Source organism: Exophiala mesophila, assembly GCF_000836275.1.
Source record: "Exophiala mesophila strain CBS 40295 unplaced genomic scaffold supercont1.5, whole genome shotgun sequence".
NCBI lineage: Eukaryota > Fungi > Ascomycota > Eurotiomycetes > Chaetothyriales > Herpotrichiellaceae > Exophiala > Exophiala mesophila.
In genome coordinates this window covers 2767304-2895983 of record NW_015622508.1, presented here as the reverse complement: position 1 = coordinate 2895983, position 128680 = coordinate 2767304, and the positions used below count along the sequence as shown (strand labels likewise).

At 50.5% G+C, this 128680-nt stretch overlaps 44 protein-coding genes and 1 non-coding gene across 46 annotated transcripts in view; 19 read left to right on the top strand and 26 right to left on the bottom strand.

The window, feature by feature from the left end:
• Positions 1–1217, top strand: part of PV10_07725 (uncharacterized protein) — a 1765-nt gene extending 548 nt beyond the window's left edge. Inside the window, exon 1 of the mRNA XM_016372658.1 lies at positions 1–1217. This exon is cut by the window's left edge and continues 548 nt beyond it. Within this exon, the coding sequence (XP_016221990.1) occupies positions 1–997 (997 nt within the window). The 3' untranslated portion in view covers positions 998–1217.
• On the bottom strand, positions 1053–4737 carry PV10_07724 (uncharacterized protein). The gene is made up of 3 exons (XM_016372657.1): positions 4388–4737; positions 3676–4274; positions 1053–3623 (listed from the first exon to the last, which is right to left on the bottom strand). The coding sequence occupies exons 1-3, from the start codon at positions 4392–4394 to the stop codon at positions 1710–1712; spliced, it is 2520 nt and encodes an 839-aa protein (XP_016221989.1). The 5' UTR covers positions 4395–4737; the 3' UTR covers positions 1053–1709.
• Positions 4738–5113: 376 nt separating this feature from the next.
• PV10_07723 (uncharacterized protein) lies at positions 5114–6196 on the top strand (the record flags this gene model as incomplete). Its single annotated transcript, XM_016372656.1, has 1 exon — positions 5114–6196. The coding sequence occupies exon 1, from the start codon at positions 5213–5215 to the stop codon at positions 6194–6196; it is 984 nt and encodes a 327-aa protein (XP_016221988.1). The 5' UTR covers positions 5114–5212.
• On the bottom strand, positions 6118–8212 carry PV10_07722 (uncharacterized protein). The gene has a single exon (XM_016372655.1). The coding sequence runs from the start codon at positions 7699–7701 to the stop codon at positions 6457–6459; it is 1245 nt and encodes a 414-aa protein (XP_016221987.1). The 5' UTR covers positions 7702–8212; the 3' UTR covers positions 6118–6456.
• Positions 8213–11361: 3149 nt separating this feature from the next.
• PV10_07721 (uncharacterized protein) lies at positions 11362–13056 on the bottom strand (the record flags this gene model as incomplete). Its single annotated transcript, XM_016372654.1, has 2 exons — positions 11362–12722; positions 12771–13056. The coding sequence occupies 2 exons, from the start codon at positions 13054–13056 to the stop codon at positions 11362–11364; spliced, it is 1647 nt and encodes a 548-aa protein (XP_016221986.1).
• Positions 13057–13340: 284 nt separating this feature from the next.
• PV10_07720 (uncharacterized protein) lies at positions 13341–14841 on the bottom strand (the record flags this gene model as incomplete). The annotated part of the gene is made up of 4 exons (XM_016372653.1): positions 13341–13677; positions 13750–14350; positions 14410–14619; positions 14698–14841. The coding sequence occupies 4 exons, from the start codon at positions 14839–14841 to the stop codon at positions 13610–13612; spliced, it is 1023 nt and encodes a 340-aa protein (XP_016221985.1). The 3' UTR covers positions 13341–13609.
• Positions 14842–16018: 1177 nt separating this feature from the next.
• PV10_07719 lies at positions 16019–18823 on the bottom strand. 2 transcript variants are annotated; one of them, XM_016372651.1, is made up of 3 exons: positions 18706–18823; positions 17047–18625; positions 16019–16993 (listed from the first exon to the last, which is right to left on the bottom strand). In XM_016372651.1, exons 1-3 carry the CDS (start codon positions 18733–18735, stop codon positions 16482–16484), a joined length of 2121 nt encoding a protein of 706 aa, XP_016221983.1. In that variant the 5' UTR covers positions 18736–18823; the 3' UTR covers positions 16019–16481. The 2 variants fall into 2 exon arrangements, with proteins under 2 accessions (XP_016221983.1, XP_016221984.1); XM_016372652.1 differs by having other exon boundaries at positions 17047–18823.
• Positions 18824–19064: 241 nt separating this feature from the next.
• On the bottom strand, positions 19065–20748 carry PV10_07718 (uncharacterized protein). The gene has a single exon (XM_016372650.1). The coding sequence runs from the start codon at positions 20484–20486 to the stop codon at positions 19131–19133; it is 1356 nt and encodes a 451-aa protein (XP_016221982.1). The 5' UTR covers positions 20487–20748; the 3' UTR covers positions 19065–19130.
• A 960-nt stretch (positions 20749–21708) lies between these two features.
• Positions 21709–23737, bottom strand: PV10_07717 (uncharacterized protein). Its single transcript, XM_016372649.1, has 2 exons — positions 23449–23737; positions 21709–23393 (listed from the first exon to the last, which is right to left on the bottom strand). Exons 1-2 carry the CDS (start codon positions 23682–23684, stop codon positions 21989–21991), a joined length of 1641 nt encoding a protein of 546 aa, XP_016221981.1. The 5' UTR covers positions 23685–23737; the 3' UTR covers positions 21709–21988.
• A 144-nt stretch (positions 23738–23881) lies between these two features.
• PV10_07716 (uncharacterized protein) lies at positions 23882–25024 on the bottom strand. The gene is made up of 2 exons (XM_016372648.1): positions 24780–25024; positions 23882–24706 (listed from the first exon to the last, which is right to left on the bottom strand). Exons 1-2 carry the CDS (start codon positions 24966–24968, stop codon positions 23972–23974), a joined length of 924 nt encoding a protein of 307 aa, XP_016221980.1. The 5' UTR covers positions 24969–25024; the 3' UTR covers positions 23882–23971.
• Positions 25025–25464: 440 nt separating this feature from the next.
• On the top strand, positions 25465–28700 carry PV10_07715 (uncharacterized protein). The gene is made up of 3 exons (XM_016372647.1): positions 25465–26103; positions 26153–26470; positions 26524–28700. Exons 1-3 carry the CDS (start codon positions 25827–25829, stop codon positions 27963–27965), a joined length of 2037 nt encoding a protein of 678 aa, XP_016221979.1. The 5' UTR covers positions 25465–25826; the 3' UTR covers positions 27966–28700.
• On the top strand, positions 28688–30911 carry PV10_07714 (uncharacterized protein). Its single transcript, XM_016372646.1, has 4 exons — positions 28688–28996; positions 29112–29515; positions 29590–29876; positions 29982–30911. The coding sequence occupies exons 1-4, from the start codon at positions 28877–28879 to the stop codon at positions 30875–30877; spliced, it is 1707 nt and encodes a 568-aa protein (XP_016221978.1). The 5' UTR covers positions 28688–28876; the 3' UTR covers positions 30878–30911.
• Positions 30912–31359: 448 nt separating this feature from the next.
• On the bottom strand, positions 31360–33604 carry PV10_07713 (uncharacterized protein). Its single transcript, XM_016372645.1, has one exon. It carries the CDS (start codon positions 33399–33401, stop codon positions 31428–31430), a length of 1974 nt encoding a protein of 657 aa, XP_016221977.1. The 5' UTR covers positions 33402–33604; the 3' UTR covers positions 31360–31427.
• Positions 33605–34023: 419 nt separating this feature from the next.
• On the bottom strand, positions 34024–35245 carry PV10_07712 (uncharacterized protein; the record flags this gene model as incomplete). Its single annotated transcript, XM_016372644.1, has 1 exon — positions 34024–35245. The coding sequence occupies exon 1, from the start codon at positions 35233–35235 to the stop codon at positions 34024–34026; it is 1212 nt and encodes a 403-aa protein (XP_016221976.1). The 5' UTR covers positions 35236–35245.
• A 522-nt stretch (positions 35246–35767) lies between these two features.
• On the bottom strand, positions 35768–36712 carry PV10_07711 (uncharacterized protein; the record flags this gene model as incomplete). Its single annotated transcript, XM_016372643.1, has 1 exon — positions 35768–36712. The coding sequence occupies one exon, from the start codon at positions 36710–36712 to the stop codon at positions 35768–35770; it is 945 nt and encodes a 314-aa protein (XP_016221975.1).
• Positions 36713–40107: 3395 nt separating this feature from the next.
• Positions 40108–41139, top strand: PV10_07710 (uncharacterized protein; the record flags this gene model as incomplete). Its single annotated transcript, XM_016372642.1, has 1 exon — positions 40108–41139. One exon carries the CDS (start codon positions 40108–40110, stop codon positions 41137–41139), a length of 1032 nt encoding a protein of 343 aa, XP_016221974.1.
• PV10_07709 (uncharacterized protein) lies at positions 41119–42318 on the bottom strand. The gene is made up of 2 exons (XM_016372641.1): positions 42078–42318; positions 41119–42012 (listed from the first exon to the last, which is right to left on the bottom strand). Exons 1-2 carry the CDS (start codon positions 42149–42151, stop codon positions 41463–41465), a joined length of 624 nt encoding a protein of 207 aa, XP_016221973.1. The 5' UTR covers positions 42152–42318; the 3' UTR covers positions 41119–41462.
• Positions 42319–42779: 461 nt separating this feature from the next.
• On the bottom strand, positions 42780–44702 carry PV10_07708 (uncharacterized protein; the record flags this gene model as incomplete). The annotated part of the gene is made up of 3 exons (XM_016372640.1): positions 42780–43524; positions 43577–43898; positions 43956–44702. The coding sequence occupies 3 exons, from the start codon at positions 44700–44702 to the stop codon at positions 42785–42787; spliced, it is 1809 nt and encodes a 602-aa protein (XP_016221972.1). The 3' UTR covers positions 42780–42784.
• A 3334-nt stretch (positions 44703–48036) lies between these two features.
• On the bottom strand, positions 48037–52179 carry PV10_07706 (uncharacterized protein). Its single transcript, XM_016372638.1, has 2 exons — positions 51320–52179; positions 48037–51263 (listed from the first exon to the last, which is right to left on the bottom strand). The coding sequence occupies exons 1-2, from the start codon at positions 51888–51890 to the stop codon at positions 50572–50574; spliced, it is 1263 nt and encodes a 420-aa protein (XP_016221970.1). The 5' UTR covers positions 51891–52179; the 3' UTR covers positions 48037–50571.
• On the top strand, positions 49273–51510 carry PV10_07707 (uncharacterized protein). Its single transcript, XM_016372639.1, has one exon. The coding sequence runs from the start codon at positions 49417–49419 to the stop codon at positions 50524–50526; it is 1110 nt and encodes a 369-aa protein (XP_016221971.1). The 5' UTR covers positions 49273–49416; the 3' UTR covers positions 50527–51510.
• Positions 52180–53360: 1181 nt separating the features above from the next.
• On the bottom strand, positions 53361–54152 carry PV10_07705 (uncharacterized protein; the record flags this gene model as incomplete). Its single annotated transcript, XM_016372637.1, has 1 exon — positions 53361–54152. The coding sequence occupies one exon, from the start codon at positions 54150–54152 to the stop codon at positions 53361–53363; it is 792 nt and encodes a 263-aa protein (XP_016221969.1).
• Positions 54153–55534: 1382 nt separating this feature from the next.
• Positions 55535–56177, bottom strand: PV10_07704 (uncharacterized protein; the record flags this gene model as incomplete). The annotated part of the gene is made up of 3 exons (XM_016372636.1): positions 55535–55715; positions 55771–55922; positions 55998–56177. The coding sequence occupies 3 exons, from the start codon at positions 56175–56177 to the stop codon at positions 55535–55537; spliced, it is 513 nt and encodes a 170-aa protein (XP_016221968.1).
• A 912-nt stretch (positions 56178–57089) lies between these two features.
• PV10_07703 (uncharacterized protein) lies at positions 57090–58163 on the bottom strand (the record flags this gene model as incomplete). Its single annotated transcript, XM_016372635.1, has 1 exon — positions 57090–58163. The coding sequence occupies one exon, from the start codon at positions 58161–58163 to the stop codon at positions 57090–57092; it is 1074 nt and encodes a 357-aa protein (XP_016221967.1).
• A 1104-nt stretch (positions 58164–59267) lies between these two features.
• Positions 59268–59360, top strand: PV10_07702. The gene has a single exon. It is a non-coding gene; the product is annotated as a tRNA-Ala (tRNA).
• Positions 59361–59920: 560 nt separating this feature from the next.
• Positions 59921–62406, bottom strand: PV10_07701 (uncharacterized protein). Its single transcript, XM_016372634.1, has 7 exons — positions 62175–62406; positions 62000–62092; positions 61874–61946; positions 61727–61826; positions 61128–61673; positions 60735–61074; positions 59921–60678 (listed from the first exon to the last, which is right to left on the bottom strand). The coding sequence occupies exons 1-7, from the start codon at positions 62223–62225 to the stop codon at positions 60544–60546; spliced, it is 1338 nt and encodes a 445-aa protein (XP_016221966.1). The 5' UTR covers positions 62226–62406; the 3' UTR covers positions 59921–60543.
• Positions 62407–62474: 68 nt separating this feature from the next.
• On the bottom strand, positions 62475–63627 carry PV10_07700 (uncharacterized protein). The gene is made up of 4 exons (XM_016372633.1): positions 63297–63627; positions 62947–63240; positions 62815–62892; positions 62475–62765 (listed from the first exon to the last, which is right to left on the bottom strand). Exons 1-4 carry the CDS (start codon positions 63503–63505, stop codon positions 62627–62629), a joined length of 720 nt encoding a protein of 239 aa, XP_016221965.1. The 5' UTR covers positions 63506–63627; the 3' UTR covers positions 62475–62626.
• A 303-nt stretch (positions 63628–63930) lies between these two features.
• PV10_07699 (uncharacterized protein) lies at positions 63931–65399 on the top strand (the record flags this gene model as incomplete). The annotated part of the gene is made up of 2 exons (XM_016372632.1): positions 63931–64151; positions 64244–65399. 2 exons carry the CDS (start codon positions 63931–63933, stop codon positions 64755–64757), a joined length of 735 nt encoding a protein of 244 aa, XP_016221964.1. The 3' UTR covers positions 64758–65399.
• PV10_07698 (uncharacterized protein) lies at positions 64811–68366 on the bottom strand. Its single transcript, XM_016372631.1, has one exon. The coding sequence runs from the start codon at positions 67191–67193 to the stop codon at positions 65367–65369; it is 1827 nt and encodes a 608-aa protein (XP_016221963.1). The 5' UTR covers positions 67194–68366; the 3' UTR covers positions 64811–65366.
• Positions 68367–72301: 3935 nt separating this feature from the next.
• On the top strand, positions 72302–74078 carry PV10_07697 (uncharacterized protein). The gene has a single exon (XM_016372630.1). It carries the CDS (start codon positions 72421–72423, stop codon positions 73978–73980), a length of 1560 nt encoding a protein of 519 aa, XP_016221962.1. The 5' UTR covers positions 72302–72420; the 3' UTR covers positions 73981–74078.
• Positions 74079–77217: 3139 nt separating this feature from the next.
• Positions 77218–79669, bottom strand: PV10_07696 (uncharacterized protein). Its single transcript, XM_016372629.1, has 3 exons — positions 79359–79669; positions 78802–79293; positions 77218–78746 (listed from the first exon to the last, which is right to left on the bottom strand). The coding sequence occupies exons 1-3, from the start codon at positions 79567–79569 to the stop codon at positions 77782–77784; spliced, it is 1668 nt and encodes a 555-aa protein (XP_016221961.1). The 5' UTR covers positions 79570–79669; the 3' UTR covers positions 77218–77781.
• Positions 79670–79927: 258 nt separating this feature from the next.
• On the top strand, positions 79928–81352 carry PV10_07695 (uncharacterized protein). The gene has a single exon (XM_016372628.1). It carries the CDS (start codon positions 80024–80026, stop codon positions 81254–81256), a length of 1233 nt encoding a protein of 410 aa, XP_016221960.1. The 5' UTR covers positions 79928–80023; the 3' UTR covers positions 81257–81352.
• Positions 81353–81740: 388 nt separating this feature from the next.
• PV10_07694 (uncharacterized protein) lies at positions 81741–83927 on the top strand. Its single transcript, XM_016372627.1, has 2 exons — positions 81741–82080; positions 82160–83927. The coding sequence occupies exons 1-2, from the start codon at positions 81930–81932 to the stop codon at positions 83707–83709; spliced, it is 1701 nt and encodes a 566-aa protein (XP_016221959.1). The 5' UTR covers positions 81741–81929; the 3' UTR covers positions 83710–83927.
• Positions 83928–84298: 371 nt separating this feature from the next.
• PV10_07693 (uncharacterized protein) lies at positions 84299–84610 on the top strand (the record flags this gene model as incomplete). Its single annotated transcript, XM_016372626.1, has 1 exon — positions 84299–84610. The coding sequence occupies one exon, from the start codon at positions 84299–84301 to the stop codon at positions 84608–84610; it is 312 nt and encodes a 103-aa protein (XP_016221958.1).
• A 630-nt stretch (positions 84611–85240) lies between these two features.
• Positions 85241–86041, top strand: PV10_07692 (uncharacterized protein; the record flags this gene model as incomplete). Its single annotated transcript, XM_016372625.1, has 2 exons — positions 85241–85957; positions 86003–86041. The coding sequence occupies 2 exons, from the start codon at positions 85241–85243 to the stop codon at positions 86039–86041; spliced, it is 756 nt and encodes a 251-aa protein (XP_016221957.1).
• A 1001-nt stretch (positions 86042–87042) lies between these two features.
• On the top strand, positions 87043–90567 carry PV10_07691 (uncharacterized protein). The gene is made up of 2 exons (XM_016372624.1): positions 87043–87168; positions 87219–90567. Exon 2 carries the CDS (start codon positions 87222–87224, stop codon positions 90525–90527), a length of 3306 nt encoding a protein of 1101 aa, XP_016221956.1. The 5' UTR covers positions 87043–87168; positions 87219–87221; the 3' UTR covers positions 90528–90567.
• A 37-nt stretch (positions 90568–90604) lies between these two features.
• On the bottom strand, positions 90605–92014 carry PV10_07690 (uncharacterized protein). The gene is made up of 2 exons (XM_016372623.1): positions 91866–92014; positions 90605–91810 (listed from the first exon to the last, which is right to left on the bottom strand). Exons 1-2 carry the CDS (start codon positions 91885–91887, stop codon positions 91341–91343), a joined length of 492 nt encoding a protein of 163 aa, XP_016221955.1. The 5' UTR covers positions 91888–92014; the 3' UTR covers positions 90605–91340.
• A 742-nt stretch (positions 92015–92756) lies between these two features.
• Positions 92757–94445, bottom strand: PV10_07689 (uncharacterized protein). The gene is made up of 4 exons (XM_016372622.1): positions 94128–94445; positions 93702–94061; positions 93270–93640; positions 92757–93213 (listed from the first exon to the last, which is right to left on the bottom strand). Exons 1-4 carry the CDS (start codon positions 94305–94307, stop codon positions 93174–93176), a joined length of 951 nt encoding a protein of 316 aa, XP_016221954.1. The 5' UTR covers positions 94308–94445; the 3' UTR covers positions 92757–93173.
• PV10_07688 (uncharacterized protein) lies at positions 94355–96053 on the top strand. Its single transcript, XM_016372621.1, has 2 exons — positions 94355–94412; positions 94475–96053. Exon 2 carries the CDS (start codon positions 94668–94670, stop codon positions 96030–96032), a length of 1365 nt encoding a protein of 454 aa, XP_016221953.1. The 5' UTR covers positions 94355–94412; positions 94475–94667; the 3' UTR covers positions 96033–96053.
• A 392-nt stretch (positions 96054–96445) lies between these two features.
• Positions 96446–98378, top strand: PV10_07687 (uncharacterized protein; the record flags this gene model as incomplete). Its single annotated transcript, XM_016372620.1, has 2 exons — positions 96446–96951; positions 97010–98378. 2 exons carry the CDS (start codon positions 96446–96448, stop codon positions 98376–98378), a joined length of 1875 nt encoding a protein of 624 aa, XP_016221952.1.
• A 3504-nt stretch (positions 98379–101882) lies between these two features.
• PV10_07686 (uncharacterized protein) lies at positions 101883–103650 on the bottom strand (the record flags this gene model as incomplete). The annotated part of the gene is made up of 6 exons (XM_016372619.1): positions 101883–101981; positions 102043–102132; positions 102184–102628; positions 102688–102908; positions 102962–103324; positions 103378–103650. 6 exons carry the CDS (start codon positions 103648–103650, stop codon positions 101883–101885), a joined length of 1491 nt encoding a protein of 496 aa, XP_016221951.1.
• Positions 103651–104521: 871 nt separating this feature from the next.
• Positions 104522–106437, top strand: PV10_07685 (uncharacterized protein; the record flags this gene model as incomplete). Its single annotated transcript, XM_016372618.1, has 6 exons — positions 104522–104713; positions 104766–104859; positions 104907–105184; positions 105240–105304; positions 105364–105635; positions 105689–106437. The coding sequence occupies 6 exons, from the start codon at positions 104522–104524 to the stop codon at positions 106435–106437; spliced, it is 1650 nt and encodes a 549-aa protein (XP_016221950.1).
• A 513-nt stretch (positions 106438–106950) lies between these two features.
• On the top strand, positions 106951–110303 carry PV10_07684 (uncharacterized protein; the record flags this gene model as incomplete). Its single annotated transcript, XM_016372617.1, has 4 exons — positions 106951–107304; positions 107349–107759; positions 107818–109827; positions 109887–110303. The coding sequence occupies 4 exons, from the start codon at positions 106951–106953 to the stop codon at positions 110301–110303; spliced, it is 3192 nt and encodes a 1063-aa protein (XP_016221949.1).
• A 9469-nt stretch (positions 110304–119772) lies between these two features.
• Positions 119773–121188, bottom strand: PV10_07683 (uncharacterized protein; the record flags this gene model as incomplete). The annotated part of the gene is made up of 3 exons (XM_016372616.1): positions 119773–119974; positions 120023–120888; positions 120967–121188. 3 exons carry the CDS (start codon positions 121186–121188, stop codon positions 119773–119775), a joined length of 1290 nt encoding a protein of 429 aa, XP_016221948.1.
• Positions 121189–122175: 987 nt separating this feature from the next.
• Positions 122176–124290, top strand: PV10_07682 (uncharacterized protein; the record flags this gene model as incomplete). The annotated part of the gene is made up of 4 exons (XM_016372615.1): positions 122176–122544; positions 122624–123491; positions 123581–124174; positions 124244–124290. 4 exons carry the CDS (start codon positions 122176–122178, stop codon positions 124288–124290), a joined length of 1878 nt encoding a protein of 625 aa, XP_016221947.1.
• On the bottom strand, positions 123831–127709 carry PV10_07681 (uncharacterized protein). Its single transcript, XM_016372614.1, has 2 exons — positions 127096–127709; positions 123831–127031 (listed from the first exon to the last, which is right to left on the bottom strand). Exons 1-2 carry the CDS (start codon positions 127651–127653, stop codon positions 124872–124874), a joined length of 2718 nt encoding a protein of 905 aa, XP_016221946.1. The 5' UTR covers positions 127654–127709; the 3' UTR covers positions 123831–124871.
• Positions 127710–128680: the final 971 nt, after the last annotated feature.

The following is a 128680-nucleotide window of genomic DNA, read 5'->3' as shown; positions in this document are numbered from 1 at the left end:
TGTGATGCTGGCCGTGATTGAAATGGAACGACTCGAGTGGGAAGCTAAAAAGAAATCCGAAACCGAGCGCGAGGATCACGCAGAACCAGAGCCCAAAGACAAGGCAGAAGCGGTCAGCGTCCAACAGCCATCACAGGATGAAAATTATGACAGCGACTCGTACGAAGAAGTCGAGGTGACCGATGATGAAGAAGACGGTTTCGACGAGTCCGACAATCCTTCCAAACGACCCCGTATCTCCGAAGAGGCCAACGTCACACAACCTAATGGACCTGTCGAATTTAATGAAGACGATATAGAATGGCAACTTGCCCAGATGGAAGGCGACTACGATGACCATGACGAAGTCGACAACGAGGACCTCTCCCAGAATGACGAGAATGACGAAGGTCTTCCCCTCACTGCCGCTGACACAACTGCACTATTCCGCTCATTACTCGACGACTCAGGCATCTCACCCTATAGTGTCTTTGAAAAGGTTATTGAAGATCTCTCTATCGTCGAAGACGAGCGCTATGTCATGCTGCCAAACACCTCGTCCCGCAAGGAAGCTTTTGCTCAGTGGTCGAAAGACCGTATTGCCGAAGCGCAAGCCGCCAAAGAATTGGAACGACGGCGACTGGAAACCTCCAATTCGAGTCTTGCCGACAAAGACCCCAAGATACAATATCTCCGGCTGCTCCAGCTCCAAGCCAGCCCAAAACTGTACTGGCCAGAGTTTCGTCGCAAATACAAAAAAGAACCAGCCATGAAAGACCTAAATCTACAGGACAAAGAGCGAGAAAAGCTATATCGCGAATACATCTCAAAACTCAAGCTAAGCGAATCAGATCGTCGGAAAGATCTAGTTTCATTCCTCAAGGGGGCCGATATACCTAAGAACATTAGCACGCTAGAGGAAATGCCGCTCAACATCCTGAAAGACCTGAGATATTATTTGGTTGATCCACGGAGGCGGGACGATCTAGTCAGGACATTTTTGGAATCATCCAGGTGACAAGGGACTGCCAATGGTGACACAGCCAAGTCAAGAGCCTTGATTGGTGGTAGTGGTCGAGTAATGGAGGAAATTGGAGGAACAACGTAGCGATGACCTCGTGAACGGGAATGTCACAATGCCTCACCATAGCTAAGCCATATTCCATGAAAGATCGACGATGACTGATTATTCTCATTCATCAGCCAAATACTCCAAATACCTAATCACACAATCGAGACATGGAATCTCATTCCCTTGTACTCATGCCTCCATCTATACATACATTCTCCATTTCTTTCTCCATTTTGTTGTCCCTTCAATCATACAAGCTAGTCAAAATGAGTCGGCCGGTTCATTCATTCCACGCAATCCATTTCGTTGTTGCTTTGCAGAGACTTGGCCAGAGAGCAGTGTATTCAAACAACGTGGTCACAAACCACAATCCACGATTGTCATTGTCATTGCCATTGCTAATGCCATCCCATCCCATTCTCGTCACCATCATAATCAACATGAAGGTTGAACTCGGACATAAAAATCATCTTGTGTGTTCTGTGAGCACCTCGTCATATCCAGTTCAATTTCGAACATGCCATCCTTGGGCGACCATTACATGTTCAACAGGGTCAAGCACCATCAATTTTTCTAGATAAGGATCCCATAGAGGCCAAGGGCCTGTATTGCCTTGTTCTCTCACTCTGTTCCTTTCTCTGACTCCAAAAACAGATGCTCACTTGCCCTGCCGGATATTCTGGACGTCTTGCAACATCTTGGTGAGTACATCCAAACGCCTTCCAGCCTCAGGATTGCGTTCGATGCATTCCTTAACGATGACAAATTCGTGTTCGCCGGCGCTGGGAACTTGCTCGCAGAGTTGAACGACCGCGGGCGCTGTGGCAAGCGTGCCTAGGACTCGTTGCGCGTTGAGCACCGCCGCTGAGGGGTATTGTTGTTGTTGTGGAGGTGGGACGAATTGAGCGTGGGGTGGAGCCCCAGGATAGGGACTGGGTGTGCCGTTGACGCCGTTTCCAGTGGGAGGAAGGCTGGGAGCCTGGCCGTAAGGGTTGTTTGGATGGGAATGGTCAAACGTGCCATCCATAGGGGTGATGGGGGTCTGAGCCACTGCTCCCGCAGGACTGTTCATTGCCCCTTGTGCTTGGTTGTGTGGCAGTTCGCTGTTTTTGACGACAATAGGCACCAAAAGCATCCGCTGCGTGGTTGGGTCCGGGAAGTTGTGTTCGATCTTCTTGACAAAAGTGGGCAATTCTTGGCCTTGATCGAGAGGAACCAGATAGATATCCTTGACCGCTGGGATGGAGCTTTGCACTCCCACTCCAAAGCGCTCTTTGGTTTTGAAGTAGTTGAAGAACTTGACAAATTGTGGATGGTCAGGACTACCTTCGGCCGGTTCTGGCATATACACAATGACAAGGTCCGATGTACTGCTGTACTCAAGACCGCACAAGTATGCCTCCGCCTTGCTGGGTTGGATTCGTCCCGCAATGACAACCTGGTCGGAGAGAAGCTGATGATATGTCAGACGGAGGGTGTCGCTTTCTGGAGTGGCACCAGCTGCATATTTGGCGACAATGTTGAACTTGCCCAGACTACCACCGTTGACACTGCCTCGCCAGACAACACCATCTTCTTCAGAAGAATCCTTGGGTGAATAAGGGGGAGATTCGGCTTCCTCATCCTTGAGCAATTCGTCAATGTCAGCATCAGCCTTTGTGCCAGGGCCTGCTGGATCTGGTTGTTGGGCAGGCAATTCGCCAAAGCGAGGCCCGTCTGGGTCACCACCGGTGGTTGGGGAGCCTGCGACGTTGGCAAAGACTCTGTCGATGTCGAAATTGGTCGAGGACTGACGTCGCGTTGAGTCGACTGAGGGTCTACCCTGTGAACTGGCTTTACGATTGGGGCCAGAAAGAGAGGGGCTCTTGATCTTGGGCTCAGGACTTTTGACTTGTCCATCTTCATCCGTAGCAGTCTGCTTTGCTGCTGTAGCGTTTGACGTGGTCGACTCCTTGGCAACCTGTCTTGACTCATCCACGTACTCATCTCCCTTGTGAGTCCGTCTGATTCTTGGGCCCTCTTGTTCGATGATTGTATGCTGCTTCTCCATTTCTTTCAATACTTGAGCGTCTTTGCGCTTCTGTTCCTCGCTAGCCATATCTTTCGGATCCATGCCTGCCAATACATTAGGATCCAGCTCTCCAGTAAGCAGACGAACGCCCAGAGCATGGTTTTTCTTGACATTGAATGTGACTGCGCGCAGTTGGATTTTATAGGCTTCATTTGGATCGCCGGTGCCTCCGGCTTGGATGTGATACAAGGCATGTTCGACCTGCAGTCCAATCTGGGTTGCCACCTCCATAGCACTGGTTTTGGGTGGGATGCTGTACTCTTTCTGTTTGACAGCGTCCTTGATCAGCGAGTCGATGAGCTTGATCAGACTAGTGGCACCACTCTTTCGTGAGGAGTTGGTGAGTTCTTTCACATCCGAAACGATTGGTGCGCCACCGGCAGGCTCTGATCTTGAAGCTTGTCTTGAAGGTGGTTCTGGTAGACTGGGCTTGCCATCTCGTGAAGGTTCGGGTTTCGATCCGTTTGTCTCGGCTGATGAGGTGGCACGAGCTTTCTTGTTCTAGATGAGGATTAGAGGAGGGTTTGATTGAGAGTCTGGAGGCGCAACATACCTTGATCTCAGGGACACTTGGGGATTCTTCCAACTTGCGCTTTTGGCCCGAGGTAACAGCAGGTGTTGGAGCAGGAGTGGTAGCAGGAGTTGGCTTGAGTTCTGGTTCCTGAGGTTCTTGCGAAGCTGAGGCAATGACATCTTCTGTCTTTGCACCGGCGGATTTGCGACCTTTGCGACCTCCTTTCTTCTTTGCCTTTTCGGCCAAGGCCTGTTCTCTCTGCTTGATGGCCTCTTCCCACGGTTTCTCTCCTTTTGCGATGGCGGCGACAAGCTTCTTATGGTTTTCTGGCTTACACTGCTCGCAAAAGTACTTTTCGGCTTCATAATCCTCGGGAAGACCCATACAAGAATTGTGTTGCCAGGCGGCGCAATTGTCGCAACAGATCATGGCGCGGGGCTCATCCTCTTCTTCTGCATATGTCCCACAGACACAGCGGATAACCTCTTCCTGTTCCTCTTCCTCCTCTTCGACAACTTTGGCCTTTGCGCCTTTGCCTTTTCCCTTCTTCTTGGTGTTAGGTGCGGTAGCATCTTCGGTGACATCTCGGTCTTTATTGTGTTGGCCTTTGGTCGCACGACCTGATCGGCGAGGTTCGTCTGCGCAACAAATGAGTCAGTCAGGAGGGAGAAAGGGAGCCCTCACAAACGGTGACAGCACGCCCGCCACCGCGTGTGAACGCCGTGCGAAGTGTGATGGGGAGATTGCTTACCAGCCATGACGGGATAGGGAGCACGTTCCGCACAACGCTACAAAGCAGACCAAGATGATACACTTGTCACCAATCACGGTACATACGCGATCTACGACAAGACAAGGTAATCACAAGAGTATGGCACGGGCAGGAGTGGGTTGGGTTGCGCCTAGGGCGCGGTATGAGGTGTGAGTGATCTTCACAGGGCTGGGTTGAGGGGTGTGGCGGAAATGTGGTGGCCAGAGGAGAAAAATAGGGAAGGATAACTATCTAGGGCAGTTCGAGATAGACACCAGTTGGTGCAGGAGACGAGAGGTGAGGTTGAGGTTCGAAATTGGGAGGAAACAAGAGGCAGACTGAGAGAGAGTCAAGAGAGAGTCTCCAAGTTGCAGTTGCAAGTGGCCCAGTACTATGGCATCGAAGCCAGCCAATCCACGACGATTGCAATCTCAACCCGTCGGTAGACTTGCTCTATTGGGGTGGCCGAGGGAAGCTACCAGAATAGCGGAGGAAGGAAGAGGAGGAGGAAGGAGCAGACGGTTGGCTGCGGGATGGCATCATCATTATTCCGGATCAAGTGGGGGAAAGAGCGCCTTACCGTGCCTGCGCTAACCTCATCCCACGTGACATTTACTTCACTGACACGTGACCATCCAATCTGTTCATCCTTGCCGCAGATGTAGATGCAGATTGGTGGAGACTGGAAAGGTTTCATCAGAGCGCTACTACTGTATGTTTACAACCCCGAGGCAAACAGATTCTCATAGACACGTACTACTGATCACGTTGCAATTCACCTCTCCTACGACTTCACAACCTCACTTTCCCCCCCCTCCAGTCCCCATGACGGACGTCCGAGCCTTACTCGCGGCGGAGCGACAATCACGAAGGATCTCTCATCCTCACTTACAGTACACCAAGTCTGGAATTCTACTCTGTACCATTTGTAATTTGAACGTCAAGTCCGAAAAGCTATGGGATGGCCACCTGCGAAGTGCCAACCACCGAAAAAACGCACTTGCGTCACAAGAAGCGTCGAGCAACCCACTGAAACGAAAGATAGAGGATGTCGATTCAGAATCCCCTCAGGATGATGGCGGACACTCTCCTAGTGCAGCCACGGATGCGAGGAAGAAAGCAAAGGCCAGAGGAGGTGATGGTGTCGGGAACAATGGAGATATACAGCATGAAGAACGAGACGGCTCGGAGCCATCACCAACCTCTAATGAGTTAAACGAGGTGCTAGCAGAACAACCACTTCTGGCAGCGGCGGCGCCCATACCCAAATCTCCCGGCGAGAGCTCCGAACCACATTCATCGCCCATTACCAACCGACCGAAACCAGCGACAGCGCCTGCTGCTGCTGCTGCTGCTTCAGTTGACGAGGACGAGTGGGCAGCGTTTGAACGCGAAGTTGCACCACTGACCACGGAACAGGCTGCACCACCAGTCAGCTACGAAGCAGCCACCATATCAGCAGCACCAGTCTCAGCTGCTCAACTAGCTGAGCAAGCCGACCAGGAAAAGCGAGGACAATTGGAACTACAATATCAAGATGACAAGGAGGAAGAGGAGCGACGGTTGGAAGAAGAATTCCTTGTCATGGAGGAAATGGAAGAGCGCGTCCGCAAGTTAAAAGACAAGAGGGAGGCGTTGCGGACTGCAATGCAAAATCATAACAGTGACGGTGTCGATACGGGCCAGACAATTTCGTTGAATGCTGAGGACCCTGTAGACGGCGGGGGAAAAGTCACGGCGGGATTTGATGATCATCATGACGACGACGACGATGACGACGATGACGAAGAAGATGACTGGTATCAGTAGATACCATAATGAATTTAATTTCGTAACCTCGTCAAAGAACTGGAGTCCTGTGCGCACGCCTTGGTACCCCTTTCCCTGTGCAATGCTTTAGGCCCCGACTGATACATGACTCGCAAACCCTCCGAGAGATGATGAGGTTTCCTAAACCATGAGAAGTAATGGTGTGCGTAGAAAAACCATGCCGAGTCTTCCTCTCCTCCATCACACATGCAGACTGGGCTGCCGAGGAGAAGAAACGGGAAATGAAATAATAAATACGGTCATGCAAAGTCGTCACCCATGACATCCTCAATTTCCACCACGCCCGTGACTTCGTTGTGATCAACAATACCGAGCAAAGTCCCTGGGCGAAGGAAATCCCTCCCCCGACCATGAGCATCCGCGCCTCGCATGTGCAGGATCCATTGGCGACACTCGTCGACAGTTGTGGAGCATAGGACCGAAATCCAGTCAGTCTTCTCCACAACAATGGGCCCAAACTCGTCCTCTTGGTTGGTCACGGGAGCTCCAAACTCGGAGATTCTTTGGATGCGCCGAGGGCCAACGATGTGGGTAGGGGAGGTGCGGACGAAACCGCGAGGTGATCGGACGGCTGTCAAGACCACATCTTGACACAACAGTGGATGTCCCGGTCTCGAGGAAGCAATGGGGACTTGAGAGACGGGACTGGCCATGTCAGCCATTGTCGGTGCGGCAGAAGGTGGCTTGAGAGCTGCTCCAATGGCGCCACCAGGATGGTTGGCAGCAAAAATAGCTGGGGTCTGTAGTCCCGCAGAACTGTGCAACTCGTCGGCAACGGCCAGGGCGAGGCTGTCCCCCAGAGCAAGAGTGATGGTGGTGGATGTGGTTGGGGCCGAAACGCCAAATGACGAAATTTCGGATTCGTGAATCATGGTGGGGAGGAGGATATTGACTGAGGTGACGCGTGACTGGTGGGTGAGAAGGGGGCAAGTGGTGGTGTTCAGATGGCCTGTCATGGCAATGATGGGGATGTTTGGTTGGATATGTGGCAGCAGAGACATGAGTTCCGGAGTCCTGCCGGAGAAGGTGATGAAGATGACAGTGTCATTTGGTCTCACAACGCCCAGGTCGCCGTGCAGGGCTTCGATGGGGTGTAGGAACTGAGCGTGAATACCGAGAGAGACAAAAGTAGCAACGAGCTTTTTTGCAATGTGGCCAGACTTTCCCACGCCAATGAAGATGGTTTTGCCGTGTCGAGATTCCGAGTGGATGATCTGTTGAATGGCTTGCAATAAGGCTTCCTGGGCCACTGGAGATGTAGTGTATAGGTCCTCGAGATGGCCGAGGGCAAGGCGCTCTGTTGCAAGAACGTGGAGGGCCTTTTTTATGGTCCGACTGTCAGGTTTGAAAGTCTTGTCATCGAAACTTTCGGGAATTTCTGGGGGTGTAATAGGAAGAGACTCGATTCTTTCGGGAATGGGACCAGACACAGGCATTGACGGTGTCAACGGTGTTGGTAGAGATGAGTACTGTCGGTAAGACATGGTAGTAGCGGTGGTGGTAGTGCTTGGCGAAAATTGGCCGATCAAGTCACCGTGCTTTCTCTGTCGAGAGTTGTGTGTAGAGCAAGATGTTTAAAAAGGCCTCTGTACGGCCGTTGGTGACCAACCTCTCTGAGGAGATGATTCACAGGAGCAGCGCAGCACGAGATATGTCGAAGCTAGGTAAACCAGGCAGGATCAAGAAGCGTCAGTCAACGGTCGAATAAAGTTAAGAAATGTTGCCACACAGCACAACAAGGCCGGATTGTCAATAACATGACGCCATAGACTTTTGAGAGATGGGAGAGAGAATCACAAGGAGGGCTGGTGCCTAGGGGGCAGTCGACCAGTGCAGACTTGAAAAGGTGTGAAAGTGTGTTTGTAGAGGGGATGAGAAGAGTGGAAGGAGGGAGGATGGTGCTTGCGATTTGGACGGTTCATGATCATGGTGTTGTTATCGAAGAATAGTGGACACTCTCCAACTTATGGCAGGGGTGGGTAAGAGAACGCCCAGGACGCGAGGAGCGAGGAGACTCGGAACCATGGGGTGCCGCTTGGACACGGGTAACTGTACGGAGTATTGCAATTTACGAGTGAGTGACGGAGTATCTGTCCCTGGTAGCCTGGGAGCCTGGGAGCCTGGGAGGTACAGTACTCAACGAATCTAAGCAGACAGAGGCATACGCTCAAAGAATTGCGACAAAGCGGGCGGGTAACACGCGGAAAGGACATGATACCAAAACTGTCTAGCTCCAAAGATAGTATGCAATGAGGTGAGATAAGGTTATGGTGAGTCGATGGAGACTTATGAGAGGGAGAAAAAGAGAACCGAGGGTTAGCCAGAGAAGAAGCCAAAAGCCAAAAGCCAGGAATCCAGGAATCAATCCAAGCACCCACCATGCATCTTCGTACGCATAGTCCTAATTAAGAATAAGACTCATCGGTCGCTGCTACTTACTCCCTATACGATTACAGGTACCTACCTACTTCCTTTTAGTACCTACTTATGTACCTGGGCATTTCCGGTCAGTCTCCAGGCGGTGCGGCACGGCAAAATACCACGAGGCAGGAGATGTGTGTCATCTTTTCCAATCGCTCTCGTCCGACTCACATTCTCGAGCTGACTGGCCCATGACCTGTTCAGTTTCGAGTCTTGGGTCTTGAGCCTTGACCGCTAGATATCCTTTTCCACTTAACGCGGAACCAAGTGGGAAATCGGCGACGGAGGATGAAAGGCGTGTCAATTGACACGAGTTAGGGTTGTTGGCATCGACTTAGAGGGAAGGAGGGACCCGGTTTTTATCTGATACCTTCCCTGCGCCAACGGATTCGTCATCTAGCACCTGCCGTGATCATAATGCAGGCATTCCAAACGTCTTGACTGAGCAAAAAATCAACCTACGGTCAAGGATCCTTGACACGAGACGTTGATACATTTCCCCCGAGATGCGACCATCTTCCCAAAAAATAAAATAAAATATTAGCATGTGTTCATGCGTGGCGTCCTTGTGGTTACACAGGAATTGATGCAGGCATGCAGGGTCGATCGTCGGGAAAAGTCGTACCAAATGCCCCGCTCGCCTAACCATGGTCCACTCACAAACTCAAGTTTGACCAACCGTGCTTAACGCGCCAGGACCCTTCCAGGTACCTTCCCAAGCACGGAGAGGGTGCCTGGCGTTGTTGTACCGCGCGCCACTAATCCGTAAGTACACTCGTCCCCTCGCATCCACAATGCACGCCCCTCGGCCCTCTTCCCTCCCCTTGTCTGTCGTTCTCATTCTTCTCCCGTACCACCGGTTTGTGTTGCACAAGGCCCGAACGGCCTACAGCCAGACCACCAACAGCCCGAGATGGGTGCTATGGTGCTGCATCCACCGCACATGCAACCTCGATTACCATCTGTCAGCACCTTGCGCTCAACGCCGACAAGCGCTTCAATCACACTCGAAACTCGGCCAGGGATCAATCTCGCAAACCCTACACCGACCACTCATTACTCATGACTCACCTAGACGTTGGTAGACTCCTCTCTGCATTTCACGGCAGATGTCACACACCTCAACTCCCTTGACTCTCGATAACTTAGAGCACTTGCATCCTGCAGCCTGCCACTAAACACCCCGGCCGAAGACCGGAGCAGGGGGAACATAACTAGGTGTACCTACAACAAGTCTGAGCATGCTACCTTCATGTACCAGAAAGCACCGAACCGGACAGACACATAGACGAATCGATTCACATTGCTCCACCAGCGCCGGACCATTGCCAGCCCCCCGAGATGGGTCTAACCAGACGACCCATCATAAGGGAGCTTGCCGAACAAGGAGCTACCAATTCTGTGGCTCCAGGCGTGCCGCATTCAGGCACCTCAATTGCGCCATTGTCCTTGCCAAGTCTCTATCGCCAGCTTCGGACATTTTAACTGCCGGGTAAGCGTCATCGATCTGTCGCAGCTATCTGAACTTTTGGACATCTGGATGTCTGGACTGGTTCAGTGAGCCGTATCCTTTCCTTTCGGCCTGAGTGCATGAATGACATAGTCAAACATCCCTAACTCGACTACAGTGCAGCCTAACAGCCCCTGTCCTCGAATTTTCCAGGAAGTACAGTGCCTCTCTATCAGCCATTTCATGCTATTCCCAGTGATTTGTGCTAGACCCCTTCCACCCCTAGCCCAATCAGTCCTATCTCTGCCTTCCATGTGCTCCAGCCACTGTCTGTGCATTGCCTCGAGGCCTCACACAAATACCACCACCATGCCGACACACACCGTATTTATGCACACCAACACCTTCTCCCTACTACCTACATAATACTCTGCATTTTATCCAATTTATCTTGGACTTGACCGCATTCTGTTCGAGACGACACGTCAGATGAGGGCCCTGCTCATCCCCTCGACTCTCGAAATACCGGCACTCCATCCTTATCAGCATATCTTCCGTGCCGAATTACCAGCCCACCGCCAGTCGTATCCTGACAATTTCACACATGTCAAGTGGCCAAACTGGGCACGGATCTAAGAAGATGCACTCAACCCTCAGCGGTAGGTGATTTTCCGGGACCATGCGGCCCGCAAGTTCAAGCACAATGCCCTGTTATGACTGTGCAACACAAGAGACTCATAGCATTTGAAAGTTACGATGATAACATTACGAATCCATTCAAGACCCTGGTCTTGACAACATGAGCTTGTCGAAATTTCCCAAGGTGCGACCCCATCCCCGAATTTTATCAGACGATCAGGATCGTCCCTGCGCACTTGACCCTCGCAACAATGAATGATTTCAGCTTTGCAACACATTGTCGCCATGTCAGGTCCACCGCCTGACAGGTCAATCTGATATTCTCTTGTATGGAATAACCAATGCTCTTGAACAAGACTGGACAAGTGAAACCTGGCCATGCTGTGGAAGATGTTGCCACCTGTCCCCTGTTTCTACAGCCTTGCACGTGACCATGGATCCACCTACTGGAATTCCCAAAGCACCACGGAGATGCCGTGACGGGACGTTGCTTTGGACCCAGAGCCAGGGATTTGCAGCGCACCTAAACCCTTTTGACACACCTCCATGCAGGTATGGCACCGCTACCATTGCCGAAGCATGCACCTCTCAAATGCCGGCATGTGTTTTGGATGAGCCTCTCTAGCAAATTTCCTCAAAATGTTTTCAAATCGTCTGCCACTGCAAACCGGGCTCGGGTCTTTTCTTTGACATGCTCCACCGTCAATCCCTCAGCCACTTCGGTCAAAGTCAGCCCTCCTCCACCGAGACGATCTACCTGAAACACCGCCAGTTCGGTGATGATAGTGCTGACCACTCCCTTGCCGGTAAGTGGAAGCTCACATTCGTCCAGAATCTTGCTGTTGCCGTTCTTGTCTGTGTGGTACGTGCAGACCACAATTTTGGTCTTGCTGGGGTTGCTGACGAGGTCCATTGCACCTCCCATACCATTGAAGGCCTTGCCGGGGATGATATAGTTGGCAAGATCACCACTTGCCGACACCTGTAAGGCCCCTAAAAGGGACACATCAACATGACCTCCCCGGATCATGCCGAATGACTCGGCAGAGTCAAATGTCGAGGCACCAGGCACCAGCAGAACTGTCTCCTTGCCGGCATTGACCGTGTCAGGATCTGCATCTTCTTTGGTTGCTGGATAAGGTCCCATGCCAACAATACCATTTTCTGATTGGATCCATACCTTTGTCTGTGGCGGCAGGTATGACGGGGCTAGTGTTGGGATTCCGACTCCCAGATTGACATAAAATCCTTCGTGCAATTCTTTTGCTGCACGTTGAGCAATCCGATTGCGCTTTATGGCCTCCTCGCTGGTATCTTGGGTACCATCTTCGGATGGAGCAAGAACGAGCTTCTCAAAGTGCTTTTCGGACGTGGCGGGAACGATGCGATCAATGTAGATACCAGGAAGATCGACGTGATCCGGGTCCAGCGATCCCACGGGCACAATGTTTTCAGCCTCGACAATAGCCAGCTTGGCCGCTTTGGGCATGAGCACGCCGTAGGCTTTGGTCGTGGTACGGAAGACACAATTGCCGGCTTCGTCAGCTTTCCATGCTCGGACAATCGCCACGTCTCCTTGGAGTGCTGTTTCCATCATATATGTCCTATCACCGAAAACCCGGGTCTCTCGTGGTCGTCCAGGCTCGACCACAGCATGCTTCCCTGTCTGAGGATCTTTGGGTCCAAGTTTATGGGGGATTCCGCCGGTTTGTATCAGCGTACTCACGCCTGTCGCTGTGAAGAATGCAGGGATACCAGCTCCTGCTGCTCTCAGGCGCTCGGCGATGGTGCCTTGTGGGCAGAGCTCAATGGCCACTTTGCCGTCGTGGTATTGCTTTCCCAAGGGCTTGTTGTTGCCGATAAAGGAGACGATCATGCGAGCGATTTGCCCACTTGTGGAGAGCTTTGTGAGGCCATGGTCTCCTGCGCCGGCGTTGTTTGAGACCACGGTGAGATTCTTGGTTCCCTTTTTGCGAAATGCGTCGATCAAGGTTTCTGGAACACATCAGTGATAGTTTTACGTGGTGAAGAAGTTGTTTATACCTGGAACACCGCAAAGACCAAAGCCGGAGCTCAGCACGGTAGAACCATCGGGGATATCTGAGATGGCATCGTCTGCACTTTGGTAGATTTTAGACCCTCGGTTCCGGGAATTTATCGAGTTTATAATCTGTTCGGCGGGGCTCTCTTGTTCTTGACGAAGGGCTCGAGAGGAGGTGAAAGATCTTGGTCTCGATACATAAATCTGTAAGCAGTGACTCTGTTTCTTGCTGCATGCGATCAGAGGCGAAACTGCACGCAATGAACGCTGGTCTAAAAGGAATGACATGGTCGCTGCATCTGGCTTCACACGAGCAATGAACGATGCTTACGACGAGCGCCTCACAAAGACAAAGACAAGTGACGGTTCTTATCCAAACATTCAGATGAAATGCGGAGTCAATTCGCAAGAAGATATACAAACTTGGGGAACGAGGAGTTGGGGTACATGGTGACATCTTATGGTGGGATTGATTGGTGGGGCCCAATGGAGGGTCTCGCGGGATCGTCAGCTTCGGGAGTTCATCTGACGCCGAGTGCGGAGTTTACCAAGACTCTGAGGGCGTGGGGGGCTAATGTTAAGACAAGACAATATATTGATGAGTAAAGAAGCATCTGGTGGACACACTGGGAGTTCCAATGTGATGAACAAGAACTGTCGGTCGATATCGAAAGATACAGAGTAGGTCCCCAGTATGCAGGGAAAGCGCGAAGGAGAGGTTTGAAAAGGTAGGAGAGGAAAGAGCAAATGAGCAAAATGAGCATGTGGGTGTCGGTTTCGTAAGGAAGGCACAACCAACATCTCCCTCCTCACACTCGCACCTTCCCATGACTTGTCTCCTTTATGGCAGACCTTGCCTGACTGTCGTCCTCTCATTTAATCCCCATGCGTCTTTACTGCCGTCATGAACTAATTGATCAAGAGTTTCAGACCGTGTTTCATGATGGTCACGGTGACCCGCAGGTTTGGACTTGGACTTACCTGTTGCTCTCCTCATATCACGGGCATACTTCTCTTGGAACGTGCCTTGACCGGCCCTATGCATCACTGCTGTGTTGTCCCAAACTACCAAGTCACCTGGGTTCTGCCACTCGACACTGAGCACATACTTGTCTTGGGTAGCATGGTCTAGCAGTTTCTCGATCAGCTCAGTGCCCTGTTGTTCTGGCACCCTCTCGTAGGGTTGTTGCGATGTCGGTACAAATCTACTCGACCGCGGTGTCTTGTATTCCAGATGATGCAAATGATGGGCAATGTACATGGTTGGTCGGCCGCTGGGTTCATGAGTTTGCAAGATGGAGTGTCGGCCGAACGGGAGGTCGTTGGGTTCCACATCTTTGAGGTACGGACTGTCTCTTGGCGCCGCCTTCTTTCTCGAGTGCATAAGGCTGTGGGCTCCGATGTAGTCATTCTCTTGCAACTCTGCTCGAATGTCCTCAGGCAGTTCGTCGTATGCAGCTCTTGTGTCTGCAAAGTCGGTGTTGCCTCCATGGCCTGGAGGCGGCAGTTGGTGTGCCCGCAGCAGGCTATAACCTGCCCGTCGTGGGTTGAAGCTTGAATCAACGTGGAAGATGGAGTTTCCCTGGTGGATGATTAATTCCACTTAACCTTTTGTTTTCCTGCTCGGCAAGGGAGACGAACCAAGCCCATATGTTCCCGCCTACTCCCAATCTTGACCAAAGACCCATCGTCTTCGAGGTTACTGACATCGAACAACTCATCGAAAGGGAGTCGATTCTTCCTGCCCATTGCGATATACGGTTTGATGTCATCCAGTTCACCAAACTGCGCTGCAAAGGCCACATGGCGGGCGTCATCTAATTCGGCGTGCCGGAAGACGAGTACTCCATACTATATGATACTCGAGTCAGTCGCAGGCACCTCGTGGTCAAAATCCGATTTACTTTGGATTGTGGATGGATGACATACATGAATTATCGCCCTCAAGATCTCATCAAAGACATATTGCTCGACCGGTTTAGAAAAGTCGACACCAGTTACTTCTGCTCCAAATGTTTGGGCCAACTGAGTCACCTTGATGTGCTGGTACTCTGTGTCTGTGGCGTGTGGCATTTTGGTGATTTGGGGGCTTATCGTGATGGTTTTGGGCTTAGATTGCTACCAATTGTGAGTTTAACATGGGACACAAGTCCCTAGGTCGATCAAGTTGGTGGATGGGTGGTCGCTTGATGTAAACAGACTCGCGTAGATAACGACGGATCGTGGTTCTCCGACAACGGTGTGATACCTCAAAATCAAATCTCCATTCCACAGGGATCTGACTTGTGGGATATGAGGACCAGGTTAGCAGGCTTCCCTTCCAAAATCTTTTCAATCGTAATACTGATGACCAGAATCTGTGTTGTATTGGACGTTCGTTTGCTGGGTGGAGCATATAAGCAGGTTCGAGACTACTTAGTATTTTATATGCAAATTCACCTCTTGTGATGAAACCAAACAACCCTCTTCCTTTTGGGGGGTTTGCCACACATGGCATGCACAATAACATGACCCCCCAACCTCCCTCCCTGTCCCTCGAAACTATAATCTCTCTTCCACTACAAGCATATTGCTCTTAGAACGGATTGGAGAAACTTGCCTCGGGAAGTCGGCAAAAGATCAAGATTCTGGACATGCGGGGTAGCGTAACGTCTGTTTGTATAGCCTGGGGGGAAAGCCTAGTATGCCAGCATTGCCTGGAGGGGATGTTGATCATAGGGACTGATTACATTATAGGCGGAGAGATCCATGCTCGAGGAGAGGAGGGGGCCGAGAGGGGGAAACGGGAAGGGAAGGGAGGGAAGTGAATACGATGAACTGACTGATCACCATTGCAAGGTAAGTATGTATCTAGACAGGAAGTCCGCCACTTACATACCTGCCTTTAATATCTCATAGTCAGCGCCAGCGTCAATATTATTACCCTCACTGCAAGATATACATATGTACAGATAGTAAGCATAACACGTTCAACCACATTCATCAACCCACACTACGTCGGCGAGGACAATATATCTTGTGTATATATATATATCTGCATAAGTAGCTGAAGACCTGGGGAAAGAAAGTGTGGAGATGTGGGACGAGTGGAGGTATCAGATACAACATACTGAAGGTACAATAATCACTATCACATTGACGATTCAGGAGGAGGTCGATGATCGATCATATCGACCATTTTCGCACCACGACGGCCATCACATGGAGATATCGAAAATCAAACATCAAACATCAAACATCAATGGATAGATCTGTCGCCATGCATAGGTATTTAGTTATACTTGTACAGCACTTCACTCTTGCTTCTACCAGTCGACTCATCTACCTATCCAGTACTTGAGCAGTCGGTAGCTCTTCTCATTGTCCCGTCCATCAAAATCTTCTTGGTGAATGCTGGACGGGCCTTTCATATCTCATCATCTTATAACCCCCAGAACCAACATGCCTCCGCCTCCCACGACGAGGCCGAGGGGCCCCTTTTTCTTCCAAACCCTGAACTCCCCGGTGTCGCTTCTTGAGTGCTTCGCTCAAGAGATGTGGGTCCTTGGCCTGGCCAGCCTGAGAAGACAGACTCGCCTCTCTCAGGGATGTCCTGCCTCTAAGAATGCTGATCTTCACGCTCTGCCCTCACATGCGCCTTCTAGTCCAGAATGGTGATTGTTACAAACTTTTCCCCTTGTCGTCCTAAAACATTGGAAAGAAAATCCCTGAAATCACAAGGCACAATCGTGGATGCCAGTGGGGCCCAGTTCATTGTAGTCGCTTCTAGTGAGAAAGCCTTTGGAATTTCCTTGATCGACAATAAAGACCACCTTGGCTGCAACTTGGGCACCGAGGAAGGAAGCCTCTTCCATTCCTGATACACTGGGGTCTTTCCATTCGGGGAAATAATCTGGAGGCTTGACTGTCTTGATAGACGTGGGTACCTGGCTGAATCCGCGATGGCTGTGCTGCATGCTAGGATCCGGCATCATTTGACCGGACACTTGGAGATGTTGATTGGGTTGCATCATGTTCTTCGTTGCCGCTACCAGGAGAGGATTCACCCCATGCCCACCGGCAGGATGATTGGGATATCCTCCTTGGCCTGGGATCGGGGTATTGGTACCAGGAGTTGCAACGGGGGTGGTGAAGTTCGAAGGTAGTTCGGAGGTGAAGATGGTGGCTGTCGAAGGAGATAGTACATATCGTGCATTGAGGGTAGTAAGGAGAGCATGGGTGAATCCTGTGATTAGGTCAATGACTTGCAAATATTCGTGCGAGAAAGACACTTCTTACCTCTTATCCGACTGCCGTTGCCCAGAATGATCAAGTTGTCCCACAGAGCAGATCGGGATTGAATTTCAGGAACACTGAGAACGGTGTGGTGGATGGCTTCCGCAATAGTATCCACGATGCCATCCGCATAACCAGGTGCTGGAGTTGCAGCCATGAATCGCTCCAATCCAACTTCTATTTCGCGTTTTCGCTTGCGAGCTGTTGGTACGGCTGTTTCGTCTTCTGTTTCTTCAATGGGGAGCAGTTCCACGTAGGTGAAAGATGCACGAGTCTTTTCGGAATTTCGTAACCGAGCCGGTTTTGGAGGCTCCGCTCCACCACCCTTTTTCGCTGCGGCTCTTTCTGCCTTCTCCTTCTCTCGCTTGGCAAGTAGCTCGGCGGCATTATCACGCGCGACGATTGCTGCAACGTCAAGAACTCCATCATCGTCTTCGTTATCACCATTGCCATTTTCTTCACCCACCGCAGTTCCAAATCCTGGTCCACGAGGTACCTGGCCCGGACGAAGGCCCTCAGAATCTCTGATATTAGATCCTGAATCTAGGGCACCTGTCGATGCAGCGGCAGCGGGGTTGTTGGCTACTCCATTCTCGGTAGAAGTTGGTAACGCATAACCTAGAGGAAGAATCTCGCAGATTGGACTCCGTTTCAGTTGCTCGGCCATATCATCAGTGAAACCCCGGTCGGCCAACAGCTGTTGTAGCCTCTTCGTCATTGCTTCGCCACCAGTTTGGGAAATCGCCACACCGCGACCAGCATCGTTGATTTGAAAGTCGGTCACCGCAGTCACATCGCTTTTACCATGACCAACATCAACAACCAGTGCATTTGGAACTCCGTACGCGTATGCGGCAGTCAGAGCAGCATCCATGAGGCAGAACGCCGGAATCTTCCAGTTCTCAAATACATACTGAGTGATCATCTCCTTATCACGGCTTGACCAACAAGGCTGCGAGATAAACAAGACCGGCATGTGAAAGGGAGGAGAAATCATGTTGTAGATATGCGACAACAGAGCAAAGAAGCAAGACCAATTTTCGATACGGCCATCTCGAATAGGATAAACCGCGCCTTCAACCGACCAGTGATCGTCCTCGTAGACTTCTGTGGTTTCTTCTTCGATTTCTGCAGGGGCTTCTTCTTGAGCGGCAGTTTCGCCATCTTGAGGTACTTCAGGTGGTATTTCTTGGGTCGCTTCCTCAGGTTCTAACTTTGGCGCGTCGGGTAAGGTTCCTTCTGGTTGGTTTGCCTGGGGCTCTTCCTGGACTGAGACGGGGACGTCGGCCTCAGGAGCAGTCGGTACGTCTGCCGGGGGAGCCTCAGGAGGCGCCTCCTTCATTTCCACATCGGTAGAAGGGGCAACGTCACCATTTGGGATCTCAGGCTTTGATGCTTCGCCGTTGGTGGAAGGTTGGACTGGTTTCTGAGTCGTTACAGTCTTGGTTCGGATCTTCAAAGGCTCCCATTCTCCAGGGTTGATGCCAGGGAACATGCGCGTAGGAAACCGAAATCTGGGAGGGGTAAAGGACTCTGGAAGGCCTAATTGCGCGGCGGTGATTTGCGATCCGGGCGCGATGATCTAGAAGATTGAAGGATTAAGGTCAACAACTGCGTTGGGAAAGAGGCTGGTTTGAGGGAACGGGGTTGCATGAGACATACGAGAACATGCTCATCCTTGAAGGGAGGCATTGCCGCTTGGTCTGCGACTGCGATCACAGCCAAGCAGAGTGTCGACCTTGGATGGGACTGGAATCGGGAAGGGTAGAGTGAACTGATCAATGAAGCCGCGCCGACCAGACAAGCGAAAAGCGAATCTGCGACACGCGATGAAAACCGCCAAGATATTATTATCACGTGACTAAATTGTCGATTGGTCGTTCCGTCGTTCTGCACGTGCGCGGATGTTGTCAGGTCAGGGTCAGGGTCAGGGTCGGGACATATCATGGGCTTTGAGAAATCTACTCCGTACGTCTTCTTGTCAATCAGTATCGAAGCATCAATTAAGCCATGGGGAAGCCTTGATTAATTTTAAAATCTGCTTTTGCATTTCATCGTATAGAGGATAGCCTCATTTGTCAACTATCTTAATGTGCTACTTGAGCCGTCGCCAAAATATCCTCTCTAACCGTAGTACTAATGTTACATTCTGAGTTAACGCCCTTCCACAGCGTAGAGCTCCTGGCCACAGCCGGGTAATCAACCCCGGCCATGATTTTCAACGCGTCCAAACCATCACTATTGGTCGACACTTGATGTCGGATCTTGCGATGTTCTCTCTCCAACCTGATAATGACCCACTTGATTGTCATGAGACTCGACCATGTCCACCGACGATCGGGGTCCTCAGCGAAGCCATCCTCGCTAACTACTTGCTGCAAAGCCCGGTCTGTCGCTGCCAGTAAGAGGCGCGCCATGTGTGGGCTGCATGTGAGTAGTCGGCTCAGAAGCTTCATGCGGAAGACTGCCGGTCTGGTCGGTGTCGAAGGCATCGAAATCAAAGAATGAATTAGTGGGAAATTGGTCACAATGGAAGAAAAATCCTGATCCGTTGACGTCATGGACAATTTCTGCGCCAAAATCTGGAAGATCTTGCATAGCGGCCAGAGCGTTGTCGTCGAGAAGGTTTGAAAGATCGTCAAGGTCTGAAGCACCTGTAGAAGGTAGCTGAGCCCAAGCTGGGAGATCTGATCGGATGACACCGCTGGTAGCTTGATAGCCCATGTTTCCGGCTGACACTGCAGGTCACACAATATCACGGCAGGATATTGTGTCAGGCCGGAAACATTAGGGAAGCTGGAGAAGGGTGCCATCGGGTCAGCAGAGGCTGCTTCCGAATGTTCATGGATGAGGTTGAGTTGAGGGGCCAGAGCTGGTGACTCGAGCTTGAGGGGCGATGTTGAATCTGATTGAACAAGAGTAGGTTGGGTTTGTTCGGAGTCAGAGGGTGAGGCGTATAATGAAGGAGCGGGAGAGGCCTTGTTTTGAGGAATTGGCGTTGATTCTCCGTTGGCCAACTCCTCGTGTTCAAGTCCAGGGGTGGGGAAATCTGCCTGCTTGCCAAAGCGTGACTCGTAGCGAGCAAGCAGCTCCCTCAATGAGGCATTCTCCTGTTCGATTCGGATTTGGCGAACTTCGAGGTCGGCGACAGCTGCCTTTTGGCGTTGTCTGGACTTGTCGGCAGCCCTTCGGTTCCGCAGGATTCTCTCGTTTTTGCGTTGTTCCTTCTCCTCGGCGGTCTTGGCTCGCTTGCGAGGAGGAAGGATCTGTTTTATTTCAGGTACTGGCTGTCCCCATGCTTTCCGCTTCTTCTTGGATGAATGATCTGATGGTGCAGGGCTGGTTCCTGATTCTGATTGGGGTGGAGGGCTTGGATATGGGAGGTTGTTGTTGGTGACAGACATTGAGTCACAGGTGCTAGAGGGAGAAGCGGCGTCCATCATGTCGTAGCTGTCCACGGTGTCAAGATGACAAAGACTGATTTGTGAACGTGTGGTCCCAGAGGTGGGAAACTTGGGATGTGTGATGCTTGGGTGACTGGATTTATTGGGTTGAGAGACAAAATGGCCTACAATGACCACCTGTCCTCAAGGTGGACGCATGACTGGACTGCCAGGCAGTGAAATGAATAGTGGAGAGAGGCCTTCAGGGTTGGAATCAGATTCGAGATAGAAGATGAAGTTTGAGAGATGGGAAAGTGGCTCGAGAGCAGGCAACCAAGATAAATAAAGGCCAGGTGTTCAGATCCAGGGGGCGAGGGATGATGAGGGGCCATTGGGGCTTGGCACAGTTTCCCAGAGATTCTACCAGAATGCCACGAAATGTCCACGAGTGGCACCATCAGCCAAGTCCTTACAGTGACTGACTGCATCACTGCATGTTTGTTGGGGCCGCTTGGGCTCAGTGGCTCAATCGGCTTCCGTGGCTCGTGGGTCTCAAGGGCCGTTGGCCCCCTGGGCTTCCCTGTTTGACCTTAGGGTCGCTATTTCGGTCCACCAGTCAGCTCCTTTGATCGGCCTCCATGAGCAGCTCCATGCCTAATTCGACCGCCCCTGTTGCACATCTGGACTGCCTGAAGGGATCTCAAACCCCTGCTGAAGGCGCCATCCTTCAGGCGGTCGTCATCCGCTCCACACTTCGAGCTTCTCCCTTACTGCATTTTGGTTTCAGCCCACTTGAAATTCTCAGCTCAGCCTCTAGACCGTCGTGACTGTCTGGAACAGAGTCTCTGCATCAGCCGCAATTCAGTCATCTCCCCTTTGTCCATGAATGTTACATGTGTCAGAATGGCTTCACTGTGGTGCCACCACCAACCTTGACACGTGCCAAACACACTTTGACCACTGTCAATTATCATGCAGGGGAATTCCTATGCCAACAAATACACGCATGCCCTCGAACGCTCGGCTTCGAGACCATTCACTTACGTATCTAGCTAGTAGTATGTAGAGAGGTCGGGTAGTTGTTCTTATCTGCCGGTGATCGGACCTCAATCTGCCCACCCAAAGAGCCACTCTCATGTTCAATCAAGACACAAAGAACAATAATACGGGAGAGATGCAGGTACAGTCAGCCTTCATTCCCAATGTATTCCCACACGGGTGTCTTATCTACTCCGTACGGAGGATCTCGGAATTCTACTAGTCCGAAGCCATCTTATCGTTAACCGCATGGTGGCTGTTGTAACTTTTTGTTCCTGATATTGCTACATGAATCCACGATGATCATTTATTCTCACTCAAGGGGTATCTCGTTCAGTCCAGCATCTAAAGCAAGTTTTTCTCTGCTTCCAAGCCGTGACATGTGCCACTGTCAACCACCCCCTCACGCCACGCCTGTCAAACAATCCAACCGATTCTTTGTTGCCTCGGACCACGAGCATCGTAGGTTCATTCTTGTATGGACGAATCCTCCGAGAAGCATCGATCGATTTGTTGAACGCGTCTCAGTTGTGTTGGACGTTGATGGGCGCGTTGAGGACGCGTTTCCGCATCCAATCTGGATCATTGTACAGATTTTCCTGGTATATTTCATCCACCACATCATTGACAAAATCTTCCACGATCTGTTCTTGATATCGTTCGCCAATGGGCCGTGCATCCGGGTATTGCGGGCCGTCCTGTTCATGTCCGTACCACCACGGCCCGTCGAATTTGCATTCAATGGCACCTCCCGTGTAATGACTGATGGCTGGATAGTAGCCCAGTAAGCCGTCATCCACGTCGCCGTTGCCAGTGACAGTCCTACTGCCTTTGTCCACGTACGAAGCCGGAGGTAGAAAAGCAAAGAGATGCTCCCATACAACTCCGTGATATTTGCCATTCACCCACAGCTCGATCTTGCTCCCGGGCAGTGTGCGGAGGTGGGCAAGCTCGTGGTTCGGGTGCGGGTCTGTTAGTAGATCATATTTCTTGCCTGTCTCGGGGTTGATAGATTTGTTTTTGGAATTGAGTGTTGGTCGTGTCAGATCGTTACTTGGTGTGTATTCGGGACATTCAAAGTAGGTCATGCCGCGGTGAAGGAAGGGGTTTCGATCTCGGATAATGTCGTGCGCCGATGGAACTGGAATGCCCGGCAGAGGCTTGAGTGAAGCCCGCAATGCCGTCTGCGCGCTTGAAGGCCGATATTTATCGTCCTTGACCTTGACGGCATCGCCCTCCTTAAGTTTCGAGCCGGATTTGGCCACCTTCTTCCCTCCTCCCGTTTTCTTCTTGATATTTGCCGGCCCACATTTGAGATGAGGGTATTCGGCAGGGTTATATGTGCCTTGGATAACCTTCTTCTGCACCTCGAGTGGAGGGAGGGTAATCATTAGTCCGACAACATCACCAGGAGAAAGGTCGTCCGGATCTCTGCCGTTTTCGCCTTGCATGTGATACATTAGAGTGTTGAAACGCACACTGCCATACTCTCGAGCCCGGCCACTTCTCAGAATAACGGCATAGCTGTATGCATTGCCCCCGAGATTCTCACTCCAATGATGCTCTCGGCGGCAGAAGCCAACTCTGAGACCACCACGGTTGGTGGCCGATCTGTCCGAGTTCTGAGTATCGGCCAGTGCTCGGTCGGGCTCTTCTCTCCCAGGAGGAGCCTGGCTGATGACCTTGGCTTCGAAGAAGAATCTGCCCTCTCGTGCAAAAACATTGGCTCTCGTTGTGTAGCTTCCAAACTCTCCAGTTTTGCCCAACATGTCTTTCGTAAAGGTGTTGCGGAGATTCTCTACGCCGCATTGGGGATGGTTTTCGTCGCTGAGGCGGGCATATCGCGGCGGTGCTTCGTCGGCGTGGAAGTAGAACGATTTCGGATCTCGTTTGGCGCGAATATAATATCGCTTTTCTCGACTCTCGATGCTGTGCATGTCAGGTCCATTGCTCTCTGCAAGAATGGGTTGGAGAGTAAACATACTGTGTTCCCAGTGAATAAAACTCAACTTTCTGACCATCAACTGTAAACTTTGCGTGATCATAGATCTTTGGCACCTCCTTTTGGTCTTGGATGAACTTGGGATCGTTGGGCGCAACATAGGTTGGAAGGGCTACGGGCTTGTCGTCTTCAATGCGGTCAACTTTTGGAGACACCAACTCTTTCACCTTTTCGCTAGGTTTCTTCTCCCGGTGACCACGTCCAGATGACTCCTCCATGATGAAAGGCCCGGTTGACTGCCTGCGCGTGGACTGGGCATAGGTCGCGTGGGAAGTTTGTCGACAGTATTTCGGTGAATCGCGCGTAGGCATGTAGTGATACAATATCAGAAGTTGGATCATCCGGGTAAACTTCGGACTTCTCAGATGCCGCAGGGGACAGAAGTCCCTTTGTTGATTATTGTGAATAAATTCACCACCCGTTCTATCATGTCATGTTTATTTGGATGGCTGTTGCAGCCTTTACGATATTCGATGGAGACAACACAATGCATTTTGCCTCGTTATCAGGCCAACAATATCTTGAGACATCTCCTCATGTAGGCAAACGCAGCCAAGAACGTACCTAGAGGAGTTGTGTCCAGTCCCAATCCGACCAGGCTAAGTACCCATCCCTCGACTAACCAACGTGCAACCACACCAGCCAATGCCAGACCACTGGCTACTTTATACCCACAGTTGAGGAGAATCAAGAGGGCCTCGATGTTATTGAGAAGGACTGCCCAGCCCACGTAATTTGTTGCTTGGAACGCGAACCCGAATGGATCCCCATCTTTGGCCTCGGTTGGCCAGATTACTAGCAGAATGGGAAACAACTTGGAGCAGCTCGACACGAGGAGGGCGGTGCTGATGGCGCTGGGGCTGGCGTTACCCGGTCGAACGGTATCTAGAATCCTGGTATCTTGCTTCGTGTCTGGTGACATTGTCGGTGGTGACTGGGTCATGCTTTCAGGTTCTTCTGCCGTTTCAACAAAGACACGAACCAACGTTCGGATGATGCCATGTTGGGTGACTGTGGCCAGGACGTTCATGGTCAGGAAGAAGATATATTGAGTGAGGATCGGCCATTGGGTGAGTCGAGAATTGGGATGGTCGCTCCCATCTAGGGGCCCGGCCCTCTCAATACGTGCCCATGTAATGTAGACGTCGAAGAGGACCAGCAGTGTCCCGAGTCTGAGAATACTGGGGTCGAATTTATTGTCTGACCGACCCAGTCGATTGAAAAGGAGGTGCCGGTAGACCTTTGATCGATCAGTAGGTTCAGGCCATGCCGGAGAGACACATCCTCGTACTCTCCAAGGCGCCTGTACTCACTTGTGGCTTGATCAGAACGAGATCAATGAAAAGAACAACAAAGTCATGTTCGACATATTTATCAGCGAACTGCTTGCAATTGGGACATTGTGTGAGACGGACACCCTTGCCCAGCGCTCGATCGTCAGCTTTGCTATAAGTGGTGTACAAGTTCTTGACAGGAGTACTACAGTTGATGCATATCGGCATCCCTGCTGAGAATTGGGATGTTGACCAGCGATGCGCTCGTGAGATGAGAAGTCAACTACTTGTTGGGATCGATGGGAGGAGGAGAGAGAGGCTGCATTTGAATAATTAGTGTTGTGCAGTAGATGACCACGGCGAAGTATATGAGACATGCTGGAATTCAATTCGGCGGGGCATTTGCCTTGATCGCGTGTATAATTGTCACGTGATTAATCTGCTGGTTGTTCGTCTCTCTTCGAGTCAACTATCGACTCTGCATGTTGAAGCATCTTCTCATCTCATCTCATATTGGCATACACAATTAATTATGATCTACCAGCATTCAGCTATCGATCAATCCCTTTCGAGGAAGCCGCAAGAGCCTGCCTCACCAAAAGTCTGCCTTCGCACGTCCCTCCAAGTTTGGGACAACGGATTCGAACCATCATCCTTGCTTGCCAACTGGCCTCTAGTCCCAATAAGGCGTAATCTGCGAATCCCACACGCTTCGAACCATCATCCTTACTCGCCAACCAGAATCTAGTCCTAGTAAGGCGTAATGTGCGAATTCCACGCCAATCCCGCCCACTCCTCATCTCCTCTAGCCAACCTCTTGTCTTCGACAAGCTCGTCAACGTCCAAAGATGATCGCGCCAGTGGGTCGGGTTGAAGCATTCTCCAGTGTCCTAATGTCACATCTCGTGCCATTGTTTCGATGCGGCGTATTGAGCGAACAACTGCATCGGCCCTCTTCCGTTGCACAAAGTCTGACCTGACCCTGCGAGGTGGGCAAATAATATGTATATTGGGCGTTCCCCTTTCAGCATCAAATCTCGTATGGTCGGCAGTCAAACACTGCAGTAGCATTCTGCATCTGCCAGAATGATAGCCTCGTACCGATACTTGCGAAAGAAAAGACGACAGCGCCAGCTGTCCAAGGCTGAAAATTTACAACTGGACACGACTGGCCAAAACCCGTCCTCGACAGTCACTAATGGGTCCCAAAAGAAAAAGAAGTGCCCAGTATGTGTCAAAGAAAAGAGTGCTGCTAGAAAGTACCGGTGGAGGATTATTTTGTGCCTGCTGCCCGCGTTCCTCGATGCCAGCTTAGACTTGACCGTCATTGCAACCGCATTGCCGCGCATCGCATCACATTTCAGTGAGTCTCGTAAAGCAAGACAACGTCTGCCTGCTAATCAATCCTCCAGACAGATTCAATCAACTCAGCTGGATTGTCACTGCATTTTCATTAACCTCAACGGCTTTTATTCCTGTCTATGGCCAACTGGCCGATACTTTCGGTCGATTTCCCACCATAATGTTCTCCGCCATGGTGGTGGCCACAGGCAGTGTTCTCTGCGCCTCGGCTCCTGTATGGGGAGTCTTGCTCCTTGGACGATCACTGCAGGGAATTGGGGCTGCTGGGGTCCAAAATGTCACAATCATCATACTTGCCGACAAGGTGACGCTGAAGGAGCAGTCCATCAACACAAGCATCTTCCAGATGATGGGCGGGGTCGGCTATAGTAAGTCGAGGGCCCTTTGTGGGTTACAAAGCCATACTGATTTCCGACTCCAGGCATTGGGCCAGTCATTGGTGGATACCTCACCAACGCCTCCTGGCGCTATTGTTTTGCCTTGAGCTGTTGTCTCTCTGCAGTTAGCATGACGGGCCTTTTCCTCCTCCGAAACGAGCTTCTGCCGGGCAGAATCACCTTTGAGCCGACCTCAGGTCTCGTGAGCCGAATCAAGGTCCTGGGGTCTGGCCTTGTGACCCTAGACTTTGGAGGAATTTTCCTCTTCATTGCTGGTGTCGGTTTGGTGATCCTTGGCACCGCCTGGGGTGGTTCAACGTACCCATGGTCATCTTCAGCTGTAATCGCTTCTTTGGCGATTGGTGTGGTGATGATGATGTGCTTCGTCGCATGGGAGCTCTCGTTGGCTTCTGGCGGGTTCCTTCACAAGCGTCTACCGAGGACGACTCCTATGATTCCTGCAAGCATTCTATCGGCGAAGGATGTTTCGCTGGTTTGTTTTCTGTCGTTTGGCAGTGGCACGGCACTGTTCTCCGTCTTCTACTTTGTCGGAATTTACTTCACCTTGGTTGAGGGATATCGAGCATCGCATGCTGGAGAGCAACTCCTCTTCTATGTTCCTGGATTAGGGTTCGGTGTCATCTTCGCTATTTTCATCTGCAACAAATGGCCACGACAGACCTTCTGGCCGCTTTATATTGGTACCGTTATCGAAACCATCGGTATTGGAGTCATTTGCTATGCCGTTCAAGCCCGTCGGGTGCCACTGATCAATGGGATGATGTTCATTGCAGGTGCAGGTACCGGTATGAGGTTCATGCCGGCAAATCTCCACCTCGCAGGCATGTTTCGTAACCAGCTAGCAGCGGTGTACAGCCTCTTGCGCTTCGCCATGCCATTTGGTGGGACTGTCGGTCTCACCATAATGGGGGCAGTCTTTCAGAACAAGATGTCTGCTTACTTTGGCACTGCCATCAATGGTCAGTCCATCGATTTGCACCAGCAATCATCTTTGGAGGTCGTTTCCGAACTTCCCGCAGAGGAGCAGGCCATAGTCCGCGCTCAAGGAGCCAATGCGACGATGTGGGCCTTTGTTTCGATATTGCCTCTCCTGGCCATTACCGTTTTCAGTACCATGGCGCTTGGAAACGTCTGGATCGTCGCTCCTCCGAAGAAATCCCAGCAAGGGGCGGATGAACCTGCTCCGCCACCACGCGAGGATGGCAAGTGTGCGCAACATGCTGATGAAGAGGTCCAGGAGGATGTTCCAAAATCTACAAGCGTTGATATACTGGAGGAAGTGTTTCTCGTTGCTTTGCTCCGAGGAGACGTACAAAGGCTGAGAAAGAAAGGTCCCGAGGCTCCCCAAAGGAATGTGGTTTCCACTCAACCAACGACCGAGGACTCAGTCGTACCGATAGCAGACAAACAGCCTTCGAATTCTGGTGTAGACGACGCTATCGAGCCTCATTTGACTGAGAAATGAAGCAATGCCGTCATGCGACACATGGGGGCCTCGTCCCACCGCATCGAGCATGCAGGGGGTCACATGCTGCACAGCGACAGCAAACATTCCAGAGACGTCGTGCACCATGTCTTGTTCCTTTCTTTACAACCACCTTTTTCGTTTTGTCTAGCGATTCGAGGCCCATATGAGGCCTCCATACATATACCCTGATACGAACACGAATACAACCACTCCGTTCTAGACTAGACTAGGGCAAGGCCGAGTCAGACCGCCGTTTCCGAGAAGTCTGTACCATACAGAGCAAGTAATCGTCCCAGCAGCCCAGGCTAGCACTGTGGTGTGTTTGCTTCGTATTTTCCAAGGTTGGTGCCTGGGAGTTTGCCCATCCTCCGACCTCGGCCCATCTCATCGCAACTCTCGGCGCCTCGGACGAGGTGGATCTTTTAGCTTATCCCCCGCATTATGTTCCTCTTCCGCTCGATTTGTCGCCTATCACAAGAGTTTTCGTGACGACACAAATCCACTAGCGGCATAGAGATCGAGTCTACCGCTCTAGTGGCCTGCACAAGAAGACTTCGCTGCCACATGCAGAACGTCGCTGAATCTCCTAGGAGCCGAGGATCGATGGTGTACGTGTAACAGCTCCACACATGGGATTCAGCCTAGCCATGAGAGGAAGTAAGTCCATCCCAGATCCTACTATCGACCTCGCGCTGTAATAAAGTTGGACTGAAGCTCCGCGTCATTATGCCAATGGGTTTCCCCAGACAATCAGTGCACGGCAAGCTTAAATGCGAAAGACCGCCTCCTCATCTGGCGGAAGTCGAAGGTGAGGTCCATAGCACTGCACGTGTGCCATAAGGATTTCAACAACCATAGTACAATCCGGGTAAGTCCTTATCGAGTGTTGTATATTCTTGAGGTCACCCATGGCTCGACACATATACACGCTGGGTTTGATAGCAGCCCTACAAGGAGTTGTTGTTGGTCAAGGGACACTGCCGCAAGTGGACTTAGGCTATGAAATACATCAGGCCATCAGTCTTAATGTGAGCATTACTCGAAGACTATGAGGACATTGAGACATTCAATTGCTACTGTCTTGGTTCTTAGAAATGTCTCCATCATTATTTTTCAAGAAGTACTTTTTGACCATGTACACAGGAAACCACTCAGCTTTACAATTTCTCCAATATCAGATATGCGCAAGCTCCCGTTGGCGAGCTCCGGTTTGCCGCTCCTGTGGCACCAGAAGGAAGAAACGAGACACCTCAGAATGGCAGCGTGGGCAGAATCTGCCCTCAAGCATATCCCGCTTGGGGTCTCATTGCCACAGAGTTCACACGCGCATACGTGACTGGCAACTTGTCCTCATTCAACTTCACCGAGTCCGAACAAGAGCTTCAAGCCTTGTTGGCGAGCGGTGTGAACTCATCAGAAGAGGAACCGGATCCACGCATCTCTGAAGACTGCCTTTTTCTCGACGTCATCGTACCGAGGACCATCTTTGATAATGCTAACAATCTTCGGCGTAAGCGTCAAAATGCTGGTGCTCCTGTGTTGGTCTGGTATGTGTTCTCGAAGGCCTTTTCAACACCACCTTAAGTCCATGTCTGAGATCTAACACTACGTGTTCCTGCAGGATCTACGGCGGCGGATACGTTGCAGGGGAGAAGAACAGCTATGGAAGTCCGGCCGGGCTGATCAACGCGAGTCGAGCAGATGGAGGGGATGGCATCATCTATGTCGCAATGAACTATCGACTCGGCGCTTTTGGATTTTTGGCTGGGCCTTCGCTTCAAGCAGAAGGCGGGGTCTCCAATGCTGGGCTTTATGATCAACGCCTGGCTCTGGAGTGGGTTCAGGATAACATCCATCTTTTTGGTGGAGATCCGAATCAAGTCACCATCATGGGAGAATCTGCTGGAGGTGAGTTCAATTTTCAAGGAGGGAGATTTGATTGCTCCCATTTTCAGGCAGGGCATATATATACTTACAGACAGTCCACTGACCACTGTGTTTTCGTCCATGTAGGTGGCTCAGTCGAACATCAAATCACCGCCTTTGGAGGTGAAAGAGGAGTTCCGTTCCAAAAGGCCATTGTTCAATCTCCCGGTTTCGCACCTGTGACGTCTCAATACACCCAGGAGAACACGACACAGGAGTTCCTGGCTCTTCTCAACGTCAGCACCATCGCCGAGGCACGCAATCTGTCGTCGGAAGCTGTAATCCGGGCCAACGCTCTCCAAGTCCTCACCGCATCATACAGCAACCTGGTGTATGGCCCTGTTGTCGATGGAGTCTTTGCACCATCTCTCCCGGGCCTCGCACTGGCACGAGGCTCGTTTGCGGAGAATGTGAGCGTCATGGTCGGGCACAACACACTCGAGTCACCTTCATTCAGCCCTCCTTTCGTCCAGACGAACGAGGAATTAACAGACTTCCTGAGCGAGATGTACGCCAGCGCGCCGCCAGAGGTGGTCGAGACCTTGGTCACCGAAATCTACCCAGCGGAATATAACGGCACGCAGCCGTACTCCAGCGCCTTGGAACGGACTCTGCTCATCGTCCAGGAAGGCAGCTTTGTGTGCAATAACGACTATCTCAACCGCGGCTTCGACAACCAGACGTATTCGTACATGTTCCAGGTCCCGCCTGCCCTCCACGGCCAGGATGTTGCATATACATTTTACGACGGACAAGGGTCGAACCTGGCATTGGGGCTGCTCGCGCCCGTGGCACAGGTTTTCCAGGCGATTCTTGTCAATTTCGCAAAGAATGGTGATCCTAATGGTCCTGGAGTGCCTAATTTTCCGATCTACGGCGAAAACGCGACCATGCTGGCAATCAACGTCACGTATATCGAACCTCGGCCTGATAATACTGCGAATCCTCGGTGTGCCTGGTGGCAGAAATCACTATTATTCTAATAATTTTAGTAGTAGTAGTAGTACGAAGGGAGCACTTACCTAAGTACCTTGGGTACCTAGGTAAAGTACTACTACTTACCTAGTAGGTTAGTAAGTACCTAAGTACCTACTACTTAAGAGTGCATATAAATTCAAAGACTCCTTTATAGGTACTTGATCCCAAGCTCCGACTCGGTCTTGATCCGCATCAAATTCAAGTACCTAGTTCTTAATCAGATCAGATTAGGTTAAATCCAGGTTTAAGCTTAGAGGGAAGGAAGGAGCATCAAAATGCCTAAAAAGGAAGGAGCTACCCAGCGTGCCTGCCTGCTACCGTGCCACTAAATCTCCCCATGGGGTTTAGTCTCTAGAATGCTCTTGGCATTATGGCCACGAGAACGGAGCAACTACCAAAATGTCGAATAATTCGTTCCGATAGCATTATTTTATATAAAGTACTAACTTACTAAGTTAGTACTTAGGTAGGTATCTAGAAGTAAGTCCAGTACTACTGATTTACCTGGTATTTACAGTACCTACTACTGTATTATTATGTCTTCATTGTTGTCTCCTAATCAACAACAACCTTTCCATCGGCCCACGTGGGCTTCACCGTTCGACAAACTCCTTCATAGTCAAGAAAAGTTTGTCTATTTTGATCCAGCAAGAGATCTGGGGTGGTCCAGAACATGGTCCAGTTAGTATCAGGAATCTTGAAAGTCCCCCTGGATCGTTCAAAATACCACTTATTAACCGGGTTGTCCTTGCGACTGCGCCAACATACGCCGTTGGGGAAACATGTTCTCACCATGGCATTGAAGACGATATCTGCTACACCACCAGCACCTTGGCTTTTCTTGAGCACGGCAAACTTGTCGAGATAGGGGACCAGGCGGGAATGGTCATTATCCGAGGCGCCAGGAGGAGTTTCCCACGTGAGAATGGCGCCACCTTCATATTCGCCCGCGATGATTACTCCCGCAATTCGATCATTAACCCGTCTCAGGTATGCTTCCACATCGAGTTGACGGTTGAAGGAATCGTCCACCAGATAGGTGAGTCGTTTGAGATCGATGCGCGGATCAGTGAGTTTGAGTCGAGGCGTGCTTGTGGCCTTCCAGACTTGGGCATCCGGGTGGGGTAGAATGATCAATGGCATGCCTTTTTTTATAAAGGTTGACATGGTTGTGGAAGAGGAGGAGGTGTCTTGGGCGAGTCTTCCACTAGGGAGGGAGGACGAGTAGGCGGGCTTGTCGGTCAGTAGATTGTGAATGAGAGGGTTCTTTTGTCGTCTGGTGCCGACGGAGGATATTGCTTTGGTGGGCTCCTTGTCTATGTTGGCGGCTGCGGCTGGGGTAGTCAAGAGACCTGAAGAGGTATGAGGGAGTAATTGTAGAGCATCTCGGAACATGCGTAGGTTGCTCGCATGTCTCACCGAGACTTTGCCATCTGTTGAACTTCTCAGTTCCTCTTGCAAGGCAGAGTACTCTTGAGACAGGTTCACAAAGACATGTTTTTTGTCGATTGATTTGGTGCTTGGGATACAGCCTGTTTCATCCACAACGATGATACGGTCGACAGAGATGGGCTTCCATGTTGACTGGGCTTGCTGGTCAGGGGTAATGGCTCGGGGTTGGATATAACCCGAGAGTTCTCGAACCAGGGCAACGAGAGCCTGGTCGGCAGTTATGTTGATGGCCTGATGGGTTTGGTCTGAGTAAGCAATGGGCACAACAACGGGAATCCTCCCTCTTCTCAGCGGACGTGTCAGTAGCCTTCGCATGAAGACACGCGGCCGGCCATCCGACCCGAGGCTCAAGGCGTTATCAATGATCCTGGCACCAGATTGACTATAGCTCTCTATCGCAGAGACAAGTCTATCAGCTGCAGCTGAGACCTGTTGGCGGGTTGGGGGCTGGTTTGAAGTATCCGATTCGTCGACAACAACGCAGGGTGCCATGCTCAAACGAGACAAGGATGACAGAGTCCTAGCAATACCAGCAACAATGGAATCCGACATGGACGTGATGTTGCTGATTTTGATGAGGGCGACATGCAGAGTCTCCTGTTCTTCCAGAGCAAAATCGATGTTGTCCTGGTTGTGAGAGAAGATGGGACTTTCTTCAACTGCTCGTGCCCGGCCAAACAAGCCACCCAGGTTGACTTGGGTTTGGGCAGGGCGAGTAGCAGGGTTGGTAGGGGTGGCTGAGGGTACGATGGCTTTCTCTGGGTTCTTCAGCCGAGTGATGTAGGCTTTGGCATCTCTTTTCGTGGCAGCAGAACTGAGGAGGCTTGTGAAGAATTCTCTATTTTCCAATCTGAGTCTTTCTCTTTCAGCCGGCCAATTCCTTTGGTGGGGTGGCTCAATGGGATGGCGGGGATGGGATTCATGGTCAGGGCTCTGGGCTGATTGGGCTGAGTAGGTGCGTTTCTGAGAGAAAGTAGCGGGATGTGATTTCAAGAATGCCCTCAGAGCATCAGCAGCAATGTTGTGTGGGGGTGGGTGCTGGTGCTGCACACAAGCCCTTGCCAACGCGGCAGACATGATGGTGGTGAGGGTGGTTTGGCTTGAGTGTTCAAGAAGTAGAAGGAATGACTCATGACGAGGAAGTCACTGTGGTATGCATTAGTTTCAGGTCATGGTGAGGATTCTCGTGTATACAGCGGACATCGTCGAAGCGGCGGTGAGTAGGAGGGAAGAGAGAGCGAGAATTAGCATGAGAGAAAACAGAGAGACAACGAGTGACGTGGAAAGTTGGAGGTGAAAAAAAGTGACAGATTTTGGAAGCGAGAGATTCTGCCAGATGGAGTCATAAAGCCGTTGAACCAATGCCCGAGAGGAAAGATCTCACCGCCTAACCAACGATAAGGAGGGCCGAGGGGCGAGGAGGCCCTCGGGGCATTGGGGGACACCCGGGGCATCCTCATCAGCATGGGCTCGGGCCGATAAACGGGGGCTATTCAGTCCGGTGGGCCCCAACCAACAAGCCTCTGGGCTGCAAGCTTACTTAACGTTACTTATCATCACAACCCATTGGTCGCCCATACGTGGGAGGGGCAGCTGTTGATTAGACCCTATCAGGCGGGTACAACGTCAAACTCAACCCCGCGATAGAGATAACTAGGTACCCAGGGTACCTCAGCCTGGAAGGGAAATGGATCATTCCCTACATTGCCTCTATCAACGGTAAAAGCCCCTCTAGAGGCATCAACACAATGTCAGTCATGCAATCTCTGATGTACACAAAACAACTCCAAGGATTCTCCCACGTGTCTACCACATGTCCTGGAAGATTGAGGCATGCCCAACCACGGATGCCCTTCAGTGCCTCTTGTAGGCTCAAGGTTGTCTTGCCAAATCGTCCGGTGTCTGAGCCATCCATGCGATACTCACCGCCGAGCAGCCCCAGCAGCTTATCCTTCTCCTCAGACGAGAGCTTGTATACTTTGCCCCCAGCCATCTGTGCCTTGTCTGGGGCATTGCTGGGCGCATCCACCCCAGGTGCCAGTACAGCAGTGACCAGACTAGGATAGAGGTTGGAAAGATGGGACAATGCTCGCTGCACTCTAAGGTCCTGGTCTGGGGTGCTGAAAGTCGTGGAATCTGCCCCAAACACATCTCCTCCCGTGTCTACCGCGATGATCGTGTCGAGGGTTTGGTGCTGCGCCATTACGGCGCGGAACTGCTGCTCAAGCTGACTCCTCTCGTGTTCGTCAATGTCCTCGCCCTCCTCTCCCTGATCCAGCACAAGGTAAATATCCTTATGGTGACCAACGGGCACAGTCTCAAGGTCTCGACCTTCGCTGTATGTCTCTTTGGTGACTCGATATGTCCCTGGAACTGGGCTGTTGTTTAGCATCGCTTGCCCCCCATGTTGATGAATCTCTCGCCTGATACCCATCTTACTTCCTTTGGCACCCTGTGACCCAGTCCTCCAAGTCCGTGTCGACACCACAAGATTCATTTCTTTGCCACTGGCTCTTAGCAAATGACCCAAAAGACTGGCGCTAATAACGTCAGAACCACCACCGCCTCCAATCCCTGCATAATAACGGCCACTGCGAGTCTCGCCTGGAAGTAGCCCACCCAAAGAATCAAGCACAGGAAGATGGTCGAAACTCATTGGCACCACGAGCGTCCAGCTTGCTTCTAAAACCCCTCTCCTGCCCGCACTCTGTTGTAAAGTGACCTCACTATTGCAGTAATCATAGCCATCCACAATCTGCTGTGACAATCGGCTGACATCCATGACAGGATGGGTCAGTAATGCTTCATCATGAGGTTTCTTCCGCTGTGCCAATGACCGGTTCTTGCACACGAAAATATGACCAGCATCATAGACTCGAGCCATTGTAAACAACGCCTGTCCAACATCCATATTCCCAACTGTTTTAAGAAGCTGCTCATGACCTTCTAATTGACAGACTGGGTGTTGATTGGGCAAGACACTGTCGTCATACTCCCGACATACCTGACGCGCAAGAATCGTCCTCACATTCTGATGCAGATGTGACAAGGCTTTTTCAATCTGATCTTCAGATCGTTCAAGACCGTCCGCGAGCAGAGCTGCGACCGTCAATCCTGTTGACTCTGTCATTCTTTCCCAACTGCATCTTCCGGGGCGGGGGGCTCTTGGGAAGACCTCAAGGATATGTATATAACCTAGGAGGGTGAAGTGATTTCTTCGAGTCGACCTTTCGAAGGCTTCCTCGTTCCCAAGTAGCAGTATGCTCGCCCGTAGAGGGAAAACATACGGCGGTCCATAGATCTATATATGGCAGCGTTTGGGCCTCACCGTCGTTAAAGTGATTAAACGAGGATCTCCTGTAGCAGGTCATGTGTGGAGGCAAACGAGACTCGCTAGCCAGAGGAGTGCCGGTATATGAGCTAGAAGAATGCGAAATGCCATTTCAACCCTGTCCCGTGACATCCCTATTCCCTTGCTCGGCATGAAACACCTTATACTGCCTGTCCATCTCCGGCTTGACCACATTGATATTGACCTTGCCTACCTCCATCGCCTTGTAAAGCTCATTGGGATGGATCTTGCCTTCCCCTCCAAACAGTCCGAGGTCAACACGATGCCGGGACGAGTGTCGAAGGGCAAATACTGCACTGCTTCTCCCATTCGGATTCCCAACCACGCGATGGATACCAGTATTCATCGTCCTACTCGACAGCATTCCCAGCGTTTCACTCACCAGAACCGTAGCAGAGCTAGTGGTAGCGGGAGCATCGATCCAGACGGACCTACCATCCAGAGATTGATCTCTGTCCAGGACCTGTAGCCCATGGCTGTCTCCAATACACAGAGTCAAAAGCCCAAGATCTGTGTGCGCTTCTGCATGTCCCGATGAAGGCAGATAACGGAAGACGCGAAGAAGAGTATTTGTCATCTGCCGGTCAGAGTGTGGCATGCTCAGCGTGCCATCGAGGATATCGTCCCAAACCGAGACGTCCAGCTCGCTAGCTCGTGCCACATCACAGAGAATCCTATATAGAATCCTGGCACTTTCTTCCCAAACCACAGCTGTCATTTGCTCGAAGTGTGCCGACTTTGTTTCGTGCGCATCGCTGTGCACGTGCCGACGGAACGTCACGTACTCCTTTTCGCCTTCAACCTCGTAATAGCCATACTCGGTGCCCCGGCTTCGTGGGTACTCTTTTCTCTTGACATCGTTGCTCTGACTGAAGAAAGAAGTCGAATGCTGAAATAGTTTTGTGAGATTCACCCCGAGCTCGGTGGGTAGTTCGATTTTAATCCATCCCTGGTTCGCAAGATCCACGAGTTGGCTCTCCGTCAATAATGGCGGCGGTCCAGATGGCGGTAGGGCGATGCTACCTTCTTCTACCATCGGTGGTCAGGCTATCTTTGGGCATGCGGTACGTCTGGGTGGCCTTATGCACAGATAAAAGCGATACTTAGTCTTGTTTAGCTACAAAGGACCAGAATATTCCCACTGATGATGTTTGCCAACATTGGCGACGTCACTCAAAATTGTGGGGACCAGGGCAAGCGTAAGCACCCTAAGCCCTGAGCAAGTTAGTCGCCCAAGACTCTCTGCTCATTCGAGGACAGTAATATCGTCTCCTTCGTCCCGGGTTCGTCGAATCTACAGTGTCACTATGCAAACGAATTCCCTTGATCATGTGCGGACATTGTACATGCTAGGCCTCGTCCTGATATGCTATTGGAACGGATCACCCGCGCTGAGGGGCCCTTAGCCAGGCCCGCCGCCACGGTTTCACCTCCATGACCTCCCTCGGCCCCTCGGTTGTAGCTATTGATTGACCTACAATTAGCATGCAAACGCGTAAGTCGATCTCGTATCCCCTCAGAAGACCGGTAATACCCCATATACAACGTCTCCTCGGCCCCGGCCCAACCATACGTGCGGAGTGAGCTGCTGGTTCTCTCCCCCACAAACTCGCCTTGATGAGCTCTTGATCCTTCACCCGGATGAGAATCTGACGCGGGGAAACCCCACATCGGAAGTGACTTCATTTAGTGAAGACGTTCGCATTGAATGGGCCCATCGCTGCTGGAACCGTGTTTGTGATTGCTCAACGAGTCCAGGTCGTGGGGCTTAGGCCAACCCCGTTCTGCCGCTACAAGATATCTAGGTATCCCTCTTTTATCTTGGATAGTGAGATTCTTTGCAGCTGTCTATATAGTGCCCTAGTCAGATGAATCAGGGTCTAAACGCTTTATTCCAACTTTGGTCAAGCTCTGGATCAGCTTCGCAGGATGGCAGTCATAACCTCATCGAACACACTCAACTCGCTAGCCGAGCAGTTCCCTGTGACAAAGGGGCTTGTCCTCCTCGGCACCATTTCTATCTTGCTGCTTCTTGTGCAATTTGTTCGCAGCTCAAGTGCAATCCCCAAAGGCACATCTCTCCCACCAGGGCCCAAGGGTATGTGGTTGAACTAGTAGTGGCCTCCTTCAACCGTCGAGTTATCCTCCTGACCTAGAACAGGGTACCCAATCGTAGGAAATCTCCCTGACATTCCCGCAAAACACTCCTGGCTTCAGTTCAAAGCATGGGGAGACGAGTACGGACCGCTTTATCAGCTTCGCCTGGGAGGCAGTACACATGTTGTCATCTCCTCCGAGAAGATTGCAAACGACCTCCTCCGAGAGCGTGGTAATAATTACTCGTCCCGAGAGCAAAGTGTCATGGCAGCCGAGTTGCTGTCTGACAATCTCCGACCTCTCCTTCTGCCCTACAATGGTGCGTCATCTAAACCCACTAACCTGCTCCTGAGCTGTCTGTGGAGTGGTTTGTTAATTCCTCTATTCCCAGACCGATGGCGACGGGGTCGAAAGGTCATGCACCGACTCACAATGCCTGTGGCGGCGGCCTCGTACGAGCCGGCTCAGTCGCTAGAGTCGAAGCGTCTGCTCTTCAACCTCTTACAAGATCCCACACGTTATCAGGAAGCTTTTGAACAGTACTCAGGTGGATTGATGTTCAGGATTGGATATGGCAAGCCTATCATCACTGGAAACGAACTCCAGCTCAGGCGTGTTCTCGCTGTCACTCACAACCTCGAACGAATTGCGTCCCCCGGGGCTTATCTCGTTGACATAATACCCATATTGAAATATCTCCCCAGCTTCATGGCTCCATTCAAGAGAGAAGCGGCACGTCTGCATGCTGAGGAACTCAATCTATTCAAAGAATTGATACAAGACGTCCGAAATTCCATGGATCACAATGAGGAAATTCTCCCATCCTTTGCACAGACGTATTTGGAAGAACGAGAGAAAGCCCAACTCACCGATGACGAAGGTGCATACGTGATTGGGACGCTCTTCGAGGCCGGATCTGGCACAACCGCTGCTGCCATGATGAGCTTCTGTCTAGCCATGACGCTGTTCCCAGAGGCCCAGAGACCCATGTGGGAAGAAGTTGACCGAGTATGTGGAGATCGAATGCCGGAATTCGACGACATTCCCAACCTACCGACTGTACGTGCCACAGTGAAGGAAGTCCTGCGTTGGCGTCCCGTCACCGCCGGAGGCGTTCCACACCTCCTCACCTGCGACGACGTTTATCAAGGTTTCTTCCTGCGAAAAGGCACCATTGTCCACGCAAATCAATGGGCCATCCATCGCGAGCCGGCACTATACCCAGACCCAGAGCGTTTCAACCCGGATCGATGGCTTCGTCCAGAGTATCCCACCTATAAAGAGCCACTGTCCAAGTTTCCATCGCTACAGAATTACTCCTCCTTTGGCTTCGGGAGACGCATCTGCCCGGGTATGAATATTGCAGAGCGTTCGTTGTTCATCTTGACTGCCAGAATAGCCTGGGCGTTTGAGTTTTCTAGGAAATTGGATGCCAATGGCAACCAGATCCATGTACCTGACTATGACTACGTCGTTGGGTTCAACACCTGGCCGAACAAGTTTCCTTTTGAGTTGGACCCTCGCAGCGAGAAAAGAAAACAAATCGTGATCGATGCGTGGAAAGAAGCGGAGGATTCGGACCGATTGCGTAGACAGGTTGGATAAACCCATCGACAGCGGAATATAAGACACAGAGGCATATATATATATTTATATATAAATAGATGCAGTCTTTAATAATTCATGTAGCGGTCGCCAGAGCTGGTCTTCTTGTCTTCGCCACTAGCAGTAACACGTTAAGATGATGCCCAAAGTGACATCATCAGGGGTAGGACTTCTTTTGAATGTCGATAACCCCTAACCTCAATCAATGGAGTTATATTGTCTGCAGCGCAACCATGAAAGGAACACGACGTTCTAACAGGCATGACATACATAGAAGCTGTTGGCAATTATCTCTGAAATCGCTGGATGCCACCCTCGGTCCGCCAATAAGACTGTCCACATTACCCATCTAACGACTTGACTACATCATGACTCGGATCCATGACTCGCCAGAATTGCGCTTCCATTTTCCGGGCCCATACAAGTCCTCTCAATAGACAGATCGCAGCAAGGGGAGAGGGAGACCATCAAGGACTGATGATATGAAAATCTGCAACAGAGTGCCCCTTTTAAGGCAAGAAAACCTGTCTTGAGGGCTTACATAGACCAGGTATGTGACTAGTGCATTGGATGGCATCAATTTGTCGCTCCGTCCGTCTTTCTCATCTCGCATATGTAAAGTGCAAGCCTTGTCTGCCCTCCGCCTTCTGTTCTTGTATCAAATCCACAGGAAGAGTATCAACATCTTGGTCCAAGCCTCAGAGACGTCTCAGATCACATTACGAAGCCATGGAAGCCGTCAGAAACACCATTGCAGAGAACTTTGGTGGTGCCGCTCACGCGGTGGCTGGCAAGGACAGTCAATTCGATATCAGCAAAGACGTGCCGGACCTCAGCGGCAAAGTGGCTCTCATCACCGGAGGCAGCGAAGGGATTGGATACGCCACAGCATACACGCTCCTTAAAGCGAAAGCTGCCAAGGTCTTCATCATCTCTGTATCAGAGGAGACGATTGATGGCGCCATTGAGGAGATCAAAGAGCAGCTGGGCTCAAAGTATGCGGATCGGGTCGTCTGGCTACAATGCGACACTTCGGACCTAATTGCGATTGCTGAAACGGCAAAGAAGGTGCGGGATCAAACGGATCGCCTAGACATTCTGTGCCTCAACTCAGCTCGGGGGATCATGACCTACCAACTGACCGATTACGGGGTCGACCGGCATATGGCGGTCAATCATATCGGCCACGTCGTCTTGACATCGCATCTCCTTCCGTTGTTGAAGGAAACAAGCTCCAATGGTACGGTCAGAATACAGATCCAGGCCTCCAATGCACATCAGGCGGCGAGCAGTGAGACCAAGTTTGCCTCGTTGGACGAACTCAACACCGACCTGGGACCTCAGGAACAGTACGGTCGCTCCAAATTGGCTGGGATCTTGTACGCTCGCTACCTCACCACACACTTGAACAAGTCACATCCTAATATCCTCATTAATGCCACTCATCCGGGCTTCGTTGAGACCAAGATGTCGACCGAAGATATCCACGAGCCTTACCCAATCTTGGGTTATGCCATGGACGTGGGCATGAAACCTCTCAAGAAGGACATCTGGATGGGGTGTGTGTCGACTGTATTTGCCGCCACAGCTGTCACGAAGTCTGGCCTGTACATTTGCCCACCGGCGGTCGAGGAGCCTGGAAACAATCTCTCCCAGGACTCGGCAGTAGGAGAGCAATTGATGAAATTGACGAGGGAAATTGTCAAGGACAAATTTGGTGCGCAGAGTGTCGAAAAAGGGTGTCCGTTGAAAGATTACTAGAATTGTGGTAGCTTGTTCGGAACCTAGTGTACATATGTTAAGAATATAGGTAAAAATCTCGTACAGCCCTCCACTGCTGGTGTCTCTCCTGCGTCCCCATTCTCCTGGATCCTCTTCATTCGCTGGCTGGTAAAGCATGCCGTGAACAGGATCCGACCTGCGTCCCTTTTCGAGCATCATTGACGCCACCTCAAATCGGCCATGAATTTCATTGCAGCGTAATATGCAATATACACCATAGGAATTGGCGCGTGAATCCGCTCGCCATTCGGTCTTGCGGTGAGATTGTATGATAAGGAAGTTATCCTTCCGGCAACCCCTGTTTACTCGACAATCTTCTTGCGGCCCAGGTTCAAGCCAATACCATGGTTGTAAGTAAGAGTACCACCGATTTTTGCGCCGATGATCAGGAAAGGGAGAAGGACAGCGCTGATGATAAGGTTGGTCTGGGTTGGGACCTTGCCAACGTTGATCACACCCTCTTTGTCCTTTCGGAGATACCACGAGTAGATGTTGGCCACGAAAACCAAGTCATTGACTATGGCATGGGTGATGGTGGCCTTGATGCGGGGCACCATGGTAGATTTGGGCTTGCCACTTGCATCCTTCTCCCAGGGGCCTCCATTTTTCTTGATCATTCCCACGAGTTGGACGTTGCCAGACATGATGGCTGGGACGGTCGTGATGAGACCCGCGCAAAGGAGGAAATAGCCGAAACGGGTGATGTCAAGAAGAGTGGAGGGAGAGTTGAATCGGGAGGTGATGAATTCAGGCTGGATCCAGGTTGTGGTCAAGGCATACAGGATATCCAAACCCCAGGCCAAAATGTTGAAGGCAATGGGAAAATGGACGATGGCAGGGTGAGCAGGATGGCTGGAAGACAAGGATGTTAGTCATGATCAGCCCATAGATGATATTGCACAGTCGAGGCCACGTACTCTGTATTGAACTCTGGGACCGGCTCGCCAACCTTGTGGGCGAATTTGCCCTGAAGTTGAGTACTGTAGCCCATCTTGAAGATAAGTGTTGACACAAACACGCTCGATGGAGGATAAACAGTGAAAAAGGGAGAGGATGTAGAGAGAATGTAAGAAAAAGAACGTCTTGAAGGGTCAATAGGAGATGAATTAAAAGATTGGGCTGAGGAAAGAGCAAGTGCGACCGAGTGCAGGTGGTATAATTAGAAAGGAGTAGGAGCAGAAGCAGGAACAGGAGGACAATCCTCAGGTAATGAGGGATTGCTTGACGCGTGATTGGTGGACAAGCCTCAAGATGCGCGACGCGGACACGCTCCACCGGGTATGAGGGGCTGCCGTTGGGGGCGATTGGTGCCACGATTGGAGGCCGAGGGGCCCAGAGAGCCACTGGGGTTCGCCTAAAGCCACCAGATGAGACCAGATGAGACTAATTCGGACTCCGATGCAGTACAGAGGAAGCTGAGCAAATCACGTGGAAGACCAGAGAGCTGACACATGGAACTTCCCTAATAATGACGGTGTGGAAGGCGCCCCTGATGTCTCCCTGATGTCTCTCTCATCAACCAGTAGCAACTTCCAAAGGTGTAATCAAGCACGTGATATCGCACGTGATATCAGATTCAGGAGACTATACTAGATACTACTAACTCATGTATGTATTATCTCCTTCACAACTTCGCTCGACTCAATCCCTCAATCGCCTCTCTTGCTCCTCTTTCGCCAGATCGCACGGCTCCGTCCATGTATCCTTTCCACTCATACGCAGTTTCGGTCCCAATAAAGTGCACATGGCCATGAGTGCTTCTTAGTTCAGCATCATACTTGGTCATAACTCCTGGAGGTGATGCTGGGCAGGGACAACCTTGAGCCCATTGATCTCGGAACCACTCGTGTTCTGTCACCGCTATGGGTTCTGGCACATACACGTATCGACCAAACATTCGTCTGATGTGATCCACGATCGCCTGGAATCGATCTTGTTGGGACAATTTCGACACTTGGCGACCAAAGTCTCCATTCGTGAAGCATGTCAGCGAGAACTGTCCTTTCTCATCGTTGCTTGAGTCTCGGGTTGTGGTGATGGGGCCTTTGAATGACATGACGGCTCCTGCCAGGCCTGCCTTGCGCCACCAAGGCTCAGAGAATGACACCATAACCTTCAGCGTATATCCATGCACATTCTGTTTCCCAAGTTCCATCTTTGCTGGCGGCAAGGGAGGCTCGAAAGCGATTTCTTTATACAAAACCGTTGGCACCGAAACAATAACTCGCTTGCACCTAAAGTCGCCTCGACCTGCCGACACAATCAAACCCTCCTGGGATTGAGAAATGCGACGGACTGGTGAGCTGAGAACAACCGATCCAGTGTGCAACAGATCCGCAAGACCAAGTGACATGGATTGTGTGCCTGTATGCCAATCAGTAAGTGAGAGCCAGTCACAAATCTCCATCCCTCTTACCTCGAATAAATCTCAAGTATTGTCCTCCATGCTTGAAATCTGCTCGCATTTGCAGCAGTCCACCGGCACTCTTGCAATAGTTCATGAAATAAAGGGCACTGATTTCCGATGGCTCAAGGCCCAACAATGCTCTTGTCCACAATTTCACTGTTGCCATCGCTGTCTCTGATTGGGTGTGCGATTTTGCCCATTCCTCCAGTGTGATTGTGTCCAACTCACCCCCACTCGAAACCGGATTCCGTATGTCGATTTGCTGACAGACTTTCTCTGCTAGCTCACGGATAAACACGAGATTCTCTATACCGTTGGTCTCCGCCACTTTCTGATCTCGAAGTCAGCCAGGAGATTCCCAGACAGGTAGGTCAAATGTCATCCTCACCCCAGGGGTTCCGCCATAGTCGAATAAGCCAAGGCCGCCATCTAGGTCCTCTTGCACGATCTTGCCTACCGTGTTCTGCACAACCAACTCCAAACCCAGCGAAGTTGCCAACTCATAGATCTTACTCTGGTTTGTGTCGTTGATCCATGCAGCGCCAACATCAATAAATTTGCCCTGGCCAAGAGGATCAACTGAGTAAGTCTTTCCACCTACGCGGTCGCGAGCCTCGACCACGACACAGGAGAACCCGGCTCTCTGCACTTCGTACGCTGCCTTAAGCCCACTCAACCCGGCACCCACGACTACAACATCAACCGTTCGCTCGGGTTCCTGCCGAACTGCAGCATATGCTTCAATCTCGAACTTCATCTCGGGAGAGGCCAAGGCCGGGACTGGCACCAATGTCGTGGGCGGCCGATGCCCGTTCAGAAATGCCTGTAGATGCTTAGTATGTCGACGACGGTTCGGATCGTAGTCGACAATATAGTAAACTAATTTGTAGATATCCGTTATAGTCGCGCCCGCGGCTTCTAGTGCACGCCGGAGATTCTTGAGTGCCAGGATCACTTGTTCTTCCACATCCGTAGGAAAAACCCGGTTCTCGTCACACCCGACCTGTCCGGCTGTCGCTACTATGCGGCATGGTCCGTTCGTTGTGGACGCGTGCGAGTAGATCGGCCGCGAGTCGAAAAGCTGATAAGGGTCGATGGTCTGCACGCTTGGTGTCGCTTTGGCATATGGTGACATGACTATCTATCTCTTACAAAGATAAGTGATATACAACCAGATACAAGGTCTTACTCGGAAGTCTTCTGTGGCATCTCAGCCGTATAATTCCTATTCCTCTGGATCTTTGAATTCCACAAGAGAACTTGCATCGTTCAAGATATATCAAAAGCATCGGACATGGTCGTCTTGAGAAGACTCTCTGCTTGCTCGCATTCCCCGCTTGATCCAATCAGGGTCGTGGTTGTGTGCGGAGATGAACTCCTCGGTGCTCCCGCTTCGGCTACGCCGTCGACTTGTCTCCGCATTTGTGGATAAATACAGTATCCCCAGCATGTGAGTCCGGTTGAATTCTTGCAAAGGTTGTACGATAGGATTATTTGAGAATATCAAAGGCTCGAGAAAGCAACAGAAAGGAGACCATGGAGGTGAGGCCACCTCACATGGTATTTGCCACGGCGCTAACATGAAGAGGGCAATATCCTGGAGATTAATATTACTTAGAACCCAGATAATCGAGCCAGCAACGTTGATAAACGACCATGAAACCCCAGATGGCCTTTGGAGTCCTCCCCAACTACCTCGATTTCCCTAGGATGTTTGGTGTTGAGTATCATCGGCATCGGTGATATGACTCAAACCTTTGTGCTCACCAGCGATCAATGGTCGTTTGGAGAAGACATTACGCTCCCAGCCATCGAGCTCGCTCACTTGAACTTCGCGGACCAATTCGTACTTTCCGAATCTCGGCAGCAAAACTGCCCAGACGAGCCAGTAGACACCACCTGCGGCAATGATACCCCAGCCAACGATGCAGTGCAAGTAGTAAGGGAGGTCGTTGTAAACGCTCTGACCGTCATCAGGTGGCACAAACGGTGCAAAGACGAGGTAGAGGTTACTGACAAAGAACACCAGAGTGACGGGAATGGTCGCACGGAAGGGCGGGTTCCATTCCCAGCCACGTGGGTTCCAGTACAGATACAGCAGTCCACCAGCGACAAAGACATTGACCACCGACAGCGGGTATGTGATGACGTTGAGGATGAAGTTGTATGCGTCGCCCGGTGGTGGTGCCAGCATGATGATGATGGATACCAGCCAGTGCTCAAATAGACCAGCCAGCGGTGCGTTGAACGGTTTGTTGCTGGCCCAAAACCTGGAAAACGGCAAGATCCCTTCTCGTCCAAGCTCCTGTACAAGTCGTCCCTGGGAGAAGATGACGCTCAGAACATTGCCAAAGGCTGATAATGCCACAAACACCGACAGTGCTCTTTCGGCGGATTCTCCAAAGACGTTGCGGAAGAAATTGGCGGCAAGGATACGACCCGAGGTACGAATTTCTTCTTTGGAAACAGCTGCAAAGTAGGCAATCTGTTTATCATCATCAGTCAGTCGCCACTGGCACAAAGCATTTCTGGAATCTTACATTGACAAACATGTAAATGATGGAAATCGAGATAATGGCAGCTGGTGCAGCAATCTTCAGCGTTTTGACCGGATTTCTAGTCTCGCTCAAAGCATAGTTGGCATTGGTGTATCCAATGTATGACCATATGACATTGTAGATGGCATTGACAATACCATAGCTTGTTGATGTCAGTAAGAACTCAGATATGGCTGACTCGAATGCACTCACGCGCTGCCAGTGGTTCCTTCAAAGGCATTGCTGAAGTTGTCGGGCTTTGGCACTTTGAGAGCACCTCCTAATGCCGCCTGGCCAATCGAGACCACGTTAGATTCTGCATATCTCAAAGTCACAATGTGTACCGCGGAGAAGACTCACCCATCCAGATACCACAATCAAGAGCACGATCAGCAGCTTGATCACACCAAGCAAGTTCTGCAGTCGAAGGCCCCACTTGAGGGCCGTGCCATGAATGATGAAAGCCGTCGTCACACAAGCCAAACCAACTCCACGCTGGTTGAATCTGGTGACTTCGACACGGGCAGCATGCAGGATGTATTCACCGAAGACGACAGAGTTGGATCCTGCCCAACCAAGCAAGATAACATAACCAGTATAGAAACCCGTTGCCAGGAATTTGGGTCTGCGGTAGACGAATTCGAGATAATTCTTTTCTCCTCCGTTTTTGGGAATAGCTGTCCCAAACTCGAGATACACCGCCATGCCAGTGGCAGCAATGATCATGCCAATCACCCAAATGAATAGACTGAGGCCGACACTGCCAGAAAGGAGGAAGATGGTGCTGGGGGTTGCAAAGATACCAGTTCCCACGATCCGGTTGAATATCAAGAAGAATGCCGAAAATGTGCCAATCTGCCGCTTCTCCTGTGTGAGCTGATGGCGAAGAGCTTCAGGAGACCCTGGTAAAAATTTCAGTCAGAGGGTAACAAAGTGATATCTCCGCCTGATGTACCATCATTCTCAACCTCTCCAGAGCTCCGGTCGTGGGTCGATTTCTCAGACCATCGCGTCACCGGATTGTTGGTCGCGTACGAGCGAAGTTTACCGAAAGCCATCTATGGCACTTGTGACCCTTTTACAGCCTTTTCCAGAGCAATGAGAAGTAATGTATAGTTCCAAAGATGGAGTACATCAGCTGGCAGCCGGGGGTTCAAACATGATATATAGTCGCCATCACAAATCATGGTCATCAAGATTCGGCATCAGCCGAACAACCTGACCCTCACCTCATCCAGGGTAGTATTCCAGGGTTGAAAATTTGATGTCTCATGGCCACACCGAATTCACAGGGGTCACTATGAATGGCGGTTGAATGCAAGAGTGGAATAAGTAATACGACCGAGGACTAATGGGCGCCCTGATGGCTAGGCAGATGTAAACGTTGCACATCCTTGCTCATCCATGTTCAATAAGAGGCCTTTCTCGATCGCGCCATGCTTGGTGCAAATTCCTATGTTCACCACCATGTCCAAACCTCGTAAGGTTGCTTCGAGTGAGTAATGGAAACCTGAATGTGCCAAGGCTACCAGTCGCATCCGCCAGAATCACGCGGCCCTCGCCGCCACCGGTTCAGAGGACTGAAAAGGTGAGTGGATCATGGTCAGCCTTGCATTGACGACTACAGCCATGTGGAATTTCCGCTGACAACCGGGTGGTGGGCGACTGTGGGTGCAAATCAGGGGCGGCAAGTGGTGCTAAGAGCGATTGCGTGATTGACAGGGAACATGAGTTATGCGCATTTTAGAACGGTTTCTGTGTCTCGGCACCAAATTATCGCATGTAGAATTGTTGACAAGAAAAACTTGCCTTTGTCATTTTAGTAGCTTCAAAATTCTCTATGGAGTGATGATGATGTCGTAGGTGGCCACTCCAAATTCTCCCAGGCTCGCCAAAAATGATCCTGAAATACTTTCAAGGTTTGGCTCCTGTCGCGAAAGGGCGCTGCTGTGACTCCATGGATGCTCCATATCTGATCGGCGAATATCTGGATTTCTGTAGTGGAGCGTTACGTTCTGACTACAAGGTACTTTGGATGGTTTACATCTCCCTTCAAGTTTTCAGATCTGGTACGTGCATGAATGTTGAGTGGAGACGCCGTGTACATTTACTGGTATTTGATATTCGACCGATTGATGAACCAAGTTCCAAATAATCCAGATGCGTGTTCGTGAGCAACTTCGATTGTACCCAAAGTCAAGCTACGGATTCCACCGTCTCGGGATTAATGGCGTGATGCAGTAGTAAATTCAAGACTTTCTCGAGCATCAGTAGCAGTATCGTATCACGGAAGTTATTGAACGGGTGATAGGTGCGCAGTCGCAGGGAAGCTGCCATGTGGTCACACGAGTACTTGAGTAGTTTGGTGCTTGATACTTACAAAGCAGGTTTACCAGCATAAAAAGGCCAGGGGCATTAGCAGTAGGGAGTATGGTCAAAATCCACAAACCGAATACGATCTGGCACAGCCCTAGACTCCAGGAGAAGGGAGGTTCGTTGTTCACAGTCCATACCCCCAGTAGCAGGAAGTCTCGGCATATCCTTGCTGAAAGTAAGTCATTCGTCCCCAATACTAACACGAGACAAAGCCGCCAGATGCCTCACCAAGTAGTTGAGCTTGATGTATGGAGTGATGACTGGATTTGAGCTGCAGGATAGCCAACCAGACTCTGATGGCAAACAGAAGAAGCCTGATCATCACATATACGACTTCTTGGCTCCGAATGGTGTAATATGTCTTGGCTTGAGAAATTGACCTGCTTCGTACGGACAATCCGATACCACCTTGATCTGGGGAGGTCTAGCCGATAAAAGAAAAGAGACCAAATCCTCCATGAGGTGGAATCGTTAGTCGAGCGTTAGCCCCTATCGTCGAAATCTTGCTTCAAGTTTGAACTTTGATAGTATTTGAGACAGGCACAATCATATTTGATGGAGTGAGAACAGGAAGAGGTTCTAGACTAGAGATCAAAGATGAGGGAGAGGTAGCACAACAGCATGCTTATAGACAAGGAGAGAATGAACATGTATTGAAGAGGGGAACTTTGCACAAGGCTGTCAGTCCATATTTGGATGCTAAAGGAAAAAAGAAACTCCGAGGTTTTCCCGGAGCGGAATTTCTTCTCCCCGCATTTTGCATCAAAATATTGTCATCGCCTTGACTTCGGTGGCAGACAGTACAGTAGAACAACAATTTACCATCAATGGGTCTGGCTGCAGTCTACGGTCGAAGTTGAGCCATATGTCATCTCATCCAGGCAATCAAGGCAATCTAGTGTTTTCTTCCAGCCTCGCAAACACACCCTAAGAACGATGGCAGCATCACCAACGTCGAGTCTTGACTCTGTCCTGTCCACTTCTCTTACGCTTTGCGAACGCTTCATTTCGTCTCTCAGCCCTGATGGCCTGGCTGATTCGCCCGCTGAAGTCCCAGAGGCCCCTTCTCCACTACCCTTGTTAACAGCCGCGGCTACGGCTCTCCGCGCACAAGTCACCAAGATTTCACTGCTTGCAATTACAACCCCGTTCACTCCTTCCGCCCTCATCACCTGCATCCTCCCTTTGAACGAATCCATCCTGACATCATTGGTGACTGCGGCGCTTCTGATCACACCTCGAACATTTACTCTGGCCTACTCTTCCGACTGTCGTTACAGTGCTTCAGCTGCTCTGAAGGAATTGCAAGGACTCTTGCGTCTGGTTGACAAGCGTGGCCAAAACAAGGACCCGAAGACGGAGGTGTCAGAAAGCGAGAAGAAGAGCTTTACAGAGGCGACAGGTCGAGTGTGGGATTCCTGTGACAAGCTGAACGCTTTGGCTGCTGAGGATGTTCCAGGCTACGTTGTGCGCAAGACCAAACAGTGGCTTGAATTGATGAAGGACGCGGTCAAAGAGTTGGAAGAATGGGACCCCGAAGAGGAGTTCGACCAGGATGATCCCTTTGGGCAAGACTTTAGTGACGATGACACCCCCCCAGATTCGGAGGAGAAGAGTGACGAGAACGACAGAGCTGCTATTTCTGCTGGCGTCAAGGACCAAGCGTTGAAAGTCCTTAGCCGCATCCCACAGAGCATCCACGTGGTGATCAAACAGAGATTAGAAAATTCCAGACCCTCGCCAAGATTGTCGGCAGAAAAGGTTACTCAGCTGGGGACAATCATGACGCAAACCCGCCAGATATCCGAGTTGATTGACGAGTCAGCAGAAGGAATGTACCTAGGCGATCTCGAGCTGTGTTTGAAAAAGGCTGGCGAAGCTCGAGCTGTCACAATTCAAGTTGTGGAACTGGTTGTGCCCTCCGACTCGGACGAGGAAACCAAAGAGGACAAGTACATCAAGAGGGCATTGGAATGGATCCAACAGGTCGACACGCGAAGAGGGTCGTCTTCAGCAAAGGCGAGCAATGAAGGTGCAAAAACCTAGACCTAGAACTGATTGATTTCTATGATATGGTAAACGTTGGATACGTCAGACTGGTCGCGATCGGTCAGACAACCAGGTCTCTTTCTCGATCCTCAGCGATCTCTGGACCCAGAGCACAGTGATCCAAATCCAAATGCCAGCCCAAACATTTGGTGCACCCCAACCGACTCCATAGGCGATATCATCGGTAGTCAGCCAGATCGCCGCGATAATTGCAGCTCCGACAACGATGGCTGAAATGGACCAGAACCACAGCAGTTGCAACATCAATGCTCTGAACCTTGGCGATGCATTGTATCTTGCCATGGCTGCTTGTCGATAGCGTTTGCCTCCCCTGCCGTCAACAGCACAGATGTCTTCCATCATGGAAAACGTCAATGGGGGACATATCGAGTTCTTGACGTGAGAGCTGATTCTGAATCTCATTAGTCTCCAACCTCGTTGGGCAGCCACCCCATTGATGAGAAAGATGGCGCCAAAATTAATCATGCCGACCGGCATTGGTAGAGCCAGGGCTTTGACATTGGGGTAGTGTGGAATGCTGAAGATGATGAGGATAATGGTCATGACGGTGAGTGGCATTGCCATGACGTGTTGTGCACTGTCGAATCCCCATCGGGCAGCGCCATAAAGTGGTCGAAATTCGTCGGACTTTTGTACCAGGCGCCAACCTCTGATGCCGACCTCGTAACCGCTGACGAAACCAAACAAACTGGTGATGATGGCGAAATAAATACCTATTGCACAAGTCAGCTCGATACGAAGGGTTTTCCGGGGCCACGGATGTACATACCCGATCTGACATTGGTTCCTTGACTAAAACCGTAGTAGAAGGCAATCGGCACAAAACAACACTCAGCCAGACATAAAAAGGTAAATATAAAAAGAGCTCGTTTATGGTGTCTGAGGTTGAAGGGCAGTTCTGGTGGGCCCTGAAGATGACGACCGTCCCGTGCCGTGACCGAATTGAAGCGAGTGAGACTGGTTTCAGTTTCTGGGACGAGCGGAGTCGTAGTCAATGTCGTTATGTTGGAAGCCGTGTCAACACCACTAGGATCGGGGTTTGGAGGTGACAATAACGAGTCATTGACCTTTTTTTCTTGGTCAGAGAGGATGTCATGGCTTGCCTGAACTGATGACGGCCCTGGTTCATGCAGCGGCTTTTCATTCTGAACCTTTGTCGACATTCTGAGCTGCAATTGACGCGAGGTCAATGTCGAGCTAGATGCAAGTCGACATAAAACGAGCGACGACGACAATGAAAAAATGGACAACGATAGACAAGGTTTAATAGAGAACAGCTTTGCAATTCTTGGAAACAGCTGGAAATCTATGATGTTGGCGTTGTGACAGGTCACAGGCATTTGAGAGTTATGTCAGGTCTGGGCCGACGCAAATGCCGCATCTTGTCCACGTCTTGGTATCTTGGTATCTTGGTATCATGGCGCAGCATCAACTTCTTGTATGACTTTGTCCCGATTGGGAATAGAATTTGACGACGTCATGACTTGAGGACTTTCCAACCAATAGCAGCACTGGAGCGACCTCGCTTTCGGCCGTTTCAGCCACAGTTGCGCCACAGATCGGCAGTTCCTGTGTGGCATAAATCCAACGCCACAATTGATCCGCCGAATACCCAGATCTTCTGATCTTCATGTATAAGCAACATCCACCTAATCAGGATGCCACTTCCTAAGGGTTCACACTTATTGTGTTGCTGGCGTGAAATACAGTGAGCCAATGATCTTGGCCTTCTTTTCTCGTACATTTGATGACAACTCTCGGGAGGTGATTAATCCTCAACACGTCGTCTACTCCGTAAATGCCGGCTTTTCGCGGATGAATTATTTGTCCGTGCCGACTTTGGCCGAATGCTCGTGATTGGACAATTGGTCACGCCACTCGTCGTTGGCCTTTGACCCTGAGTCTGTTCTAGAACGAACCCTCGGTGCCCATGGTTCTCTCTTTTATATTGTTTGTTCGTCGTGTCGTCTTACCCAGAGGGATAACATCTAAGAAGAATTCATCTTCAAATCACCTGAGATATTGCTCTCTCCGTCGCTTCTTCTTATCTCGATGACTGTGCCTCTCCACTAATGTGTGTCGTCGCCATCACAAAAAAAAACAGGGGGATGATTGCCATGACAATTTCCATGATCTGGATGAAAGTAACGGCCATGGTGGTAATGATATGAGCCGCAATGATTAAGAACGCCCTCCCAATTTTGGATAAGATCATGCCGACATAACCTATTATGAACAAGGTGATTGCTATACTCATCCACGTAACGAAAGCTACCATAATGTCCGTCAGCCATCCACAAACATATTCGATTGTATAGTGGACCATGATACCAGTGATGCTCTGAAAAACCTGCTCTGAGAAGGCGTCGTAGAACTGATTTACAGGATGACTCATGGCTGATGCCTAGTTTTTTGGCCTTGTCGTGGAATTTGTTTCGGAAACAAGACCATCATCTGCTGTTAGGGTATTGTCCCATGTTGGTACGGTTGAGACAATGAGAAAGATAATCAGGACGAAGTCACACCCTGAAAAAAAGCTATTCACAGGTCACTAGTTACGCAAAAAGCCAACTTCAATCATTACTTGGATGTGACGTGGTGATATCATAGGTCAGTCACTCAACTTCAGCCTACATTATGAACACACATCACCATGTCAAAGCCTCTACTCATCATGTCCATGACTATCCTGCGAGGGAATTTCTAGTCTCCTAGACATACAAGCCATCATTGAGACCGTCGAGCCGCCTGCCTTCCATTCCTATCGACTGGCCTCTGAAACACCACCAGCTTTGTCTCTGCCTGATATTTCAATTGAAATACGAGCCCCCACCGATATCAAACATCTGACCAGTGATGAACCCTGCCTCAGGGCTGGCAATGTACATGATAGCATGAGCCACATCTTGTGGTAGACCCACCCTCTTGACACACTGCTGAGCCAGCATCTTTGCAAACAATGGCGCTGCGTGCTCGCTGCATTGCGTTCTCTCGGTCGCAATCAAGGTTGGAGACACGAAATTTGCTGTAACTCCCGGACCTGTTTCAGTCGCCAAAGCTCGCGTGAACGCTGCCACAGCTCCCTTGGATGCTGCATACACGACTAGACCCGGCTCAGGCTTGATGATGGTCTGGCTCGAAGTGTTGATGATTCTCCCATATCCTCGTTTTTGCATGTGCGGCAGTATTGCTTGAGTCAAGAAGAAGCAGCTGTCCATGTTGACCTGAAATATTTTGCGATACTCGGCCAAGTTGACTTGTAGCAGTGGCTTCGCGGGATATATGCCGGCTAGATGGGTGAGGATGTCCACCTTCCCTAACGTAGCGACAACTTCGTTGATGGTCTCATGGACCTGTTTCTCATCGGTAACGTCACAAATCCGATGTGACACGACTCCACCTTGAGCCAATAACAGCTGCTGAACCTTTTCGACTCCCTCTTTGTTGATGTCAACGAGCACGACGCTCGCCCCTTGCGCTGCAAACAACTGAGCTACCACTTGCCCTATACCCTGCGCCGCACCTGTGACAATGGCAACTTGATCTTTGAATTTCTTTGAATCTAACACCACCTGGGGCTCTGAAGACTGCGCTGGGTTCATTCTGGGCTTGCACTAGATTTTTACTGATCGCGATTTTCTTGCAGCGAAATATATCCCACTCTGGGCTAGAGAAGAATTACTTTGATATTATATATCAGCCCTAACATGCTGCAAGGTGCGTTGCGAGACAATTATCTCGATTTCAAGTGAGGGGTTTGCGCCTGCAAGGTTGATTGGATCTAGGATGTTTCCCCCTCTTTGGAACGGAGGTGGTATTTGGCGGCGTTCCGTATCTTTGAAGATCTCCTTCATAAAGCAGCGGATCACACTCAAGTCACCAATGGCTGAGATTCAGGCAAGTGGTCGATCGCGAGCTGGGTGGGTCCATCAGTATCGTACTGGGCTACTCCAGGTGCTATACAACCATCCATCGCTTGTCTCGTGTAGATTACTTGCCATCATATACTTTCAGACCTTGGCCTGACAGTCTCACTTCTGACACCGATCTGTTGCAGACCAACGACATTAGCTTGACAAGACACAACAAGAGCAGGACGGGGACAACTCACCAATCCAGATGAATACCTGGCAGATGCTCCGACATCTATACAGTGACCTCCAAGTCTTCTAATGAGCATCTTCCAGAGATACCCTGATTGTTCTACACGGAATCCTGCTCGCCCAAGTGAGTCGAATCGACGAAACTCGGCATCGACAAGTCGTCTTCTCCCAAGGTAACGTGGACAGCCGTATCACGACGATAGGCAATCCAATGACCTGCCGATCCGCATCTTCAATCGATGAGCTTTTGTTGTAAACGGAATCAGGCCATTTCCGGTAATGCTCCACGGGAAAGACAGGGGCCCGACCTCGCTGGACCATAGTCACCGCAGCTGGCTTTCGTGGCCAGACTTCATGAGAGCCGTGTTGTTGTCATGGTTCTCCAATGGGAGTCGTGCTCGCCAACGCCACCACAGGCAAGCTTGTGATAACGTTGATATTGGCGCGCCCAGCCAATCCGCACCCAGATCTTCTTAGAATGGATTGGCTTGTACAGCACAGCTTTAACACCCAAGGCGGAGACAAAAGCCACCGGGATGCCAGACGAGTTCCCAATGAGAGAATCCTTTGTAAGACGGGAGATTGTGGCAAGTCGTCCTTTCCATGCCAAAGTTGGGAATTGTTTTGATGGAGACCTACATATTGTATTATCATGAGTGTTGCCTTCGCAATCGACCATAGGGTATGGAGTACAGGGCTTCCACGTGCACCGTTAGCGGGTGATGTGCGAGCCTAGCTGATCCCCCGGTTTTTTTGCATGCGTCCTTTCTAAAGAGTGTATTGATCAGCTTTCCCTCTCCCTCTTCACCGCCGTGAGACCATAATTAACATCGAGCTGCCTGTCTCCCGGAGGGGGCACACGTAAACACATCTCGTCGCCATCAAACCACTCGGCTCGTTTTCCCGCTTTCAACATGATAGACCCACCCGCTAATAGCGACGCTGTCTGGAACTAACTTCGTGGCCTTGATATACTTGACATCGGACTCGACGGCGCTATCAACTTCGGGGAATGGGAGGAAGTCCAAGTTACGGGACTTTGCCTCGGCAGTAGCATCGGGGCTAGATCAACGTTATCAGGGGAACACGACCTCCTAAGGGTCCAAGGCTTCCCTACCCCAGATTTTTGTCGACAAGAGCATAAGCGTCCTCGTTTGTAAATGTCAACATGCCACATCCTGTATGCTTGACCAGAACAATCTCCTGAGTGCCCAGCAGCTGTTGAGAAATCACAATGCTTCGCAGTGCGTCCTGTGCGGATGCTCCGGCCTGCAGTTCTCGTCAGCCTCACCAAGCGGTAGGAACTTAGATGAACGAAGAATCGCCTTCTCCGAGTCCACGCACGTTACGGATCACATGGGCGTCCCCGAGCTCGATTCCAAATGCTTGTGCGGGATCAATACGTGCATCCATACAGGTCAGGACGAGATACTTCTTGGCTGGTGGGAGGGCAAGATGACCCTTGGTGAAACCAGACGAGTACTTCTCTGACGCTGCTTCGACATTTTTCTGGATCTCAGACATTCTTATTACTGCTCGGTTTCGAGACGTTGGATGGTCAGCGTGTGGTTAGGATAAAGTTTCTTCGAGGTAAGGCGTGAAATCGAGCAACAGGCAACGTTGTTCTTCTCCCTCCATTCCAAGAACTTGGACGAGAGGGGTCGAAATATAAGCGATTCCGACCGGAGCATCTCAATGCTGTATTAGTTTCTCACTCGATGGCGTGCTCAAACGATGGCGAGTGCGTAGTCCAACTGTGGCTAGACATGTTCGCCTATCAGAAAACCCACCTCCGAGTGGTTGGTCGCATGGGCCTCCCGATCAGGTGTGGGGTAATTTATGAGCAAGGCTTTAACGAACCACACGATCCCAGGTGTCTAGATGGTCACTTGGCCTTTGTGGGTTGAGATCTAATGCTTTTGGCCAGACTGAGAACGCGCGATCAACGATGTGGCTCCGCACATCGGAGTAAATTTTTCCAGACATTGGTTCCACGACACTGCCATAGCTCACAAGGGCTTTATTTACCGTCCCAAGCGATACATCCACGGACCATGTCGGTGGGAAAGAGATAAGAGGGAGGTCTTTGTCCCTATGTGGACCGCCTCTCATGTAGTAACCGCTCCCACCGTCGGGTATGTCAGCATTGGTAGAGCAGATGCTGCTACCAGATTGAACGCCATGAAAATTGCCATATGCGAGTATTCACATGTAGCTGAGCTCTAGCGTAAGCAGTACATTAGAGAGTTCCTGTCCATACTCACTGTTGTGGAATTATAACGATTGGTTGCTTGAGCATTATTCTCTCTTCCTACCAGCAACGCCGAGTGGCATGCTCGTCCATCACAAATCTCTCTGCTTGGAGGTATAGCTTGACAAAGATTTCGGATTTTAGCACCAATAAGCTCTTCCATGAAGGTTGCTCCAGTCGGCTGCTTAATTACCTCGATTCTCTGTATCGTCCTCGTCGAAGTTTTTCCTCACCCCTCGGAAAGTAAGCCCGCCAGTCGAGATTCTGACCAAAGGTGGCATGACTTTGTCAGGTTTGAAATTGCCCTCCGTTCGATCTTCGCCCTTCTCCGGCCAGAGGATCTGCTTATCAATAATAGCTTTGACCATGCTTCCAACGACCAGCAACCACACCACAACCAACAGGCATGTTAGGACGCAGCCGATAATTTTGAGAGCCTCAATCTCGAATGAATTTGCGATGGCAAATGTTGCGGCGGTAAGAGCTGTCTGAGGAAAGACGAAACTAAACCATGGCATGGAGAATGGCACACGGTGCTTCTCCCTGAGACAGACGATGTTGGATGCCAAGCTAACAAAGAAAAACCACCAGGCCAGCCCCCATACCCAAAGTGAGAACCAGCTGACGGAAACTCGTAAGATCTGAGCCGCAAGCTCGCCGGGCACCCCGATAAAGGTCGATCCAGGAGTTTTTGCAATGATGCCGGGTAGATTCATGACACAGTTGAGCATTCCACTGACCGTGAACGCCGAAGGGCCGACAGAGACAAACATGCCAGGTCGAAGGGACTCGACAGGAATCTTATGCGAGAAGAGTCGATATACATAGGCCGAATAGATGCTTAGAGAGACGAGGAAACCAATTCCTTGGAGTGTGCACCCACCAACAATGACCTGGATGGCTTGGCGAGGATCAGACAACTTTCCAGACAGTGCCCCAGCGTGAGTTCCAATGATGAGGAGGGGATAGGCTGGGAAGATCCAAATTGGAGTCATGCGATCGAGGGTGAACGATTGAGATGACCAGAGAGTCAGATAAACGGTTAGACTCAGGCAGAAGGAAAAAGCCACGTTGATCCAGTAAAGAACCAGCAATGTCTGGTTAAGCCATTCACCGGCACGACCGCTTCCAAATTCCGTCATGTCAATCAACAGTGTACCCCACGATACAGCAAAAGCTGGCACAAAGAGCGATTCAGTGGGATGAATCAGGCTTGCGAAGAACATGTGCGGATACATGATAAATCGGGTAAGCATCATTGCCCAGATGATGATATAGCACACCAGGGTGAGAAGGAAGAAGGTTGTTCCAATGGCGTGCTGTCCGTTGAACGGGTATGGGACTGGTGATAAATAGTCAGCAACCGTTTTCTTTGTTGTGCCGATGCCACTTTACCTGATCCTATGGCATTTGCAAGACCTCCAGTGGCCATAGTCAATGTGAACCATGCCCATGTTACGTGTTGAACCCGTTGGCCCCAGGTCAGGTTCTTGGGTTCATCGGAGTCTGGACTTTGGTTCAAGGGTGTCGACTGGTGGCGTCCATTGCTCTCATCGACGGATCGATCTCTCTGCTTCGGTGATAGGTCTCGGTCTGCATTTTCACCTCCGCTTGAATCCCATGTCCTTGTAGGCCTCTGCGACCGTGATGAACCGTCTAGTGAAGGCGGCTTTTCATGGATGGACGAGGACGTACGGGGATCCGGGGGCCCAAAAGGTTGATGATCGTGCATTCTCTTTCTTCGACTTCACCATGACATTAATGATCAAGCCTGCGACGTGGTGGGCATAATTCGACTCAAAAAAACAACAAACGTGTCTAGTTGCCCAATTCACCAAAGGTTGCACGTTTCCTGTAGCTGTAATTTGGCAGATTTTCCCACATTTATCCTTCAAAAACAAACCTCGTCATATCTCATGAGCCGAGCTTGACTATGCCCCACAATTCCCATCATCCACGCATCCTCACAACGCCAGGACCAACCGTTAGGCTTGCATTGGCTTACTTCACAGCTGGGCACCGAAATTATTCTTAGGTGAATTCCCTCAACATGACAAGGCATGCCGCTTTGCCGTGTCCGAGGCCAGCATTTAGTCCTGCATGGCTGACGCGGGGAGTGCGATCTTGGTATCCGCCATTGGCCCTTTTGAATGCGCGTACGATCCATGAGTGCCTCATTGAGTGGCAAACCTATAGACTACCTTACCCAGGAGCCACTGGCCCACATCTCGAGATCACGTACTCATTGCACCCCCGGGACCCCTCTTTCCCCTCCAAAAGAGGGGGCTCGGAAGGGCCCATCACGTGGCAAAAGTATATGAACATATTTTGTAAACACCATTTTGGCCCTCAAAATCATGCACGGGCCTGTGGTCTAGGGGTATGGCGTTCGCTTCGCATTATTTATTAACCTGCGAGTTTGTGAAAGGTCCGGGGTTCAAATCCCCGCTGGTCCAACTAGTCAATCGAGCCATCGATTTATTTTATTTTTGGTCGATTTCTCTGGTAGAGAACAATAAGCAAGGGTAACCGAGCGTCGAAATGCAAACTTGAGGAAGTCTCCCCGATGTTTTTTGCATTCATGATGAGTTGGGGGGAGCTGGTGGATTTTTTTTGCTGGTCGTTGTGGAACAGGCTAGGGACTCCTAGCTAACCGGAACCCCAAATTCTCGACGCTGTGTAGAGTAAACAAATATCTAACGTACCATTATGTTGTAAAAGAATGGCTTACGAGTAGTTGCCTCCGTGAAGTTCCGGTGTTTGAAGCAAGCTATGGCGAATTGTCAGCATTGTCAGAGCATGGGGTACGAGCCCTGTCAATGGTCCTGGACAGTTGAGAAAGCCTCTAGAAATGCATCCACATACTGTATGTCACCAACATGAAACGATACATCATTGCTCTGGAATCACTTATTCTCTTCCACGGCGTTCCAACCACCTGCATTCAATGTTTTCTGCTTTACTGATATCCCCCGTCTTATAGACCAGCTTTCTCGGGTACCGGCACAGATTTCTAGTCAATTGAACATCAATCTGCCGTCGTGGTCGCGGCAGCAAGTGTATCTGGCGGCTCACCCTGCTCGACCCATGAGATGGGAGCTTTCAAAGGGTCTGTGCTTAATTGACAATTATATGTCTTTACTTTTCCAACCGTACTATAACACACAACAAAGGTGAACGTGGGCTTTGATGGCTACGAATCAGGACGAATACCTCCAGTCCATGACATTTTCCAGACACTACCCATCCGAATAGTCGTCGATGATCGTTGTGTACCGTATCCAAACACAAAGGGCCACCCCCCATAGCAGTAGGATGAACGCGTATGCAACAACACAACCATCCACCCAGTAGATTATGCTCGTTTCAATATAGGTGGACAAATGACTCGGGTGATTGGCCTACAACCCTTGGGCGTCGTTTTTCTTCTCATTGGACAAAGATGGCTGTGAACAGCGAGATTTGGTGTACAAAGTTTGGCGACGTGGCTTGTATTAAGGACGAGCCTGGTCGAACCAGGATAGGGCTAATTCACTTGTTGCCTAAAGCCCGAGAATCTGCTATTGATCAACCACGTTCGTGAAAGGAAGCCCACACCACCGGCCATCAACCCACCGAACTAACTCGGACAAGGGAGGCTTAAATACCAAGTGAGAACTCAACACCGACATCGATATCCCGTGCCATCTTGACAATCTTTGAGAAGTCGACGGCCTTTTCGGCTGCCTCCTGCAAGTCTGTGATGGAGAAGATCTTCAAACCAGAGTTGTTCACCTGCTCATATGTTAGGAGATTGAAAAATGTAGGTGAGCTCTCAGATATGGACTTACCAACTCAGCAGCCTTTTCCATGTTTGTGCCTTGCAATCGGCAGACAATGGGTAACCGGATGTTCATTTGTTGAACGACGTTGATCAGACCTTGAGCGATGGCGTCGCATCGGACAATGCCACCGAAGATGTTGACAAAGACGGCAGTGACCTTCGGGTCGCTAGTGATCAACTCAAAGGCACTCTTGATGGCTTCGGGAGTAGCTCCACCACCGACATCGAGGAAGTTTGCTGGGGCACCACCGTTCAACTTGATGATGTCCATGGTAGCCATGGCCAGACCGGCACCGTTTACGAGACAGCCAATGTCACCGTCGAGCTTGATGAAGTTGAGGCCATATCTAAGTAGATGTGAGAATTGGAAAGAAGCAAACAAGGGTAATTGTGGTCTTACTCGGCGGCCTTGACTTCATCAGCATCTTCCTGCGAAGTGTCTCGCCAGCTGAAGACTTCCTTTTGTCTGAATTCGGCGTTGTCGTCGAAGCCCAACTTGGCATCCATGGCCAAGACTTGGTGATCGCTGGTCTCGCTGAGGGGGTTGATTTCGATCTGGGTAGCGTCCTTTTCTAAAAAGACCTTGTATAAGTTCTGGATGGCATTCTTGGCGTCCTCGATGCACTGCTCGCTGAAGCCAATTTCTGTGGCAATCTTTCTGGCAATGTCATCAGTGACACCCTGGTTGATATCAATGTTGGTGGTGATGATGGCATCGGGGCTCTCTTTGGCCACGGTTTCAATATCCATGCCACCTTGGGCGGAAGCAACAATGACGGGGGCTTGTGTGGATCGGTCCATGAGGATGGCTAGGTAGAATTCGCGACGAGCGAACTTGCGCTCACAGATGTATACCGAGTTGCAGATGCGGCCCCGGGCTCCGGTCTGTTTGGTGACGAGATTGTGACCGATCATTTGACTGGCAAACATCTTTGCTTCCGTTGGCCTATTGAGAGTCAGCGGCAAGGCTTAGGCATCAGGGAGAACAAGCCGACGCACGAATAGATGACACGGACACCACCTTTCAGGCCATTGTCAAAGGTACCCTTTCCTCGACCACCAGCAAGGACTTGGGCTTTGATGACCATATCATCTCCACCTGTGATTGTCAATGAATGTTCAACCGTCATCTTGTAATGTGCATACCGATTTTCTTTGCAATGGCCTCTGCCTCCTCAGGTGTCTTGGCCACCTCTCCGTTGGGAACTCCAATGCCATACTGCGAGATGATCAGATCATTGAGGGAATCGGATAGGATCGTAGAATGCGTACGGTCTTTAGCAGGTTTGCAGACAGATATTCATGAATACTCAGATTCCTCCGCTGCTGCTGTGTCTGAAGAAAAGAATTCCGTGTCACTGGAGCCTGTTTGTATGTAGAATCTGATCAGTATTCATGTTTACCTGTGTGGTCGGTCGTGGTTGGGGTTCCGTCGCGACAAACTTACCCTTGCGGCTTTGAGTGCCGGACCCAAGCTGCGACTTCCCAATCTATACATGATGCCCACGAGCCAGGAGAAATGTCCGCGGACGAGTGAAAGAATGAGAAGAGAGCGATGGGAGAGAAGGAACAGTTGTGGAATAGAATAGGAATCCGGATATCTTGAGGATTAAACAAATCCCAGGGCAGCCGCAGCTTCTCCGTTTCTTCTCCGTTTCGCGAGCTCGACAAAGCAAGCGCAGCCGGTGGAGCTGGTCTTGGTGAGCAATGAACATCCGCGGCTCCTGCCTTGACTTATGTGAATGCTCTATGATTGGCTCATCTCCTCATTTCTTGGCATACGTACGGGATCCCTTACGGAGGAGTAAGTAGCCCAATATCCTTAGCGGGTTTCAAAGTACGGAGGAGTATTTGGAACGTATCAACGTCTTTCAGATCAATTCCCCTGGCATTTCTGGTCTATCGCCATTGCGCATTCCATGCCTCCCAGTGATTCTTATGCGCTGGTGTTCTTGCCAATCCCCATCGCTGGACTTCTTTGATTTCATCCTGAATCGGGCCTTCTATGGGTCTCCATAACTCAAAGTCGATCACGGTGCTAAATAATCAATGGAGTTGTTCCATTCGAAACGAGGAAACTGACTCACCACGTCTTTGTTTCACGTTCCCAGAGGACATTGCGTAGGGCACAGTCTACTGGTTCTATGCCCAAGGAGTAAATCGATCTTTACCGACTGTCAGGCGTCATGTTCCGGGACTGACGGTATTTAGGTACGCACCTCAAAGCAATCAAAAACTTTCCTGTGATATCTTTGCGCTCGTCGTCCGGCATGCCCCAGAAGTACAGGTTGTGGAGCGAATCCCCAGGCATTTTGGTCATTACCGTGAACGTTAGATATCCACCTGGAAGTGGGCCATGGGGACCTTGCACCGCTTCTTTGTAATCAACTAGGTGAGGTGCATATGGGTTATTGATGTTTCGAAAAACCGACAAAGCCTTCAGTTCAGCTCGTGTGGTGTTACTGGACGTTGCCTCCGTAGTGGCCTCCGGGTTTGAATTTCGCTCCGGCACCCTGGTCTTCACGTCAATCATGTCGCCCATCAAGTGGGAAGCAGTGTTCGCCTTGACCTGGCTTTGATCTTGATGATATATTCCAGCGAATTCACCTCATCATCCTGGACCCGCTTGCATGTGAGGACAATCCGACCCTCCGCGGGGCTCCCATCGTGACAATGACGAAAAGTAGTGATGGGCTGTAAAAGTTCGTAGCTTACTCCTGGTGCAAACTCAATCGTCTTGGGCAGAAATGCTGGTAAATGGACATTGGCGTCTCCCATATCGTAGATGGTTCACTTGGTCAGTCAAATCACGTCATGAATGTAATTTTGATGTCCTTGAATCAGCCAGCATGGTCGAGGACGATATAAAAACGATAATTGTGGCGAGACTTTCTCTCCCGTCTGACTGTTGTGTTGAAAGCCATCTCCTTTGATGCGAATCGAGTGGGTAGTGGTTGGCCTCCTTGGATAAGCCACGAGTCATTGGGGCTGCAAGAGCACCAATCGGTCGATTCGTGCCTGCCTTCAACTCCGCATCGCCGTTCGCTCCTTCCCCTCACTCTACCAAACAAAAAAACCCAACACAATCCAAACACCAACACTAGCACTTTTGACATTCACCAATTTGTCCTTCAGCTCAGTCTTCCTCTCTTTAACAAGGAATACACAGAAGGGATGGCCGAAGCCTGATCCCCCACGTGATAATGGGCCCCACCGCCCCAAAGGCACCCAAGGTCAGCCCAAGCGACCTTGCGACGAATGAGGCTTTACTGGCATATGCCGATGCGTCGCGATTAGCAAGATCATGGCTTAGCGCAGGCTCAACAACGAGCGACCACCAAGGAACCGACCAAGAAGCAGAGCCACAAGAAGATGAAGCTCTCAATGGTCTAGAGAAGTTCACTCAAGAGGGATATTCAGACAAGTGAGTAGACTACTGACCTACAAGCTTCCACCAGTCGAAAGTCGAGTCTTTGAGGAATCTTGCTAACATGTCATTTCGTTCCTGCTATTTAGTGGCGGTGTAGGCTTTGTGGTGTCTCCGTCATCCGTCGCCAATGGCTCTACTGCTGGCACTGGCTCGACTGGCCATGACGCCGCAACATCATTTCTTCGAACTCAGATGCTTGGCAAGAGTTTCCGATCTCAACAGCAACGACAAGGCCACAATCCAAATTCCAGACAGCCAAAATGGAACCACCGGGGCAAAGGTGGTCAAATTGATGATGACGACGAAAGCGAATCGCGCTCTCACGTTGCAAAGTCAAAGCCGAGGCCACATCAAAGGCAGGAGGCACCCAACAAGGTCGTCAATCAGCATGCCGAATCCTCAAGCGATACAATTGCCAATCAATCCCACTCTAACCAATCAGACGAGTTGGGTGGAGGACCCTCGACCTCTGGTGTCAACTTGCCAGCTTCACCATCTACTACGCCGGTGTCCAGAAAGAGGGCCAAGGCAAGCTATCTCGACGAGATCCTTGCACAGCGAGCTGCGAAAAAGAACAAAAAGGCTAGTAAATCAAGTTGAAGCCTACACATACTTTCTCGCCTTGTCAAACGGAGAATACAGAATTCTACTCTGACGGGAAAGTAACAAACTCTCAAAGAGGAATTGATATTACGAGGCCTTGGATTCTTATATTAGCATCCACACACGATAGACCAGAGGATATCTGTGGGCGAAACACGGTCCGGGGAAAACCTGTCAACCGCACGCTCTATCTGATCTTGTTTGATCCTGGACACCATTGGAGCATCCGTGATGAATTCATCGCTCCCACGTACAATCCATGTCCTGATAATTCATTCCCTGCTCCAATTCCCAAGGGTATCAGAGAAGACATCCAGCGCCGTCAGCCCAATCCTGCACATTATTATCCTTCACCGAGCCAAATGGAGCCGTTTCAAGTCGTCTGCGAGCTCACAGCTCCAGCTTGCTCTCTCTTTCCCAGTCGGTGGATGCACCCATATGTGCATTGGGGACTGTAAACCAAACAAACCGACATGCCGCACCCTTGCAAAATCCGGTCCCTGTTTGAAAGGTCAAAATTCATGTCTACAACAAATCGGTCCACCCGTGTCGACCAAGAGATATGGGGGACTCCAGGACCAATATTTTCTTAAAAAGGAGATCGTGTCATTGAAGTCGTTTCCGTTTTCGGTCTTCGAGGGGACCATCATCTTCATTGTCCTGCTCGGCCGTTTCTGCTGGGTTTAATAAGGAATGTAAGGTGGCCATGCTGCCACGGCGGGTGTTAGGAGCGGAGTGGAGCTCAAAAGTGCTGCGGGGAAATCGACTTCCATTAGCAAAGGAAACATTCTCGACGCCGAGCCCTGCAGGGGGAAGGTCCGAGGGTGGTGGTGGGGAGGGATGGCGAGCCGCCACCGTCTGCCGACGAGGTCCATTGATCTCATACTGGGCTAGCTGGTCTCGAATCTGTTGGTCGCCCGAGTGGGGCGGATGCTGAGGTGACGACGGTTGCCACTGTACCGACGAGTGTCCCGACGCGTAGGGCGAACCGCCGTTGGGGTTTTGATTGGGAGCCCATCCGTGCTCTCGTATATCGGCCGATGTGTGTCTTCGAGCCAAACTGAGAGGCGGCGGGGTGGTGACCGAGGCCAGAGGATGCACACTCGTGGGCGGTTGGGGTGGCAGCGCTGGGCGGCTGAACCCGGGTGAGGCTTGAGGCAAACTGATAGAGCCATAACGACGAGGAGAGGAGAACTGGGGTGGAATTACAGGCACCGGAGGCCTGAGGCCAACATGTTGGGGCTCGATCTGGACAGAAGATCTCCGGCTATCGGCATAGTTATAACCCCGCGGTGAAAGTGGCGGCTCGAGGGCGGAACCGGCGGGAGGGTAATATGGTGGCCGGCCGTTTGTGGAGAGTGGGTCAGTGGGAGTATCGAGTCCACGTAGCTGTTCCAATTGTCGAGCGACATCCTTTTGCATCTGAGACGCTTCTGCGTAGACGGAACTTTCAGCCGAAGATAGGGTCTGAACAAGACCGGCAAGGTGCTGAATATGGAGATGACATCGACCCAGCATTTCCGACTGAGACTGGCAGCGTGTGCTCAACATGGCATTGACATCTTCCACACGCTGGACGCGGGCGTGAATATCGTAGAAGGCCTGTTCGAGGCCGCTCATGCGCTGGTCAGAATCCTGGGGTAGGATGTCGGCCGGAGTGCCGGGCTGGGAGGGGCCCGGTTTGGCGCCAGAGAAGGAGTCGCGATGAATCAAGGTATGTCTAGAGGCACGACGCTTAATGTCCCGTAAACCCATGAGATCGCCCTTTTTAAAGCTACCATTGCCGTGCTTGAATTCCCACAAGGCTGATTCCGGATTGCCGGTGTGGAAGACATCGCTGACTTTATGGAAGCCGTACATGTTGAGCTGACGCACAAATGAGGAGATGTTGGTGTGTTTAAAGTACTGGGCGAGAACTTTTGAGAATTCGCTGGAAGGCGACATGACAAAGCTCTCGTTGGTGTTGGACCAAGCAATGAGGTGTTTTATGGATCGATCTTCGAGCATGCTGTAGAGTTTGTGGATAAAGGCTGTCTGAACGACTTTGGGCCCTTGAGAGGCTCCAACGGCACCGGCGGTTGCAGCGTTGGAGGCTGACGGTGCGTTTGGATCTTTTCCTCCATTGGACATGGTATTGCCTGGTTCCATGTCAGGGCTTGTGCCCCCGTGGCCGCTGCCAGGAGGGCCCATGTTTTGGTTCGCTGGGGATGTGGCTTGCATTGAAGAGTCGTCATGCGACGAGATAGGCGATGTGTCCATGTTATTGCTGGTATTGGTATTGCCGTTGCTGCTGGCGTTGCTGTTACTACTGTTGCTAAGGCTGGGGTGTCCGTTCTGAGGAAGAACGGCCATGGAGCGCGAGCGCTGGGAGGGGTCAATTGGGGAGGATGAGCCAAAGGGATTTCTCAATGTCGACTGGAACATGGTACTCATGGCGGATTGGGGAGGTATTTAGTCTGCAGGGTTTATATCCAGATGTCGCAGGAAGTGAAAGGAATCGCCCACTACCTACGGAGTTTGTGAATCGCGATGAGGTTGTCGGTTGGGTCATGTAAAGGCTCGATACTCTCGGCGCAGAAGATGGGTCGCCCCACACATTGGTATTGTATCAGCAATCTGCCAGGACTGTCGTAAATGTGGAGGGGACCGGATGAGGATGAGACGAGGGGAGCGAACGAGGTAGAGTAATGGCGGCCGGCGGCTGAGCAACGAAGGACTCGGGTGCAAGGTAGGACTCGAGTGGAGGAGGGTGGTGGTATGCGAGAAAAAGAGGTAAAGGTGGTTTGGAGGTCGGAAAGGAAAGACTAGCTTTCGAGTATGGTGTCGGGAGGGAATGTCGTGGTGTCTCGGTGTCAGGTGTCGAGGAGTGCGCAAGAAGGGATGGAAAGGTGGTGGGCAAGGTGTGTGAGGTGTGCGAGGTGTGCGTATTGTGGAGGAGGCTGAAATGGAAATCTCAGGTCGCGCAGGAGGAGTGGTGTGGTGTAGTGGAGGGAGATATGGTAGGAGGAACAGACCCTAAGAGAAGAAGAGACGGCGAACAGTTCGAGATGAGTTCAAAAACCTGGGGGCGATGGATAAATGGCAGGACGGAAGCCCGAGGGACAATGTCAGTGCCAGTGCCAGTGCCAGTGCCAGAACCAGTGCCACAGATGAGTAAGTAGTGACAACGAATGAGGGCCGGCGCAGGACTTGAAAGACCTGGGCGAGAGGCGCGCCAAAGTCAAAGCCAAACAGGTGCAAGTTGCACCCGAGTACTAAGGACTAAAGGCAGGTGGCAGGTGGACGAGAGTTTGCGGCTCTGGGGAGAGAGGAGCGTCGTTAACGAATGACAAGCGATAGCACACGCGGGCCCGGGTTGTTCCAGAACAGAAAGGAGAAGGTGTGGTTTGGTGTGTGGTGGAAGCTCTGTTCCTCCAGAAGAATAAATGGGGGTTTGGGTTGGTCCGTGGGTAGGCAAAATACGAAGGTTTAAAATTGCAAGAGAATCCCCATCGATCGGACAAGAGGGATGGGAGAAGAGAGCACAGAGGACTAATCGTCGTGCGGAAGTCGTGCGGAGGGTTTATGTGTACATGATGGAGCAATGAGGAACGTGATAAAGAGGAGATAATTGACGTGGTGTGGTGGGTGGCCAGGACCGGAATTCCTGGACTAGGAGGGGGATCCAGGTGGATATTGGATATTCTCAGTGTTCACAAGGGACCAACACCGAAGGGCGGAAAGATGGCCAGATGGCTTGGAAGGAGGGGGTCAAGACTCAAAGGCCAAGAGGGGATCCTGGGGGGTAATTATTTCAGATTGGCGAGTGGCAGTAAAGCCATGAGAGGCCATGAGGAGCCATGATTTATGATCCATGGGGGAGTAGATTGTATTAGAGGCTCGATCAAAACATTTTACTGCGCGCAGAATGATGCCAGAGTTGACCAAATCTCGCCACGACCCAAATGAGTGCTTAAAATGACTGACTGAGGATTGATTCTGCAACCTCGAGTATCAGAGAATATCGAGAGTGTTAACTAGAGCCGGCACCCGGGGGACAGGGATCAAGCTTGGAAAAATATCAACAGCGCCCATACTAGTACCTACGAGTTTTTACTATTGTCCCCAAATCCCTCTTTGGTTAGAGCCGTAGAGGCCATAGCCCACCAAAACTCCCTTACTTATGCCTCCATACACCACCTACAGTAGATGCAAGACACCTTGAGTGCTAGTCAAACTGGCTGGAAGATTCCCCCCAGGTCCAACCAACCAAGTTAGGATTGAATCGGTGGACAACGAACAATAGACGGGGATTAGGCATCTGGACAAAATTAGGGGTGCTACCTACTGTGCCTTCGCATAGGCATACTCCGTGCCCAAGGGAACATCCCTGGGAGCTGGAGCTGGTTAGGCTCGCATTTATGATTTGATCATCGACCTGAAATGATGCGGAGCTGGCTCGCACGCGACGCGACACGCAGAGCAAGAGACCAAAGATAGACTTGGGGGAATTGGTTAAGATCCATGAATGGCCGCAACTCACAAGGGCATCTAAGTCCTAGAGTGCTGAGGATGCAGTACCCTCGGAATTGTAGATTGTGCAGATAACGAGTCTTCACTGGCTGATGACGGTGGCGGACGAGATCCTCCGCTGGGACATGTACGTAAACTCCATCGATTCCATCCTTGCACTTGCAGCTCCTGCCGATACCCAAGAAAGGCGCTCGGAGAGTCCGCAAGGCAATCATAAAAGTGCAACCGCCTATTGTTTCATCAATCGACATGGTCCATATGTGTAGACAGTTGCCGAGGGGCAGGACCCCCTTCCCTTTCGGCTCAACCCATGGGCTTGTTTCGAGGGTGGGTACAGCAATAACAATCGGAACTTGTAAAAGATGTTGAAGCCTGAAATCCCACACAAGGTCCTTGAACCCGCCAAGACGTACCCCTCGTCCGCCTTCGCTAAGTAGCGACCTACGAGTACATCGGTAGGTAACCTAAGCCTGACCCAAACACTGCCAGTCAAAGATTTGATCCTACCTGGAAGCCTCCAAAGGGCCAAGGTACCTTGGTATTAAATTGATCGGTGGCTAACTAAGGCGTCTCATTCGCTGATTAGCAAGTTATACCGATGAAGATCAGTCCATAGCCAGTATCAACGACGTCTCATTCAACTGACAAGGAAACAACTCGCAAATTGTACTTGGCCGCAGCCAAGAAGAAGCCTGGCTGGCGTTAGTTGGCGCGCTTCACCGCGAGTACATACAGCATGCGTAGGTGCCGATCAGGCCCATGCTTCAAGCATGGCAGGCATGGGTAAGGTACTGTTCAGGCACGTGGAAAGGTGCATGTTGCTACCTGTTTACAGTATAAGGTAGAGTTGCCAGTTGCAATAATTCGGCCCTCGGTCCACCATAATGGGCATGGTGGGCATGGGTGTCCCCCTCCCCTCATCCGAATCCTAGGGAACTCTAGGCCACAGGAGCGTCTGTGCGTCTGTGCCTTTGTGCCTATGCCTCGCCTTCTAGACTCTCTAGCATCTATGACCCATGACCATCCACGCCCCCGCCTTCATATACCTTGACACACGGATTTGTCCCCCTCCGACCATAGCCGGCATATTGCACAAGCTAAATAATGTTCAGTCTAGGTCTTCAACAGATTGAGTGGTCCAGCAAGAAACAGGGTCATTATTCGGTAGTCTGTCGTCTATCGGTTGGGTAAAGATGCCCTGTTCTTGGCCCTGTCCACCTATCGGAAACTGCCTCATGGGCTCTACCGAGTACGGGCGATCTGCAGCCAGAGAAAAGGATCCATTCATGACAACTCGTAAGCGAAGCAAAGTGCACTATCAACTCACCATCTGAAAATCGGGCCTCATGGTTGCACCAAGTTGATTCACCCAACCCCCAAATCTATTGGTAGCTGTTACACCGTGCCATTACTTCTACACTATGTCGGCAGTGGAGGTTCATCAGGCAGTTGACCCCAATGAGTTGTTCTAAAGGTAGGTAGGTAATTACCCAACTTTGCACAGTCTATTCTCTTCGAGCAGGTCCTAGACCCCGACTCCCTGCGCTGTAGCCCGAGGCGCCCCTCAGCCCACTATCAAGGTTGGGATGGTGGGAGCTTGTACCGCCTAAAAACCATGATTCATACCCCACCCATCCGAGGATAATCGACGCCATCTCTCCCCCCAGTCACCCCAAGCGCCCTGCCTCTACCACTCTATCAAGACACACGGGACTACTTTGCCCCGCCCGTTGTGATATCTGGCAGCATGTCCACTTGACTGTCACTAAGAAAGGAATAATCGACGGTACTGTAGATGCCAGGTGAACCAACCTGTAACAGTTCTATCGATGATGATTCCAGAGTTGAGTGGAAACCAGACAGACTACTGACTAGACTGTCATTGACGGATACCTGCTTGACCTTGATCTGCATTCCAGGCTTACAGTGGCTCCTTAACATCCCACGGGCATGGCCGACTCCCGTGGCATGGCGTGTCCCAAGGGAGCGGTTTTGAACAATGACTGGTCATCCCCTTTCCACATAAATCCATGTCCATGCACGTCAAATCACGTCCTCTCCTTGAACACGAGCATCAACATCGCCAAGTGACACTCCAGAAGAACCTCGTGCTGGACTAATATTCAAGTCGTGTATTCTACATCGTGACTCAAGAATTGAATCCCCGCTGAACCCGAATTTTGCATTGGCTCGTTATCCACCACCAGACGGGGTTCAAATCGGAGGGGGACCTTAGACGTCGTACTCTGCCAATGACAATTACGTGCCTTGAAATCTTCACCCCATTGGATCCTCCATCTCTGATCAAAGCTTTCTGTTGACAATTCTTTACGCCCCGTTGGGTTTCCAACATGTCTAATCATTGATTCTGTCCTACCTTTGTGTCACCAGTACCATCTTGAACACCCGTGACAGCACTCAACCATGATTTGCTCATTGCCTGATGTCGGAAAGCAATGTACGTGATCCTTTCGGCCACCGTCCAGTTGCGTGTAGGTTGTCGCAATGCTCCTTCCATCTTATTGAATCGGTCTGTTTTGGCTCGGACGTGCCTTCTCCTTCAGGCTGTTGCCTGTTCCTCCGTCCGACACCTTCGTGATCTTTTCGTAACCCTCTCTTGAGTTGCTTGCCCGTCAACGATGTATTGATGAACCATCTGGCAACGTCTTCCCACCAGCAACGGACTACGAAATCCATTTTCGCATCACCATTTCCTGACCGCCACTTCTCTTGGCTGTTTGCGACTGCGATATCGAAAATTCAGAATGCCGTCACTCAGTCTGCCATGTCAGTAATCGAATCCGGACGAGCATGTCAATATCTGACAATGTCTCGAACCATAATGGCATGTGAGAATGATTTCTATCATAAGTTGGTTTGATCCTAATACGGGAATTCTGGTCCGAAATCCCGTGACCCCGCATCCACTACAACGTTCTCGGTAAACCTGCCGCTCTTAGTTTCCGATTGTCCCACTCAATTTTCCGTCTCCAAATCTTTTTTGGAACATCATTCCAAGCGCAGTGGATTTTCTTTGGCGACAACTCAACACCGCCCTTTCCACTGAGACAGTTACTTAGTCCCTGTCACTCGCTCACCCGCAAACTGTCCGCTGGTATAACGACACTTCAAGAGCACCCTTGCCAACATGTCCGCTGCAGCAGCGGCTCGACGCCACAATCCCCTCGAACATGACATTTCCACCGCCGGTGGCCGTCTCCGGACAAAGTCAGTTACCGGCAAGAGGAAGTCAAGATCTGACGACACTTCCAGCCGCGGAGATAACTACATCGATGCTAGGTCCTCGAGAAAAATCCTAGCAATTGCCCAAGACCTCGCAGACGAAGAAGCCGCCGATCAACGTACTGCAAAAGCCGTTCCCTCCCCGCACGCCGCTTTCGGTTTTGATTCCAGATTTGCTGGAGATCACCAAGACGATGATCAAGATCATTACGCCGAAGAAGATGACTGGGCCCCCGACCAAGAGGAAGAGATTGTCATTGACGAAGACATGGACCCTGAGGAATTGGCTGTCTACAAGAAATTCCTTAACCAAGGAGAAGATCTCGCCGATTTTGCTCCCAGTCTTGCAAATCTTTCCACCGGCCCTCGATCTCATGATCTTGACGCTACAACGTCACCTGATCTTGACAACGCCGAGGGACAGCCGACCAACCTCACAGAATTGATCCTCCAAAGGATCGCCGAGAAAGAGGCCCTCGACGCCGCCCGCTCCCAAGGACGAGAGCCAGCCTTCGTCCCACCTCCAGATGCCGTGGAAATCCCCGCAAGAGTCGCTGAGACCTTCACCAAAGTCGGTCAGCTGCTTTCTCGATACAAGTCTGGCCCATTGCCCAAACCATTCAAGGTCTTACCTACCCTTCCACAATGGCCTGACCTCCTGTCCATCACCCGACCAGATAGCTGGACCCCCCATGCTGTTTACCGTGCCACCAAAATCTTCATTTCTGCGCCTGCAGCCACCGGTCAATATTTCTGCAACGAAGTCTTGCTCGAGAGAGTACGTGAAGATATTCAAGAGACCAAGAAACTAAACGTCCACCTCTACAATGCCTTGAAGGCCACCTTCTATCGACCCAGTGCCTTTTTCAAAGGGTTTCTCTTCCCACTGGTGGAATCGAGTTGTACCCTTCGCGAAGCACACATCATCTCCAGTGTTCTCGCCAAGATCAAGATCCCTGTCCTTCATTCCGCTGCCGCCTTGCTTCGCCTGTGCGAGATATGTGCAGAACAGACTAGTAACATCAATAGTGAAGCTGCGGGGTCCACCAATATCTTCATTCGCATTCTGCTGGGTAAGAAGTACGCATTGCCCTACAAGGTCGTCGATGCTCTCGTGTTCCACTTTCTACGATTCCGTGCTTCCAAGGATCCTAACAACGGCGACGACATGCCTGGTCTGGGCAGTAAAGAGGCTAAATTACCCGTGTTGTGGCATCAGAGTCTCTTGATCTTCGCACAGACGTATCGAAATGAAATCACAGAAGACCAGAGAGAGGCCCTTTTGGATCTTTTGCTGGTTCGAGGTCATAAAGAGATTGGCCCAGAGGTCAGGAGAGAATTGCTGGCCGGTCGGAATCGGTCGGGCCTAGGGCCAACCGGGGAGGATGGCATGGTCTTAGATAGACCTCCCACGCCTCAAGATACCAGAGACGACGGTGATGATACTATGGATGTGATCCAATAACCAACCTGGAATAGAGTATCTTGTTTGGAAGTCTAGCGATGAATAATGATTGAATGAAGGCACTTGTCACCCAAAGTCATTGCACATATTGCAACGTTTCCCTGTCTCTGTTTTTGCATGTCTCTATAATCGTTACTATCATTTATGTGTGCGCATACCAGGACTCGTATCAACACAATCGCATCGCACTTTCATCTCAAGATCTCCCACCAACTCAATGGGTCGAGTTCCAGGGTATAATCATCGAGAAGAGCATATTCTGCATGCGGCACGTCCTTCTCCTTTTCTGCCACCTCCACAACCGGTATACCAGTCTCAACACCTCCATCGACACGACCGACCGACCCCTCCCTCGAATTCCGCTCCAGGATCCCCGACCACTTCTCTCTAGCCGCTCGATCGACTCCCTCTGAGCCTAGAACTCGAGGGTGTAGACTCGACTCCTTGAGTGCTGCATGTGTCACCATCCTAGCCATTCCGACCAACTTTAGTGCTCCGCCATCGATGCGCCTGACGATAAGAGTGTGGGCCAGACCTTCAAACTGGCAGATCAGATCCCCGACTTTGGTTTGGCTACAGGCCAACCCGATTCGAGCTGGATCACAGCCTTTGCCAGGTCGTGATTCGATGATCACTTTCGGTGTGCCAAACGGTTGCGGGTCCTGGGTCACATGGGTTTGTTTGTCGTGTCGACATTGTTGAATATATTCAATGGGGATTATGGGGAGACTTGGCGAAGAAGTGGTCGTGGTAGGAATGTTATACAGCGCTTTCAGACTCTCCGTTGCATGTTCTGCCACCCAGACAACATTATCGATCATGTCCGACGGTAGATCCGCCCGTACCACGGTAGTCGGGACGCGGCTAATCGGAGGACTCAAACCTACCATGTCGGCGGTATCCAAAGGAGTCGTCGACCTAGGACTTCGCCCTGGTGCTGTTAACCCACCGCCAACCGCTCCAGACGTCGATGTCGATGTCGATGACGACGACAGACGACTCCCTAGAGGTTTGCGTCTTCGTACCTCGTGTCCCACGTACCGACTCCAGTCTACTTGCTCGAGTCGCTGCCGTAGGTCGCGGATGCTGGTCCAGCTGGGTAGAACCTCGGAGATGACGTTGATGTAGTCTGGTTTTAGCGGGAGCATGTACGGAGACAGCCTGGCGTTCAAAGCCAGCGGCGAGCTGGGGTTTGGTGGATTTGTTGCAATGTAGTTGATGTAGGATGTGATGTCGCCTTGCACTAATCCCAGTGATCTTTGAGCTAGAGCGATGGCTAATAATGGAGAACGGTCGCGTCCTAAGGCGGCCTGGGCGAGGAACTTGGATACCTCGAGATAGACCTGGACAATATGTTTGGAGTAATCCGGTCGAAGAGCAGGAACCAGTGATGATGATGATGAAGATGAAGATGATGACGGTAACGTATGATCTTGCTGGCTCTGTTCCGTCGGCGCAACGCAATCGTCAGCAATTCCCAGGATTCCATAAATTTTATCTCTCCGCTCGGTGCACTTTGAGTCGTGGAACTCGGTAATCAATTCCTCCAATGTGCAAGTGGTGTGGAAAATTCGACGGGTCGTTAACCTCACCGGCAGACTCTGCATGACTTGAAGGACGAGAACGGGAATCACACATGAGGACATGGTTTGCAGCTCGCGAATCGCTCGCATCACGCTTTCAAAGTGCTGCCATTCAAGCCGGGCCATCCCACACCATACCTCGATCTGACTGGCCTGCAGGAACTCCTGGATGATCCATGTCCGCGTCCAGTATGTGGCTCGACATAATTCAAGGAGGTTGGTCCATCGGCTGGCGGTTGCATCGTTGATATATCGATCTCGAAACCATGTTAGATTAGTAGTGTTGCTGTTACGTCCATCGCCTCCTTGCTTTTTGGTAGTATTGTTCGATTTAGTTGTAGTTTTATTTGATCCCTGACCAGCACCGCTGGTAGTTGAAAGAGCCATTTCATGGATGAACTCGAGAGCCCGTGCCTGTCTGCGGTCATCGCTAGGTAGGCCAAGCCAGACGATGACAAGCGAAGCGCCTTGATAGATACTTCCCATGAGGTTGACATGAAAATTGCGCTCGTCTAGGTTCTTCTGGTCGATGCACAAGGCATCAATCCATAGAAATCGACTCTCTCCTTGCTGTCTCAAATGCCACAATAATTTCCATAGGTTCTGGCGAACAGCAAATGGCCGTCCATTGACTCGCACCACTCGGCCAGCATCCTCGGAACTGCCCCATGTATACGACACTGCAATGTAGGCCGGTCGTCGTGAGATGGCGTACTGTGTGATCCGGAGTGAAATTACGTCGTTGCTGTTGAGTTTGGTGTTGGTTGCGGTGCCTTGGATTTGAATTAATCGCATGAACCCACCCGCTAATTTGAGCCGCTCATGTCGATATTCATCCATGCTGCCGGTTCACCCCGCCATGGGCTGGCGTGGGGTGTAGAAGTAGACGTTGATCACGATTGTTGCCAGTGCACCGTCGTCCCTGGGGAGCCTCCCTTTATACGTATCCAGGGGCTCTCGAATCTATCACCGCAAGCTCACAACCCAACGAAGGTCCGGGGATTGAACGCCGTGATCAAATGTTAGATGTCGATATCATCTGCCGAACAAGAGATATCAAGCAATTGAAAAATTGAACGTTCTTTGACAACTTTCATGAAGATATTTTTAGCCCAAATGAGGATTCCCAACATACAAGGTAGCCGAAGGGGCCGCTTTTGCAGGTGAATGGAAACAAGTAATAACCTAATAGGATTGGTTCAGGACCTTTTTGGGGGCGGTTTTCCAGCAAGTAGCAATGACCTGACTCGAGATCGACGGAGCCGTGAAAATAGACCCGGGTAACCATGATCTGAAAATTCGATATCAACAGTATTGATGTCCATGTGTATTGTACAGCATATAGGGGTTTAGTAAGCTGTCCCTAAGTAGTTCGTACGACACCATCGTCCAGCCTCGAGTTTCTCTGATAGGTCGGAATGGCTGGTCAGAATGGCTGAAACAGTCCTAGAGTAAATTGGAGTAAAAGTGGTAAAGGCAATTTTGTATCCACATGGCGGATTGGATCAGGAGTTGATGGTAAAGATGTGCAAGGAACAAGCATTCTAGTATTCGAAGGAAGTCTCTTCTCGTGGAATGGACGTTTGATTGTGCTAGAGTCAACCAAGGGACTCACTTTTACCTACACTGAGCGGATGTTCGTGATCTATTCAAATTCTCTATGTTGAATATCTTTCATTGTGGCATTAGGTTCGAAACCACACGTTCGTGAGCATTAGTTTCTAATCATGCATGACTGTGGTATCTGTTGTACAAGTGGTGTCCATCTAGCGACCTATACTCCTTGATCGGTGCCGAAAAGTGGCTTGGGATATCTTGGGGTAATAATCATCATGATAAATTTGCCATGAGATGCGGATTTCACAATCTGACCGCCAAAGTCTTAGGCTTGTCAGTTGCAACAACCACATTGCTGTCAAAGTCGCTCGTTGCTCTGCTCTAGGTATGCCATAGCCGCGCGTCGAGAACGAGAGGCCGGGTCACAGGCACCAGCCGAAACATATGACAATGGCCCTGGTAACAGACATATACTGTGGAAAAATTCTTGATGGAAAGTCGCTTTCATCTTGTGAGATATCATAAGCTCGATCGTATCACAAGGTCCACAGTTCGAATCCACGCGTCCTCCAACGATAGTATTGGATCATGGGTCATTCAAGTATCGGGTCGCCAGACCTGATCCGTATGTCATGACAGTGTTGGGAAAGTCGTTGAAACATCACATCGGCTTGACTTTGTTACTGTTGGTCACAGGGCGAGCTTGATGAAATTGACTGAGGAGGCCCTTGGCCACATAAATGACCTCGTTGTCGTCTCCGTACTGTGCAATCACTTGTATGCTAGTAGCGAGTTCGGGTTTCCAGGGGTAGTCTGGGTGAATTGGTCCTGGAGTGGAGATGGAGGGTAGGCCTGCTAGACTTGCTGGAACGGTGAAAACATCATTCATGTATGACTCTGTCGGGTTGCTTGAATCGAGGTATTTGACGTGGGGTGGTGGAGTCGGTGCGGTGGGACATACAATGAGGTCTACACCATTTTCGACGCCAACAGAATTGTTTCGGAGCGGATTGGGCATTCGAAAGACCGAGTCAAAGTCGTTCTGGACCATACGACGAATCTTTTGAGCTTTGATGAAATAGTTGTCCATTGCTCCGGCGCTCAAACTGTAGGTTCCGAGAAGGATGCGCCTTCTCACCTCAGGCCCAAAGTAGTCGTAGCGATGCGCGGCATAAAGGGTGTTGTCATCTTCGGCCGAAGGTGACGTACGTTTCTGGCCGTATCTGACACCATCGTATTTGGCCAGGTTGGAGGATGCTTCGGCGGTGGCGAGGATATAATACGCCGAGAGGGCATGTCTTGTGGAGGGGAGAGAGATGGGGACGATTTCGTGCCCACGCGACTGCAAAAAGCTCAGGGTCGCAGTCCATGCCCAACGAACCATTGGATGCATTTCGGCAATGTTGTACTCTAATGGAATGCCTATTCGCCTTCCTTTGGACTTTAGTACCGGATTCCCTTTCCATCTACCGAGGTTTCGCAACGGTCTCAGAGTCTTCGGAGATACGTATGTGATCAAACTTCCTTGAACTTTCGACCGACGCTGATTCTTAACCTCCATAATTCTTCGACGCGTATCGTCGTTCAAACATGTAGGATCAAGAGGATCAGGAGAGTCAAGAATGTCTATGGGATTTAGCCAATGATCAAGAAAGGGTTGTGGAGAGAGTCTGGAACGTACCGTACATGAGATGGACGTCCTTTGCACTGCGGGCGATGATACCAACTGTGTCGAGAGAATTGGCATATGGGATCACGCCATAACGAGATATCCTTCCATAAGAGGGTTTGAATCCGACCAAAGCCATATAGGCAGCGGGGAGTCTGACAGAACCACCCGTGTCTGTCCCAATGCCGTAATGGGCCATGTACTCGGAGACGACCACAGCGCTTCCACCTGAACTTCCACCGACAGATAGCGCATCGCGATCAATTCCATTTGACATGCGTCCAAAGGCAGAATTGAGGGAGTGAGAGCCCATGCCAAACTCGTCCATGTTTGTTTTGGAAAGGAGGACCAAACCTGCCCTTTCGAGCCGCCTTGTGACAGTGGCATTTTGGTGAGGCTGGAAGGTACGCAAAATGTTGGACGCAGCGGTAGTGGGTAGACGGTTGGTATTGATATTGTCCTTGACAGCTACCGTGTAGCCCTCATTAGCAGAAAGTAGTTTGTCTTTGTAGAATCAAGTTAGTCGAAGGGACAGGTTGTGTAAGGTCATGGGTTGTGGGACATCTCACCGAAATTTTGCCAGTCTCTTGTGCTTCTATGGAGGGATTGAGCGGTTCGTCCACGAGTCAATAACTCCTTCTGCGCGGAGAGGATTTCGCTGATGGTGGAAATATTGGGATTTCCATAGTGTTCGTTGACTTGAGAACGGTTGAGGATTTTCTCAAGCTGTTTAACTAGTTGGACCTGCCTGAAGTTGCGGTGACCCCGGCCGATCCTCATCAGCAAAGACTATCGCCTGAGGCAGATGTTGGAAGCAACGAGAGAGGTGGTCTGGCCCACAGGGCTTGTGAAGATGGGCGCAGTCTGGTCATCCGACCAGAATGTCATAGGAATGAGGATGTAATTGGAGATTTGAGATCACGTGAAAAATTGAGATAAGATAAGATCTCACCGCTGAAGTCGAACATTTAAACTGCTTCTATTTGCTGTTTACTCCGCAGTATATCTTTACGAGCATATGATTGAACGTAGAAAGCCGCTACCCACTAGTGCCACTAAACATCGGAGTAGTCGTGCTAGTGCAAGCATGACATAATTCTCCAAGAAATGTGCAACTCTCCTCTTGGACGGCAGATAAATGGAACGAGTCTTTGGGCTGCAATTATCTTGTCTGCATTACTATTCTTTGACATTAATGATTCCCCCAAGAAACATATAAACCCAACCCTCAGAAATGACGGTGCCTGTTTGTGCGCGAGCGACTGCAAGAGCAGCTTCGCGGAGTGTCGTCTGTCAAGCTATCAGACCTGCAACTCGGACAGCGTCGCTCTCCAATAAGGTGTTGAACCAGTCGAGAGCTATAAGCAGTTACGGGTATACGCAGTCGAAAGCACTTGTCTACTCCAAATACGGCGAACCGCAAGACGTCCTCAGTCTCCACGGCCATTCCATCTCTCCAGTAGCCGGCACCAGCGTGGTAGTGCGAATGCTGGTTGCCCCAATCAACCCTGCCGATGTAAATCAGATCCAAGGCGTGTACCCTTCAAAACCTGAATTGACTACATCTCTGGGAACGTCGGAGCCATCGGCGGTGGGAGGCAATGAGGGCGTGGGAGAGGTCATCAGCATCGGCTCGGGGGTCAAGAGTTTGTCCAAAGGAGACTGGGTTATTATGAAGCATACATCACAAGGAACATGGCGCACACATCTGGAAATCGATGAGAGCAAGCTGTTGAAGATTGACAACAAAGACGGTCTCACTCCTCTGCAAGTGGGAACGGTATCGGTCAACCCTTGCACAGCGTACCGAATGCTCCTCGACTCAGCCAAATGGGACTTCCGGGGGGGCGAGTGGTTTATACAGAACGGAGCCAATAGTGGTGTTGGAAGGGCAGCCATCCAACTCGGCAAAGAGTGGGGATTCAAGAGCATCAATGTGATTCGAGGGCGAGAGGACAAGGAGGCGGAGCAAGAGCTCAAACAAGAACTACTGGATCTGGGAGCGACGCAAGTGGTGACAGAAGAAGAGCTTCAAGGCCGAGGTATGAAGGATCAGATCAAGGAATGGACAAATGGAGGTCGCGAGCAGGTCAAGGTTGGGTTGAATTGTGTGGGAGGGAAACCAGCGACAGCACTGGCAAAATTTCTGAGCCCTGGAGCCAGCATGGTGACGTACGGTGCCATGAGCAAGCAGCCTGTCATGCTGCCGGCTTCGTTGCTGATTTTCAAGGAGATCAGCTTCAGTGGGTTCTGGGTCAGCAAATGGAGTGATCGCTATCCAGACCAAAAAAAGCAGACGGTAGAGGACGTGCTGAGATTGACGAGGGAAGGGAAATTCAAGGACATCCCGGTGCAAGAATGCAAATGGGGTTGGAAGACGGGCTTGGAGACACTTCAGGCGGCGGTTCAAGGCACTCTTGGAGGCTTCCGGGCAGGCAAGGGAGTTTTCGTCTTTGAGGAAACCTGAGCAGATGTTGTTTGTCATGTAAAAGTAGCATCTGACAGGGTTTCATTGCGCGTGATACCATAGTGTACATAGTGTAGAAATGATTGATATGAGTAAGTCGATTCATAAGGTCAGTATATCATGTGTGGTGTAAGCATGGATGTCAGCGGCAGGGCTGGCGTGCTTGGGTAATGTTTTAGGCATTCAATGCCCAGGGCGGACACTACATAGGTAGGTAAGGTACGTACCTAGGTACCTTAGGGACCCCTCGACCTATACCTAAAATACCGCACGCTGCCCTAATAAAACACCTGGGCGTGCCATGCCACCGTATATCCTGGGTCTTTGTACCTCAGCCGTGCCTTCCCTCCAATGACAACCCATCCCATCCCACCTTCCACCATCTCAACTTCCCAATCTGCTGGGAAGGTGCGCTGGATTTCCGCGTTTCAGCACCTTCCCTCATCGCTTAGTACCGTAGCCTGCTTCTGCGACTGCGTCTCTCAGTCTTCCATGCAGTCATTGTTGAGATTTACATCTCTCGTCTACCGCCCACCATCCACCGTCCAGTCTACGGTCTCGGCTCTAACCGAATCCGTGACTTCTGTAAGCCCAAAAGGCGTGGGTGAAGTCGTTTCCTATCTTCTTTTTCACCTGGTCATCTCATTCTGATTTCCCCAGCGATCAGCTATTAATGCTGCTGACCCGCAAGGCAAAAGTAAGATCCTTCAAATCTTTTCAATTGTTTCCTCAAAGAGTTCTGTCAAAAGCCTGGAGTTGTTCCCCTTTGGTCAAGATGAATGAAGACGAGTTTCGAAAGGCTGCTCATGCGGCGATCGAGGACAGTAAGTACCCTTTCCATGCATGACGTTTCATTGCTCCTCATCAACCTTGACCTACACTAACGAACACACCACTGGTCAGTCATCCAATACAACAAAAACATCACAGACTTCCCAGTCCTACCCACCATCAAGCCAGGTTATCTAGCACCGCAGCTCCCCAAGTCTGCACCTGAACATCCGCAGACATGGTCAGAGATTCAGCCCGACATTGCCTCCAAGATTGTTCCCGGCGTCACTCATTGGCAGTCTCCCAACTTCATGGCCTTCTTCCCCGCTAGTGTCACATATCCTTCCATGCTGGGTGAACTCTATTCAGCCGCTTTCACTGCTCCGGCCTTCAACTGGCTCTGCTCACCTGCCTGTACTGAGCTTGAGACCGTTGTGATGGACTGGCTCGCACAGGCTTTTGCCCTTCCAAAGGAATTCTATTCCACCAGCCCAAATGGTGGTGGTGGAACCATCCAGGGCTCTGCTTCCGAGGCCATTGTCACATGCATGGTTGCTGCTCGTGAGAGATATCTTCATGCTAAGTGCGATGAGGAGGGGTTTGCTCCCGAAAGCAAAGAGAGGGAGGACCGGATATCGTCTCTGCGTGCCAAACTTGTAGCCCTTGCATCTGACCAGACTCATTCAAGCACTCAAAAAGGCTCCATGATCGCCGGTACCCGTTTCCGCTCCATCCCCACCAAATTCTCCAACGAGCTTTCCCTCCAGCCAGAGGAGCTCGAAGCTGCGCTCGAGCAGGTCAAAGCTGATGGCTTGGAACCATACTACATCACTCTCACCCTCGGGACCACCTCAACCTGTGCCGTCGATGACTTGGAAGCCCTGGCGCCAGTCTTCAAAAAATATCCCAATCTCTGGGTTCATGTGGACGCCGCATATGCAGGCGCCTCCCTCGTCTGCCCCGAGTTTTCCGACAAGTATTCGGCCTCGATGATCCACGTGGACAGCTTTGACATGAATATGCACAAGTGGCTTTTGGTCAACTTTGACGCCAGCTGTCTGTTTGTCCAGAACCGAAACCATTTGACTCGTGCACTGAGCATTTCGGCCGCATACTATGTCAATAAACACAGTGACAGTGGTCTCGTCACCGACTACCGCGACTGGCAGATCCCCTTGGGCAGAAGATTCCGCGCTTTGAAGATCTGGTTCGTCCTGCGAAGCTTTGGCCTGGAGGGTCTTCGAAAGCATATCCGTAACAGTGTAGCCATTGGTGAGGTCTTTGCAGAATTGGTCCGGCAGAGAAGCGACCTATTTGAGCTGGTCGTCACTCCTCGTTTCGCCTTGACATGTTTCCGAGTCAAACCCGACATTATCTCTACGACGAGTACGAGTGAGACAGGACAAGACTTTGTGTCTTCGGCTGCAGCTCAGCAACAGAAAGACCAAGAGGCCAATGCCGTCACCTTAAGAATCGGTGATCTAATCAACGAGCGGGGACAGGTATTCTTGACCTGCAGTTCCACCTCGGGCAAGAGCTTCATCCGTGTGGTCAGTGGCAATGCCAAAGCAGAGGAAAAGTACGTCAGGAGTGCTTTTGACATCATCGTCAAGACAACAGAAGAGGTCCTTGGTGAAAGACGCCTTGGTGGTAAGACGGTGGCGAATGGACACGCCAAATAGACGACAGGACGAGATCTCCGAACCAGTAGCCGACATAGCTTCCGAAATGGAGAACTCTTATGGGAATCATGATGATAGACTTGTACAGCTACAAAAAGATGAACATTGAGGCCGGACCTTGGTCTTAGGCATGTATGATAGGAATGACTTAGAAAAGATGGTGAATCAGCTAGAGTATCGGTATATTCCGTAGTCGACCAGACCAATAGTAATCGAGGTGTTCATCGAGACCTTTTGCTTACTCTGAGGTATGTTGACGCAAGGATGACTCCTCAGCGGGCGAAGTGTCAAAGTGCTCTTAATCGAAAATGGTCATAACCTGCCACCCCTGTCTGTATACTCTGGAGTATCTGATATACGTCGAATCATTCGGGGTTTTCTGCTGATCTCCTCTGCACGCAGCACTACCCAGAGACAAGCCCGAGGCGCCCTCTAGGCACCCGTGGCACCGTAGGTCGCCGCCCAAGGACCCTCAGAGACAAATGCTTGAGAGGGCACGGGGGGCCGGAGGGGCCGTTGGGGCGACGGCCGTTGCCTTGGCCAGCCACAAGGGATATTGAGCATCAAGCCGAGCAACGAATCGACATACATGGCTGGCTGGTATCTTAACTACCTTGGGAGGGTGTCCATGATGCTTCTGTTAGCATGGGCCTCCACACGTCTCTACCACGAGCCAGAAGTGCGTACTTTCCTGTTTGCCACTGGAACATATTTCGCTTATCTGATGAACGCCTTCTTTCCCATCGCGGTCTACCCCGCCAAAGACGCCCCTAAATGGCGAATTGGTGCGAAACTGTATCTCGGTTTTGCGGTGTTCTCAACTTTGTTATTCATCATCATCTACTTTGCGTTCAAGTGGGAAGACAAGAAAACCAGGAACAGAAGCACGGTAGAGGAATAGAAGCACGGTAGAGGAATAGAAGCACGGTAGAGGAATAGAAGCACGGTAGAGGAAGAAGGTGCGAGGTCAGATACGCTAGAACCGCCATCGTCGCCTGCTGTCGTTGTTTTGGCTGACCAAGGGGCGTGATATCTAAGTCAGTCGATGGGCAATTCAGGGCAGTACTGGTATGGAGGGGTTACAGGAGAGATCTGCGTACGAAACCCAGTAGAAGGGGGCTTTATGGTTGTTTGCAATCTTTCATATATGAGTTTGCTTTGCTTCAGGCGAGGGGAAGCAGAACCTTTGAGTTCACCAGTGTAGAAGCCTCCAGGCATACCGACGACAGTAAATGCAGCCTGGTTAAGTACTGTAGTAGGGGTATTCTAGGTGCCCCAAGGGCCCGAGGGGCCCCTCGGGCTATCTCTTAGGCTTGTAAAGGACTCTGGATCCCCCTGCCGCCAATGCCCGTGGCTCCTTCCTTCCCTCTGCCCCTCGTCCCTTCCCCCACGTGCTCAACTCCAATAATTATTTGTGGCAGGCACGCGTAAAGTGCTGCGTCGACGCGTTCTTCCAACAAAACCTCAACTCACCACGAACCTCACATGCACAACGGCGCCGCATCGCCACAACTCCTCCTCAAGGCCCAACATGTCACAATACCCCCCGGCGGATGACTACAGCGATGCCAATCGAGCCTTTTTGCAGGCAATGCTGTCTTGCAGCTTTCTGACCCTTGAGTCCGCCCGGCCACTTCTCGCTGCCCTTCAGTCGTACAACGAAGGCAAAGAGGTCCTGCCAGAAGATATCTCGGCCGAAGATCTCAATCGATATGTGTCCCAGGCAAACGACAAAGTCTCTCCTCTCGACCTCGAGATTCGGACCACATTTCATCAGAGAACCAGAGAAAAGGTCTATGCTTTGGTCAACACAACCAGCGATGCCATGACTCAGTTAGCCACTTCCTACACCCCCGATGAAATTGCCTTTGTCAAAAGAATGCTAGACGAGATGTTTGACGGGAGACATAATACCACTCGAACCGAGGCTATGTGCCTCAGCGGAATCGACGCCATCAAACTTGGAAGAGCACCCAACAATCGACGGGAAACTCAGAATGCGGATGCAGACAATGCAAACACCCAGTCTTCCCTTGGCTCGTTGAGTCCCAAGGAGGCAGAGACTCTTCTCGACAAATTGGTGCAGGAAGATTGGCTAGAGAAGAGTCGAGCTGGCTTCTACTCCTTGAGTCCCCGTGCACTCTTAGAGCTGAAAGGATGGTTGATCGACACATACAATGAGGATGAGGATGGCGAGAAAAGAGACAAGATCAAAACCTGCTACGCTTGCAAAGACATTGTCACCGTGGTAAGATTGGCCTCCACAATTCTGCTTCTGAATCTTAGCTAACAGTGTCCGCTCGCCATAGGGCCAACGCTGCGAAAACCGTGATTGCCCCTGTCGACTGCACGACATTTGTACCCAACAATTTTGGCGGGCCCAAAGAATGCAATCATCGCATCGCTGTCCACTGTGCAATACCTTGTGGGAGGGTGATCACTATGTGGGTGAAAAGGCCATTACTACCTCGGCAAGCTATCGAAATAGCCGTCCTCGTAATTCCACCGGTCGCCCGCGACCAGTCACCACCAATAGTGATGATGAACGATCAGCAGATGAGGAACATTCGTGAAGGAAACAAACCACTTAAAGAGAACGGTCAGGTACGGCAGAAGATGGGTATCCTCTCCGCGCCAAAAATCACACCATACTAGAGGTTGACAGCGGCTGTGGCACCAGCCACGAATCTCAAGCAAGGCACCAAGGTTGCTTTGCATGTCTTACCCAGCCTTGGACCGTTGGATGTGCCAGCGGACCAGGATGGAAGCTTAACCAAGGCGAGAGCTAGGGCCATGTCACCCACACTTTACCCATGAATCCCCACATCCGTAAGCGAGCAGGGGCATCTAGCGCATTGAGATGGTTCGTCTCCTCAAGGTCATGTCCAATCAACTCCGGAGCTTTCACTGGATATTGACCGACTCTCCGCAATATTGATCCCCCGCTCGCCATTGCAATGACGTTGCATCGATGGATTCGCATTCATCGACGCGCATCATGTCCAAGGTACCAGAGGCAGAAAGCCAACTTTGCTCTATTGCCGCACATTTCCGATTCGATCGAGTGACTCGAAGGGACTAGGGAGTTAGGCAAACTTTCTGGCCACGAGACACTCCAGATGTCTTTCAATGTAACTGTTTGTCATACGCATGCAGTCATACTTACCAGGGCCGAACCGATCTACATTTTGGTATTGCGTCAATGGGGTGAGCTCACTTACCCCCGATAACTATGAACCTGACTCTTTTGTTCTTCTTCAAAACAACCCCGAGATTTCCATTGGGTTGCCAGAACCACACAGTCACAAGCTCCTCCGCGGTAGCTTCATCGTGAGCGCATCTCGTCGCCAGCGTCCCGTGCGCCGGTCGATTTTCAAGAGTGAGATCAGATCGTTGCTCATTGACTAGGCTTAGACCAGAATTTTAGTTTGCGACTGTTCAGGTTGCCAATCTATCTTTGTGGGCGCATCGCCGAATCCTGCGACGTTCTTTACTGACCACTTGACTAGCAGATGCGGTACAAGATGAGATCTTTTCCGGTAGCTATTGCTGCCATGGCGTGGATGGCATGCTTTACTCGAGCGCAGTCTGGCAACGACTCGACCATCTATGAGACTCGATTCGAGAATGTCACTTGGGACGCGTCAAATTGGGTTCTCACCACCACCAATTTGGACCAAGGTCACTACCAATCTCGTGCAATCGCCGCAAATGGCTACATCGGCATCAACGTTGCGTCTCTCGGCCCTTTCTTCGAAGCCGACATCCCAGTCGATGGCGACAACATCCAAGGATGGCCACTTCAAAATCGCCGTCAGAGTTTTGCTACAGTGGGAGGATTCTGGGATTCCCAAGAGACCACAAACAGAACCAATTTTGAGTGGCTGTATCAGTATGGCTGGGACTCAGTCATTAGTGGCATTCCCCACTGGAGCGCAATCATTGTCGACTTGGGAGGTGATGACTACCTGGACGCTTCGACCAACAGCTCCACCATCAGCGATTTCACATCGAGCTACGACTTTAGACAAGGCTTGCTCTCTTGGACATATACATGGACCCCTGCAGACGATACCTCTTTCAACATCTCATATCAACTCTTCACTCACAAGCTCTATGTCAATCAGGCCTTTGTTACCCTGAACATCACCGCTTCAAATGATACAAATTTAACCATTGCCAACGTCCTTAACGGTGATGCGGCCGTACGTTCAACCCCGGGAGACAAAGGCGCCCAAGATGGACTGATCTACACATCTGTCCAACCAGATGGCATTACTAATGTCACTGCCTGGATCTTTGCAACCCTGAATGCGACTGGAGCCACTGCCAACGCAACCGAGCAAGCCACACTTGATCGACCATATGTTGGTAACAACGTGTCCTCTGTTGCTACCGGGTACAATGTCTCTCTGGAAGCTGGCCGAGTAGCCACCTTTACCAAGTTTGTCGGGATCGCCTCCTCTGATGGATTCGACTCGCCTCGCGATATTGCCAGAAATGCAGCCATCAATGCAACAGACTCGGGATTCGACTCGTCGCTCCAAGCCCATGTTGAAGAATGGAGAACACTCCTTCCGGATAGTTCTATTGACGACTACTCATATCCCGAGAACGGCACGCTACCTAATGACGATTTGATTATTGAAGCTTCCATCATTGCCGTGGTGAATCCCTACTATTTGCTTCAAAACTTGATCTCGACCAATGCTGAACTTACGGCGGGCAATGCTTCTATCAATAGCCACAGCATTTCAGTCGGAGGGCTGGGTTCTGACTCATATGCTGGCCTTGTCTTCTGGGATGCCGAAACCTGGATGGCTCCTGGACTGGTCCCAACATTTCCATCAGCCGGCCGATCTTTCGCCAACTACCGGGTGGAAAGGTATGGACAAGCGCAAGCAAACATCGACACCGCATATCAATCATCCAAGAATTCGACCAATTTCACTTCCGACGCCGCAGTATTTCCCTGGACAAGCGGGAGATTTGGGAACTGTACCGCGTCTGGTCCTTGTTGGGATTATCAATACCACCTTAACGGCGACATTGGACAGTTCTTTTCGAATTATTGGATCACCTCAGGCGATACGGATTATTTTGAAGACTCTTTGTATCCCGTCTACGACTCGATCGCGAGTCTCTTTTCCCAAATTCTTGAACCGGACGGGGACTTCTATACGGTCAAAAACATGACGGACCCTGACGAGTACGCCAACCACATCGACAACGGCGGCTTCACCGTTGCCATCATCTCCAATCATCTCAACTATGCCAATCAATATCGCTCCTATTTCAACGACACACCCAACGATACTTGGACGGATCAAGCCGCTAAAGTGCAATTCTCCACCGACGTTGAGGCCAACATCATTCTCGAATATCCGGAGCAAAATGGCTCTACGGTTGTCAAGCAAGCCGACATCATTTTAATCACGTTTCCTCTCTCGTATACCGGTCAGAACTATACCGCTGAGCGATCTCTAGCAGACCTCGACTACTATGCGGCCAAGCAGTCAACCGATGGGCCCGGCATGACATACGCCATGTTCAGCATCATTGCCAATCAAGTCTCGCCGTCAGGTTGCTCTGCCTATACATATCAACATTACTCGTACTACCCTTACGCGAGGGCTCCATGGTATCAATTCAGCGAACAGCTGCTGGACAGCTACAACGACAACGGCGGGACCCATCCAGCATATCCATTCCTGACCGGGCATGGCGGTGCCAATCAAGTGGTTCTATTTGGGTACCTCGGCCTTCGCTTGATCCCGGGATTTACGCTCTACATCGATCCAGCCCTGCCACCTCAAGTACCCCAGATCCGTTACCGGACATTCCACTTCCACGGTCATCCGATCACGGCCTTCTCGAACCAGACACACACGACACTTTCACGCAACAGCTCGCTGGAGCCAGCTGAAGGCGCAGTGCCGAACGCAACGTTTAGTGAAACCGCGATCCCCATCGTCGTAGGTGGACTGGGCTCGGAAATCTTAGGCAACTACAGCCTAGGACCAGACTCGAGCGTAACGATCGAGAACCGCAACTACAGCAGTCTACGCACGACGGCCGACAACCTCGTGCAATGCGTCCCCGTGACATCGCCAGATGACTTCTTACCCGGCCAATTCCCCATCGCGGCCGTCGACGGCGCCGCCTCCACCAAATGGCAACCAGTCTTTGCCAACAAGTCCGCCAGTATCACCATCTCCACCGAGCCTGGCTACACGGTGCGTGGCCTATACTTTGACTGGGCTCAAGCCCCTCCGTGGAACTACTCTGTTTACTTCCACAACTATACGCTGGATGACCCATCCAGCACGGATGTCAATGGCACAGAGGGTGTTTTACTGGTAGCAAGTGCCGATGGCGTCATCGAAGCCAAGTATGATGAGGAAGCCATCTTCAATATTGAGCCGATCCAAGCCAACATCACCACATTGAATTTCACAGGTAGTGGTGGATCAGGCAACGAAACCATCGTCACGGCTAGATACGCTACATTGCAAATCTGGGGCAGTCTAATCAATGAAACCCACAACGCCACTTACCAGCAAGGCGATGGTGCTACTGTAGCAGAGTTTGGAATCATTGTCGACGGATTGGATCAAAGTCAGAATGCCCCAGCTCTTCAGAATGCTACGTCCTCGGCAAGGAAGAGTAAGAGAGAACTTGGGAGGCGTGCGGGTGCTGGCGCTACTGGTGGACGTCGTCGCCGTCACAATGATCCTCTTGCTGGGCATTATGATAATATCGAGCGGGATTTCTTGCTGAAATTGGGTAGGATCAGGAGAGGTTCGGGTCTTGATTAATACGAGGCTGCAGAGCAGGTAAGAGCTGACTGGATTGGAGATGACAGAAAGGATTTCTTGATCTATTGATTGATAGGAGACAGGCCAATCTGGCGTTAATACGAAAACGTCTCTAATTCTAATAAAATCATGAAAAACATCTGTGTCGGTTCGTTACCATGAGTGAACTTGCAGTCGCTATTTGATACTATACTAGTAGCGAATGAATGCGAAATGTGACGTCGCGAATGCGTGCATATGACACATTAATGGCGCATGCATCCTGGCGATGTTTTGCATGCAGCAAGCTTTTTGGTGAACCCTCTCCAGATCTGGTCCAGATGGTTGAGTCCGATGCTAGGAAGATGGAAGTTCCGCCTTGATCTAGAGGACCTCATGCTTCTTTCCCCCTCCGCGCCCCTCTCCCTTTTCCTTCTGCCGTATGGGAAGATGCATGGGCGCCGTCCTGCTCATGGTTATGTATTGGCGGTGGGAGAGTGTGCCGCCGAGACGATTGCTTTTGTTTGCATTGCGCATATCATCAAGTCTTCCAAGGGGCGCCGTTAAGAAGTTGAATATTGGCGAGTTGATCGCGTGAGATTTGATGTAACAGCCTGCCATCCAAGGAATGTCGAGATTGAGAGTTCTGATGGTGTTTCGCTGGAGCCTAACCATAAAAGGGTGGCAGCCGTCGGTTCTAGGTATCGGAGAGTATTCGCTCAAAGATCAGCCTATGATGTGTCTGTTGCTGTGTAGACCGCGGTGATAGAGGCCCACAAGACTGGTATTGTATCGGTCCAAAGATGTGTCGAAATGAGGTTGATTGCCATCATCTCATTGAGGTTCCGAAACGCTCTCCATTTTGCCACGGGCTTCACCGAACAACGCCTCTTGCATGCGCTGGAGTTCTTCGCTACCCATTTTGTCAAAGCCGCCGAAATTGCGCATCTTTTCTCCACGACCGACGCGCTTCTTCTGGACTTGTTGCCACTCGCCAACCACGCCACGGCAGCCTTCGATGTAGCTACCAAAGCCCAGATCCGTTAGGGCTTGCTCAACGTGTTCGACAGAGATGGTCTTTTTGGATTCCTTCTCCGAGATTTCGTTGGACTCGGAGGAGAGCATGCGCAAGAACTCGAGGGAGCAGGAGATCAGTAGGTCGCGCGCTGGTCGGGTAAAGGTCATCTCGCCCTTCTCGCCAGACCCACCCGCGATCTGTTGGCGGTTGTCCGGAGGCAGCTGGGCGAGGATCTCCGAGATGATCTTCTGCACCGTGGCTTTGGGAAGACTGAGGTCATCAGCGCCTGAAGCAAGAGGAGCAATTAGTGGTAATCCCAAGACAAACGTGGTAGCGCATACCTCCAAATTCTTTATCGGACATGATGTATGGATGAGATTCAGAGGTCGAGATCGGGATCAGATTGATGTTGAGCTAGATGTGATTGCAGCGACACAGGATGTGGTACAACCCATGGAACCAGCCCACAAGAAAAGATCGAGGGAGGATATGGCAGGGGAATATATACCTGAAGGAAGGAGCGTCCGTGGCAGGCGCTATGTGATGAATCTTTGCCCCACCTTCCTTTCTGCCTCGCGAGTCATAGGTCGCCGGAAACGGAATAGCGTGTTGATCTCTTGGCGCAGCAACTCAGTTTTTATTTTCCTCAAACCTCTTCAAGTCTTTATCATTAATCCCAACCAACCTTGACATGTCGTTTGTCAGTTCCATGCACTTCTCGAACCCTTTGAGGGTGTAATTATATGATACATCGTTGGGCATGGACTCTTGCATGATAAGAACTAACAATATCAGACACCACCTTGCCTATTCACAGCATGATCCAAGTTCCCCTGACATGTTCTCACAGACAGGTCGAAACAGCACTCTGTTGGTCCTTCAGCTGACTCGAGCACTCATTGAACTCTATGTTCTCTAGAGTAAGTCATATCCCTCACTCTCTATTGCATTTCTATATGATGAACTTTCGTGTCGCCCCTATCATACAAAGATTTGAACATGGTGATTACCTGTCCTAAGCCAAACGGACCGGCTGATATTGGAACAACATTATCAAATTTCCTTAAAAAATGTCTACCCGAACCTGTTTGCTGACTTTGGAATCAAGAACAGGAATGTCTCTACCCTTTGCCCTTCTCATCAACATAATGTTCATTGCATTTTCGAGTAAGTTTCAACACACTGCCTACCTGACACAAAGTGATGAGCAAACAATTTTGTACTATCAAATTCGGACATTCAATGACGAATAAATTTGGTTCGATTACCTGAAAATATCGCCAACCCCCCTCAATTTCTATAAGTCTGGCCGAGAATTATATTTCTAACCTTTCTTATCAGTCGATCTCGCTGCTGTTTTCGCCTCCTCCAACCTGGAGATGAGCTCGGTCAGTCACACTCTTCCATATCGTCTGATTTCTATGATGAACCATCCACTCTTCCATGCTAAGTATGAAGATCTCGCGATCTAATGCTTATAATTGTGTATTCATTTTTCATCTTTCGCCTGAGTTCTCTTCGCTCCGACACTTGTATCCATCAAGTTCTTGTCAACATGCTGACGACCCAAACCAGGAATTCTAGTTAGGTCTCGAACGTCGCCGCCGCCAAGTTCCAATGTACCACATTTGGACTTTGCCATAGTGAAATCACTCGGACTGGAAAGTCTCCAACTTGGGATCGTCCCAGCTGAGGAGCAATGTCAGCACGTTTGTGTTTGTTCAGGCACTTGTTTCATGACTCACCTCAGGAATTGGCCTGAAAGCTCGTGGGGTGCTCCGATGACCAGCTCAGCGATGACATGCCCTGGCTTCTCTGGAGGTAGCAATTTCCCATCTCGTTTGGCACTGACGAATTTCTGCTGGTCCTTCGGGTCCATGTTCTTGAGATACTTGTCTCGAATATCCCCCTGCATTGCAGTGTCAACAACACCAGGCCTGATGGAGATGCTTGTCACGTCGGGTTCTTCGCTAGTGAGAGTCATTGCCAGATGGTTGACCGCAGCCTTTGTAGCCCCATACGCTCCCCAGGAGCTGTATGCGCCAGTAGCTGCGCCAGATGATGTGATTACAATTTTGCCTTTGGCTGGTCGTAGAAGCGGCAATGCCGCCCGTGTCTGATTGAATTGTGAGTACGCTAGCAAGCAGGTAGCAATATACAATACAACCTCGACTTACCAATACTACCAAACTTGTAACATTGATTGTAAACGTGCGATCCCAGTCCTCTGCTTCAACATCACCTATTCTCTGACACTCCCCGAGTGTACCGTGATTGAGCACCAGACCGTCGAGCTTCCCGCCCAGGTCCACGTTTTGCAGAATCGACTTGACATAAGTCAAGTCCGACATATCGCCCTTGGAGGTCAGGACACGGTCGGGAAATTGTGACTTGAATCGCTCCAAGACATCGCTTTGACGGCCTGTCAAGATCAACAAGTGTTGTTTGTCGGACTTAAGCAGATGATTTGCAACTGCCAGTCCAATTCCCGCTGTCGCGCCAGTCACCAGCACGGTGCGAGATTCGGGATATTGGCTCTAAGTAAATTGTTTGGTCAGCGCCATATGGAGTCTAGAAATGGGTGTTCACCGGTGTGGACATACCCGGTGTTTTGCGGTGGCCTCAAGAGACCCGCCGAAGGATTTTGACATGATGCTGAAGGTCGAAAGGAATTTTGCAGCAATAGAAGATTGTGATGACAGTGTCGTGCAGGAGTAATATACAAAACTCCGTGACAATATATCCCGAACGACCGAGGTTTTTCCGGCAGAGCAACTGATCATGAAGCTCACCGAGGTTGAGAAGCAAAGTCGAATCACGATAAAAGAATCAACAAAGTCCGCACCGAGGAATATCTTGCATCATTCGTGTATAAGTCCTAATATATGGTCAGTTCGTAGCGAATGGATAAGACTTTAAAACGTGGAGGGGAGTTGACGTCAATCTCAAGTGCAATTGTGCCAAATCCCGCGGCCATTTTGTAGCGAGGTTTACGGTTCACGGTTGACGGACGGAGAACGCCGAAAGTGTCCCAGAAAGGCCGTAAGCATATGTTCTCAGCAGGCCTATAGACAATGATGAACTAACTGACTGAACACAACGAGACGTTCAAGAGTAGCACGTTCGCCAAAACCTGCCTGTGAATGCACTCTAACCAAATGTCTACCATCATTATCGGTGGCGGTATCATCGGCCTATCCACTGCCTACTTCCTGTCACTCAGCCGGCCGGTCACATCCTTTTCACAGATCCATATCATTGACTCATCTGCCGAGCTGCTTGCCTCGGCTAGCGGATTCGCAGGTGGCTTTCTTGCTCTGGACTGGTTTTCTCCACCCGAGGCGGAACTGGGCGCACTATCATTTCGATTACATCGCCAGCTGGCAGAGAAGCACAGTGGGCAGCGACGATGGGGCTACGCTGGCAGTCATGTCTACAGTCTCGGCGTGGACGATCCAGGTGTCAAGGCGAAAGGAAAAACAGCCAATTCCGCAGACTGGTTGCTGGAGGGAACCAGTAGGGCGAATGTGGCGAGAACAGACTCAAAGCACGATGATGTCCAGGGTAGTGTGACGCAAGGCGAGCCTATCAACCCAGATGGATCACCTGCAGTCTTTACTCCGCAGAGAGGTGGCTCCTTGGAAACAATTGCCGGGCCAGAGGAATGCGCTCAGATCGAGCCGAGAGAGTTGTGCGAATTTCTGCTCGAGGAGTGTGAGAAGCGAAACGTCAAGGTTCATCTCTCGACAAAGGCTGTGGAGTGCCTTGTGGACAAGGATGGCCAGCTCAACGGTCTCAAGATCGAGTCACAGGGAGCTGGGTCTGAACTGGAATGTGACACCATCGTCCTGGCCGCTGGCGCATGGACTCCGCGAGTTTTCAAAACCCTCTTCCCCGACAGTACGATTCGTGTCCCGATTGATCCCCTGGCTGGACACAGTATTGTCGTGAGGTCACCTCGCTATAAAGCACCATTTATTGACCCGTACAAGCGCAAGATCGGCGGCGACGACAATTGGCTCTGCTACTCCATCTACGCCGCTCCAGGAAAGCACTGGAATTTTGCCACTGAAGCATATGCACGGCTTGCGCGTAACGGTCAAGCAGAAATCTGGCTCGGGGGTCTCAACGACGCCGACTTACCTCTCCCAGAACTTGCAACAGACGTCAAGGCCATGATTGACCGGCAGAGTGTCAATACGGTCCGAAAAACCATAGTCCAACTCACCGGGCTCGCCCGTGAAGCGAGCGACTTGCATCAAGATGACTTGGAGACGGTGCGAGAGGGTTTGGGCTTCAGACCAGTCAGTCGACGTGGGAGACCAATTGTGTCCAGGATAAAGGACGAAGACTTGGGAGGGCTGACAACCGGCCCAGGAGGTGTTTTTATCGCTTCCGGTCATGGGCCGTGGGGAATCGCCTTGTCTCTAGGGACTGGATTTGTGGTGACTGAGATGATTGAGGGTAAAGTCCCTAGTGCAGATGTCAGTCATCTTGATATCAGATGAGGGATATTTAATCAAAACCCCCAGTCTACCTATAATAATATGGAGCATTACCATTCTATTGAGGCAGTATTGATTTTCAATATCCCAGATCCAGCTAAGAAATAAACAGAACAGCGGCACTACGCGGATAGAGGCGGTTGCACGGCCCAGACACGGTGGAATCCGCCCCCACCACCCGCTCCCCTAGTATTTGACCGTGTAATCATTCCCTGAGCAGGCCATCTACTATTTTCCCTCGGCATCAATCTTATAGTTGGAGTTGTGCGGAGAAGGTATTGTATCCTCCAGTCTTCCCTTTCTGCCACCTGGAGGTCGTTCTAAAATCTGTACGTGTGGCGAGAAAGAGACGCGATACTTGCTGCAGTATGCGAATGGACTAGACTATTAGACTCGACCGAAGAAGTACTACAAGTATGCTGCCGGTCCTCACCTTGCGGTCTCTATCAAGGCCATCGCCCACGCTTCTCAGACGATCATTATCAAGTCTTGCAACCGCACCAGCAGTTCGCATCGTCGAGGTTGGACCCAGGGATGGACTTCAGAACATTAAAAAATCCGTTCCTCTGCCAGTCAAGCTGGAGCTCATTGAGCGATTGAGCCGGGCTGGAGTAAAAATTATGGAACCCACCTCGATTGTGTCGCCCAAAGCCATCCCTCAGCTTCAGGACAGCCAGGAACTTTTATCAACAAAATCCATCAAAGATTTGATTGCGCAGGAGGGCACAAAATATCCAGTTCTTATCCCTAACCTGAAAGGACTGCAAATAGCAAAGAAGCTGGGTGTCAAGGAGATTACAGTCTTCGTCAGTGCCACGGAGGGGTTCAGTCGTGCCAACATCAATTGCACCGTGGAGGAAGGTTTGAAACGGGCTGAAGAAGTTACCAAAGGCGCTGTCCAATCAGGCATGACAGTGAGAGGGTACTATCCCACTTCCCCCAAAGTCGACTGTGAAGAACCATGCTGATCATACTTCTAGAGCCGTCTCTTGCATCTTTTCTGACCCTTACGAAGGACCTACCGACCCAAGTGCCGTTCAGAGAGCTGTGCAGCGGCTTATTTCAGCAGGCTGCTATGAGGTTCTCCTCGGTGATACGGTCGGGGTCGGTTGTCCCGACGATGTGCGAAATCTCATGAAAGTCCTCCTGGACGCGGGGATTCGAGTAGATCAGCTCGCTGGCCACTTTCACGATACTTACGGACAAGCTGTGGCTAATGCGTGGGCCGCTTACGAATGTGGCGTGCGAACTTTTGATAGCAGCGTCGCAGGCCTAGGTGGATGCCCCTTTGCTCCGGGTGCTAAAGGGAACGTGTCCACCGAAGATCTGGTCTATTCCTTCCACAAGGCTGGCATAGATACTGGAATTGATCTTGCAAAGCTGTCTGAAACCGGCCAATGGATCTCATCCGTGCTACAGGGCCCAAACAACAGCCGAGCGGGCCAGGCAATCGCAAGAAAAGCAGCCGCCTCATCAAGCAGTACCAAAGAGGAAGCGTCATCGACCAAGTTGAAGTGGGAACTGATTGACCAGCCCGAAGGTCTCGATATCCTGAGGTCTGGTGCAAACGTCAAGGTTGTCCTCCGCCGTCCGCGGAATGGCAATGCTTTGACAACAGAGATGGTTTCTCAACTCCAGCGATACATTAAGCAGATCTCAACAGACCCCACGATATCACGCATCATTTTGACTGCCGAAGGAAAGTTCTTTTGTACAGGAATGGACTTGAGTGGCAACAGCAAGATCGATAAACCCGGGGCTGAAGGTCCCACTCAGCATGACATGTTCACAGAGCTCTTCCAAACCATCTCAGACGCACCTCAAGTCACCATCGCTGCAATCAATGGACCGCTCTACGCCGGAGGCATCGGACTAGCTTTTGCGTGTGACATTCGCATTGCCGTCGAGACAGCGACTCTCACCGTCAGCGAAGTCAAACTTGGTCTTTGCCCTTCCATCATCTCCCAATACCTGTTGCGTGAATGGGGTCTGGCTTTCGCTCGCGAGGCGATGCTCTCAGCCCGACCCATCACCATGGCAGAACTCAAATCCATCGGATCCGTTCATGTTCTCGCCAAAGATGCTTCGGATTTGGACAATCAGCTCGACGCATACCTGGTTAGCCTGCGAAAGGCAGCCCCAGGAGCCTCGGCGTTTGTCAAGAAACTTGTCAACGCTGCATGGCAGAACCCCGGCGGTATAGAGCAGAAGAAAACCATCAAACATGTATTTGAGACCATGATGCTGCCAGGCACCGAGTCCGAAATCGGGCTTGGTGCTTGGAGGAATGGAAAGAAGTCGATCGATTGGGACACTCTCAGAGAAACTCAGTCTAAACCCAAGCTATGATGACTGTGCCCACCGAAATTGAACAATATCCACCACGGACCGCCCATTACTCAGCAAGGAGCATCAACATGTAGTCGAACCCCCCTCAATCGCCTTCTATTGACAGCTATCCACGGTGGCATTATCGAGCAATCTTATCTTTACAGCGTTGTTTGACTCTAACAACATGGACAGGACCTTGTTGAACATATCTGGGTCCAAGTTTTCAAGGGCGATGCTGGTATTGGCGGCGTTCGAGTCTGCCACGGCGGCCTGTTTCTGAAAGTCCACCATATTGTCTGTGTCGGGCACATAGTGGTCGATAGGCTGGGACGGAGGGTCCCAAGGTTCATCCGGACAAGAACTTGAGGTTGCCACCGAGATCATATCCGAATACCACGGCGAGTTTGACCCGAATGTGTCCACTGAAGAAGGAGCAACGCTTGGAGTACCGGTGTACCATAGCATATCCCTCTCGAAATACCTGTCCATCTCTCTGGGTTGTGGCCACACAAAAGAATCATCGAGAGCGACTGAGTTTTCCGTGGGTCCAACCTGTTTATCAGACAACTCGAGCGAAATAGGATCCCAGTATTGTGAGTCGTTGCTGCTGGTTGGTACATTCATGTCTTTGTCGGCGCAGGAGGCTTTGGCGTTCATCTCAAGTGTTTGTCTCTCTCGTTTCTCGAGTGTCACATATCTAGAACGCGCTCTTGTTAGACAACCTAGATTGACGCACTCGCAAGACGCACCTGTTTTTGATATCGGTTGGTGAGCGGCCTGGGAATGACAGCTCACGAATCATGGACCACTTGCGACCATGCTGTCCCACTGATTCGATAAGACGTGCGTCTTCGACCTCATCCCATTTACTGTGGTCGATGGCTGGATCGAGATAGTGGTACCAACGTTTCGCACACTCTGCACCTTTGTTAGTTACCGCCCTTGACCGAATGGAATTCTATAAACGTACGATCGGCATGGCGAGTTCGCATCATTGATGCTACCGTTGTCCATCTGTGGCTATTCTTAGAGGCGATTTGCTTCAACACCATGCAGCGATGCACGTACCTGATGCCGACTGTCGCCACAGCTTTTCGCAACCGATAGTCCTCAGCAGGACTCCAGGCTCCCTTATTGACATGACCACCTATTTTACTCCATCGCTTCCTGCAGTCTTTATTCGATCTTCCCGGAAGGGCAATCGCTATTCGGTTCCAGTCTTTGATTCCGATGCGAGATACTATAATTGGACTGGTCAGTAGCCGGCCTCGGTTGCTATGACTTGGAACACTACCTTCAGCTCTCAATATCTGGTCTTCATCATCTGACCAGCGAACTGGAATACGGTGTTCATAAGCCATATCTGACAGCGCCAGCAATACGAATTGTCTTAAATTTTGAGAAGGCGAAAACAAACGACGCCTTAACCGAACCTTGATGCTGACTGCGATGCATTTTTGAAGCAACAGCACTGGCACGTGGTAATACTATATGAAGTCATACTCCTGCCATTGAGGTCAATGACATTCCTGACCCAATCATGTCCCCAGGCTACGCAAATAGCACCTATGACTTGTCGCCCCTTTCCATGACTGCACAGCAATCGACGGTCCAAACGATGGGGACCATTCTAAAAGTCGGTACCTGACAAGGCACAGGTGCCGAAATTTGGGTCAAAAACATGCCTTAGACCGCCTTATACCTGTGCATTGCCCACCACTGTCATACCGTGACAATTCAGCCTGGCTGGCGCGTGGATGATGGTCCAAGAATCTACCTGTCATTGCTGACAGCTCGTGTGCGGGCCACTGGGCCGTGGATCGATCGATTGGTGAGTCTAGGATCGGAGCGTTTGGAGAGCAACTAGGGCCTCCTGTTCATGAACAGCGGCAGCATATGAACGCTCAGAGAATGTCGTGGGGGGGGGCAGAAGGCTACGGTTGGACAGCATTTCAGTAAACTGGTATCGCTTTTTCTTGTCTGAGAGACCAAGGCGTATCGTATCGTAGTTGTTCTTTTCGTATGACTACTTTTACGAGCCTGCGGCTCAAAAGATTGCCAACGTAACATGTCTGGGGGCTTGTTGAGGCCCTTCTGAGGAGTTTCCATTCTCCGAAGCATAACCGGTGAGCGCGGTTGTGTAGCACCACTGCCACCTATTTGGTGACACAAAGAGCCTTGATTCATCACTCTCACCGACCCCTGGCAGGTAATGTGCTCAATCCAGCAGACAATCCGGATTTGACCAGGCGCTGCATCAGGTTTTATTGATTGACTCGCGCTGTCCGCTCCTGATCATCAATGCTCTACAACATGTCGGATTACAAGCCCCAAACACTGGCCCCGGAGCCAAAAAAAGCATTCTTCATTCCTTCGATTGATCTCAAGGCATACTTAGAAGACCCAGAGTCGCTGAGTTCCCAACATTTGGTGGCTGAAGTGCGAGCTGCCTGTGTCACCACAGGCTTTTTCCAGATCACGGGCCATGGTATCCCCAAGGAACTCCAACAGCGACTCTTTGAAGCAGCGGCTGCCTTCTTTGAACTCCCATTCGAAACGAAGAAACTCCTGGATGCCAAGAACAATGTTGGACGTCGGGGCTATGATGTTCTTGGGTCACAGTCGTATGAAGCGGACGTACTTCCTGATCTGAAGGAGGTGAGGCCGATCTTATCTGTGTATTAATTGGCGTCAGCCACTGACGGCTGACAGGGTTTCTATATGGGTTTGGATATTCCTCCCTCGGATCACAGAGTGGTGGCCCGAAGATTCTTCATGGGGTCGAATGTCTGGCCCCAGACGAAACGCATCGCACCAGAACAGTTCAAGAACACACTCGAAGAATATTATCGTGCAATCTGGGGGCTTACCATGACCGTCCTTGACTTGATTGCTCGTACCCTGCCACACGGGCCTCATGTGTTTGATGAATTCAAATCCAACGACCCGATTGCGCCCTTGCGCCTGCTCCATTACCCCCCTGCTCAACCAACCGAGAAAAGACAGCTGGGCGCATCTGCTCACACCGACTTTGGTGCTATCACTTTGCTGCTTCAGGATGGAAACCCGGGTCTATCGGTTTTAGACGAGGCGACCAACACCTGGTACGATGTCGACCCTAATCCCGATGCCTATGTCGTCAACATCGGTGACATGCTCTCCAAATGGACTTCCGATCATTACAAGAGTAGTATCCATCGAGTCATCAATGCCACGCCCAATCATCGATACTCTGCCGTCTTCTTCTTCGATGGCAATCTAGATTGTCCACTTGCACCCTTGGATGGGAGCCCTGTCAGTGGGAAGGTGCTGACCGTAGAAGAGCATATGCTGACGAGAATGCGGGAGTCATATGGTGGGAAGAGCGCCACTGGTTAAAGTGATCCCCTACATTGCTACTTATCCCTGGTCAAGGATATTGGACTCATCATATTGTACCGTCAATCTCCAATTCCAGATGAGAGCTTCTTCGTAATGAGACTCGTGTTGATTCGTGACTATTACTAGATTCATAGTTGACCCCTATTCTCTTCTCTTGGGTCTCACAAGAAGGCCAGTTTGATGGACGAACCAACGGTTCTGGACCTTCCAGGACCATCCAGCCTTGTCCACCGACTGAAACTAGTTGTACGCTTGTCAGCATTGAGGATAATTGACAATCTTCTTTCAGTGTTACGCTTACATCGTATCTTTGCAAAAGAGTAGGGGTAACTTTGTAAACCTCCAAGAGGGCAATAGGTTTTCCGATGCAAGAACGCGGCCCGGCGCCGAACTGGTAATTTTCAGTCGATAAAGGTATGAACAAATGAATCAGAATGCTGACCGTGAGTAAGGAGTTCTCCATCTGTCTCCTTGTGGAAGCATCACAGAACCACCTTTCGGGCCTCCATGAATTGCTGTCACGGCCAAAGACGGCTTTGTCGCGATGTACGACCCAAGCGTTCATGCCTACAACCGTACCAGACGGTAGGTACTGGCTGCAGATGGTAGCGCCTCCTTTTGGAACCACTCTCTCAAGGGGTAGACCAAATGGTGGATGCAACCGGCTTGCTTCCTTGATACAGGCATCCAGGTAAGGCAAGGCTTGCGCTTCCTTCCAAGAAACTATCGTAGACAGCTCCCCAGCCAGTCGCGCAGTGTCAAGCTCACTCATAAGAGCCTGCATAGATTCATGATTCGTGAAAAGGTAATAAAATACTGCACGCATGAGTATGGCCGTAGTATCGCTTCCAGCCGTAATGTTTGAGGTCATCCACGCTGTCAAAGCCCTGCATAATCTGAGATCAACACGTGACCATGAACCTCTAGCATATATCTTTGTACCTACCATCGTGGTATCAGTTTGTCTCGGTCCAGGCATTGGAGAAATTGAGACAAAAAGTCCTCAGGACCATCTCGTAAGGGCTCGCTATCATTTTCCAAACTCGTCGTCCGCTCCCTAATCCTTCGCAACCCGAATTCCACAACTGGGTTTGGTTTTGTAACGGAAACTCTCTGACGCAGAGGGTTCTTGGTCCATAGCCAATCAACCCAAGGAATTTGTGTTACCTGCATCAGTCAGACTCGGACCCAACAGACACTAGAAGAAAAGAAGGATTGACAGGTGCTGCCTTGTAGAAGTACGTCCATATCGAACGAATTATTCCGTCTACATCCATCCCAGTAGCCAGAAAACCAAGAGGCCGAGAGAATGTGAGGTCTCCCATTACATCAAAGGCGAAATAGCGCAACCATGTTCCTAGATCACAAGGCAGACCTTGGTCGGCGAAGAGCGTGTCCAGCCTATCGATGAAGTTTTGCAAAGTGATATCAACGAACGGCTCCAAAGTTAATATCTTCGTTGTTGAATACATGGCAGCCACAGGCTTGCGCAGTGTGCGATGCAGTCTCTCATCCTGGGTGGCAAAGATTGTAGGCACCGGCCTGCCCTTTGTGTAGAGGAGGAGTACATGGTAAAAGTCAGACTATGTTGTGTTTTAGCATTACCGGAGTCGCGACAACCTGCGAACGAATATACCTTGACGAACCTCCCCCCAAACCCATAGATCTTGGAGATTTCGGTGGCGTCCCCAACAGACACCATGTTGGGTCCGAAGCGAACCAACTTTCCATACCTTTCATGGAGCGAAATATGGATCTCATGGGCTCGATCGCTCAGAACCCACAATACCCGGGGAATGTTGGTGATTGAGGCGAGAAGGGGCCCAGGAACATCGCGAAGGTTCCGCTTTCCAATAGCCAATGCCCCCAAGGAGATTCCGAGGACCACAGAACACAGGAAGTAGATCATTTCTGGCTTGATCAGCCTCAGTAAGCCCTGTTCCTAAGTCACTGGGCTGAGTGTATCTCTGCGAAGGCGGCGCTGGGCACAGGAAAGCCTGCAACAACGTCATAACCAAACATCATCTTGTCAGGTCAAGTCTCCCGAAGCTAAATTTATCTAGGCAGCCATAGTTGAACATATCATATGGTGGGGAAGGACATTTGACATTGGAATGCTGGGGACCCGAGTCCCATCGTTGCCTGTGGCTGGATTTTGGCAGACAGTTGTACTTCTCTACGATGCAACATCTCGCGGTATTGGCCAAGATTGGCACCACCACTCAATTGAAAGCTATACTGAGCAGCCCCAATTACCACACGTTCAAAGAGCAGCGAGGTGCAGATTTGGTCGGAAGAATACTCGCGGTTTCCGAACCAAGTGTCAAAGAGATGGAGATTGTGCCCCGAGTATGATTTTGGAGACATGGGGCGGCTAGCCCGTTTCTGTCACACAAGGCTGAAGCCCCTGGACGGGGGCCTGAATACGACCTCACGCGTGCCACCATCCGGACCCCATCTGCTCTTTTGACTCGACAGTCAATGGCCGACTCACCCTCAATATAATAAAAGTGACGAGTGAGCCTGCAAGAATATGCAAGCCAACACTCATGTGCATTCATAGTTCTTCTCTGTTTGGCTGCCCTTGCTTAAACTGCATCTAGTGCCTTTCTAATAGGCTGTTGTTGTTCACCAACCTTTGATTTTCTTCCCAGGAATTACTGCGAGGCGTGTTCTAGATCGCAGCAAGACTGACCGCCTTGACAAAAACTTCCCACGGATTCCAAACCCAACGGCCTTCCTATCACCATATTCCACCACTCCCCGAACCAAACGCAGCCATGTCTGCCCAATCAGAAACCTCGCCTGCAAAGCAGACGCAGGATGCCAACACTCCGAATCAGAGTTTGCCCATTCACGAGTTTGAGATCAAGGACGACGAGATCGAGGTCGAAGAGATTAAGGGCATCAAATTGTTTACAATCATGCTTGCATTGTGTCTAGCCGTCTTTTGTGTTGCCTTGGATAACACCGTGGGTTTCCGCTCCCAACCCCAGACCTTTCCCTTGACTAAAGAATTCCTAGATCATAGCGACAGCAATCCCCCACATTACAAACGAGTTTGAAACTGTTCAGGATATTGGTTGGTACGGGTCGGCATATTTCCTAACAACTTGTGGTCAGTTAGATCCTCCAACTTCCCCTCACATATACTAACCAACGTAGTTTGCCAACCAGTTTTCGGCACATTGTACAGCTCTTTTGATTTCAGAGGCACCTTTTTGTTTGGGCTCGCCATGTTTGAAATAGGGTCCCTAGTCTGTGGAGTTGCTAGAGCATCTTCAGTCTTCATTGTGGGGAGAGCCATCGCGGGGCTCGGGGCTGCTGGGATCATCTCTGGTCCTTTAGTATTGATTGCAAGAATTCTACCAATGAGCAAGCGACCGCAGTTCAGTTCATTGATCCTATCGATGTGGGGATTCGCATCCGTTGCAGGCCCATTGGTGAGCAATATCTGCCAATCGAAAAGATTCGAATTCGGACTAAATCTACTTACAGATGGGTGGTGCAATGTCAGACAGGGCAACGTGGAGATGGTGCTTTTTCATCAACCTACCAGTCGGGTGAGTATCCCTGTACGAGATCATTGGGCTCTTTCTTGCATGGCTAAACATTTCTGCAGTCTCATTTCAACGGTTCTGATCCTCTGGCTCTTGCATTTGCCCCAGACAGACAAGCAGATGCAGCTCTCATTCATAAACCGAGTTAAACGCATCGATTTCTTGGGTATGGTCACGTTCATGGTAGCCACCATCTGTTTGCTCCTTGCACTTCAATGGGGTGGAACAGCATATTCATGGTCCAATGCAAGGATCATTGTCCTCTTTTGTATGTTTGGATTTCTAACAGTTGCGTTTGTGGTAATTCAAATTTGGAAGGGAGATGCCGCAATAGGTGAGTCCAGCAACCCGATAAATGATCGGATCCCCACTAATGGGTCGCAATAGTCCCACCTAAAGTCGCTGGACAACGATCCATTGCGTTTGCCGCCTTATTCTCAGCTTGCTTGGGTGGAGGATTCTTCTTCTTCGTGTACTACATTCCTTTTTGGTTCCAAGCGGTCAGCGGAGCCAGTGCTACCGAGTCTGGCTTGGACAACGTTCCGCTTATGTTGTCACAAGCCATTGGCACCGTCGTTTCTGGCGCCTTGACCGCCAGATGGGGTCACTACATGCCCTTCGTCATGCTTTCGGTGGTCCTAATGTCGACAGGTGCAGGGCTAATCACAACATTCTCGATTGGCATGCCTGCGAGTAAATGGATTGGATATCAAATCCTCTATGGCCTTGGAGTTGGAGTTGGGTTTCAGCAGCCACAGATTGCTGTACAGGCCATTCTCTCCTCGGATCTAATTGCGATCGGAATCTCTCTGATGTTCTTCACCCAGCTCCTGGGAGGTGCCGTCTTTCTTGCCATCGGCCAGAATGTCTTTGCGAATCGACTAGTGGCAGAGCTGAGTGCCAGTCAAGTTCCAGGGTTAGATCCGATCATGATCCTTGAGTCGGGTGCAACCGAATTTCGCCATGGCCTAGGCCTCCAGGCCGACCAAATCCTTGTGGTTATTCAGGCATATGCAACAGCATTGGTTGCTTCCTACAGAGTGGGACTAATTGTCTCTTGTTTGGCGATGCTCGGAGCATTAGGTATGAAGTGGAAGTCTATCAAAGGACTGGCGACGATTGAAGTTGGCATGTGATCTTCACAGCACAGTGTTCATAGAGACGATAGAGGTGTGGGGCGAAATTTGGTTTCACTATAGACTTTGTTTGTAAGATTGGGAGTTACTTGGACTTCGGAAAATGGGTCACAAATCAGGCGGGTGAGGAGGGAACGAACACTTTCGGAGCATCGAGGGATCTTGCGCCGTTTGTACAAAGGCTTGAAATTCCCTAAGGAGGGACTTTACGTTCACCAGTGTGAAGTAACAGGCGAACAGAGTCGAATTATTTGTTGGATAGATTAGGTATCAAACACGAACTGGTAGCACAAGGTTAGCCCCGAGAGCCCACACCGCTCGTACCGAATCTATGTCTTGTGATCGGGGCTCGACAAAGTTTGCCCCATGACAGCTAGCTAGTTTATTAAGATGAAAGTATCTAATGAAATCTTTAGATAGCATCTGTGTCGAGACAAGTCAACTCGAAATTAGTCTAGAATCAACGGGACACCTTCCAAACATCATAAAATAACAGTGGATCAAGCCCTGAGAATGCATTTCTCGAGATACGTCAATAAAGCGATTGATCCACATCGGGGAGCATGCATTCGATCTTTACCAGAGCTTGTTGATTACAATTCAAAGGAGAACAGCTCCTATTTGTTTTGCATTCAAGGAGAGGCTTCAGATGGCGAGAACGAAGGGCTTCAGACAATATCTCACTCTGAATTCCAAAAGGCATGCGGACGGTGCGCTGGAAACCTCGTTTGGTCGATAGCCGAGATTGAGCTACCTTCGCAACAGCAAGGCAGGGGTTTCGTCAAGGGGAGGCCAGTTGCATTATTCATCAACAGTGATGTTGGCCTCCTGATCTACATGGTGGCTTTGATGGGCCTCGGAGTTCCAGTAAGTCTTTCTCGATAGCTCTCAAAGCTGGAGGCTTACAAAAGTGGGTGCTACTATGCTCTGCTCGGCTTGGATCGTCTGCACTTCGACATTTGTTGTGGACAACCAACGCATGTGCTATTATCGGCAGTCGTAGACATCGCAATGTCATTGAGACCGCATTGCGGGACTTCCCAAACGACGTTGATCCACCTGGACTCTATATCCAGGAACACTATGCAACATTTTTGAAGTCCCCAGGTCAGGTTGATGGTCCGCCAGAGGTATCTTGCCAGGGACATTACATCGACGAGACTGACCGAAATGTTGTTATCTTACATTCATCTGGAACCACTGGAATGCCCAAGCCCGTGTACTGGTCCCACCGACAGCTCATGTCGTTCACAACCTGCCATGCGTTCAGGAGTGAAAGTGAGGCCGAGGCTCCGAATATGACCACCCTCCCATTCTACCATGTAAGAATTTGGCGGATTCGGTATCGTTGATGCTTTTCGCTTACAGGTGATTATACAGGGCTATGGTTTGCTTGCGCCACTCCTATCTTTTGGGGTGGGCACCACACTGTGCATTCCTAATTCTCACTCTGTTCAACATCCAGACTCAGTGTGCAAATTTCTCCAGCTCACGCGAGCCAAGTCCCTGATGACAGTGCCATCAATTCTCGAAGGGATATCACTCCTTCCCCGTGGGCAAGGTGTCAAGATTCTTGCCACTCTGAACTTTGTCGCTTTCGGAGGTGGTCTGTTGAAGGAAAGCGTTGGCAGTAGCTTAAGTGCTGCTGGTGTTAAGCTTCTGAATCACTATGGATCCACTGAGAGTGGACCTCTGACTCCTATCTTCGTACCAGATGCCCAGTATGACTGGCACTTCTTTCGACTCCGCAAAGATATCGAAATGGGGCTGACGGAAACAAATGGAGAAGGAGAAGAGAACACAAAAAGGTACACCCTCAAATTACGCCCACATGGATGGGAAGTCGACTTTGAGCTCCAAGACGAGCTTGTTCGCAATCATGACAGCGAGGAACTTGAGTTCGCTGCCGTGGGTCGTAAGGATGAACTTGTTGTCTTGTCCAACGGTGAAAAGATGTCACCGGAAGTAATCGAAACGTACCTCAGTGGCCAACAAAATATCGCCGATGCGGTGGTATTCAGCAACGAAAACTCTGAAGTTGGCGTCATCATCAAACCTTCCATACCAGTCAGTAAAGCAGAGAGACGAGCTTTCAGAACAAGTATCTGGCCATGCATTGTCGAAGTCAACAAGCTCACCGACGGCTTCGCTCAGATTCCATCCGAGCTCATGGTTTTGATTGTCCCAGACGAGATTGAGCTTCCCAGATCGGACAAAGGTTCTGTGTTGAGAAGAGAAGTTTATCAGCTTTTCCAGAGCGACATCGAAAAGACCAACGCATACGTAAACGACGGCGAGGATGATCCTTTTCCAAAGCTTTGCTCTCAATCGCTAGAAAACTATATCCAGGAAGTGATACAGACCAAGCTCAATTGGAAAATTTCTTCTCGGAACTGGAGCACGAGCGATGACCTTTTCGAGCTCGGAATGGACTCCCTCCAGGCACTCCAGTTACGTCGCGCGGTCGAACGAGTCACAAGATCATCAGCCAACGGCACAATAGACTCGTCGATGTTGACGATGGACTTCATCTATCGAAATCCTTCTGTGGACAAGATTGCCACCGCACTTCGCGGAGCAAGAGCAGATGTCATTTACAATACTCGATCTGATCAGATTGTGGGGTTTGTCGAAACATATTCAAAGTTCCGTCCAAAATGTCTCCCCAGAGTCCTAATCACAGGAGGGACGGGAAACTTGGGTGCTCATATGGTGGCACAGCTTGCAACAGATCCCGCTGTTGTTGAGGTTGTCTGCCTCAACCGACCCGGGCTACTGAGAACAGGCTTGAATGCATCTGATCGGCAGAAGGCCGCGTTGGAGTCGAGGGGTATATTTCTCGAAAATGAACATTGGCTCAAAATCAAAGTCCTCGAATGCGACACCTGGAAGCTAAGGCTGGGCCTCAACCGCGAAGACTACAATAATCTCGCAACCGATATGACACATATTCTCCACAACGCTTGGTCTGTAGATTTCACACAGCCACTGTTGTACTTCGAACATCAGTTTCAAACGCTGCAAAATCTCATTGTACTGGCCCAAGAAATGTCGTTGCATCGGCCTTCAAAGAAACCACGACTCTTGTTCGTTTCATCAATCGCAGTAGTGGGCAGCAACCCACTGCTCGGCATGGTCGATCCAATCGTTGAAAAGCCTGTGGAGCTCGTTGAATGCTGCAATACCTCTGGATATGCTGAGGCTAAGCTAGTATGTGAGAAGATCATTGAGATGTTCGCAAGTCGATACAACTCATCTGTTGAGCTGGGATACGTCCGTCTAGGTCAAATCACAGGTTCAAGGCACGCAGGAATCTGGTCCACCAAAGAGCATTTGCCAGTTCTCTTCCAGACAGCACAACTGATGGGTCATCTACCAGTAATGGAAGGGGTAAGTATGGAGGGGGAGCATCTTTGAACCGTGGGAAACACATTGCTAACTGGCCTCAGACACTATCTTGGCTTCCAGTAGATATCGCTGCTGCTTCTATCTCGGAGATTATGTTCAGTGACGAAGCTATGCAGTTAGTCTACCACTTGGAAAGTCCCACGAGACAGCCATGGCATGCTATCATTGAGATCATGTCAAGCTTATTGGAGTTGCCAACGAAACCACATCTTGATCTAGGAATTTGGGTAGAGGCTGCACACCATCTGACGAGAGATCGTCCCGACACCTACTCATTCTCACTACTATTGGAATTTTTCCAGAGAGATTTCGTGCGGATGGCTTGTGGACTGGTCACCTTGGATGTAAGCAACGTCCTAGCAGTTTCTTCGTCGTTGAGAGAAAGCAAGGGTGTAATGGGCGATGACCTTGCGTCGTATGTCTCATATTGGAGAAAAGATGGTTTCCTCTTGAGGTAGAGAGGAGACAACTCAACAAACTACTGGAGATCCTCGCTCCCGGTTCATTAAGCTACTCTTAGTATCACCTACCGAGAGCCACATCAATATTTTCTGGCGAAATAGAGTCCTCGGCTTTTGGTCCTGCGGTGACTTTGGGTGTTTCATGACCAAGGGTTCAGAATGCATCGTACAGAATGAATATAAGCTCGATTCACCCGGGCTGGGTTGATTCCCAATTTGCGGGTCCATTGGCCTTATCGGCGCAGATGTTCAGCAATGATAGTTGGAATGGTTGAAAAACCTCTGGATTTCTATTTGAGAGGAGATATCGTGTGAGTGTGAGTGTGTGTGCGTGTACAGGAAAACATGCCATACATGCTTCCTTAGGCAAGTGATGCAAACTTGGTCTCCAGTCCAGGTTTGTCCATCCAGTCATGCACGAAATCAGCCCTTCCAAAACAAACCGTGCTTGTCCAGTTCAAGTGGAAGATGCATGGACGTCATGCATATCGTACCTCTTATCTACGAGGTAGGACTCCTGGCTAGGAAGCCTAGGTCTCTGTTTGCGACACAGGACTGGGACGGGGCCATGCAATCGTTACACTACCACATAAGGTGACTAGACCGCCTGTACAAAGTGTAATTTGCATTTTCATCACACTTTTGTGAGGGCCCGAGTCGGAGAGGCGAACGCAACGCAGTATTTTCCTTGAGGACAGTCCAATGTTTGGTCTGAGCCTTACCGCCAACTCAAGATCATGTCGATCCAAGGCATGGTGGATGCAACCAATAGCGCACGTATACCTAGTACAGCCATGAATCCTATGTTCATTATACTAAGCGATCTCGATCTGATGAGGCTGCTCGACTTACGGGCTCTCCTTAAGTATGAAGCGAATCCTCTAGAAAACCCAGCCTATCATTATGGTACTGTGGTAGTCCGGGTTTATCACAGTCGAGGGATCTCTCCCACTTTGCAAGATGAAGACTATGGCATCCAGCAACGCTCTTCCATCATTGATGGTATTTGGGTCTTTGTCAACATCCATATGTCCTGATTACAGGAGTCGTATTCAAGCCAATGCCTCAATTCGACATCAATTGGCTAAAATCCTAGAAGCCATTAATGAACTCCAAGTGCTTTGGCAAACAATGCTTGACAATGATCCACGGCTGAGCACTGTCCCCGGATCTGAATGTCAGAAGGCACTCGTGGCATGGCTGGATGCCGATGACTTCCCCTGGTCAGATGAGGGAATGCCTAACACGTTCAGCATGCCTTTCACGGTGATGATCCAAGTCTTGCAGTATCTCGATTTTATCCACAAACACGATGGCAACATTAACCATTCCGATATCCTGCGTGGTGCAGCCATCGGTGGCACACAAGGGTTTTGCACCGGTCTCCTCACAGCCATTGCAATTGCAGGCGCCAACGACGAGGAAACTTTGATTGAATCATGCACGGTAGCCATGCGTCTAGCGTTTTGCATCGGAGCATATGTCGACTTGGACGGAAAGTTTGGCTCAGAACAGGTGGACCTGTGTTGTATTGTGTGCAGATGGAATACCGAGGACGGGCATGACACTGTCCTAAGGATACTTCGAAATTATCCAGAGGTATTTGTGCAGCAATCCACTCTCGTTCCTTTGCTGACTGACTCTACGTAGGCTTACATATCAGTTGTAACTGGTGCAACGGATGTTACCATCACCACCACCAAAGAAACTCTGGGTAGTATCTCTCGCGATATGGCTCGTGAGGCAATGATTGCAAAGCAAATCAGCCTTCAAGGCCGCTATCACACTCCTCGGCATGCTGATTCTTTTCAGCGCATCATATCGCTTTGTGATACGCTACCAAGCTTGGTCTTTCCCCCTTCCCACGAACTCAAATGCCCGGTGCTATCAAACTTTGATGCTCAGTTGTTGTCACCAAATCAATCTCTTCATGAACAAGCTCTAAGATGTATCATGGTTGAGACAGCAAATTGGCACTTGACCTTATCTGCGGCAGTATCTCAACTGATAGCAATGGAAACCCCTTTATGCGTAATATTCGGCACCAATGACTGTGTTCCGCCCTCGCTCGCCCGGGAGCGTGGTCTGAAACTTATGAGAATGTGGACTGAGACCTCAACCATGGGTGAATGCAATCCCAGGCGTCAGTCACCAGCAGACGGGCCCTCGGAGTCGATATTCTTCAACGCGCCTGGCTACACGTATCCAGATCATGCTATTGCTGTGGTGGGGATGGGTTGTCGCTTTCCAGGAGCGCAAAACCTTGACGAGTTCTGGGATATAATGTGTGCCGGCAAATCAATGTGCCAGGGAATCCCCACCAACAGGTTTGCTGCAGCTCACCAACAGAGATCCATGTCGAAAGCACAGCATTTCTATGGCAACTTCCTAGATGACGTTGACTGCTTCGACCATCGTTTCTTCAAGAAATCATCTCGAGAGGCAGCAACAATGGATCCCCAGCAAAGACTTCTTTTGGAAGTTGCTTATGAAACAGTCGAGTCGTCAGGTTATTTTACAAACAATTCCTCCGGTGCCGCGAATAATGTTGGCTGTTATGTTGGTGTTTGTGCCACCGACTACAACGATAATGTCGCATCACACCCGGCAAATGCGTTCTCGTCCTTGGGGACTCTGAGGGCATTCTTGAGTGGCAAGATCAGTCATTATTTTGGTTGGGTTGGACCATCTCTCACAGTCGACACTGCATGCTCCTCCTCTGCCGTGGCAATCCACACGGCTTGCAAGGCTATCGAAGCAGGCGAGTGTACAGAAGCACTGGCTGGTGGAGTTAGCATCTACACAAGTCCGTACTTCTATGAAAACCTCGCAGCTGCTTCATTTCTGAGCCCCACAGGACCCACAAAACCTTTCGACGCAGCCGCTGATGGTTATTGTCGTGGTGAGGGTGTCGGACTTGTATACTTGAAGAAGCTATCTGCGGCCATCAAAGACAAAGATCCCATCCAGGGGGTTATCACTGCATCCGCAGTTGCACAGAATGCTAATTCAACATACATCACTGTACCTCACTCAGAATCTCAAGTTGAACTATACAAAAAAGTCTTGAGCCAATCTGCCTTGTCTCCACTGCAGGTGTCATATGTCGAGGCTCACGGCACTGGGACGCCTGTTGGGGATCCCATAGAGATGCAAAGTATACGTCAGGCATTCTCAGGCCTGCAACGACGAGACTCCTTGGCCGTATCCTCAGTCAAGGGCAACATTGGTCATCTTGAAGCCGCATCTGGTGTGGCAGCCTTGATCAAGGTTTGCTTAATGATGCAACATCGTCTCATCCCCGTTCAAGCAAATTTCAACAAGCTCAATCCTAAGATTCCACCTCTTCCCCCGGATCGGATCGTGATTCCTTTGACTACGGACGAATGGAATCAAGAGTACCCAGTGGCATGCATCAGCAATTATGGTGCTGCTGGAAGCAATGCTGCAATCATGGTTTGCTCGCCCCCGTCGAGGAAGCAAAATGTTACCAACAGCAAGAATCGACCAGCAAGTCAGCTCCGAAGAGTTCCTATATCGGTCTCGGCAGCTTCTGTCGAGAGTCTGAGTTCCTATGCTCGAGCACTAGCTCAGAAATGCCAGAAAATGGACGAAGCCTTTCCAGGAAAGACGTTGCTACCATGCGTTGCGTTCCATCTCGCACGACGATCAAACAGAAGCTTTGCCTATTCCGTGTCCACAACGGTCACCACTGTGGCCGAGATGATCGCCTGGCTATATGAGCAAGGCAAATCAGCGATACCGATGGAGACCAAACCACCAGCGCGCCCTGTCGTGATGTTCTTCTCTGGACAGGTTGGGCAATCTGTGGGCGTTGACCGCGATCTTTACGAGTCATCCCCACCACTACGAGAATTCTTAGACCAGTGCGACGGCAAACTTCGATTGCGCGGACTGAAAGGATTGTACCCAGAGATGTTTTCATTTGACCCCAAGAGCGATATTGTGGACTTACACTCCATGCTCTTCGCCGCCCAGTATTCGTGTGCAATGACGTGGATTGCGTCTGGCCTGAAAGTCGAAGCTGTGATGGGACATAGCTTTGGGCAACTTACAGCTCTTTGTGTCTCCGGTATTCTCTCTCTCGATGACGCCCTCGCATTTGTGACCGGACGAGCTAGCATCATCAAGAGACATTGGACTGGGGAAAGGGGTGTCATGATTGCCGTAGAAGGCGATCTGGAAAACATTCAAGCGACGCTCTCCACCCTAGAAAACAGAAACACCAACTACAAAGTCGAAATTGCATGCTATAATGGCCCACAGAACTACACTCTTGCTGGAGACTTGGCTTCTATCGAGGCACTAGAGACACAACTACGCTCTTCCACACCCAAGGCAATCAAATATCGACGTATTGATGTGTCTCATGCTTTCCACTCTCAATTCACCGAAACGATCATTCCTGTACTGAAAAGATCAGCGGAGAAGCTTATCATGAATCGTCCAAATATCCATTTTGAAGCTTGTTCTGACCTTGAGAACTGGCGGAAGCCTTGCGCGGATCTTCTCGCACACCACACAAGGTCACCTGTCTTTTTAAACCGTGCTGTTGAAAGACTGGCAGAAAGATTCGGACCTTGTACATGGTTGGAAGTCTTTTCTCTGTCGTCTTACAGTCGCTTACTTAAACAAAATCTCGCGAACCCAGAGCATCATCACTTCATCACCTCTAACCTGCACAATCACGATGCCCTTGGTAGCTTAGCATACAATACCGCCTCGCTTTGGGAGAATGGACATCCTGCCAGATTCTGGCCCTTCGTTGCCGCACCGCACGAGTATGATCATATCCAATTGCCGCCATATCAATTCGAAAAGACTCGGCACTGGCTACCACTCAGTGTCCTTGGTGCGCACCAAGAAGCAACACCAAAGGATCGCCCTTCGGAGCCCACTCCTTTGTTAACAAAACAACACTCTCCATCAGACCGAGACGACCATACTGCCACATTCTCCGTCAATCTAACGAGCATGATTTACAAAGACTATGTTCGCGGCCACGCTGTTCTGGGGGAACCTTTGTGTCCTGCTCCCCTATACCTCGAGATGGTCATGACGGCGTGCCAGTTGTGGAAGGAAACATCTTATCACAATGGTCAAACAGTCGTCATGAGGGACCTAGTCATCAAGGCGCCGCTTGGAAATGACACAAGCCGTCAGGCCAGTCTGCTGTTGGAAGAAGAACCAGGGAGAAAAAATGCATGGCATTTTCAGGTGTCCAGCACCGCTAGTACAGCTGCTGCACTAACATCCCAGAAACCTACTGTCCATGCTTCTGGCTATCTCGAGGTCGATTTTAGCAACACCAAAGGCAGTGCGACTTTCCAGCGGTACGAGCGACTTGTCAAGCTTAAGTCATTCCTTGACATCCAGAGTAATCGTCAAGCTGTTGCCGTGCAGGGCCCTCTGATATACGACATTTTTGCAAGAGTGGTGAACTACGAACAATACTACAAAGGAGTGAGAGGGATTTGGTCGCACGATCAAAAAGTCGTGGGTGAAGTGACCTTGCTGGAAAAAGCTGCACTACCACATCTCTCACAGAGCAAGCCGCTAGCGATTGACAACTTTGTTCAGGTCGCGGGCCTCCACGTTAACGCGTTACAAGCTCGACCTGACAGCGAAGTCTATGTCTGTACCCAAATCGATGAAGTTGTCATGGGTCCCGAGTATTTCAATAACGGGAGGTCCTGGATCGTCTGCTCCGAGAGCTCTTCCATGGATGCAGGAAAGGTTCAAAATGACATTTTTGTCTTTGACGCTGATAAGAAAACCCTTGTTGTCATGATCTTGGGGGCCGAGTTCTCGAAAGTGTCTACCACTGTTCTCAAGAAGCTACTAGCACGCGCCAACGCAGGCACCGGGCAAGATTTGTCAACTGTATCCGCAGGGAAGACTGCCGGCGCAGATCTGTCGCATACTCCTCGCCGTATTCCTGCGTGTTACAATGATGAGGCAACAAAGACTCAAAGAGTTGATTCATCTTCCTCAGAGACCAAGGCAATCGCTACCATACTTGGAGACCTCAAAGCCATATTGGTCAAAATTGCAGAAGTTCCACCCAAGTCCCTGGAAGACATTACAATTGCGTTTGAAGATCTAGGATTGGATTCTTTGATGTCGATGGAGCTTTTGGGAGAAATAAATCGCCATTATGGTATCACGATTTCCAGCGATGAATTTGCAGAAGTTTCGACTGTTGCACTCCTACTAGATTGTGTCTGCCGCCAAAAGGGCCTGACATCTCAGAAGGCGTCTTCGGGACTCGAAGTAATGAATGAAATGGAAGCCGAAAGAAGCATGTTATCTGCTTCAACGCCACAGTCAGTCACAGAATTGAGCCAGATGTCCACCATAACTCCAGCAACCTCGATTGAAACCACTAGCAATGGCTCGGCGGCGAGTCAAGTTTCCATGCTTTGCTCGATTGTCACCGAACATTTGGGCCTGACGAAGATTCATCAATCAACAAATTTGACCGATGCTGGACTCGATTCACTGTTGAGCATCGAGCTTGTGAGTGATATACAACGTGGGTTTGGAATCGACCTCGATATGAATGATCTAGGGCCTGATCCGACCTTTGGCCAACTGGTTCAGCTTGTTGTTGGCCCTATTCTAACTCCCAGAGAAGAACCTGAAGTGGCAAAAGGCGGCAAGATGACAACCAATGCCCTCGGAACACAAGTCAGAAGGCAGAATGAGCCGAATGGGTTTCTCTCAGGACCACGCCAATTTGATGGCTCAAATTCCAGTGCCACAAGCGATAATGTCAGAGCACAACCAGACATCGATGGCAAGATGAATCTCCATGGCGCACAGCAGTGCTTTGAAGATACGAGATTCGACTTTGATACCTTAGCTGCACAGAGCAGATTCGCCGGCTTTTGGAGGGAAGTGTATCCAATGCAAGCCAAGCTCGTTCTGGCGTATGTGATTGAAGCCTTTGATAAACTTGGATGCTCTCTTGAAAGTCTCCAAGCTGGAGCCGCGATCCCAGCCACTCGACATTTGCCCAAGCATGGCAAATTGCACCGTCAGCTCTTACGGATTCTCCAAGATGCGGATGTCGTGGTCTCAAATGGAACAGGCACAGTTCGAGGAGAAGCAAAGATTGATCCCCAGCCATCCAATTCGATCCTCAGTGAGATACAATCTAAGTTCCCACAACACGTCCAGGAGCACAAGCTACTCAACATCACTGGTTCAAAGCTCGCAGAGTGTATGGATGGCAGCTGTGACGCCTTGAAGCTCCTCTTTCGCAAGAAGGAAGACCGCGACCTTCTGGCCGAAGTCTACAAGAATGGGCCCATGTATGAGACCGCAACCAAGCTTCTTGGATCCTTCCTGGTACGAACTTATGATTCATTATTGGCAGATTTGAAAGGGACGATCGATATCTTGGAGATCGGAGGAGGCACAGGTGGAACCACCAAGTATATTGTGGAATTGCTTACTCGCCATAAGATCCCATTTACCTATACGTTCACCGACCTCTCCAGCACCTTGGTGGCTGCTGCACGGAAGGACTATGAAGGGAATTCGACGATGAAATTCATGACGCTGGATATTGAGAGGACTCCACCTCAGGAAATAATGGGCAAGTTTCACACCGTCATCAGCACCAACTGCGTGCATGCGACACGAAACCTTGAGAAGTCGCTGAGCAACGTCCGAAGCTTGCTACGACCTAATGGGTTTGTATCCTTGGTGGAATTCACACGCAATATGTACTGGTTTGACCTGGTGTTTGGCCTATTGGAAGGGTGGTGGCTTTTCGAAGACGGCCGACAGCACGTGCTTGCAAACGAATGGACGTGGGAGCGAGACATGAAATCTGCTGGGTTCAGGCACGTGTCATGGACAGATGGTGCGAGCGAAGAATCGAGAACACTCCGAATCATCACGGGGTTCTCCAGCGATGCCGAAAAGGACGAATTCAAGCCTAGACCAACCAACTGGAAGCCATCCATCGAGACGTTGGTATGGAATCAGGTTGGGGATACTCTGCTATACGCCGACGTGTACATGCCTTCAGACCGAGACTCTACTCCCAGACCGGTCGGTAAGTAGAATCTATCTGGAGATTCATTCTAGCTATGCTGATATGTTTCACTAGCTCTTCTCTTCCATGGAGGCGGCCACGTGTTGTTTACCAAACGCGATGTCGGAAAGAAACAGATCCAGCTTCTCCTCGACAAGGGACTCCTACCGGTCAGTGTGGAATACCGCCTTTGTCCTGAGGTCAACTTGATCGATGGTCCTATTCACGATGCCCGCGAGGCCGTGCGATGGGCCCGGGAGAAACTCCCTAGAATCGCTTTCGACCATCCTGTTCGTGCTGACGGTAGCAAGGTTGCTGTGGTTGGATGGTCGACTGGAGGTCATCTTGCAATGACGACGGGATTCACTTGCCCGGCGAACAACATCCAAGCTCCAGAGGCGGTGTTGGCGCTTGACTGTCCAACAGACTATGAATCCGATTGTGAGTCGCACTGGCCTAAAGCAAAGACTTCACGGTTCGTGTGCACTAACGAGAAGGCAGGGTGGAAAACTCCCCATCAATTGAGTTGTATGGTCTCATCCCCAAACGAGCGATATGACCTGTACGAAGGAAAAAGGGACAAACCGATCACTGGGTATTATCCACCGATGAATCGTGGAGTCACGGGGATGCCAATGTCTATCAAGGATCCACGATGGAGATTTGTCCTGCATATGAACTGGAAGGCGCAAACCCTACCATTCCTGCTCGAGGGATTGCCTGACAAGCGAATGGACGAAGATGGAGATTTTGATCGAGCTCCGGTCCGTCCGCAACCTCCTCAAGAATTGGTGGCTTCTGTCAGCCCGTTTGCACAGATTGTAAAGGGGAATTACCACTCCCCAACCTATCTTGTGCATGGTTCTGAAGATGACTTCATTCCATGGGAGCAGTCGCAGAAGACGTTTAACGCTCTCCAAAAGAGAGGCATTCCCGCAGGGTTTTCACTTATTGAAGGCGGCACTCATCTGGATGGAATTTTCGAACGGGCTTCGGAACAGTGCAAAAATGCTTTGAGAAGGGGGGTCGATTTCATTTACGAGCATGTTGGGGTTTCCAAGGTGGACTCTGCTTGAGGGCTGGAAAAGAATGGTTTTAAGGGCATAGAGAATGATGAAGGACGGACTTACCTAGAACTCAACTTCCATGAGTTGATTTAATGATATACGACTAACGATTGAATACTTAGGATTCAAGGGGCTCTGGCATCAGGGGTAGGGATTTACTTCATGCGTATGAGCTAGATTAGGACGAGACGATGTAGCTCTCTCTTTTGTGGTTCAAAGATCCATCTCATGTTGAAGCTTGATGGTGCAAAAGGTTCATCATCTCGTTTAGTCGCTAAATTTCACCAAATTTATGACAATGGTCATCATCAACTTGGGGTATCTGACCGCCCTAAACACCAATGGGCCAAACTGTATTGGTTTCCGTTGGCACTTCCATGAAGACGGCCTCAATGAGAACCAAAGGGCTGTTCTTGACTTGATATACCCCAGTAAGACGGAATCGAGGATCTGACTTTTCGAACAGACTCTTCCAGTCTGGCACGGTTCGCTCTAAAGAATTCCAACCTAGTGCTTGGATCATGTCGAGGTTCCTATAAGAATCAGCCTCGACCAACAGGTCACACCAAGAGGCCACTAACCTGCACTGTTTCCTAGTCCACAAGGGGTCTGCATTTTCCGGCACGAAGAATTCGTATATCAAAACTCTGGCCCCGTCTTTCATTGCTGGAACCAAATTCTTGAGTATCTGAGCCGCGTACTTGTCCGCCCAATTGTGGAAAATGAAGCGGAAGAAATACAAATCTGCTCCACGCACGGGTTGCTCGGTGAAGAAGTCATGTTTCATAAAGGATACTCTGTCTTTGAGCGAGGATGAGAGACTGCGTTCTCCTTCTTGCGCTGTTCCCTCCAAGTCTTGAACAATGAAATTGAGATTCGAGGTCTCGCCGGCGAGGGCGATGCTGACGGAGCCATGTCCGCCACCGCAGTCGACTAGAGTGTAGCCTGGCGAGTCCCACCTGTTCCAGGGGTATGTAACAACCAGATTTTGGATGTCGTACATAGATCCTCGGTTGAAGAATCTCATGCACTCGCCAAACCGGCGGGATCTCTCGGAGTCTTTGGCAATGGCATGGTAGAACGAATCTTGAGTCCCAAACGCGTAATTGAATCCTGTCTGGTTGGGCTCTTGCGACCCCGGCCACAGCTCCAGAGCTTCCATGACTTTGGTCGAAGACGGGGTCAGATCCTCAAGAATGAAGCCAGCTGTATCGATAGCACCAGGTTCGTCATGTAGTAGTCGAGATACAGCTGTGTGTTTGACATGACCAGGCCGTGACTCCTCGAAAATCCGATTCATCATGACATGTTGAAGGAACCTGCGAACCAGAACTGGGTCCAGCTTAGTCGCTTGACCAAGGTCTTCATATGAGATGTCGCCATCTCTGGGAACGTGTGCGGCTATCGAGTACTGGTACACAAATCGAAAGCTCAACAGATCTGTGAACTGTGCCACAAAACACAAATATCAGTGCGAGGTTTTTGCAGCGATGCCACTTGGGCAGTGAGGTCTTTTCTAGCTCACAGAGAATAGAACATCCAAACATAGCCCCACAGGGCCCAATGCAAGGTGTCTGAGCTCTTGTGTCTTGTCAATCAGGGCCTTCCGAGCATCCTCGACATCCTCAGGGAGTCGACCCAATGTGTCTTGGTCGAAAGAGGTGGGAAGTCGTCCCGTCAGGTTCGCATGGCGGTCGATTTTGCTTGCACATGCAAGGATGTCTTCGGCGATATCGCTCAATGACATGGTATTCGGCTGAAGTGATGAATCTAGAAAGAAAGAGTGAGAAGCTTGAATGAGAAAAAGGGGACCATAGCTTCGTCGAGTGAGGGTGTGTGTGGGCTCATCAACTTGACTGAAAAGGCTACGACTCTACTCGGGTCCAATGTGGGACGGGTCCCCAAAGCCACGACGTCGACCTTTTTATGGCCGGTCGTGCTTTCAATCTGGCTGGATTTGGGACATGGGGCCCGAAATTCACGCCGGGCTGTCAAATGGTATTGGATGTTTTGTGCATGTCGACAATGCCCCTCAAGTAAGAAATCTGTGTGACCTTGCTGCTCACCATTCACACACACAGCCTGTACTCTAGACACTAAGTCAGCCCCAGACTCAGACCTTGCGTCCATCACCCATGTGATCTCATGCGAGGCGTAGTTGTCGGGCCCTCCATTTGATGTTCATGCCGCTGCTAACATGACACTCATCGACGCATCTGACCCTTCAATGACATCTCATCAGGTATAGTACCTGCTCGATGCGGCAGCAGCCCCGAAGCTTGAAATTCAATACAACACCGCCCCTTTCTGATCTAGTGGTCCAGTGGCCTGCGACTTGGGTCCTATACTGGGATGTGTCGTTCTCTTCAGGCAGTAGTGGAGCCTCAGGTCTTCAGAATAGCAATTTTTCTCAGCCTCCAACTCGGTGTCAACAATGATTGCAATGTCGGCAGCAAGGGATCCTCGGCGAGGGCTGCTGAGACTCGAAGAATAGTGCTCAGCGAGAGGACGAGAGTGAGAGTATATCTTGACCGTGGAAGCCCGACAATAAGTGAGTTTTGATTCCTCAGACCACAATAACCTCTTTCACTATTTCCTTGTTTCCTTGTCTCGATCGCTTTCATCGTTGGTATTGAACAATTTTCGTCAACTTCGTTCACTCTGCTGCTCCACTATTACAGTCACTTTGATAGCCTCGTCGATCAAACAAACAAACAGTGCTTCTTTGCCCCCCATGGCCAACCGCATTCTTTCCCTTGGCCTCCTCATTACACAGCTGGGCACAAGTTATGCCTTCCCAGCACCTCACCAAGGTGTACCACGCTCGCTCCCCGAAAGGCTTCTTGGTTCGTCCTTTGGTATCCCCGGGGACAGAACAATTGACTATGTCATCGTTGGTGGTGGCACAGCAGGGCTAGCTGTTGCGGCCCGCCTGGCCGAAAACACCGACTCCCAGATCGCCGTCATTGAAGCCGGCAGTTTCTATGAGATTGGTAACTCCAACATCAGCCAGATCCCGGCCTACTGTGCCGTGGGCACCGGCAAGACAATGGAAGGTATCAATCCTTTCAATGACTGGGGATTTGAAACCACCCCTCAAGCGGTAAGAACTGAATGGGCCCCTCCATTGTGCTTTGGCACGGCCACCAGAACGAGAGAGACAAACTGACTGGCTGCACCAGGGACTCACCAACGAGACTGCCCACTATACGCGTGGCAAATGTCTGGGAGGTAGCTCCGCTAGAAATTACCTGACATACCAACGGTCCAACGCTGGTGCGTATGATCTCTGGGCCGAGAGGGTTGGAGATGACAGCTATGCATGGGAAAACTTCCTGCCTTATTTCGAAAAGAGCATTTCATTCACGCCCCCTGACTCGCAAAATCGTCCAGCCAACGCGACTCCGGGCTACGATCTCTCAACTTTGAGCAATGGCAAAGGTCCTCTTTCATTGACCTATGCGAGATATGCCCACGCATTCTCGAGCTGGGCCCAGGTCGCCCTTCAAACTTTGGGCATCAATCCGATCAATGGCTTCAACAGTGGCAACTTGATTGGTTCGGCCAACCAGCTGTTCACCCTTGACCCCAAGGACATGGTACGAGATTCTTCAGAGACCAGTTTCTTGCGCAAGATTGGCTTGCCACAGACCAACCTGATTGTCTATCAATCGATGATGGCCACAAGAATCCTCTTTGACGACAACAGGAATGCCGTTGGAGTGGCGGTTAACGGCGAGGGCGTGGAATTTGTTCTCTCTGCCCGTCAAGAAGTCATCCTGTCCGCTGGAGCGTTCCAATCCCCTCAATTGTTGATGGTCTCTGGAGTCGGTCCAGCTGAGACACTCCAGCGACACAACATCCCAGTTATTGCTGACCGCCCAGGTGTGGGCCAGAACATGGAAGACCACGTCCTTGGTGGACCATCCTTCCGTGTCAATGTGGTCACGGCATCCAGCCTGAACGACCCCGCCTTCTTAGAAGGAATCACTGAGCAGTATCTTATGAACCGGACCGGGTTCCTCACTGCAGGAATCGATGACATGCTTGGTACGTATGACGGCCTTCCCGCCCTGACTTTCCCCGTCCCCCACAAATACAGACCTGCAGGCAGAAAGCTGACCAATGACTGATGATAGCATTTGAACGGTTACCAGCCGATATCATTAGCAGCCTGGACCAATCCACACAAGCAGACCTGGCTACACTGCCCAATGACTGGCCTCAGGTCGAATACTTGCCTGCGAGCGCATACTTTGGATACCAGAACAACGCATCTGAAGCACCAACAGACGGGTACAACTATGCGACAATGGCGGTAGCACCACAGGTGATATTCTCGCGAGGGAGCGTCGACATCCAATCTGGCGATGTGATGGACGCGCCCATCATCAACCCTAACTGGCTCACTCATCCAACGGATCAGGCCATTGCGGTGACTGGCTACAGGCGAGCACGACAGTTGTTCGAGGCCATGTCGCCGATTGTGATTGGAGCCGAGTTTTTCCCCGGCACCGACATGCAGATCCAGTCCGACGCTGAGATCCTGGATATCATCCGCAACACCTTCTTCACCGTCTATCACGCCTCATGCACTTGTGCCATGGGCCGGCCTGACGATGCAATGACAGTCATCGACTCCCATGCTAGAGTCATTGGCGTCAACCGTCTGAGGGTCGTTGATGCTTCGTCCCTGCCTCTCCTTCCCCCAGGTCATCCATTGTCCACCATCTGTGAGTACTTTCTCTCTTTGTCGAGGTTGATACCAGACTTTATTTTCCGTGCTGACAATAGCTGCACAGATGCCCTGGCAGAGAAGATTGCCGATGAGATCGCCCATGGGTATTGATTGTTCTGAATGGGGCTGCTGGACGCCATGGCCTCGGCTAACGAAACGTCCATCTCGCGTTGTTGGCATACTGCCTTTTCCAACCTGTCGCTCCTTGTTGCACTCACCTGATCCTTCCGCTCATTTTCTTGGTTGTTTGGGATGTCGATTCACGGAGGTATCTTGCCTGTCGATCGATCAAGATTGTTTGCTATGTGTTTCGCAAATGTTGACCCTGTTGGTTGAACAAGGAGTATATGGTGCTTTTTGTGAACTTGAAAGGAAAATCTTATTGCTGCGTTGGTCATTATAGATCAGCTCGATAGTAGTCTGCTGACAAAAGTTGCGAGTGGGACGAGGAACAGAGTAGAATGGAAAAATTGAGATTGAATCTGGCAAACCATGACCATTTCTGATACACGGTATTGATCTGCATGATTCGACAATGTATGTCGCTTTACGTCTTGAAAAAGTCTTTTCCCACCTAATGTATCTCATTCAGATGCAATTCTAGAATCTGGTGGTACAATATAGTACAAAATGGTCGAGTTTTTGCTGGATTGGACTAGCTGTTGGATCCCTTATTAATTTTGGGAGGGCGTTCAACTTCGCAAGTCCTTGAGTTCCGTCGCAGTCGATTGTCCTTGTTCCTTGGCCAGATGGGTGAATTCCGACCCCCAGCCGTGCGTTACTTGATACCGCAGTCTGGCCGCGGCCCGTCGTCTATCGCTTTCGGTTATCCGTTCTTGAGCTGATTCCCTCTGCGATGGATGATAACGAACGCCAAGTCGCCCTTTCTCAACCTGTGGCCGCTTAGAACCTGGACGGTGCTTATCCGAGCGATCCCGCAACAAAGTCTCTGGAAATTTCGCGCGAATACGGTCTTCCTTCTCGACTTCGAGCCTTTGCCGCCGCGAGAGACCTCGTAGAGAGCTATCACCGCTGATCTGGGCATGACGTGAAGTGATGTTTTGTCTGATTTCAGCCCGGTCTGCAGATTCGACTTCTTCAGAATCGCCAACTTTAGTGCCGTAATTTGCTGTTGATTTGTCTCTCTTTGAAGGGGGCGAAAGCTCATTGACAACCTCAGCTATGTTCCTGGGAACTTGATCCCTGAACACGTCTTTTTCTTTTGGTGACCAAGAGTTTGTGCGTCCCCTGATCCCCTTGACGTTGTTGGTCTTGGTGATAAGCGTACTGAGATAGCGTCGCTGCGCGGTAATTTCTCGGAGAAAGTCGCCTTCCAATGGGCCCAAGCCTTCGTCTTCAAGTCTCTCGTTGACTGCGAGTAATTTCTCATAGGCAGCGAGCAGGGTCTGGAAATACTGTACAAGTTCAGCCACATGCTCCGGCGCTTCTGCACGTTTACGAAGGAGCCATGTAACTCTGACCGTTCTGGAGGTGTCTGCCACTTGTCGTTGATATTCTTCGACAAAAATTTTGAGCAATTGTTCGGCATTAGAGGTCGAGGAGCCAAGCCTGGTAAGGGCGTTGATGATGTTGTTCTTTTTGGGATCGCGTTCAAAGTCCAGATCTCCATTCGGCTGCTTAACCAGCTTTGACGGAGTCATACCGTGTGTTGTTTCGATGGCGACTTGGACGTACTTTTCGAGAACAGTGGGTGACAGGATACGTAGTTCTCGATTGGATCCGTCGGTCTCGGAGGGATCGTGCTTGGCGTACTTGGCCAATTTGGTCTGCATCAGGCATAGAATCTCCGTGGCGGTGCTAAATACATTAGGGTTGTTCTTGTCTCTCATGCATGTGCTCATGGCGATGAGAAAAGTGCCCTTATTCGCCATGTCTGGCCAGAGCTTTTCTGGAATTGATTGTAAAATCGTGAGGGTTTCCTTGCTTGCTCTTGCGATGCGGAGCAGACGAAGGTAGTCGGCGTAGTTGGAAGTATCGGGATAGACTTTGAACGGACCATCTTGGGAAGTGATGAGGCGCCAGTAACGCTTTCCAGCGTCGATCTCCCGCAGAGAAGTGGCAGTGTGAAGGAGCAGTGAAAGAGTCTTATTCCCAGGCGTTGCAAAGACGGAATTGGATCTGGGTTCGAGAAAAGAGTGAGTAGTAGATGAATTGTGCTGTCGCAGTTTGACTAAATCCTGGTCAGGATCGTCTTGTTTCTCTGAAGCATCGTCTTCCTGTGCAAGTCCATCTTGCAGCCGCATTTGATTGGCTTGCATCTTGGCAAGTTTTTCATCGAACGTGGAAAGTCTCATTGTCTGTTCAGCCAATGTGAAGACAATTTTATGATTTTCAGCATCTTTTGAGAGTAGCAGCAAGCGACCCATTGCGGTGACGAGATGCTCGTCAATCTCCAAGTCACCCCTTCGCCAGCGAGCAGTGACATCGGACCACAATTTGCGACCATCTGCCACGGCTTCCTCGAAGATGCCATCGCAGATGGCTGGATCGCCGTCCTTCTCGCCAAGCTCCAGGGCCCTTTTTCGAGCATCGGCAGTGATGGCAGTCAAGATTGTGGTGTATGTGATGTGGTCTGCAGCATCGGGTCCTCGGTCTGGCAAGCGACCGACAACGGCCCAGAGCTGACTCATGTCATGTCCTCGTGCGCACACGGATAGGACAGTGTTGGTATGGATGACATTGGGCTTCACGGCCGAATTGGAGGCGTACATGGAATTGTAGATTTCGATGGCACGGCTGACGGCGCCGCGAGTTTTGTTGACGTTCTGCTTAAATCCATATAAAAGGATGGTGAAAGTTTGGGAGTCTGGTTTGTGGCCACGCTTCTTCATCTGTCAAGGATGGGAGTCAGTGACGAGCCAGTCAAGAGAGTTTGCAAGGAAGAGATGGTAATACCTCATTAAAGATCTTCCAGGCTTGTTTGGGGTTATTTTGGCGCATTAACCAGTCAATGATATGATTCCAACTGACAACGGTGTCGATGACAACGCCAGTGGGTGACTTGTAAACTCGTCGGACCAATTCCAAGGCTGTTGAGATATCGCCGGATTTTAGGCACCCAAGAACATCATGTGTCAACTTGAGCCTGTCAACGTAGGGGGCTTCGATCAGTGAGGTCTCCTTGTTTCCGGAGCGGTCTGTAGCCGGAACAATCATTCGCTTCTGTCGATTGGAGGCACGCGCAAAGGCATCATCGATGGCCATGCGAACCCGAGGGGAACTCTTGTTCCTCTCCCCGAGTTCGAAGGCCGCAGTTCTGGGCTTTGAAGTTGATTTGAGTGTCTTGGAAAGCTCGCGACGGTGGTGACCCTTTTGGATCGAACGGATCGTGGAATGAGGACGGGTGGAGAGGCATATTGAAGAGGGTACGGCGAGTGATAATCTAGAGGTGGTCCTGAGGAGGCATGGGGAGGCCCGTGGCGCTTTCCAGGCACACGCATAACAGGAAAGCATTGAGAACAACGGGCAAAGTCAAGGTGCCGCGTGCGAGCCCAATGACAGACATCAAGAATGGCATGTACGAAGCCACTTGGAATGTTGTCGTCGTCGTTCTGGAAAAAGTATCGCAGTCTGAAATTTTTGGAACAAGGAAAGTCTGCCGAGCCATCTGGCCGTATTTATGGGGTAATTACGATACGGAGAGACGCCCCCACTTGGGTGGCGTATGGCGATTCTATCGAAAGGATTGGTATAGGGATACAACAGGCCATTGCAACTGATCTCTAGCCCCTCTACCCATAGATAGAGAAGACACGTAGCGAACGGCAAAGTAGCATGTACCAAAGTGAGTCCTCTTGGTTGTTAGATTCTGCGGGCACAGTATGACCCGCTGGCTCATGTCGTTGCTCCTATGGCGTGGAATTGCAGCATTCAGGGAGACAAATGTCACCCTAAGTAGACATAAACTACTCATGTACGCCTCCTACGTATTCTACCTTGCTGCCAATGCCAGCAATCCCTAGACAGGCTAGTGGGATGGGCGTAAGTGGCGTACCTGGTGGTGGTCCTGCTCTGGAAAGAGCTTGATGTTTCAACAGCTGTCAGCGGTCTGGGGCACGCGATTCAATGTCCCACAAGTCTGCATCTAGAAAATGGCAAAGGTAAAGTTGGCAGCTACTCCGTAGTAGAGAACCCTCGTAAAGAGACGACATGGCAACAACAAGCTACTGTCACAAACCTTCGGCCGCATTAGGTGATTCGCAGTGGCGGCGGGTCAATCGGAGGACCATTAGGCGAATCAGGTGACTAGCCACCAGAGATGTGGTGGGACATTGGTCGTTCCTTCTTGTAGGACTTTCTTGGAGATCTCTTTCCCCTGGTTGGACAAAAGTGTGAGTGGCAGGCAGGTGTGAGGCTGAAGAGACACAAATGCGAATGCAACTGCCTTATTTCGTGGGGATGTTTACAGTGAGATGATGCCAACCAAGTCCAAAAACCTGTGGATTGACTTGCACTTGTGTCCATCAGAGTGTATGAGGAC

Coding starts and splice junctions, on each gene's coding strand:
- PV10_07724 (XM_016372657.1), bottom strand. Junction 3,624..3,675: donor CAAGTGTCCCTGAGATCAAG/GTATGTTGCGCC, acceptor ATCCTCATCTAG/AACAAGAAAGCTCGTGCCAC.
- PV10_07722 (XM_016372655.1), bottom strand. CDS start 7,701: ATGTCTTACCGACAGTACTCATCTCTACCAACACCGTTGACACCGTCA.
- PV10_07719 (XM_016372651.1), bottom strand. CDS start 18,735: ATGCCTCCCTTCAAGGATGAGCATGTTCTC. Junction 18,626..18,705: donor TCAAGGATGAGCATGTTCTC/GTATGTCTCATG, acceptor TCAATCTTCTAG/ATCATCGCGCCCGGATCGCA. Junction 16,994..17,046: donor CAACGGCAGTCGGATAAGAG/GTAAGAAGTGTC, acceptor ACCTAATCACAG/GATTCACCCATGCTCTCCTT.
- PV10_07718 (XM_016372650.1), bottom strand. CDS start 20,486: ATGATGGACGCCGCTTCTCCCTCTAGCACCTGTGACTCAATGTCTGTC.
- PV10_07717 (XM_016372649.1), bottom strand. CDS start 23,684: ATGGAGGAGTCATCTGGACGTGGTCACCGGGAGAAGAAACCTAGCGAA. Junction 23,394..23,448: donor TTTTATTCACTGGGAACACA/GTATGTTTACTC, acceptor TGACATGCACAG/CATCGAGAGTCGAGAAAAGC.
- PV10_07716 (XM_016372648.1), bottom strand. CDS start 24,968: ATGCCGATATGCATCAACTGTAGTACTCCTGTCAAGAACTTGTACACC. Junction 24,707..24,779: donor TCGTTCTGATCAAGCCACAA/GTGAGTACAGGC, acceptor GATCGATCAAAG/GTCTACCGGCACCTCCTTTT.
- PV10_07715 (XM_016372647.1), top strand. CDS start 25,827: ATGATAGCCTCGTACCGATACTTGCGAAAGAAAAGACGACAGCGCCAG. Junction 26,104..26,152: donor GCGCATCGCATCACATTTCA/GTGAGTCTCGTA, acceptor TCAATCCTCCAG/ACAGATTCAATCAACTCAGC. Junction 26,471..26,523: donor GATGGGCGGGGTCGGCTATA/GTAAGTCGAGGG, acceptor TTCCGACTCCAG/GCATTGGGCCAGTCATTGGT.
- PV10_07714 (XM_016372646.1), top strand. CDS start 28,877: ATGGCTCGACACATATACACGCTGGGTTTGATAGCAGCCCTACAAGGA. Junction 28,997..29,111: donor ATCAGGCCATCAGTCTTAAT/GTGAGCATTACT, acceptor CCATGTACACAG/GAAACCACTCAGCTTTACAA. Junction 29,877..29,981: donor CATGGGAGAATCTGCTGGAG/GTGAGTTCAATT, acceptor TCGTCCATGTAG/GTGGCTCAGTCGAACATCAA.
- PV10_07713 (XM_016372645.1), bottom strand. CDS start 33,401: ATGTCTGCCGCGTTGGCAAGGGCTTGTGTGCAGCACCAGCACCCACCC.
- PV10_07709 (XM_016372641.1), bottom strand. CDS start 42,151: ATGGGCTACAGTACTCAACTTCAGGGCAAATTCGCCCACAAGGTTGGC. Junction 42,013..42,077: donor GTCCCAGAGTTCAATACAGA/GTACGTGGCCTC, acceptor CTTGTCTTCCAG/CCATCCTGCTCACCCTGCCA.
- PV10_07707 (XM_016372639.1), top strand. CDS start 49,417: ATGGCAGCATCACCAACGTCGAGTCTTGACTCTGTCCTGTCCACTTCT.
- PV10_07706 (XM_016372638.1), bottom strand. CDS start 51,890: ATGCCTGTGACCTGTCACAACGCCAACATCATAGATTTCCAGCTGTTT. Junction 51,264..51,319: donor AGGAACCAATGTCAGATCGG/GTATGTACATCC, acceptor CTTGTGCAATAG/GTATTTATTTCGCCATCATC.
- PV10_07701 (XM_016372634.1), bottom strand. CDS start 62,225: ATGTATAGATTGGGAAGTCGCAGCTTGGGTCCGGCACTCAAAGCCGCA. Junction 61,947..61,999: donor CTGCAAACCTGCTAAAGACC/GTACGCATTCTA, acceptor ATCATCTCGCAG/TATGGCATTGGAGTTCCCAA. Junction 61,075..61,127: donor GATGAAGTCAAGGCCGCCGA/GTAAGACCACAA, acceptor ACATCTACTTAG/ATATGGCCTCAACTTCATCA.
- PV10_07700 (XM_016372633.1), bottom strand. CDS start 63,505: ATGGGAGACGCCAATGTCCATTTACCAGCATTTCTGCCCAAGACGATT. Junction 63,241..63,296: donor ATCATCAAGATCAAAGCCAG/GTCAAGGCGAAC, acceptor CGTGAAGACCAG/GGTGCCGGAGCGAAATTCAA. Junction 62,766..62,814: donor GAACGTGAAACAAAGACGTG/GTGAGTCAGTTT, acceptor TTGATTATTTAG/CACCGTGATCGACTTTGAGT.
- PV10_07698 (XM_016372631.1), bottom strand. CDS start 67,193: ATGAGTACCATGTTCCAGTCGACATTGAGAAATCCCTTTGGCTCATCC.
- PV10_07697 (XM_016372630.1), top strand. CDS start 72,421: ATGTCCGCTGCAGCAGCGGCTCGACGCCACAATCCCCTCGAACATGAC.
- PV10_07696 (XM_016372629.1), bottom strand. CDS start 79,569: ATGAGGATCGGCCGGGGTCACCGCAACTTCAGGCAGGTCCAACTAGTT. Junction 79,294..79,358: donor AAGAGACTGGCAAAATTTCG/GTGAGATGTCCC, acceptor GATTCTACAAAG/ACAAACTACTTTCTGCTAAT. Junction 78,747..78,801: donor GGACGTCCATCTCATGTACG/GTACGTTCCAGA, acceptor TAAATCCCATAG/ACATTCTTGACTCTCCTGAT.
- PV10_07695 (XM_016372628.1), top strand. CDS start 80,024: ATGACGGTGCCTGTTTGTGCGCGAGCGACTGCAAGAGCAGCTTCGCGG.
- PV10_07694 (XM_016372627.1), top strand. CDS start 81,930: ATGCTGCTGACCCGCAAGGCAAAAGTAAGATCCTTCAAATCTTTTCAA. Junction 82,081..82,159: donor TCATGCGGCGATCGAGGACA/GTAAGTACCCTT, acceptor ACCACTGGTCAG/TCATCCAATACAACAAAAAC.
- PV10_07691 (XM_016372624.1), top strand. CDS start 87,222: ATGCGGTACAAGATGAGATCTTTTCCGGTAGCTATTGCTGCCATGGCG.
- PV10_07690 (XM_016372623.1), bottom strand. CDS start 91,887: ATGTCCGATAAAGAATTTGGAG. Junction 91,811..91,865: donor GTCCGATAAAGAATTTGGAG/GTATGCGCTACC, acceptor CTCTTGCTTCAG/GCGCTGATGACCTCAGTCTT.
- PV10_07689 (XM_016372622.1), bottom strand. CDS start 94,307: ATGATCAGTTGCTCTGCCGGAAAAACCTCGGTCGTTCGGGATATATTG. Junction 93,641..93,701: donor TTACAAGTTTGGTAGTATTG/GTAAGTCGAGGT, acceptor CAATTCAATCAG/ACACGGGCGGCATTGCCGCT. Junction 93,214..93,269: donor CTTTCAGGCCAATTCCTGAG/GTGAGTCATGAA, acceptor ATTGCTCCTCAG/CTGGGACGATCCCAAGTTGG.
- PV10_07688 (XM_016372621.1), top strand. CDS start 94,668: ATGCACTCTAACCAAATGTCTACCATCATTATCGGTGGCGGTATCATC.
- PV10_07681 (XM_016372614.1), bottom strand. CDS start 127,653: ATGCTTTCCTGTTATGCGTGTGCCTGGAAAGCGCCACGGGCCTCCCCA. Junction 127,032..127,095: donor CCTGGAAGATCTTTAATGAG/GTATTACCATCT, acceptor CATCCTTGACAG/ATGAAGAAGCGTGGCCACAA.